The sequence below is a fragment of the Puma concolor genome, chromosome B3 (assembly GCF_028749965.1).
Source record: "Puma concolor isolate L17-30 chromosome B3, mPumCon1.1.hap2, whole genome shotgun sequence".
In the NCBI taxonomy this organism is placed as follows: Eukaryota; Metazoa; Chordata; class Mammalia; order Carnivora; family Felidae; genus Puma; species Puma concolor.
The window spans coordinates 115,924,440-116,068,618 of record NC_141672.1 but is presented as its reverse complement, the minus strand read 5'-3'; the positions used below and the strand labels follow the sequence as shown (position 1 = coordinate 116,068,618).

General features: G+C 42.5%; 2 protein-coding genes, 1 long non-coding RNA gene and 1 pseudogene across 12 annotated transcripts; 2 read left to right on the top strand and 2 right to left on the bottom strand.

Annotated features, from left to right (window-relative positions):
* Positions 1-43,527: 43,527 nt before the first annotated feature.
* LOC147580320 (uncharacterized) lies at positions 43,528-52,691 on the bottom strand. The gene is made up of 2 exons (XR_015252798.1): positions 52,509-52,691; positions 43,528-44,132 (listed from the first exon to the last, which is right to left on the bottom strand). It is a non-coding gene; the product is annotated as an uncharacterized LOC147580320 (long non-coding RNA).
* On the top strand, positions 51,372-51,449 carry LOC112856518 (U4 spliceosomal RNA; annotated as a pseudogene).
* A 128-nt stretch (positions 52,692-52,819) lies between the features above and the next one.
* Positions 52,820-81,333, top strand: ADPGK (ADP dependent glucokinase). Of its 5 annotated transcripts, none has more exons than XM_086711169.1 (8): positions 52,820-53,107; positions 59,678-59,903; positions 61,198-61,260; positions 71,439-71,559; positions 76,162-76,358; positions 76,965-77,063; positions 79,760-79,874; positions 80,596-81,333. In XM_086711169.1, the coding sequence occupies exons 1-8, from the start codon at positions 52,881-52,883 to the stop codon at positions 80,793-80,795; spliced, it is 1,248 nt and encodes a 415-aa protein (XP_086567295.1). In that variant the 5' UTR covers positions 52,820-52,880; the 3' UTR covers positions 80,796-81,333. The 5 variants fall into 5 exon arrangements, with proteins under 5 accessions (XP_086567295.1, XP_086567294.1, XP_025775727.2 ...); XM_086711168.1 differs by having other exon boundaries at positions 79,757-79,874; XM_025919942.2 differs by having other exon boundaries at positions 79,760-80,739.
* Positions 81,334-88,421: 7,088 nt separating this feature from the next.
* On the bottom strand, positions 88,422-143,351 carry BBS4 (Bardet-Biedl syndrome 4). Of its 6 annotated transcripts, none has more exons than XM_086711163.1 (16): positions 143,273-143,351; positions 135,925-135,976; positions 109,711-109,790; positions 107,199-107,262; positions 105,704-105,815; positions 104,648-104,720; positions 99,713-99,766; positions 98,279-98,406; positions 95,430-95,484; positions 94,410-94,478; positions 93,287-93,439; positions 93,013-93,184; positions 91,356-91,425; positions 90,601-90,742; positions 89,877-90,078; positions 88,422-89,369 (listed from the first exon to the last, which is right to left on the bottom strand). In XM_086711163.1, exons 1-16 carry the CDS (start codon positions 143,294-143,296, stop codon positions 89,260-89,262), a joined length of 1,560 nt encoding a protein of 519 aa, XP_086567289.1. In that variant the 5' UTR covers positions 143,297-143,351; the 3' UTR covers positions 88,422-89,259. The 6 variants fall into 6 exon arrangements, with proteins under 6 accessions (XP_086567289.1, XP_086567287.1, XP_086567288.1 ...); XM_086711161.1 differs by lacking the exon at positions 143,273-143,351 and adding an exon at positions 142,834-143,113 and having other exon boundaries at positions 135,904-135,976; XM_086711162.1 differs by lacking the exon at positions 143,273-143,351 and adding an exon at positions 142,834-143,113.
* Between the last annotated feature and the right edge of the window lie 828 nt (positions 143,352-144,179).

The window sequence follows — 144,179 nt, the reverse complement described above, 5'->3', positions numbered from 1 at the left end:
CACAGGAGCCTCACCCTTGGGGCCAGAGACACAGACTCCTGACAAACAGAAAGGGAATGGTGGGCAAGTGTATGCATGGAGTGTCCCTACCACAATATGTCCTCTGGCTTCTGGGAAGGCCTTACCAGCCACAGGACCATGGATAGGCAGACCATGAAGGGCCCCAGCCACTGCACAGGTGGAAATGGAGGCCCATGAAGGAGCCTCTGGTCAGTGGTCAGTGGTAGAACCATGCCTCAGGCCCAGGCATCTGACCTCTAGCAGTTCATTAACTCTCTCAGGCATTCACTCCATAGATAATTTCCCAGATGGGAAGACTTGCCAGGACTTGCCCCAGGCACTAAAAAAAGGGTGTAGGGGAAATAAGAGCAAGGAAAAAAGAGAGAAGCCTATCTCTTCCACCATGGAGGCTCTAACAGAAGCTTCCTCCCACCTGAGGCTTCTAGTCAGCAGGGCCTCCATGAAGTAAGGCCAGTGTCTCTAGATCCTGAGCTTGCCATGCTCTTCTGGGTCCATCAAAAGGGAATGCTGCACCCACCTTGGCCCTCAACACTCACATAGTGTCCCCAACCTCTTGCACCAGCTACCAGTTGATGCAATGCCGATGCAACGTTGACCAGGCCCCGTTTCCTCAGCCCCTGCCTCTCTGGACCCTCCCACCTCCTCAGGCTACAGCCCACCCCCTACTAGGCTGACCACTAGTGTCAGCCCCCAGGGTGCACAGCCTACACTGGCCGTGGGCTCATCAGTCTGTCACATCCCCTGCCTCTACTCTGTGCTGGGCCCAGGAGACAATGGTGACTCAGAGCCAGCCCTTCCCCCCTCCCCCCACCCCCTGGGGTCCTTCCAGACATGGACAAATAGTCATTTTCCTTCTGACAAGCAGATTAATGCTTTTCTCTCAGGAGAGGCTCTCAGGGACCGGGAAACATTGCCCCCTCTGGCTCCAGAGCAGCTCCGAGGGCAAAGAGACCCGTATCTGAGGTCTCCTCCACACCCACCACCTCATCCCTGGGATTTTCCATAAATCCTCCAATGACAGGGAGACATGGACTAGAGCAAGGAAGGGCTGAGAGAGGTACACACTCAGACCCCCTCATGCACACATAGACACAAGGACCACACATCCCACTCAGACACCCACTCACACACTATGAGCATGCACTTCCACAGAGACACAGACGCCAACACACACACACACACACACACACACACACACACACACAGGGTCACATGCAGACAAGTTCGCATGAGGTCACCCTCTCGCAGTCACAGTGGGCATGCACACCACGTTCGTTCTAGCCACTGTGCTCTAGCCTGAGGCTGGGCAGTGGTCCTTCCTGTAAGTTTGGATTTAGCAACAGCCCCTACCTGGGTGAGCTGCAGCCCAAGCGAGGAGGAGGGAAAAGGGACATCCGGGGCATCTTTGAAGGGAAGAAGATGAGCCTTGAGCGAGTCCTCAGTCAAGCTCAGGGGTACATCTGGTTGCTCTGGGACAGGATAGGCTCCATGAGAAGCGTCAGGTGGCAGTGCAGGCCTGGGGGTGTACAGGAAGCCACACGCCCCCAGCTGCAGGCCAGGAAACTCCGACATAGTGTCCAAACCAATAGGCTGCTCCCTGGGGGCCTGCAGGGGCTTCAGCGTCCTGCCACCAGCCTCTGCCAGGAGGGAGGGAACCAAAGCCACCCTGACCCTTGCCCTCCCCCCGCCCCCACTAGGAATCCCAGACACAGACTTGCTGCTCCAGCAGATTTCCATGGATGGGAGCAGAGGAATCGATGGTGCTCATAGCATTTACAGCCAGTGGGAAAAGCCGCCCTGGGCCTCCCTGACACCAGAAATAAATGATCCTGTGAACAGAAAGCCACTCAGACACAGCCGGAATGACCCGCTAGAGAGTGCTTTCACCTTGAGGAATTGCCAGTGCTGGCGGCAGCCAACCCCTGTGAGCCCCAGCCAGGCCGTCTGTGCGGTGCAGGGTCAGATCACACAGCATCCAGGCCCCAGAACCCCAGCAGCTCACGCCACAGTCACCAACAATTCCTCCAGGCAGCCTCCCAGCCCCGGGCACACGTGCAGCAGGAACCTGGAGGCCCAGGCTTTCAGAAAGCAGCTGCTTGGAAGAATCTGTCTGTGGACAAAAACAGGGTTTTGTTTTCTTAAACAGAAAACCTGGTTTCTTTTCCTTCTCACATAACTCCAAGGCTGCTGACAAGCTCTTAAAAGGAAGAAACCAGTAGGCACACTAATTCCTTGGCTCATGCAGGACCACACTGCCTGCTAAATCCCCCCAAGCATTTCTAGGAGTCCCAGGGTGTGACCCATATGTGCTCAGGGATGAAGCTGGTCAGTTGCTATACAACAGCTGCAGATTTCTTCCTCTTCTACCAGGGACTGCCTGCCTGACACGCTTCTGCTGGGTAACGCTGGGTCCCCCAGCCATCCCGGTGAAACCTGAGCCTGCCCACAGCCATACAAAGTGGGGCAAAACCTCTCTCCTTCCATGCTATGCTCTGTCACAGGTGTCCAGAGCAAGGCTGCTTGGGCCCCACTGCCTTACAGAATTTTGGAGAAGTGACTTTTGCAGCTCCAACCATCCCAGTGACCCCATTTCCTATGCCTTAGCACCTAGACGTGAGCCCATGGGGGCTGGCTGGTGATGGAAAGAGGCAAGGCTGGACCCAGAACTGCTTTGCCCCTTAATGCCTCCACCGGGGAAACTCTTTGGCTTGGGACACCTCTTCCCTTTGGTGAGGACCCTTCCTGAAAGACCACAGTCCACAAGAAAGAGGATACTGTCCCACTGGTTGTCAGAAATATCCGGCTTCACCTGAGTTCTGGAAATAGACATTGTTTTGGCTCAAGCAAGGAGCCCCATTACACACAAATACCTGTTCAGAGGTAATGAGGACACCTTAATCCTGTCAGATGCAAAGACTTGGTTGGTACTGCTCACCACCAACTCCACCTGAAATAGCCCAAGGGGCAAGAACATTGTCCCTGTGTGTGGGCAGACCCTCAGGACTGAGACCTGAACACCTTCCCTCTCCTAGGATAATGAGCAAAAGCAGAGGGTGTAGACTCAGTACTCCCCACTCCCACATCACTTGCCCTGCTTGCTTCTTTTCCAGATAAATGAAGACTGTTGGCATAGAAGGAAGGGATGACTGACCCCTGCTAGAAACCAGTGGTCCCCCCAAGAGCCCCTACCCCATGCCTCCAGCTCCACCCTTCAGGACCCTTGCTCAGTACTACCAATCCCCACCCTGCTGCTCTGAGACAGGCTCTGAGGACTGATGACCCTGCAGCCTTGGTAACCAGGCTCCCCAAGGATGCTGCTCACACCCTAACCTCATTTCCCCTTCAGTCTGGCCCTGAGTGATCGTGTCCTAAAAGGCTTTAGCCATTACCATTACCATTTGGCCATTACCATTGGCCTCTGGCTGGACGTCACCCAGATATTCACACTCTTCTCAAAGATCATGCTAACAGCATCCCTAACTATGTCCTTCTCAGGCTCAAGCAGCTTAAAGAGGCCTCTTGGAAGAGAAGACTCCCCTACAAGAGCAGATTTGTGTTGTAGCCAAGCACAAAGTGAGAGGAAGGTCTCACTGTCAGGAGGTCCCCAAACCTGAGGATGGTGGGGACCAGCTCAGGACCATGATTCTCCCCTTATGGAGGCAAATGGAGTGAAAGGAACATGCCACCCCAAAATATGCCACTTTGGCAGATTGATTATTTTGAGCTGAAGGCACTTGAGAAACAGCAGATACAGGAAGCACTCTCTACCCTCCCCTTTCTACCTAAAAGCAGGACATAGGGGCGCCTGGGTGGCGCAGTCGGTTAAGCGTCCGACTTCAGCCAGGTCACAATCTCGCGGTCCGTGAGTTCGAGCCCCGCGTCAGGCTCTGGGCTGATGGCTCGGAGCCTAGAGCCTGTTTCCGATTCTGTGTCTCCCTCTCTCTCTGCCCCTCCCCCGTTCATGCTCTGTCTCTCTCTGTCCCAAAAATAAATAAACGTTGAAAAAAAAAATTTTAAAGCAGGACATAAAATTTCCCCTGAGAAAGGTGCCCTCCTGTATCAGGAAGAAAACATTCTTATCAGCAGAGCCTGGGAGTCCACATCGAAATGGAACTGTACAAGCAAACCTACAAATATAACCGTTATCTTCCATTAGTTTCCCCCATATAATTTCCTAGTCACTGCCCCACAATTTACTGCCCCTTGCTCAAGCCCCTTTGTCTTGTCACATCCCACAATTTATTGTTCTTTGTGTAAAAAGGCATATAGGCTTTGGGACTTAATAGCTTCTTCGGTCTTCATTTGCCTTCTGAAGATTCCCATGTGCACATAAAAATATCATATCAATCTATATGCTTTTCTCCTGTTATTCTGTCTTCTGTCAGTTTAATTCTTAGGCCAGCCACAGAACCTAAGAGGGTAAAAGAAAATTTTTCCTCCCCTGGAGGAGCATCTTAGAACGTGCCAGTCTGAGGAAATGTGCAAGGGCTGGTGGTCACTTTGTAATGCCCCGATTTCGAATCCGAGAGACTACCAAGGAGCCGATACCGATGCAAACGCACGAGGGTTTACTTGCAAGCTCGAGCTTGGGCCCAAGTATACCCGACACAGCGGAGCAGAGACTTGGACCCCTAGGTTAAGAGGCGTAGCAGTTTTATAGGGGCCAGTGGCCAATGAGATTGTAACACACACAGAAAGTTGCATAGTCATCCTAGTCCACACGCAGGTGGCCAATTGAATTACAATTTACCCTATAGTAACTGTTTGAACTAGCCTACCACTCTGGTCAGAATTGGCGCGCAAGTTTGGCGGGCAAAAGGTGGGATTTAAGAATTGGCGCGCAAGTTTGGCGGGCAAAAGGCGCGGTTTACATTCTTTGGCGGTTAGGGGTTCCGCATTCCTATATGAGCCGGTTTCCAGTAAGGGTGTGCTCAGCGGCTTGACTAGGGTGGGGGAGTGTCTTAAGCAATAAGTAGGTCATGTGGGGGTTATACGTGAGATGGTGGGTGTAGCACAAAATGGAGTTAGTCTTGCTCTGCTTGTCGAGGGGTAGGGGATTTTTGTTAAATTCCTTGGGTCCCACAACTTCATTGCCCCCAAATTTTAACAAATGCCTCAGATTTCTAAAACTCCAAAATTTCTCTGATTCCTTTAAGTTTGAGAACCATATATGATGTCTCTTGCTGTAACAAAGGGTGTCAAGTTATCAGCACTTGGGTGCTACCATGAGGCACCGACAACTTAGTTAAACTCCGAGACCAGGTGTGCAAGGAGTGTGGAAAGCCCCCCAAACATGAGGAGGACACATTCAGGGCAGGGCACTAACCTGCCTTATTGTCAGTCCCAAAGGGAGACCAGAAAAGGGTTCCAAAAGGGAGCACAGAACCCAAGAGGTGATGGCAGGGCCACGCAGCTGTGTGGGGAGAGAGACATCGTGCCCATGGCCTTGAGGATATTTGTGCAATGATGATGAACACAGGGCTTGGGAGCAGCAGACTAGGAGCACTTCCAGTCCTGAAGGTGACACACTTCTAAGAGTGAGGTGGACTCACCTACTCCCCGCCTCCTCTGCCTGCAGAGAGAACATGCTGGCCACGTGTTCCTTCTTAGTTCTGGTAAATTCACTCCAGCAGCTCCCGGTTAGGGTTTGTTTCACCTGTCCACTGAGCTTAGGGTGAAGATGCCCTAATACCTCTCTCTCTCATATTCACGAGTGTGTGCGTGTGCGTGTGTGTGCGCGTGCGCGTGCGCGCGCGATTATTTTAAAATCCGACTGCAGTCCCCACTACTAGTCCTAAAAGGATGACAGAATTCCTCTGAGGGAGAGAGCTGCTCTTTTGTTTAGGAAAACACCTTAATGGATCTTTTAATTATGCAGCGAGAGGCCCCAGGGCTGCTTTGGAGAGGAAGAATGAGACAAAGAGGAAGCTAAATTGCACTGCATAATAAACTCACAGGAATTTTGGACCTATCCCAGGAGGTAGCCTTAGGAAAGAGGGGGAGAGTCCTGAGCCCTAGGAAAAAGTCAGGGAGCAAAGAGGCAGCAACACAGCCTTTCCCGCCACCCCATCCCTGCACCAACAACCAGGGGCACAGCACGGTTTTTCCCAAAGTTGATTAGGATGCAAACCTTGTTGTTAATGAAAGAACAGGCTAGAAGCCTGGAATGCTGAGGCCTCTAGATTACAGATTTCAACCATTTCCCTCCATAGGTCTGCAAATTTTTATTATTGTTAAACAACAAAAATTCAACTGAGTAAATTTAAAGAACAAATTGGTTTATTCAGCGATTCATGAATCAGGCAGCATCCCATCTGGCAAAGAGAAAGAAGTTGTGTCCTGCTTTAGAAAAGGAAAGGTTTTCGAAGGCAGAAAGAGGGCACCAAAAAAGGATATTTTAGCAAAGCCTGCATTGTTCAGGCAAGGTCTCCCTCCTGAGGGAACAGGGAGTCTATTGGGCAGATTACCTCACTAATGTTGACCCATATTGACTGATGAAAGGTCACATTTCTGAGTGGTTGAAACTGCAATTAGTTTAGGTATTGAGTCTTGGTTGCTGACATGGGGTTTAGCACAGGTGACTCCACTTTGGGTCTGCTGTCTCTCTTTTAACAATTCCTCCCTTTTGATCAGACTCTTAGCCTGAGACATGTGATCAAAATTTAAGGCATTGGCGTCACTCTCAGCCACTGCTCTGTTGTTCTAGCAGCTTATGTCGATCTTCTGTGTGGTAGTCATAGGTCATGATGTTTTTGCTTAATCCCTATGATAATCACAGGTCATGGCTTCAGGTTCATAATCTTTATTTATTTTTAAAGTTTATTTATTTTGAGAGAGAGAGACAGAGACAGAGAGACAGAGAGAACAAGTGGGGGAGGGGCAGAGAGAGAGAGAGAGAGGAGAGAGAGAGAATCCCAAGCAGGCTCCGCTCTGTCAGTACAGAGCCCAATGAGGGGCTTGAACTCATGAACCTTGAGCGCACAAAACATGAGATCATGACCTGAACCGAGATCAGGAGTCAAACGCTTAACCGACTGAGCCACCCAGGTGCCCCATTCAGGTTCATAATCTTTAAATTGATCATTCTCTTCGTTCCTTTTCTGCTGTTCCAGTCTTAGGGAGATCATTTGCTGTGTAGTTAGCAGGTGCAAATATACATCTAAAGTTTTTGAGAGAATAAAACACACAGAGAGATTACTATGATTACTATAAGCAGGATAACTCACAGTATTTGGAGTGAACTTCAGAGCCATGGTCCCCAAGACCCAAATCAATCAAAATCAAGTAAGCCAAAGAAAGGTTCCATTGAAAACAAAAGCAAAAATGAACTATTGAGACCTCATCAAAATAAAAAGCTTCTGCACAGCAAAGGAAACAATCAACAAAACTAAAAGGCAACCAATGGAATGGGAAGAGATATCTGCAAACGACATATATATCAGATAAAGGGTTAGTACCCAAAATCTATAAAGAACTTATCAAACTCAACACCCAAAAAACAAATAATCCAGTGAAGAAATGGACAAAAGACATGAATAGACACTTCGTTCCAAAGAAGACATCCAGATGGCCGACACATGAAAAAATGCTCAACATCACTCATCAGGGAAATACAAATCAAATACCACCTCACATCTGTCAGAATGGCTAACATTAACAACTCAGGCAATAACAGATGTTGGTGAGGATGTGGAGAAAGAGGATCTCTTTTGCACTGCTGGTGGGAATGCAAACTGGTGCAGCCACTCTGGAAAACAGTATGGAGGTTCCTCAAAAAATTAAAAATAGAACTACCCATGGGGAGCCTGGGTGGATCAGTCAGTTAAGCATCCGACTTTGGCTCAGGTCATGATCTCACAGTGCGTGGGTTCGAGCTCAGTGTCGAGCTCTGTGCTGACAGCTCAGAGCCTGGAGCCTGCTTCTGATTCTGTGTTTCCCTCTCTCTCTACCCCTCCCCCGCTCATGCTCTGTCTCTCTCTCAAAAATAAATAAACATTAACAAAAAAAATTTTTTTTAAATAGAACTACCCTATGACTCAGCAATTGCACCACTACGTATTTATCCAAGGGATACAGGAGTGCTGTTTTGAAGGGGCACATGTACCCCAATGTTTATAGAAGTGCTATTGACAATAGCCAAAGTTTGGGAAGAGCCCAAATGTCCATCAACAGATGAATGGATAAAGAAGATGTGGTATATATACATATATACAATGGAGTATTATTCGGCAGTCTGGAAGAAATCTTGCATTTGCAACTATGTGGATGGAACTAGAGGGCATTATGCTAAGCAAAATTAGTCAGAGAAAGATAAATATCATATGACTTCACTCATGAGAAATTTAAGATACAGAACAGATGAACACAAGGAAAGGGAAGCAAAAATAATATAAAAACAGGGAGGGGACAAAACATGAGACTTTTAAATATGGAGAACAAACAGAGGGTTGCTGGAGGGGTTGTGGGAAGGGGGGATGGGCTAAATGGGTAAGGGTCATTAAGGAATCTACTCCTGAAATCATTGTTGCACTATACGCTAATTAACTTGGATGTAAATTTTTAAATTAATTAATCAATTAATTAAAAATAAAAATAAAAAAAGAAAGACCTCATTGAAGAAATCACCTTTTTAAGCCAAGTGGCATGCACAGTGATCTTATGTAACTGAGTTTCAAATATCCCACAGTGTTAATCCAGGTGCAGCAGGTGGTCTTAGCCACAGCACACACATCTCCTTGCTCAGTTAAAGATAATCTAGCTCCACCTTATTATCAAGAACAATTAACAACTTTGGCCAGAGAGTCTAAGGATTTCGGGGGGTGGGATAGGCAGCTATCACTTTAACAGAGGATTCTGCGATATTCTCAGGAGTTAGGGAGAGATTTCTGATCATATTCTTGTTTACATTCATTCCTAACCAGGAAAGTATGGCCCTGCCAAAGGAAGAAACTCCTAAATTGTGAACGTCTCCTGGTGATTCCTTTCTAAGTCTAAGGGAGTCAACCAGTAAGTAAGGTAAGGTAGTCTGTTGGTGGAAAATTAAGGGCACAGCTAGATAACCCAAGAGGCATTGCCTGGTTACATGCTAGCCATCTAGGCATTCATAGACCCAAGGAGAGTGATAATCACCACAGACAAAGACAACCCTGTTGGTACACAAACCATTCATGCTAAGGTGGCACTGTTAATAGACAGAGAAAAGTTTTAATCACAAGTCCAGCAGCCTGAGAAGCAAAGGCTATCCTCTCCCCTTGGTAATGGCCTGGTTGATACGGATAGTGGCATTATCTTTCCAGGCCAGAGTTACAGAAAGAAAGGGAAGAAGTAAGGCTTTCTTGTTTAGTTAACGTGTGAAGTCTTGACCCAGCATCTTGGATGAAAGCAGTCTACCTTGATGTCAGCTCCTTCTCTTTTTCTCTTCCTTGTCAATTTGATTTGGAGGTCTTCAGCGTTTGTACCAAAACCAAATGTCAAGGAGAGCCTTCTTTAGCAGTGAGATGTGTATCCAAAGATCAAGTTCCTAAAGTTTGGCTGTCATCTGGGTAGTGAGAAGGACCTGGCAGAGAACCTTTCAGGGAGATTGAAGGGGAGTCCTTGTTCTTTGTGATTCCAAATCAGGAAGGTGGAAGAAAATTGGAAACATTAGTTTGGTGATTTGTAGCCAGATTTTTTTTTTAACGTTTATTCATTTTTTGAGAGGCAGAATGTGAGTGAGGGAGGGGCAGAGAGAGAGAGGGAGACAGCAAGCTCCAGGCTCTGAACTGACAGCACGAAGCCCGTCGTGCGGCTGGAACTCACAGACCATGAGATCATGACCTGAGCTGAAGTTGGATGCCTAAGTGGCTGAGCCACTCAGGCACCTCTGTAGCCAGATTTTTTTAAGGAAACTAGATGAATTCAGGATCTAGTCCAGTTCACAGGTATATAACAGACAAAGATACAAGCACAATTTCTTCTCTCTGCAATTAATTTTTTATCAAAGATAATTATAGTAAAACTAGTTTGTATTAAACTTGACCTGATTATTTTTAATTAAAAAAAGTTTTTAATGTTTATGTATACTTTTGAGAGAGAGAGAGAGAGAAAACACAAGTGGGGGAGGGGCAGAGAGAGAGAGGAAGACACAGAATCCAAAGCAGGCTCCAGGCTCTGAGCTGTCAGCACAGAGCTGAAATTCACGAACTGTGAGATCAGGACCTGAGCCAAAGCCAGATGCTTAACTGACGGAGTCACCCAGGTGCCCCTTGACCTGATTATTTACATTAGTATAGCAACGATAGTGACTGACCATATAACCTCTTCTTAAGATTGCTTTGGTGGAAACTTGTAATCAAGGTACCCAGGCTGATTTTTCCAAGGGGTAAAATTTACATTGGTTCTATAAAGTTAACCCTAGCTCCTTAAAACTGTCTGGTCATATCTGAGTCTATGTACATCTCTCTCAAATATATCATTCTAGTCAAAGCCTTGGTGGTATAACCAATAATTCACCAATATAGCACAATAATTGTGTCCTGTTACAAGAACAAAGTCGCACTGAACTTTTATATAAATAACTATATTACCATGAAAAGAAGACTCAAGAGTTTCCAAATTCTGGGAAGGATAGGGTAGGGAGAAAAAGTAAATGTTTCATCTTTGTTCACAAAGGTATATCTTATCAAATTATTGATGGCTTAAGAGAAAAAAAAGAGGGGCGCCTGGGTGGCTCAGTCGGTTAAGCGTCCGACTTCAGCTCAGGTCACGATCTCGCGGTCCGTGAGTTCAAGCCCCGCGTCGGGCTCTGGGCTGATGGCCCAGAGCCTGGAGCCTGCTTCCGCTTCTGTGTCTCCCTCTCTCTCTGCCCCTCCCCCGTTCATGCTCTGTTTCTCTCTCTCTGTCTCAAAAATAAATAAACGTTAAAAAAAAAAAAAAGAGAAAAAAAAGAAAGGTTTTCTAAAATCTGGAAAAACAAGCAATGTTTCAAACAAGAATTCATAAAAATTGCAATTATTCTCCGTAGTTTATTCAGTCCCATGTAATTAATATTTGTTCTACTTGAATCCAGTTTTTCCATTCACTGTAAAAATTCTTACCCAGCTCAGTTTTATGATCTTAAAGTTATCAGAAAACTGTACTTGTTATCAGAAACTTGTACTGAGAGATTAAAGTTATCAGAAACCTCCAGGAATCTCCTTGAAGATGAAGCAGTTATGCAGGAACACTTCTGCAAAAATATCAGAGTAACAAATAACCGTAAATTACAAAAGAGTTTTTTTTAATGTCTGTTTTTTGTTGTTTTGGTGTTTTTTGAGAGAGGGGCAGGGAGGGGCAGAGAGAGAGGGCAAGAGAGAATCCCAAGCAGGCTTCATGCCCATCACGGAGCCCCACACAAGGTTCAATCTCACAACTGTGAGATCACGAACAGAACCAAAATCAAGAGTTGGATGCTTGGGGCGTCTGGGTGGCTCAGTCGGTTAAGTGTCTGACTTGGACTCAGGTCATGATTTCACAGTTCGTGGGTTCAAGCCCTGCATCAGGCTCTGTGCTGACAGCTCAGAGCCTGGAGCCTGCTTCAAATTCTGTGTCTCCCTCTTTCTCTGCCCCTCTCTGGCTCACACTCTGTCTCTCTCTTTCTCAAAAAAAATAAACATTAAAAAAAAAAAAAAGAGTTGGATGCTCAACTGACTGAGCCATGCAGCCATCCCTAAAATGTCCATAATTAAAGATCCTCGGATGGAATTGAAAGATCTAATGGAATTGAAAGGGAAGTTTGGTTATTTTTGTGACACATAACATTTTAAGATAATAACTGGAATTACATATGATAACATTATAATAGAAATCCAAATATCCAGAATTTTACACAATTTCTGGGACAGCTATAACATATACCTTTATAAATACAACATAAAGAAGGCTTATTAGTATAACAATTTATTTGACAATGCTTCTCATGTTACTTAACATACCAAATACATCTAACTAGTTTAACATCTCTTCTTTTTGTAAGGAGAAAGAACAAATCTCTTGAGATGTTCTAGGGAACTCCAAAACATCCTAAAGATATTTTGGGGTCAAAAAGACTTCGTTTAGAATTTGATTTTTTGGAAGTTGTTAAAAATGTCAAAGGGGTTTTAAAACAGTCAAATAGGATCATATTGTGAAGCAATACTTAGTTATCTATTTAACCACACTGACAATTCAAGATTTCACAGTCAAATACGGGAAGTTAACTAGTTGTTTTAAAAAATCCTCAGTAAGGAGAACCCTGTTGCACTGTTGGTGGGAATGCAAACTGGTGCAGCCACTCTGGAAAACAGTATGGAAGTTCCTCAAAAAGTTGAAAATAGACCTACCCTATGATCCAGCAATTGCACCACTAGGTATTTTCCCAAAGAATACAAAAATGCTGATTCAAAGGGATATATTTTTGATATCTCAAAATATATGTTTGATATTTATTGCAGCATTATTTACAATAGCCAAATTATGGAAACATCCCCAATTGTACATCAACAGATAAATGAATAAAGATGTGGTGTATACACATACACACACACACACACACACACACACACACACACACACACACACAATAGACTATTACTCAGCCATAAAAAAGAATGATATCTTTTTGCAATGCCATGAATGAAGCTAAAGAGTATTATGCTAAGCAAAATAAGTCAGAGGAAGACAAATACCATATGATTTCACGCATATGTGGAATTTAAGAAACAAAACAAATGAGCAAAGGGAAAAACAAGAAAGAGAGAGGCAAATCAAGAAACAGACTCTGGGGTACTCAGTCAGTTAAGCATCTGACTAGATACTCAGGTCATGATCTCAAGGTTCATGAGTTCAAGCCCTGTGTCAGGTCTGAGTGTGGAGCCTGCTTGAGATTCTCTCTCTCTCCCTCTCTCTCTGCCCCTCCCTTGCTCACATTTTCTGTCTCTAGAATAAATAAAACAGGAAGGAAGGAAGGAAAGAAAGAAAGAAGGAAAGAAAGAAAGAAAGACTCAGCGACAAAGAACAAACTGATAGTCATCAGAGGGGAGGTGGGCAGGGGGATGGGTTAAATAGATGATGGGGATTAAGGAGGGCACTTGTGATACACACCCGGGTGATGTATGGAAGTGTTGAATCACTGTATTGTACTCCTGAAACTAATATTACACCATATCTAACTTAAAACTTTAAGAAGAAAATTAAAAATTAAAAAAATCCTTAGCACTTTTAATAGAGAAAATTCAGCTTTTTTAAGTAATCAAAGACTTGATAAACCAACAGAAGAAATTATTTTGACAAAACACAGAATTCTTGTTTTGTAGACAGACTTCTTTAAAGGGTAAAGAAAACATTTTTACAATCTCTTATCAAGAACAGACCAATAGTCCAAGAAAACTTGGTCCTTTTAACAGAGAAAAAACCAAATTCTTATTTTGCACCAACTTACCTTTCATATTAAAACTCATTTATTTAATTACATTTATTCCAATTTTAGGGCCTGCCTGACTGGCTCAGTCAGTAGGGCATGTGCCTATTGATCTCGAGGTCGTGAGTTCAAGCTCCACATTGGGTATAAAGCTTATTTAATTAAAAAAAAAAAAGTTAAATTTACTCCAATCTTAGCCAGTCCTGACTACATATAAAATTCCTTTCTAAAGATTCCTTTTCTATAAACCTTCTACAACTTTTAACATTTTGCCCTATGTTGTTTTTCCCTCTTTCTCATTTTGAAATAACCAATCTCATTTTAGGACAAAAATTTTTTTTTCTCAACAAAAATGTAGCTCTATTCTTCATATTTTATTTTATCAAAACACACATTCTATTTTGTTTATATGCAGAGTTGATTACCTTATTATTTCTAGTAGCTTTCACCACTTATACTAGGTAGAATATATAACCCTTAATTGGAAACCTTAGAAACCTTAATTTCTAGTGAAAACTAAGTGAAAACTGTTACATGAGTATTCTTTATATTGGCAAATTTATATATACATTTCATAATTTTTAGAAACACATACTTATTCACAGTACAATCTTTCTTTTTTTTTTATTTTTTTTTAACGTTTATTTATTTTTGAGACAGAGAGAGACAGAGCATGAACAGGGGAGGAGCAGAGAGAGAGGGAGACACAGAATCTGAAACAGGCTCCAGGCTCTGAGCTGTCAGCACAGAGCCCGACGCGGGGCTCGAACCCACAGACTGTGAGATCATGACCTGAGCCGAAGTCGGATGCTTAACCGACCAAGCCACCCAGGCGCCCCACAGTACAATCTTTCAACATGCATATGTTTGCTAACAGGCCCAAATATCCCCAATTCTCCTAATAAGAAGTCAAAAGTAGATAAACCTATGTTCAGTAATTAATGTTTCATATATTATCTTATTCAGAAATGATCTGAATAGTCAATGAATTTAACTTAACTCAGCATTTAACTTAGGAAAACTTTAAGGTTTCAGGTTACCAAAACTATTTGAGGAAACTATTTTTTTTAATTTACCTAAATTTTTTAAATCCTATTTACATCTATTTAATGTACTTGTTCTTAATATGTTTAGATTACCCAAAAAAACTTCATGAGACATTAGACAAAGTCAATCGCTGTCTCAAGCTTTTTTTTTCCCGACAAATTTTTACGTAACATTGACTCATTTTAATTTTTGTAAACCAAGGTAGAATAAAAGTTGCATGTCTGCACTATTTTTAATGTTGATAACTCTGAAGATATGTCTATTTTTATTAAACCAACAAGCTTTATTTTTTTTAAGTTCATTTATTTATTTGAGAGAGACAGAGACAGTCCGAGTGGGGAAGGGGCAGAGAGAGAGAATCCTAAACAGGCTCACATTGCCAGCACAGAGCCTGACGTGCAGCTTGAAACCCACAAAGCCACGAGTTCATGACCTGAGCTGAAACCAAGATTCAGACGCTTAACCGACTAGGCCACCCAGGCGCCCCTAAACAAACTTTATATTAGCTTTAACACCAAATATTTTCCCTGAAATTCATTTGGGTTAGTCTCTACTACATTTTTGAGAATTTACTTTATATAAGCACCTAATATTCTTTAAGCCAATTAAATAGGGCTCTTTCATAAATTAGTTTTTGCAATTCCTTCTGGAGGCAGAAAATACTATCATGCATCTAAAACCCTATATATAGACACATGAACATGCAGACACAGAGACCTTATAGTTTTTGTGACTGAAGCTTTTTATCACCAATATTTGTGGAGAAAACCCTTAAGATTTGGATTTGTCCTTCAAAAGTAATCTCATGGAGGCTGTGAAGCAGTTTGTATTTTTCTTACTTCTTTTTTTTAATGTTTATTTAATTTTGAATGAGAGACAGACAATCTCGAGCAGGGCAGGGGCAGAGAGAGAGGGGGAGACAAAGAATCTGAAGCAGGCTCCAGGCTCTGAGCTGTCAGCACAGAGCCCTATGCGGGGCTCGAACCCACAAACCATGAGATCATGACCTGAGCTGAAGTCGATGCTTAATCGACTGAGTCACCCAGGCATCCCATGTATTTTTTTTTAATAAATAAAAATAGTCCCTACATCTCACCTTTTTTCTTTTTTAGTCTTAGGAATTGGGGATGGTCTAGATAAGGGTTCTCACAGGGATCAGAAAGAATGCAAGTTTCTCTAAGAAGAACTTTGGTTTCCCAAGGCCAATAAGCCTGTTGCGATAAAAAGGGGAGGTTTGGGGAATGGTAAAAAGGAATAGGCCAACTTTGAATCACCTCTAAAGCCACATTTCAGGGCGCCTCGTAGCTCAGTCGGTTAAGCGTCCAACTTCGGCTCAGGTCATGATCTCACAGTCTGTGGGTTCGAGCCCCGCATTGGGCTCTGTGCTGACAGCTCAGAGCCTGGAGCCGGCTTCCGATTCTGTGTCTCCCTCCCTCTCTGCCCCTCCCCTGCTCGTGCTCTGTCTCTCTCTGTCACAAAAATAAATAAAAACATTAAAATAAATAAATAAAGCCACATTTCTAGTTTGGCAGAGATTTTTGTGAGATAAGAACAGTTGTTCTCAATCCTTCAAAGAATTCAGCTGCACCTTAAATGATGTCACAGGTTGAGCAGCCCACCTAATTACGTTATCTGTTTTAGTAAATACTGGTACAAAGACTTCAGATTTTCCTTTCTCTCTGGGCACATAGTTTCATTTTAGGTTAGGGGAGGAGGCCTAACAAAATTCCTATTAGTCTCTGAATGCCAGCTTCCTAGTTGGCTGACTGTTGACTACAGAGCTACTTAAAAATTTCCCATAAATACTGGGCACCTGGGTGGCTCAGTCGGTTAAGCATCCAACTTCAGCTCAGGTCATGATCTCGCAGTTTGTGAGTTCGTGATCTCACAGTTTTTGAGTTCAAGCCCCGCATCCGGCTCTGTGCTGACAGCTCAGAGCCTGGAGCCTGCCTCAGATTCTGTATCTCCCCCTCTCTCTGCCCCTTCCCTGCTCATGTTCAGTGTCTCTCAATAATAAATAAATGTTAAAAAAAAATTTTTTTTCTTGTAAATACCTTGTCAGTTCTCAGCCCGGACAAACAGCAAACATTTCTGGCAGTATCGAATACTTCCCGCCTCGGATGTAAGAGGGCTCCCCAAAAGGGTGCAAAACATAATTTATTTTTATCTCTCCCCTGGGTATTATCGGCAGAGATCTGGGAGAGCTGACTCTGGAAGAATCCTCACCTTTAGCTGACTTCTGACAGTTTTTCCAGAATCCCATCTTGTAGGTTCTGAGTGGATTTGAAGCAGAGTGTAGCTTCAATATTTACGTGAATTTGCTAAGTTTTGTGTTTTTTTTTTTTTATTTTAATTTTTGTTTCCCCTTGGCTGTTTAACGGAATAATACAGTAGTTTACCAGAAAATTCCTCAGGGTCTTTTCAACTCTGGGTGGGCTCCCTTTGGGGGCACTCCCTTGAAAGTAGAAATGGGGGTATCTGTGAGGCCTCAGTGGACTTTTCTTTATGGTATAAAGTTGATTCAAATAGGGGATTGCTAGAATGAGAGCTCAGATAAAGGAGGATAGAGAGGAGAAGCAGGGGTTGGGTCCATCTTATAGTTTTATGTTTTAGGTAACTTTTGTGTCTTTACTAGTCCTTTGCAGTGAATCTTTAATAAAGCTATTTTTGAATTTTGAAGCCTTTTGGGGGCTTCTGCATGTCAATTAAAGTAGGCATGTCCATCCTATTTGCTTAATTTGGGAACTGTTACTTCTTTCAAGTGCACTTCTCAAATGACCTTATCTTATTGAAATGGTTTCCATTGTGGTCACTAGAGCTCCCTGAGGGCTGGCAACAGTTTGGGAAGACACTTAGGTGGGAATGGGATTTAGCCCACATTTCTGTACAGCCATCTCTGGCCTCAAATGGGGTGGCACCCCACATTTCTGTTCAGCTATATTTTGGGGCCCCCAACCTGATGATTACCAAGCTAAGTTCTCAGGACACAAAACAACAATCTCATCTAATTTCAGGCTATTTTTAGTAAGATTTTGCCATTTGTATAGATGTCTACAGCTTCTAGGACTACAGTTTTGGGACATAAAATGAGCAGTTGTGCTCAAAGGTGGCATGCTTAACTTGTTGGATTTTAAGGATCCCATTTTTTTATGTTTATTTATTTTTGAGAAATAGAGCGCAAGCAGGGGAGGAGCAGAGAGAGAGGGAGACACAGAATCCGAAGCAGGCTCCAGGCTGAGCTGTCAGCACAGAACCCAATGTGGGGCTCGAACTCACAGACCACGAGATCGTGACCTGAGCTGAAGTCGGACGCTTAACCAACTGAGCCACCCAGGTGCCCCTTAAGAATCCCATTTTTATTATTATTTTTTGGGGGGTTTTTTCAAGTTAAGAGTTTCAGTCTCTTGGAGCCAAACAAATACCTAAAAGGGATGTGCCCTTAACATACCAGCAGTAAACAAGAGATATTACTGAGACTGGCCAAAAGAAGGATGTATGCACCACCACCAATTCCCAGCATGAACTAAACCCAGTAAGTGAAGACTTAAGACTGGAACCGAGGAGAGACTCCAAATAACCAAGGAATTGTAGACTGAACCAAGGGCTAGGGACTCAGGTTTCAGAGGGAACCATCTATCAGTTCAAGCTGGCTCACTAAGCCCTAGACTAGAAAGCCAATTAGATTGGGACCTCAGTGAAAAGACAGTGGCGCTCAGAACAAAGAGGAACAGTGGGAAACAATGAGAAAGACGATGAACTGAAAAAGGGGTTCACCAGTACTACACCTGGGTCTCTCATTGTCCCCAAATGTCATCAAAATTTCACTTCAGATCCCATACAATTATGAGAGAAAATTATGAAAAACAATATGTCAACAAATTAGACAACCTAGAAGAAATGGATACATTCCTAGAAACATATAAGCTACCAAACTGAAACAGGAAGAAATAGAAAATTTGAACAGACCACTAACCAGCAAAGAAATTGAATCGGTTATCAAAAACTCCCAAAAAACAGAAGTCCAGGGCCAGATGGCCTCACAAGCAAATTCTACCAAAAAGTACCTATTCTTCTCCAACTGTTTGAAAAAATATAAGAGGAAGGAAAACTTCCAAACTCATCCTATGAGGCCAGCATTACTCTGATACCAAAACTAGATAGATACTCCACAAAAAAAGGGAACTATAAGCCAATATCCCTAATGAACAGGGATGCAAAAATTCTCAATAAAATACTAGCAAATGAAATCCAACAATACATTTAAAAAATCATTCACTACAATCAAGTAAAATTTATTCCAAGGTTGCAAGTGTGGTTCAATATTCACAAATCATGGGGCGCCTGGGTGGCTCAGTTGGTTAAGCGTCTGACTTGGGCTCAGGTCGTGGTCACTCCACCCGTGAGTTCGAGCCCTGCATCGGGCTCTGTGCTGACTGCTGGGAGCCTGAAGCCTGCTTTGGATTCTGTGTCTCCCTCTCTCTCTGTCCCTCCCCTGCTCACATTCTGTCTCTCTCTCTCTCTCTCTCTCTCTCTCTCTCTCTCAAAATAATAAATATTAAAAAAAAATTTTTAACAAATCAATCTACATGATACATCACATTAATAAAAGAAAGGATAAGAAACATATGATCATTTCAGTAGATGTAGGAGAAGTGTTTGATGAAGTACAACATCCATTCATGATAAAAAAAAAAAAAACTCTCAACAAAGTAGGTTTAGAGGGAACATATCTCAACCTAATACAAGCCATCTATGAAAAACCCATAGCTAATATCATCCTAAATTGGGGGAAAACTGAGAGTTTCTCCCCTAAGTTCAGAAACAAGATAGGCATATCCACTCCCACCACTTCTAGTACTAGAAGTCCTAGCCACAGCCATCAGACAACTAAAAGAAATAAAGGGCATCCAAACTGGCAAGGAAGAAGTCAAACTTTCATTATTTGCAGATGACATGATATTAAATACAGGAAACCCAAAGACTCCACCAAAGAATCAATCCCGTTTACAATTGCACCAAAAACAGTAAGACATCTAGGAATAAACCTAACCAAAGAGGTGAAAGACCTGTAGTCTGAAAACTATAAAATGTGGATGAAAGAAAGTGAAGAGGGCACAAAGAAATGGAAAGATATTCCATGCTCTTGGATTGAAGGACAAATAATGTTAAAATGTCTACCCCAAACAGTCTACATATTTAATGCAATCCCTATCAAAATACCAACAGCATTTTTCACAGAGCCAGAACAAACAATCCTCAAATTTATATGGAACCACAAGAGACCCTGAATAGCCAAAGCAACCCTGAAAAAGAAAAGCAAAATTGGAAGCATCACAATTCCAGACATCAAGTTCCATTACAGGGACACCTGCCTGGGCATGCAACTCTTGATCTCAGGATTGTGGGTTCGAGTCCCACATTGGGTGTAGAAATTACTTAGAAATAAAATATTTTTAAGTTATATTACAAAGCCATCGTGATCAAAACAGTATGGTACTGGCAAAAAATAGATGCATGGATCAATAGAACAGAATAGAAAACCCAGAAATGAACCCATAATTAATTAATCTTTGACAAAGCAGGAAAGAATATCCAATGGGAAGAAGACAGTCTCTTCAACAACCGGTGTTGGGAAAACTGGACAGCAACTTGCAAAAGGATAAAATTGGACCACTTTCTTACACCATACACAAAAATAGATTCAAAATGGGTGTAAGACTTAAATGTGAGACCTGAAACCATAAAAATCCTAGAGGAGAAGAAAATAGGCAGTAACTTCTTTGACATCGGCCGTAGCAACTTCTTTCTAGATATGTCTCCTGAGGCAAGGGAAACAAAAGCAAAAATAAACTATTGGGACCTCATCAAAATAAAAAGCTTCTGCACAGTGAAGGAAACAATCAACAAAGCTATAATGCAACCTACAGAAGGGGAGAAGATATTTGCAAATGACATATCTGATAAAGGTATGATAAAGGGTTAGTATCCAAAATGTTTTAAAACTCGACACCCCCAAAAATGAATAATCCAATTTAAAAATGGGCAGAAAACATGAATACACATTTTTCCAAAGAAAACATACAGATAGCCAGCAGACACACGAAAAGATGCTTACCATCACTGATCACCAGGGACATACAAATCAAAACTACAATAAGATGTCACCTCACACCTGTCAGAATGGCTAAAATCAAAAACACAAGGAACAATGGGTGCTGGTGAGCACATGGGGAAAGAGGAACCCTCTTACAGTGTTGGTGGGAATGCAAACAGGTGCAGCCACTCTGGAAAACAGGATGGAGTTTCTTCAAAAAGTTAAAAATAGAACTACCCTAAGATCCAGCAATTGTACTACTAGGTATTTACCCAAAGGATACAAAAATACTGATTCAAAGGGATACATGCACCCCGATGTTTATAGCAGTATTATCAACAATAGCCAGATTATGGAAACAGCCCAAGTGTCCATCAGCTGATAAACGGATAAAGAAGGCGTGGTATATACACACAGTGGAATATTATTCAGCCACAAAAAAAGAAGGAAATCTTGCCATTGGCAATGACATGGATAGAGCTAGAGTGTATTGTGCTAAGCAAAATAAGTCAGTCAGAGAAAGAAAAAGACCATATGATTTCACTCATATGTGGAATTTAAGAAATAAAGCAAATGGGCAAAGGGAAAAGAAGAAAGGCAAACCTAGAAATGGACTCTTAACTACAGAGAACAAACAGATGTTTACCAGAGGGGGGAGGGGAGTGAGGGAAATGGTTTAAATAGGTGATGGAGATTAAGGAGTGCACTTGTTGTGATCAGCACCGGGTGATGTTTGGAAGTGTTGAATCACTATATTGTACACCTGAAACCAATATTACACTGTATGTTAACTAACTGGAATTTAAACACAAACTTTTTTTTTTTTTAAGTTCACTTCAGATCCCAGCAGGGCCATCAAGTCTGTTAAACAACAAAATTCAGCTGAGTACATTTAAAGATCAGATTGGCTTTATCCCAGGATTGATGAATTGGACAGCAACCCACCTAGCAAACAGAAACGAGTTCTGCCAAGCTGTAGAAAGGGAAAAGTTTTTAAAGGCAGAAAGGGGGCAGAAAAAGGAAATTATTAGCAAGAATGCATTGCTTCAGGCAAGATCACCCTCCTGAGGGGAACAGAAGTATCTGTCAGATGGATTACCTCACTAGTGCTGACCAGGTAATTCCATGTTGACTGGTTAAAGGTTACATTTCTAGGGGGTTGAAACTGTAATTGGAGTTGGTATTAAGTCTTGGTTTGCTGACATGGTGTTTAGCACAAGCGATTCCATTTGGGGCCTGCTGTCTCCTTTTTAACATTATAAAGCAATAAATTGGCATTTGAGTGTCTATCTCAAACTTTCTGGGAGTCAGGGAAGGATTGAGGCAACGTGAGGACTGATGAGATAGAAGTGAGGCAATCAGCCACCAAAGAGAGATTTGGGGGTAGGAGAGAGGTGATCAAGGGGTGTTTGGCTGTAGTCTGTTTTGCAGTTTACAGAATTAGCCCCCACCCCATGGTTTCACCAACTCATCAGTAAAAGCCGTATCACTTGCTAACGATCTGGGGAGTCCTACTGACTTTTGGGGGAGGTGACCAAATGCGGTGTCCTGCTCCAGGGTGTACCTAGACAAGACTCAGTCGGGGTTCTCACCTAAAGTTTAATGTGCTCCATTCAAAGGGCTGCCTTTATTCTTAGATTGTGTCCTTCCTATCTTTCATGACGATGGGATATTGTTTTCATGTCCTTACTTGAAAAAATATACATTTTAACCTAGTGTTAAATATACACATTTAACCTAGTGTTAATAGAAAAGAAGACTTTTCTGTTGGTCTTTGAAATGCTAATATCTGACCTAAAGTCACACTCTGAAGGTCCTGTGTCTCACACAAATCTTACTGAGGTCAGCAGAAGTGCCTCTTCCAATGGGAGTGATCTCTCTTTCATAAAGCTTCTGGCTGCTTCTGCATCAGCAGGTGCGGCTTTACTACTCACTGTAACATCAGGAAGGCCGTTGCAGTCTTTCAATCAATGAAGACAGCCCTTGCAAACAACAAATGAAGGTTTTAAGGACACTTTATGTCCTTGGGCAAACTTCTTGGTTTTTTCCTGAATAGGCATTAGACTTTGAGGCACACATATTTTAGTTTAATGTTCAGTTCACAATATCAAAATTTTTCCTCAGTCGTGCTTAAATACTGGTTCATCTTTATTATGCATCATGAGGGAAAAAAACTTTTCAGGGTCTCTTGTAGTCTTTCTATATCCCTGTCATGAAGTTTGGTGGCCGTGATCACTCCTCATCCTACAAACGTGTCCGTGTCCCCAGGCTCCACCTGCTCCTGGGATCTCCTCCTTCCTCTCTTACTACACCCTGATGAAGTGCTTCTTGCATGGTTTGCCCTTGACTCTGTTCTCTTTATTCACCAGAGGTCCTCAAAGTGTCATCCGGACCCACATTCAATCCACCTCCTGTGGGGCTGAGGGGACTGAGAACAGGCTCAAGCAGACCTTAAATGACACAAAGCCACCCGGTGACCAATTTCCCCCTGCTAGGTCAGACCAAGGTTTAGTGGGTGACCATCTAGGACAGGGCTTCTAGTGGCACATCTCTCCTAGGTTTCCTATCACGATCTTTTAGGAAGGCTCCCACCAGCCAATATGTGCCGTGCCCTCTGTTCCCTTCTCCCTCCTCTACGATCGGTGACATCATCTCTCTGCATGGTTGGCCTTGACCTTCACAGCTCTTAGGTATTTAGGCACCTGTGCCCCAAGGTCACCGGGAAGGAACACACGGCCCCACCTCTCTGTGTCTGCGGGCAGAGAGTGAACATGGGGTCAGGTGGGCCAACACTCACCAGTGATGACCATCCTACCACTCTCTCATTCTTGCCAACACTTGGTATTACTCACCTTCTCTTTTGGCCAATGGACCATGTATGCAGTAATTTTTCATTGTTGTTCTAATTTGCATATCTTTGATTACTAATGTGGTTCGAGCATCCTCTCAAACACTCCTTAGTGCAAAACAAAAAGTTTTCTACTCAGTAAATTGTCTGGTCATTGTCCTTTGCCCATTCTTCAGTGGGCTGCATCTTAGCTGCTTGACTTGGCCCAGGGGCCCTCGGGAGGGGAAAATCAGCCCAGCCCAGAGTTACCTCCACCCACAAAAACAGCTTCCATCGGAGGGAGCTGCAGCCCTGTTTGGACACTCGGCTTCCTGAACTTTCTCACCCACATGTGCTTAGAAAAGTAAGTAGCTCTAAGCCAGGATAAAGGATATTTAAGACCCAGAAGCTCAATGACCAAGGTACTACATTAGGGAACAGTTTCTCTGGTGGGTGGCCTTCCTGGGAGGAAAGAGGCCAAGTTCCAGAGTTTATTTAGCCCCTGTCAGGAAAGGCTTAAGGATTATTCTGGGAGACACCAAGGTGGGAGTGGAAAGGGTCGTAGAAAGGCCTTGAGTACCAAAGGCTCCTTGTGTCTGCACAGGCCCCTCACCTATGGAATGAGGTGGATTATGGGAGGATATTTACCACCCTGCAGAATACAGGCTACACTTCCCTTACCTGTGCTGGCAGGATTGAACCTTCAAAGATGGAGCTTCCACACCAAGGAGGATCAGGGACTGTGAAGCCTTTCACACTAAACCCGTAGCTGTTCCTCTGCACTTTGGGAGCACAAACAATGCACATGTGCACAGGCATGCCTCATTCTAGTATGCTTTGCTTAATTACACTTTGCAGATGTGGCAATTTCTACAAATGGAAGGTTTGCAGCAACCCTACTGCTGTTTTTCCAACAGCATTTGCTAACTTTGTGTCTCTGTGTCACATCTTGGTAAGTCACAAAATTCCACTTTCTGATTGTTATTCCATTTGTTGTGGTGATCTGTGGTCAGTGATTACAACTTGCTGAAAGTTCAGATGATGCTTAGCGTTTTTAACAATGAAGTATTTTTTAATTAAGTCACGTGCATTCTCTTTTTAGACATAATGCTATTGCGTGCTTAATAGACGACAGCACAGTGTAAACATAACTTATATGCACTGAGAAACTGAAAACCTCATTCAACTCACTTAATTGCTATGTTTACTTTATTGCCATGGTCTGGAACCGAACCCACAATATTTCTGAGATATGCCTATAGACGTGTGTGTTTTGTGGGACATTTAATGTTAATTATCTTATGTGTGTGTATACCCCCATATACTTGTGTGTGGATGAGTGTGTGTGTGTGTGTGTGTGTGTGTGTGTGTGTGTGGATCTGCTAATATACACATAAGTGTCTGAGTGAACATGATTGAGCACAAGTGCTAGTGTGCACATGTATGCACAATTCTTATACAGGACATGGCCTCGAGGCACAACATACTGTGAAAAATGAAGAATAAAGAGAGTTCTCAAGAAAAAAAAGAAAAAGGGGCACCTGGGTGGCTCAGTAGGTTAAGCATCGGACTTCAATTCAGGTCATGATCTCATGGTTCATGAGTTTGAGCCCCACATCGGGCTTGCTGCTGTCAGCACAGAGCCCCCTTCAGATCCTCTGTCTCCCTCTCTCTCTGCCCCTCCCCTGCTGGTTCTCTCTCTCTCTGCCTCTCAAAATACATAAATAAACTTTAAAAGAAAAAAAAGGAATTGCTACGGGCCAAAAGTTTTGTCCCCCATAATTCATATGTTGAAATCTGACCCTCCAAAGGGATGATATTAGGATATGAGACCTTTGGGGTGATTCGATCATGAGGGTGGAACCCTCATGAATGGGATTAGTGCCTTATCCAAGAGACCGTAGAGAGATCCCTTGCACCTTCCACCATGTGAGGACACAGAGAAAAGATGGTTGTCTTTGAACCAGGAAGCAGGCCCTCACCAGATCAGGTGGATCTCAGACTTCCCAGCCTCCAGAACCATGAGAAATAATTGTTGTTTAAGCCATTCAACCTATGGTATTTTTGTCATAGCAGCCAGAGCTAGGACAGGAACTGAAAGAATTAAAATTGGGTCTCTGCTTTCTCCTCTTCTTCAGTGGTTCCTTCTCTGACTTTCAGCACATGGGAACTCAAAAAGGTTTGAAAAATCTCAGAGTTGGAAAGAGCCATCTAATATTGGGAGCCCTTCTGCAGTATCCCCAGCAAGAAACTGTCATCTCTCTAAACACTCCTGATGCGGTCCTGTGCTCACTGCCACACCAGGGAATACAATCTCATCACCAGGTAGCTCTGGTCACTGGAAATACCTTCCTCATATCACCTGAAATCAGTATCCCTGTAAGTCCCACTCACTGATACAGCTTCTCTCTGACAGGTTTCTCAAAGTAAGTCTCTCTTCTCTACGCCAGCCCTAGCATGATCTCTTGAAATACGAGCCCCAGGGCTGAACATGATTCTCCAGACTCAGCCAGAGCAGAGTAGGCAGGACAGATGAGAAGTATTTACCATGCCCAAAACAAGATAGAGATAGGAACTGATATCTAGAAAATTCTGAGAACCCCTGCAAACCAATGCTATAGATAGATAGATAGATAGATAGATAGATAGATATAGATATATATAGTTATATAGATATATATAGTTATATAGATATATAGTTTTATATAGTTATATAGATATATAGTTATATAGTTATATTACTATATATATATTACTATATATCACAATAATAGAATAGGCAAAGGATAACAAGCAGACAACTCAGGAGGCTAGGGAATATTTGAAAAGATATTCAACCCACATGAGTAATCAAATAAATACAAATTCAAATGACAATGCAAGATTACTTTATATGTGTTAGACTGGCAAAAAGAGAAGCTGAGTAACACCAAGTGGCAGCAGAGCTGTGGGAATGGTAGAGCTCTCGCCACTGGTAAGCATGTCAAACACTGAACCCAGGTCAGATGCGGCCACGCTGCCCTCTGAGCCAGCAGACCCTTGCCTGGGTATACATCCCAAATGCATTCTCATATGGGTCTTTAGGTACACGTGCAGGGGCATTTATATAGTTGTTTTGTGATTGCAGGCAATGGGAGAATGTGTTTCAGGTAGAGGACGCCACATACACAAAGCTCCCAAGGCTCCAGAGGGGGCTTGGCCTCTGCTTCGACAGTCTGGCCATTATTTTGAAGATAATGAAGAAAATGGCAAGTCCTGGAAAATGCAGCATATCCACCTCTGTGTGTGTTGGCTGTGAGTCCCCAGGAGGGCCCCAGAAGAGACGGAACGTGGCCAGCATACAAGGGACTGGCCATGGGAACTAACAAAAGCCAGAGGTATTTTCTTGTCAATCTTGAGCGGCAAGACAGCAGACATAGCAGAGAATAGCTAAAGCCGTTGCAAGAACGAATTTCCTTTGAAACAGCACAAATGAAAAACAAAATCCTCTTAACCCAGTGACGGCTCCTGATGGAATAAAGCGCTTTCTCTGAAACGACCCCCAAATTAGCAAAACCATAATTAGGATTACTAAATGAATACATCAGAATTCCATAGAGAAAATATTTACTCAGGCAAAACCTCCTCAATTCAATAGCTCTTTCAATTAATTTTTTTCTAAAGTTTTGGATTTCCACAGACTAATCTGCGGGTATTTAGAAGGATTTGTCAACCACTTGCCAAGTAGTTAAAAAGTGTGAAAAGTCTTTGCCAGGAAGCTCTTTGGGGACCTTTGCAAGAACATACAGAGGGGAGTGAGGTGTCCGAAAAGACCTCCCTGCAGCCAGAAGGACACTTCTCTCTCCACCGCTGGTTCACCCCCCACTGGAATAGACCTGACTAATGGTCCTGAGTAGCCTAGGATTGTCCAACGCCTTGGAGGACGTGAGAGCCCAAGTGCTGGTTGCCCCTGCAGGAGCCTTCCTGGCTATAGAACCTGGGGCTCCATTGGAGGGAGCTAATGAATGATTGGAGCTTACAGGGATTACACGATGAAGACGGACAGAGCTACGTTGCATTGAACGTGATACTCAATCAAGCCTGGGCCACATGCAGCACTGAGAGCTACTGGATTACCCTAAGATTTTGATCAGAATATCTGGGAGAACCTCTGGTGTGGGAGGTAAGGAAGGCCCTACCCAGAGCCCTAACCCACTTACCAGCATCATCTCCCACCTCTCTGTTCCTCACCCCTCCCAACATCTCAGACATATTCCCCACCCACACAGATCTCTCCCTCCCCTTCCAAACACATCTTTTGCTCTGGTTGTGCCCTTACTTTAAATGTTCTTTTCCTTAAAGAAGGGAATGGCCAGAATGGAGACCACAGCATAGAGGTACCCAGGGCTCCCCGTAACCCTGAACCTGGGCCTGGCGCTCTCCCACTGGGAGCCTGTGGCCCACCCCTCACCAACCTTGCATCACTCTCTCTCCAAAGAAAATCCACTGCACAAAGCATTGGAGTCACAAAGGCATTTTGTTCTGAAGTTTTGACAAGGGAGACAGAGGATCACATGGCAGAGCACACAGCAAACTCGACGAAAATTTTAGTTACACATGTCCACTTTCCCTGCAAGTTTCTTCTCGGCCACACACATTCCTCCCACCCACCACGGCACTTGACCTTTCTCCAGGAAGCTTCTGTCTCTGCTCCCACCACCTCCTATATGTACATATTTCCTTTTCTTTCTGCAGAGCAATTTAACCCATCCCTGACTTGCTTCCAGTTTTGCAGGCCCCCTCCCGGGACCCCCTTGACAGTCTTTGTGCTCTATCTCCTTTAGAAGGCAGGGGGCAGTTGTAAATAACAAATGATACTTTCCCATATCACGCCTTTTCCCCTTGTGAACAAGTACCAGAACTCCATGAGGAGCACAGTTCGAGGCCTGGCTAAGGATGAGTGAACAGCTTTAGGGGGCTCTCAGGCCACGGGATCTTCCCAGAGCCAGCAGAGCTTTGCTCTCCAGGCAGACATGAAGCTGCCCTGCGTCCTTCTGAAAACCTTAGCAGGGGCAGTTCTACCCAGAAGTGGCTCAGGCCTCACCAGACCATCAGAATCAGAGGCCCAGACTAAAGTAAGAAAGTGAAATGATTGATCTTCACAGGAAAAGATGCCCGTACGGCAATCACCTGAGGGCAGTTTCTGTAAAATCTAAAGTCACAGGACATTCCAACTGGGGGTCACTGGGCTCCCACATGCCTTGGGAAAAGGAGACAACCACATCCTTCCTCTTCTCGTCAAGGTTTGCCTACCCATTTCCAGCTGGGAAAGCTGGGGTTGCCATGCCAATCCAAGTCAGGTTACACATTCCCCCCCAAAATAGCTGTTTTCCACAGGGGTGGGCCTGAAAGCTGTTGGTGGTAGAACTGAGCTGAGTCTTCAGTATCTGTTTGTACCCACACGTGTTCCTGGGCGGGGGGACGGAAATAATTATCCCTCTCTCTCGATGGAGCAAAGTAAAAAAAGCACATCCAATGCACTGGGGAAGCTCCAGCCAGATGTCTCATTTCAAAACCCCTAGGAGAGGCTCACCTTAATGGCACACGAATCTAAACCTGTGACTTGGGGTCCCCTGGGGCTGGGATGGGGGTGGGGAGCACTGGTTAGTGTCCTGGGTGGTGGGGAGTGGCTGTATTTCTGATGTGCCAGCAAGGGGCAGCAGTGAGCAGGAACCAGGAGTAGTTTGTAGGCTGCCTGCATCCCTGGAAACTGGAAACACCAACAGTGAAACCCTTGGAAGGATTGGACTTCCTGCTACTCAGATTGGTGGGGGTGTAGAGCCTTCATACAATGAGATATTTTTCTTTGGGAGCATTTTACCTGCAGACTCCACCAAGTGGGATGTTGTCAGATACGTATATAGATACTTACACTGATTAGGATATGCAGCTGACAGGTTGTACTTTCCAAAGATGGCCACCTCAATATCCCCCATCCCACACGCCCTTCTGTGGAGTAACCCTGCCACACCCCTATCAGGAGGTGGAGATTTGTTCCGTCCTGTATCTGAGCTGTCCAATGTCTGCCTCAACCAACAGAATACAGCAGAAGTGATGTTGTACCAGTTCTGGGCATAGCTTTTAACTGTCCTTGTAGTTTCTGCTTCCTGCCTCTCAGGACCATCACTCTTGAGATTATCCCTTTCAGAATGCAGCTTCTATATTGATTGTGTTTTCTCGTTTTCTATATTCTGAATGCTCTGGCATTTGATCCTGGAGGGACTGCCCCTCCTAGGATTAGTTCATTTCTAGAGCCTCCATCATGAGTGTGGCTTTGATATACAAACCAAACTATCCAGAGCCCACACTTCCCCAACCACCCCATTTATCAAATTCCCACACACCAAGCCAATATTCCCCCTGCCCTAAGTCACCACAGAGCCAAGTATCAGACAACAAAGCACCACCCTTATAGCCAGAGACCGAAATTATTCAAAGTATCCAATCCTAAACTTACTCAGCATATCTACCCTGCCTTCCCATGAAAGTCCCAGGAAAGGCTCTGGACCACACTCTCCTCTCCCTCCTTTCTGTCTCCCCACTGACCCTGGTGCTTTTTTGTATGACTTTGCATGGCATGCTGTGCCTCCTGTTTCTAGGGATCTAGAGTGAGTGTAAACTCTTTCTTCCATGACAGTCATTCCCATGTCTGCATGTCCTACTGTATCTGATTAACACAAATCCTGGGTACATTTTAGAATAGCCACCATTGCTGGGAGAAGCCCAAGCCACATGGAGAGGGCACGCAAAGGCCCCACCTGAGCTCCCTGACAAAAGCCTGTGTCAGCTGCCAACCACGTTAAGTGAGCCCTCTTGGACATTCAGCACAGAAAACCACAGCTCCAGCCAACTTCCGGCGGCAACTACAAAAGAGACCCCCAGTGAGAACCACTGAGCTGAGTCCAATCAACCTACAGAATGGTAAATGGTGTTTTGGATCACTCTGTTTTGAGGGTGATTTGACACATAGCAGTAGAGAACCAGGACATGCATGATACTCCTTCACCGAAGGATCAGTTCCTATAACAAGAAGTTCCCACGAATGGTACTGTAGCTCATTGCTACTCAGAGCTTGGGCACCGCCTAGAAGCCCATTACAAATGCAGAATTTCAACCCCATCTCAAATTTATGAAGCCAGAGTCTGCATTTAACAAGAGCCCCTGATGAATCAAATGCACATTAAAGCTTAAGAAACACTGCTGTGGCCAGTATTGACTATACTCTGCCTAGCTCTCCTTAAATCCTTTAAATAGTTCTCTGTGCCCTTCTCCCACCTTTCGTCTAGGTGTTTTTATTCCAAGACCTTGCTCTTGTGATCTTTAGACTATTGCCCTTGGGTTACTGCGGTTGCTTTGCCTATACATGCAGACAGCCAGAAGAGTCTGAGAATTTATGCCCCTGGATAACCCACACAATGACTGACTAGTATGGCAGTATGAAAGCTCAGCTCTTTTGCCTCAAGGTGGAAAAAACTTTAAGGTATCATTTTCTCCAGAGCTGTCCGGGATTAGTATGGGACTTGGACTCTGCCTGAAATGTCAACCTTGCTCCACTTGCCCCTCTTCCTGCGCTGCTTCCCCCACTCCTTTTCCAATTTCTCTTAAGGACTCTTCCTTGATAAATCTTCTGCACGTGAACCCTCCTCTAGGATCTGCAACGGGTATCTAAGACAGCATTGCCCTATCACATCCTCATCACACAGACAGTAGACATTGGCTAACATATCAGGATAGGATTAGGTGGAGGGGAAAGGAAGGAAAAGGAGATGATGAGTATAGACAACTCTCTTGAAAAGCTTTGTGATAGAGAGGAACTAAAAAATAATGCTGTAATTGGAGAGATATGGAAGTTGTGTTAATTATATTTCTATATATATAACCATTGTTCCAAAACTTAGCAGCTTAAAACAACAAACATTTGTTATCTCACACAGTTTCAGAGAGTCAGGAATTCCTCAGGGTGGTCCCACTCAGAGTCCATCATGAGACTGCAGTCATTATGTCGACCAGGGCTGCAGCCTCATCCGAAGGTTTGGTGAGGGCTGAAGGACCTGCTTCCAAACTCATTCACGTGGCTGCTGGCCAGTGGCTTCAATTCCTCTCCACTTGGGCCCCTCCATAGAGTTGCTTATGGCATTGCTTCCCCTAGGGGGAGTGATGAGAGAGACAGGTATTTGTAAATGCACAGCACGGCTTGGCAAGGACACACTGTTAACAGCTGGCAAAAATCCTTAACTCTTAGGAGGAGGATGGAGGAGCATAGGACTGTAGGGATGGTGAATACAGACTTCCACTTTATATATTTCTGAATTCCTTTTGTAATCTTCAAACATTAAAGGAGAAAGCTTAAGTGAATCACCAGTAGCTTGTAATGCATATAACTAAGCCTGTTGCAAAAATATCTACAAGAAGGAGAAATGAGAAGGAGAGAAAATTTGAACTGAGTCATAAAAAATATGTAAGTGGTAAAAAAAAATACAGATAATTTTAGACGCATGTATCTGTCCTATGTAGGATTGCTGGAAGTGTGTAATAAGCTCTGGAATTGCTGCTGACCCCAGGTGGGTGGGAATTCCTACCTCCACTAAGAAAGCCCAGAGCATTCTGGGAACCTTCTTTCCCTTTCCATTTGCTCTGCCCACCATAGTGGGACAACAACTCTGACCGGCTCTACATGGCCCTCTTTCACCAGCTGCCTATCTGGGGCCTGACAATAGGCTTTCTGGTCTGATCTTAATGAACATCTCAAAATCAGTTATCTCCTGCTTCCTACAACATGCATGACCGTTTGCTGTGGATGCAGCATCCTGACTCCTCCAGCAGAGACAAGTGAAACAATTCATCCCCAGGTTCTAGCATCAACCCCTAAGAGGAAAGACAGGTGAGCAGATTTCTTAACCCCAGAAATGCACCCGCCATGTGCAGGTGGCCCTGCCAGAGAAGTAGCCGTATCCTCCCAGTTCAAGGGGCAAATGAGCCTGACTCCCTCTCCCAACAGTCTCTGGAGCTGGAGAGGTCCTGGCTGTGTCAAATGCAACATCACACTCTCAGCACTGCCCTTGGCTCAGAAGCCTCTGCTCTAAGTATGTCTTTCAAGGTCCCTCATCATAAACCGATGGGGGTGACTCAGGGAGAAGCAGGGGTTGCAGAGGCTTGTGGAGATGGAGAAACCTTGGGGATCTGCACATGCGTCGGGACAACGAGAGAACAGAGGACTTGATGCCCTAACACGAGAGCCGCATGACAGAGGCGGAAGTACTCAAACCAAGGCGGAAAAAGACAGTGGGGTAGGATTCAGGCTGGTGGTTTCTGGTAACTTCTTGGAGGCCAGAGGGGTCCCTACCCCAGCTTCTGGGACTTTGAGCAGCACGGTAAGAAGTGTGGTCTGTGGACTAGTGCCAGTCCACAAATGGTCTGTTACTGGAGTCTTAATGAGTTACACACAGAAACTGAGAGTAATTTTATATCTGTCGAACCTTTAAAACTTTAGCCTTGTATTTTGTATGGATTTTTTTAAATTCATTTTTCTAGTGATTTGTTTTTATTGGATTCGTACAAAAGAATTGGTCTGGATTGGATCGGAAAATTGAAAACCGATCGTGCACCACAGCAAATTTGTGAAGTCCTCCCATAGAAGGTCCCACATATCATGAATACTCCAAAAATAAATTGATTAAGGAGCACACAGGATCTGTTGCTCAGCACTGGCTTAATGCAGCCTGCAGCCTAAACACCGGCTCCAGTGATGACACCATTCAGGCCCTTGTGAAACACCACTCCTGGTCTTTTGCCCCATGCCCTCAACACAAAAAGCAACTGTTGTCTGAATGTCACAAAGGTTTCTGAGCTGTGCTTCTGCCAACAGTGGAGACAGACACAGCTTCAGAGTAAGAGGAAGGTTTGAGTGGCAGAAGCACTTAAGTAAGAAAAAAGACAAATTAATTAACTTGTCAAATCCTTTTTCTCAGATAGCATGAATGCAATAGTTTCTTAGAGAGTGGAGTAGCATTTCCCAGTAGGGTACACGTCCATTTTCATGCTTCTCTGTGTGCTCCAATTCATGGTCCAGAGCGTACTCACAAATGAGTGTGGTATTGACAGGTGCGTATGGTGGCTGAGGAACGTCTTGCCATATTAACACTTTACCTCTGTATAAACATAAATATGGATATAGCGTGTGTAACTAATTCTTCACGTCACAGCATCAATCTGGATATTACTTTAAGACCTGGTGAAATTTACAGTATAGGAGGTAGAAATTTATATTGTGAAATTTAAATATTTTGTGAGATTTGGGGCAATTGTGATCAATTTACCTTATGGAACTCCATTAACACATTGGAACAGGCTATGTACAATTCATGATTCATTTCCAAATTTAAATGCTGGTTTTAAGATTTTTTTTTTTTGGTGACAATATCCCACTTCTTTCTGAAGCTTTCTCTAAATAGAAATTAATTTTTTTAATTACCTAAGAATTATGACTCAGAAAAGATAATCTAATTTGGCCTCATCATCAAAGAACATAAATGGTGCAAAAATCTTGATTGTAACAATGTTGCAATAAGGAAGGCAAGAAAAATTAAGTTAATAAACGGATACATAATAATTTGTGAATTACGTGGATCTTGATTTTATTGCTCATTTACACATCAGCAGCCAATCAACAGAATATCAAAATATGTTCAAAAATAATTAAATTCTATCTCCTTTACTGCTTTGCCTACTTTTATTTATATAAAAATCATAATGTTACATTAAAAAATGTTTTCTTTTTTTTTTTTTTATCTCACGAGGGCATGTTTTTTAAGGCAGGAGGATAAAATATTTTTACCTAAGAGTTTATTGGCTTGGCTTATAACTTTAAATATTGACACACCGACTATGTGGGCCTCCATTTAGGGTAGAGGTCTGTTTAGAGCTGCCTTCCTAAGGTAAGCCAGAGGCCCCCCCCCTCCCCCGCCAACCGACAGCTTACTGGAGTTTAGCAAGTTTCCCCCACATTAAAAAAAATTTTTTTTTAACATTTATTTATTATTGAGAGACAGAGCGTGAGCAGGGAAGGGCAGACAGAATCTGAAGCGGCTCCAGGCTCTGAGCTGTCAGCGGAGAGCCCGACGTGGGGCTCGAACTCATACATCGTCGTGATATAATGACCTGAGCCGAAGTCGGACACTTAACCGACTGAGCCACCCAGGCGCCCCTCCCCCACATTTTAATTCACTTAAGACAGAGAGCCTCAGGTGGATGGAGATGTGGCTTGACCACAAACATCAGAAGGGAGACATGGTTTTTAGAAATAATTATTTGCAATTGATCCCTTCAATTAGTAGGAAATTTTTGCCTGACTTTGGCTTTAAAAAGCCACCATAGGTTTGACTGGCAGTGAATGTAAGAGCCACCCTCGTGGTCCTCCTTTGTTGGTGTCCCTTCTTTGATCCTGAAGGCCCTGCCAAGAGGGGCTGTAGGAATGCCTCTGTCCCAGGCGATCACTTCTCCTAATTCTGCTATGTAATCAGTGCTGCTGGCTACGGGCAGGAGGAACAGGGCTTCTAATCGTCCACAACTGCCTCCCAGTCCAGTGCCCCAGGTGGAGACATCCTGTGGACTGAAAAGATTGCTGCTTACCCCAGGCCTCTGGACTATGAGCCCTAAGGGAGAGCACAGTCATTTACACCATTTCCTGCTGAGAAGCATTTGCTTTGTTTCCGGGCTGAGTGTCTGTGTGCGCACGTGTGTGTGTATCTGCACGCACACGCATCATGCATGCACCTCTACGATCAATGATGCAATAAACACCCTTGTACACGAGCCTTTAGGTAGATGCTTTTATTTCTCTGGAATAGATTCCCAGGAGTGGGATTGCAAGGTCAAAGGGCATATGTATTTTTAATTTTAATGGATTTTTCCAGATTGATTTCCAAAATGGCTGTAATAATTTACATCTCCGCCAGCAATGATTAAGAGCACACTTTTCCCCCCACATAAAACAGATGTAGAAGCTCTTTTTAATTTTTCCAGCCTGGAGGGTGCAAACTGGTGTCTTATTATTACTTTAATTTACATTCTCCTGAATTCTAATGAATTTGAGCATCTTTCTATACAGTTGGATATTTTCCTTCTCTGAATTGCCTATTCATATCATTTTGTCTACTTCTCTATTGGGTTGTTTATCTTATCAATTGATAGCTCTTTGCATATTACAGCTTTTAACCTTTGTCTATCATCTGCATTGCAAATATTTTTTTGCCAAATCTATTGCTTGTCTTTTGACTTTGCTTGAAGTATCTTTTGCCATAAAAATGCTTCCATATATATATGGAAACATCTATCACTTAGATCTCCAAAATTTCCAACTTTGGTTGAGAAGGTCTACAACCTTAGTTTATAAGAGACCTATCTGCCAAAATTTTTTATTGAAGTATAACATACTTATGAAATAGTGCCTATATTTTTATGGATCCATGATTTTTCACAAAGGTGAACACACTCATGTAGCCAGGACCCAGATCAAGAAACATAACATCTCCAGCATCCTAAGAGCTCCTTTGTGTCTCCTTCCAGTCACTCCCCTTCCAAAAAATTAACCTCTACCCTGACCTCTAACATCATAGGTTAATGTTTAAACTTTATTCAAATGAATCATCCGTATGTACCCATTTGTGTCTAGCTTCAACTCATATTATGTTTGTGAGATTCATTCATGTAATTCATTCATGTAATTCATTCATTCTCATTGCTCTGCTGTATTCCTTTATGTAAGTATACCACACTTTATTTGTTTTACTGGGGGTTTTTTGTTTCACTATTTTTTTAATTTGTTTTGGGCATGTGGTTTGCTTCCAATTTGGGGCTATTACAAATACTGGTGCTATGAACATCCTCGCACATATTTTTGGTGGAATTTATGTCTGTATTTCTGTTATATGGAATTTATGTCCGTATTTCTGTTGTATATTTACCCAAGAGCATAATTTTGGGGACACAGGGTATGTGTATGCTCAGGTTTGTAGACACTGCCAGTTTTCCAAAGTGCATGTACCAATTACACTCACATCATAACGTAAGAAACATCTAGTTGCTCCATATCCACCCAGTACTTGGTAGCATCTGACTTTTTCACCAGCCATTCTAGTGGGTATATGATAGTATTGCATCATGATTTGTCTTGCCAAATTTTTTAATATTTTATTTTTTACATTTTAAGCCCTTAGCCCATCTGGAATTTTATTTTTTTTATATGATACAGTAGGAGTCCACTTTGACTCTCTCTATTCCAGACAATAGGCAGATATGTCAGATTAGATAATACATCCTTTGCCCTGATAACGCCTTGAGGCATAAGTAGTCAGGTGGAGAGTGGAGTGGGGCGAGCACTCCAGGCTGATGGAGCCATGTGAACAAAGGCACAAGGCATGAAGGAGCATAGATGTGGTTAAAGTTAAAAGTGAAAGTGCCTGGCTGGCTCAGTCAGTAGAGCATGCGACTCTTGATCCCAAAGTTGTAAGTTCAAGCCCCATGTTGGGTGTAGAGATTACTTAAAAACACAATCTTCAAAAAAAGCGTATAGCAGCGAGTGACACAGGAGGGTAGGCAGAGCCAGATCTTACCATTCTCGCACGAGTACATGGGTACAAGGTTGCTGTTGAATGGGCACACCAAAGGAAGAATGACCCTCTCGATTCTGATGTTTGGGGATGTTCTTTGAGATGTTCATTCTGAAAAGTGTGATTCTCAAACTCTTACTTTCAGGGGGATGTTGACTGAGGTACTTATTAAGATCCATTACATATATTATTTAATTTAATCCTCACAATAACGTCACAAGGTGGCCACCATTAACCTCGATTTATAGATGAGGGCATGAGGCTCAGAGAAATCAAGTGACTGGCCCTCAACCACACAGCTACTAAGTGGCAGAGCTCAGTTTGGAACCCAGGTCCGTCTCCTTCCTGAGTTCCTTCTCTTTCTCCCAGATCCACTGCTGGTGCTGCCAGTGGACAGTGAATCAAGCTTCCAGCCACTTCCTAAACAATGGAGCAGGTTACAAAGCAGAGACTTATCGTTACTTCAGCCTCGGCCAACAGAACCTGCTGGTGGCTGTTTTCTCTTCCCCAGTCATGCTGAGTGGTGGTTTCTTGAGAAACAGAGTCACTGTTCCAGGCAGCAATGGCCTCTTCTGCTGAAAGGTTTGCAGAGTCAGACCAGGGTGGCTACTTTGGGGCCCATGGACAAGTTCATGGGTCTGTGGAGAGGAAGGGAGTAGCACCCCAGCAAAAGCAGATAGGGCAGGAGAGACAGAGTACGAGGTTGCTACTGTCCGCAGTCCTTTTCTCATTAGCAGTGCTAGAAGGTCCAGCTACTCTTCTTCTCCAACTGGGAGAGACCTCTGTGTCCCACATGAATCCCCTGGAAACCTGTGCCATTGTGAGCTCTCTGCTCCCCCTGCAGCCAAGGAGACGTGAACACTCACCGGCATGGACACACAGGCACTCAAACATCTTGCACACAGACACACAGAGGGAACACACAAGCTCCACACTGACATAGAGCACAAACACCCACTTCCATAGAATCTGCCTCCTGGAATGTGAGATCCTGGGGAACCAAGCTAGCTCAAGAGTTTTCAAATTATGCCATGTGACTTATTCTGCAGAGGAAGGTCACATAAACAGTGAAGCAATTTCTCATCAAGGGGAAGATTTTTAACTGCTAGAGATAATTGTAGAAAAGTACACTGAAATGATGAGGGGCCATTTCCCTCTATCAGGTCGACAAAGATTTAAAAGTCTGATAATACCCACTCTTGGTGGAGATGTAAAGATACGCCATTTGGCTAGGAAAAAATAAATGATTACAACTTTGGGGGAAGGTAACTTGGCAATATATATCAAAATGTTTAAATGCACCTGTCCCTCAACGCAGTGATTCCACTCCTAAAATTTTATAGATCAATAGACAGATATAGATATATCAGGGCGCCTGGGTGGCTCGGTTGGTTAAGTGTCCGACTTCAGCCCAGGTCGTGATCTCATGGTTCGTGAGTTCGAGCCCCGCGTCAGGCTCTGTGCTGACAGCTCAGAGCCTGGAGCCTGCTTCGGATTCTGTGTGCCCCTCTCTCTCTGCCCCTCCCCTGCTCATGCCCTGTCTATAAAAATAAAAAGATATAGATGTATCACCACACAAAAGTACTGATTAAGGAAGCTCATGGAAGCATTTGTTTATAATACCAAAAAACTGGAAAACAACTAAAAAATATCCATTAATAGAAAGCAGGCCAAATAAGTTGAAGGTAACTATACCATGGAATACAACTAAGCCACTTAAAATGATTAGGTGGGCCTCTATGTCCACAGTATATTTTTAATTGGAAAAAAAAAAAAAGAAAGTACAGAAGAGCAAATTGTTTTTATCTCATCTGTGTTTTATTTTATTTATTTTTTTTAATTTTTTTTTCAACGTTTATTTATTTTTGGGATAGAGAGAGACAGAGCATGAACGGGGGAGGGGCAGAGAGAGAGGGAGACACAGAATTGGAAACAGGCTCCAGGCTCTGAGCCATCAGCCCAGAGCCTGACGCGGGGCTCGAACTCACGGACCGCGAGATCGTGACCTGGCTGAAGTCGGACGCTTAACCGACTGCGCCACCCAGGCGCTCCTCTCATCTGTGTTTTAAAAACCACATGTTTGTATATGTGAAGAGGGTGTCTTCTGAGGTATGCAAAAATCTTTCATAGTAGGTAGCTCTGGAATTGAAAGGAGAGAAGGAAAAGGGAGAAGAGAAGGAAGACTAATTTTTATTTAGTAACCTTATGTACTTCCCCACAATTTTACAATGAGCATGTATTAACTGTATAGTAAATGATTTTAACTGAGATTTAAAATGTATACATATACATGGCACAAAAACAGACACTAAGATCAATGGAACAGAATAGAGAACACAGAAATGGACCCAGAAACATATGGCCAGCTAATCTTTGACAAAGCAGGAAAGAATATCCAATGGAATAAATACAGTCTCTTCAGCAACTGGTGCTGGGAAAACTGGACAGCAACATGCAGAAGAATGAACCTGGACCACTTTCTTACATCATACACAAAATAAAATGTATAAAAGACCTGAACATAAGACAGGAAGTCATCAAAATCCTTAAGGAGAAAGCAGGCAAAAACCTCTTTGACCTTGGCCTCAGCAACTTCTTACTCAACACATCTCAAGAGTCAAGGGAAACCAAAGCAAAAATGAACTATTGGGACCTCATCAAAATAAAAAGCTTCTGCACAGCAAAGGAAACAATCAGCAAAACTAAAAGGCAACCAACAGAATGAGAGAAGATATTTACAAATGACATATCAGATAAAGGGTTAATATCCAAAATCTATCAAGAATTTATCAAACTCAACACCCAAAAAACAAATAACCCAGTGAAGAAATGGGCAAAAGACATGAATAGACACTTCTCCAAAGAAGACATCCAGATGGCCAACCGACACATGAAAAAATGCTCAACATCACTCATCATCCAGGAAATACAAATCAAAACCACAATGAGATACCCCCTCACACCTGTCAGAATGGCTAACATTAACAAGTCAGGCAACAACAGATGTTGGCGAGGATGCGGAGAAAGAGGATCTCTTTTGTGTTGCTGGTGGGAATGCAAACTGATGCAGCCACTCTGGAAAACAGTATGGAGGTTCCTCAAAAAGCTAAAAATAGAACTACCCTACGACCCAGCAATTGCATTACTAGGTATTTATCCAAGGGATACGGGTATGTTGTTTCGAAGGGGCACATGCACCCCAATGTTTATAGCAGCACTGTCAGCAATAGCCAAAGTATGGAAAGAGCCCAAATGTCCATCGATGGATGAATGGATAAAGAAGATGTGGTATACATATACACAATGGAGTATCACTCGGCAATCATAAAGAATGAAGTCTTGCCATTTTGCAACTACGTGGTTGGAACTAGAGGGTATTATGCTAAGCAAAATTAGAGAAAGACAAATATCATACGACTTCACTCATATGAGGACTTTAAGAGACAAAACAGATGAATATAAGAAAAGGGAAGCAAAAATAATATAAAAACAGGGAGGTGACAAAACATGAGACTTAAATATAGAGAACAAACAGGGTTGCTGGAGGGGTTGTGGGTGGGGGATGGGCTAAATGGGTAAGGGGCACTAAGCAATCTACTCCTGAAATCATTGTTGCACCATTTGCAAATTAACTTTAATGTAAATTATAAAAAATAAATTCTAGAAAGTAAAATATATGTATGTATATGTACACATATATACATAAACACACACACACACACACACACACACACGGATTTCCTGCAAGATTTCACTTAGAAAAAGAGTTGCACTACTAAAAACTTTGGAAAATCTTTATGCAACCCAACCCTATTGTACAAATTGCCAGGAAAAAGTGTGAGAGATTTTTGAAATGGGGGTGGGGGAGGGGGAAATGCCCTATTGAATACTGGGCTAGTGTGCCCTTCCAGGCTACCATCTCATTGTCTTTGAGTCTATAAATTGCAGAAAACTGAAAATAATACAAATGATTCATGTTCATCGCAATGCAAATAAATTTTGTCCGGTGGAGGTGTAATTGATCCCCCGCCCCAGGGAAGGAGCCAATTTTGTATCAATTAACAAATTCGTTTCATTATTCCTGATTGATGGTATGTGTGTCCGGCCTTTGTATTGTCCTTTGAACTGATTTTTCAACATATTATTCTCTCACTAACTAAGGAGTTAAAATCTGACACATGGTCATTTCATACTTTTATGAGAGATTTTCCATTTAAACAATTATCTTTTACCAAAGTGGCAATGAAGACCAGTTAAGGAAGAGATTTGCCCAAGGTTAGATGCCTATGGTTGCGAATACAGTATTAATCCCCAGCCCTCAGATTTCTTGGCTGTTCTACCTATATCCTCAAGTAACAAGGATTAGAATCTATTCCAGTTCCACTTTAATACTTACTCCATACATTGAGTTAATTTAGAAGATGCTTTCTCACAGTACGTGTACAGTCACACAGGCACAAACACGCAGCCGACATGCTGCACAAACTCCCACAAAGACGCACAACGATTCCTCCCACCCCACCCCACAACACACACGCACAATTGGCACGCCCCAATTGGGACCTTTAGCAAATTGGCTAAAGGGTGGGAGGTGCAGCATAGCCCCTTCCGAGGACCTTTGCGCTCTGCGGGGAGAAGAGGTGGCTCCTTCGCTTCTAACGATGGGCCCGAGGCGAGTGGCGCTTGCGTGCGGCAATAAGGGGATCGAGTCCCGGTAGGGAAGCAAAGCGCCCATCCCCAGAGACAGCCAAACGCAGGAAGTGGGCCGCACACTCGCGGAAGCAGGCACCGCCTGGGGCGCCACGCCTTTTGAGCCCTGTGGGAGTCCAGCAAGGCTCCCTGGAGGCGAAGCCTCCCCGCGGAGGTTTGAAAACCCTGGAGCCAAGACTTGGAGCTCAGGACCGCTGGACTGAGCGGGGAGGGGAAAAGCCAAGCGAGGACCTGTTAGGCTGCTGGCGTTTTTGTTGCACGGGAAAAGAAATCCCCCGAGATGAAGACCCAGCGTGGGTCCCGGCCGAACGCCGGGCGGCGCGTTCCTCCCTGGTGGCTCGGCGGCCCCGCCCCCCGCCGCTGCAGCTCGGGCAGTGGGCTCGCGGCTCCCCCTGCAGGCCCGGAGCCGTTCTCCCGGCGTGGCGTGGCTCCCTGGCCCTCGGCCTCCTGCAGGCGCCGGGGCGCCCCCGCAGGCGGGGCTCGGTTTTGTGCACCCCGGAGGCGCCGCATCCACGCGTCTCCATCACCAGGGGAATCCATCCCCGTTCCGCAGATGAGGAAATCAAGGTTCAAAGACAGAGCCTGTGCCACGCAGGGACAAGAGGTGACTCCTTCCATAGGCCCACCCTCATTCGTGCTCTCTTCTCTTGGGGACACCTCCCTTTGCCCTAGAGGGCTTAGATGGGACCACAGACTCAACGGCTTGCTGTGCACGCTACGCGCGCTCTACCCCAGGTTCCTCGGAGCCAGAACAGTCGTCTGGCGCGTACTTCCCGAAGCTGGCTGGGTGGGCTGCGGTGTGGACAGGAGTGCGTGTGGCATGGGGTTACTCAAGGGAAGCCTGAGAACTGCATCGGGCGTGCCCTGGGTTGTAGCCTTTCCACTTGTGTGACTGTCCTTAAGGAGACAAGTAAAGAAACAGAGATTTTGCGATGAGCATGTTCATCTCTCATTGTAATAGCCAAAACTTGTGAACAGCCTCTCCACCCATAGGTTAAATAGTCTATGCAGCCATGAAAAATCATGTTAGATAAAAAATGTTGGTGATATATCCAAATGTTCAACTGTATTGTTTTTAGAAAGTTACCAGACAACATATATAATAATAAAATAACATTTCTGTGAAGATGTGTGTCTATGTGCACACATTTAAAAAAATCTGAAAGATGTACACCAAAAAACTAACATTGACCAGTAGGATCAAGGGTGATTTTTTTTTCTGAAGTTTACTTATTTTGAGAGAGAGAGACAGAGAGAGAGAGAGAGAGAGAGAGAGAGAGAGAGAGAGAGAGAAAGCGTGCATTCACAAGCTGGGGAGGGGCAGAGAGAGAGGGAGAGAGAATCCCACACAGGCTCTGCTGAGCGTGCAGAGATCCCATGACCCTGAGACCATGACCTGAACCAAAATCAGGGGTCGGAGGCTTAACCAACTTAGCCACCCAGGCGCCCAAAGGGTGATTTTTAAAACACTTCTATCTTGGGGCGCCTGGGTGGCGCAGTCGGTTAAGCGTCCGACTTCAGCCAGGTCACGATCTTGCGGTCTGTGAGTTCCAGCCCCGCATCAGGCTCTGGGCTGATGGCTCAGAGCCTGGAGCCTGTTTCTGATTCTGTGTCTCCCTCTCTCTCTGCCCCTCCCCCATTCATGCTCTGTCTCTCTCTGTCCCAAAAAATAAATAAACGTTGAAAAAAAAATTAAAAAAATAATAAATAAATAAAAAATAAAACACTTCTATCTTTCTGTATTTTCTAAATGATACATGCACACTGATCATGTCTTGTTTTTATGGTGTTGTTTCTTTTTTTTAAAGCAGAAAAGGCCCAGTGTTCACTTATCCACCCCAGAAAGGACAGAGCAGCTTAAAAAGTTGGCTCAAGGCAGTAGGAAAGGGGATTTATTGGGGCTTTTCTTTTCCCTAACCCCACAGGAATCATGCTTCTGAAGAATAGGACAGTGATGATACATTTTCCAAAGTGTTGATTATAACACAAAGTTTGCAACATGACCCAACTGACGGATCATACATTTGGCTACGGATCAGAAGCTCTGGAAGAAAGATTGCTACTGGGTACTCACATTGTAATGGATAAAGTAACCGACTGATGTGCCAGATTTTTGTTCCAGAAAGTTCACAGACGTAAGTGATGTGGTTCCTTTCTTGTACTAGCTTCATGCAAATTGACTGGAGCACATAAAGCAACACCTGAAATCCACAGCTCCATCGAAGAGGCAGGGGATTTATCTACTCCAACCGGGATTTGCAGCTCTAGGCTGTGCATGGCGAGTAGGTGAAGCCATCATGTTGACAGATTCAGCTGTGACTGGGAGCAGCGATGACAAAGTAGGCTGTCAGAAAGGAGCACGTCCTCCAGACTCTCCCAGGCAAGGAGACAACATGGAAAACTCTGTTAGGCTTTTTCCTTTCGAAACTTGGCAAAGCAGAATTTGCTGAAAAGTAAGCAGTGCCGTCTGTTTTTAATTTCATTTCTCAAGAAAATCCAGCTAACTTTCATCATGATTTCTTAAGCTTGTGTCTTTTTGGAAATTAACTTTTTAATATAGCTTAACTAAAAATATGTAGATTTGGGGCATAAAAGTAAAATCTGTTTCTTGGAATAGTTTTTCAGTGAAGTGCTATCCACTTTTTATTTTAAAAGTTGTTCTCTATTGTTCTAAATGATAAATAGTGCCAAAAAAAAACTAAAAAAAAAAAAAAAAAACAAAAAACAAAAAAATCATGCATTACAGTTTCAACATCAGAACTGACTTGTTTAAAGAAATCCATTTGCAATAAATGGTGATGAACTCTAATGCCTCTTTAAAAAAAGATTTAGAAATAAATGCTAGAAGTATTAACTCGTTTAAAAAAAAAACATAAGCATGAATGGGGATGGGGGAAATTAGTTGCCTGCTCTTTCTAGGAAGTAGGGAAGTCCATGCTGGGACTTGTAAGCCTTGCCACTGCTGCTGGGGCCAGTGACCCCAAGGGCTGACCACTTGGGATGTTAGCTGTCACTGGCCTGGGCACTGTGGTCGGAGTCTATGGTGTGAACAAGGACTACTGCTATAGAAGAACATAGAGATAACCAGCTTCTTTCTGCCCTGCTTCCTGTCTCAGAATTTTTTAAAAACAGGGTGTCTTTATAAATCAGAGATTCACATCTCAGCACCCAATATCCCCCACCACCACTACTACAAACTGTGCAGTTTAGGGCATGCCACTTTATCTTTCCCAACCCAGTTTTTCATCTGTAAAATAGAGAGAACAATATCCATGTTACGCAGTTGCTGGGAGATTTAGTATTTTATTATTCAACAATGATTTGTTGATGCCAGGCTGTATTCTAGTCACTGACTAGGAACAGACAAGGTCTCTGTTTTCACGGAATTCATATTCTAATAGGGTGAGATCACAATACAGAAATTAATAAACAAATGAGAAAAATCAGCTGTTAGTAAGTTCTAGGCAGAAAATAACAGAGGGAGAGGTGGTAGAGACCCACCAGCTGACGATATTATATTGTTTGGTCAGAGCAAGCTGTATTTGAGCAGACATATTAGTGACAGAAAGTACCCAGGCATGCAAAGATCGAGGAGGAGAAACTGGGTAAAGGGTACAGGGAAACTCTGAACTATTTTTGCAACTTCCTGTGAATATATAACTATTTCAAAATAAAAAGACTTTTCTAAAAAGCAACTATTGATACACACTGTAGCCTAAATGAATCAAAACAGTTATGCTGAGTGAAAAGAAAGCAGATCAAAAAGAGTACATACTACATGATTTAATTTATATCATATTCTGAGAAGTGTAAACTGGTCTAGAGTGACAGAAAGCCAGTTATTGATTGCTTGGGTACAGAGGAGACAGGGGGGATGTTTGGGAAGGAAGGATTACAAAGGGACATGAGGAGTCTTTTGGGGGTGATGCATATATTTATTATCTTGATTGTAGTGATGGTCTCGGGTGTGCATGGTAAACTTACCAAGTCATACCCTATAAATATTATACAGTTATTGTATGTCAACCTTACCTCTATAGAGGTATTAAGAAATATTATGTGGCTAGAAATAAGTCATGCTAAAGATGTGCAAAGCCTCTATACTAAAGTTGAATATGTTACTGTGAAACATTTAGGTGGATCTAAATATGACGAGATCTACCATAGTCTTATATTGGACAACTCAGTTCTGTAAAGATGGCAATCCTCCCCAAACCGAAACAGATCAAAATCCTAACTGGTTTGTTTGTATTTGATAAGTCAGTTTGAAAATGTATATGGGAATGGAAAAAGGCCAAGGATAGCCAAGATGCTCTTGAAAAATAAGGTAGATAGGGCACCTGGGTGGCTTAATCGGTTGAGCATCTGACTTCAGCTCAGATCATGAGCTCGCAGTTAGTGAGTTCAAGTCCCACGTCAGGCTTGCTGCTGTCAGCCTGTCAGTGCAGAGCCTGCTTCAGATCCTCTGTTCCCCTCTCTCGCTGCCCCTCCCCTACTTGCGCGTGCATGCGTGTGTGTGTGTGTGTCTGTGCTCTCTCTCTCTCTCTCAAAAAATAAAACATTTTTTAAAAAGAAAGAAAAATAAGATACAAAGAACCTACATTATCAGATATCAAGATAATGAGGTGCTGGTACAAGGGTGAATAAATAGATCCATGAAAGAGAATAAAGAGCCCCTAAAACTAGTCCAAACATATCTGGACACTTGATATTGGACAGAGATAGGAATGCAGGTCATTGAGAAATGGCTAGTAAAATACACCGGGTCAACTGAGTATCTATAAGGATTCCTCCCGTGATACACAAAAATCAACTCCAAAGTGGATTAACTCCCTAAACATGAAATGCAAAATCATACAGCTCTGAGAAGTATAAAGCTTCTCTAGTATAGTGTAGGAGGATAGTATAGGAGAAGATCTTCATGACCCTGGGTAGGGAAAGATTTTTTTTTTTAAGCAAGTAACACAAAGCACTAATGATAATGGAAAAGGCCGCAAGAAAAAGGAACAAGTTACTAACAGCATTAAAATTAAGAACTTTAGGGGCGCCTGGGTGGCGCAGTCGGTTGAGCGTCCGACTTCAGCCAGGCCACGATCTCTCGGTCCGTGAGTTCGAGCCCCGCGTCAGGCTCTGGGCTGATGGCTCGGAGCCTGGAGCCTGTTTCCGATTCTGTGTCTCCCTCTCTCTCTGCCCCTCCCCCGTTCATGCTCTGTCTCTCTCTGTCCCAAAAATAAATAAACGTTGAAAAAAAATTAAAAAAAAAAATTAAGAACTTTATTCACTAAAGGTATTATAAGGAGAATGAAAACACAAGGGACAGGGGTAGAAGACAAAATATTTGCAACTAACAAAAATGTTGTCAAGACCACAATGAGACACCACTACACATCTTACAGAATGGCAAAGCTTTAAGAACCTGTTGGTGTGTATTGTGGAGCAACAGCCAGTCTCATATGCTGTGAGTTGGTGAGTGAGCTGGCATACCATTTTGGAAGGATGTCTGACATTATCTAGTAAAGTTGAGGACAGGTGTTTCATATGACCCAGAAATTTCACTCTTGGTGAACCTCTTTGACACCCTGATGAAACTTAACATGCATGTGTATCAGCAGTATGTACATAGCAATGTTGTACCGAACAGTAAAAACTTGGGGAAATTCCAAGTGTTCTACTTACCATAAACTGGGCAAATAAATTATAGTATTTTTATTCAATGGAATATTACATAGATCCTGAACAACCAAAAAATAGAAAAGGCCACTGCACAGTGATCTATGTGGAGATGACTGTCCTCTTTATAGTGAGAAAATGGCAGACCAGCAGGGCTGAGAAGAAAATTAAATAGACTTCTTAGGAACCAATTGTAGCAATGGGAGGGAATGTTCTGTCATGTAGCAACATGTAGCAGACACTGTGCTAGGCTCTTTTAAGATATGTCTACCTCTCACAACCATTTGGTATGGTAGGAATTATTTTGCAGGCAAGGAAACTGAGGGTCAGGAAGGTTAAATGACTTACCTGAGATGCAAAGAGACTGGGTGGCAGAAATAGAGATTTAAAAACAGGCATCAAATCCCACATTCCTTCCACTGGAGTAGAGGTGTTGATTGCCTTGCAACGGCCATGTGCCAACTCTCCTTTCTTTCCGAACCCCGATTTTATCATGGCACACCCTCCCCTCTATGCCATCACCCTACAGATGGCAGGGCAAAAGACGGAGCAAGCCTGGGCCCCCGGCCGCTCCAGAGCAGCCCAGACATGCCATACCACTTGGATGTTTTTGCTTCCTTTTATTTTCTCCTTTATTTATTTTTGGAAAACAACTACTGGACTAAGTGGTCCTAGAATTGTTAGGGTTAGGGTTGCTGGGTGGCTCAGTAGGTTCAGCTCAGGTCATGATCTCATGAGTCGTGGGTTCAAGCCCCACGTCAGGCTCTGTGCTGACAGCTCAGAGCCTGGAGCCTGCTTCGGATTCTGTGTCTCCCTCTCTCTCTGCCCCTTCCCTGCTCACGCTCTGTCTCTCTGTCTCAAAAATAAATAAGCATTAATATGTATAGAATTGTTAGGGTTCTTGAAACAAGAAGGAAATATAGTTACGGGTGCTTGGGTGGCTCAGTTGGTTAAGCATCCAACTCTTGATTTCAGCTCAGGTCATGATCTCATGGTTTATGAGTTCAAGCACTGGGTATCAGCACAGAGCCTGCTTGGGATTCTCCCTGCCCCTCTCCCACTCTCTCTCTGAAAACAAATAAATAAACATTTTTTAAAAAGAGAGGAAATTCTTAAAAACTGAGAACAAACTGAGGGTTGATGGGGGGTGGGAGGGAGGGGAGGGTGGGTGATGGGTATTGAGGAGGGCACCTTTTGGGATGAGCACTGGGTGTTGTACGGAAACCAATTTGACAATAAATTTCATATATTGAAAAAAAATTAAAAAAATAAATGTTAAAAGAATTAAAAATCAATCAATCAATCAATCAATCAATAGATAGATAGATAAATAGATAAAAAAATAAATAAAAAGAGAGGAAATGCAGTTAAAAGGCAAACTTTCCATTTCCTTCTAAACATACACGGCAAATATTACAGAACCCAGATCTGATGGCTGTATCATCCTCCAGGACCTACAGCAGGGCTGGTTTATACAGCCTGCAGAGGAGCACCAAGCTGGAGGGTCCCTAGTGTGAACAGGCTACAGCAGCCAGTGTGACAGCTATGTTCCAGAAGCATGCCTCACACGGCCCCCTTACACATTTGCCCTGTGAAGCTCATAGGCCCCTGCCAGATAGAAGCCCAGGCAGCTCTGCCTCTCCCACTTTCCCATGCTCAGCACTTCCTCCTGGCCCAAAGCACTTAATCCCAAAGCCCAAAGAAATCCAGCGCCACCACACTGTTGCATCCCACAAACTAAGAAGTTCTCTGCCCTAATCTATGCAGGAGGTCCTATTAATGTCCATGAACTATCATGATTTGCAGCTGCCATTCTTATCACCTGGCTCCTATGCCTTTAACACTCTGCCTTTCCTTGTTCAGCAACCTATCCTCCTAGCTCTTCTAGTGCCCTCTTGATGGCAGATTAGGGAGGAGGGTGTCTGATTGCCCAGGGCTATGGCTGCAGACATAAAACTTTCTCTTTTCAGATCCTAGAATCCTTTATCCCTTCTCTTTTGTCTCCTTAGAGTTTTCTACAATCTTCAAAGCTGAGCTCTCACTCTGGCCTTTGGGTGTGGCCTGTGGTGGTCTGTGTCTCTGGCTTGAGCAAAGGCCTTGACACAGTGTGGACTTCGGAGAGCAGCTTGGATGAAACGCCACAGGCCTGCAACTGTGGAAAAGTGGGTTAGCCCAGCTTACATAAGGACTGTTTGGTACCACTTTAGTTTCTGTTCCATTGTGGGAACAAACTTGCTCCTTAAAACCCCTCTGATCACATGGGTGGTGTTGACTTGTGTTGTTGTCAAAGCCAAAGCTTCAGGCTAATTTGGGAACTGATAGCACTCTGCTAATTCCTTGTAGAAATATGGGATCTGCACCTTGGCCTTCCAGGTCAGGGTCTTGGGGGGGGGGACACCTGGGGCCTCCATTTGCCTCTGAATTTTCTGGAACCAAACTGCTTTTTTTTCTCATTTCAAGATCCTAAGAGAGAGAACCAACTGCAAAAGGCCATGTCTGGAAGCAATTTGAGTGGGGAGAAGGGGTGTCTTAAGGCCTGCCCAGCCCCTTTTTCTTTGTTCAGCCTAGAGAATGGAGCCACGGCTGCCCATTCTGGGCTCTTTTGTATAATTGCCCCCAGAAATCTAACCTCTAGAAAAATTGCTTGCAATGCATTGCAGACTCTCTAAACAGATAAGATTATCAGAATCCAAAATGACTATTTTTCATTAAGGAAATATTTTAAGCGGGGTTGTAGCACCAAAAATAGCTGAATGCTCACCCCTGAGCTCCTGATAAGTGAGAGGGAATTTAAGGCCACTGTGATCGTACAGGTGACCAGAAGTCACATCAGACTCTGCCATGACTGGCAAATGTAACTGGTATTCTTCCTATAGCTCCTGCTGTTCTCAGTTGGAACTGAGGTCCACACTCTGGGCTCTTTGTCCAGCCCTGCCATCACCCACAACACAAACCTACACTGAGCGACCAACCAGCAAGAGCCCCAGAGCAGCCTCAACAATGGGCAGATGGCTGCAGCCCACAGAGTACCGGCACCCCATGTGGACTTTCACATGAGAAATAAATCTCCATTTTATTCAAGCTGCTGTAGTTTTGTTTCTGTGGCTAAATCCAAAGTTCTAGTATAATGTATTTTTAAAAAACATTTTTTAACACTTATTTACTTTTGAGAGAGAGACAGAGAATGAGCAGGGAGGGACAGAGAGAGAGAGAGAGAGAGAGAGAGGGAGAGAGAGAGAGAATCAATCTGAAGAAGATCCAGGCTCTGGGGTGTCAGCACAGAGCTCGACACGGGCTCAAACTCATGAACTGTGAGTTCGTGACCTGAGCAGAAGTCAGATGCTGAGTGGACTGGGCCACCCAGGTGCCCCTAGTATCATGTATTTTAAAGCTGCTAAGAGAGTACAACTTAAATACAAAGAAACAAATGTTGTAACTATGCAAGGTAGTGATGTTAACTAAACTTATTGTAATCATGGTGCAGTATATACATGTATCAAATCATTATGTTGGACACCTTACTTATACAGTGTTATAACTGACATGTCAATTATATCTTAATATAACCCCCCTTAAGGGGTTAAGGGGGCGGGGGTAGTTCTGGCAAGCCTGGAAAGAAGCAGAAGCATTAGTTTCAAAGTGCTGGCAGTTCAGCAGCTACCTTGGGGGCCAGAAGGTAACGCCCCAGGCAGCTTTGTTTCCACATGACTCTGGTGTGGAGCATTTCCCTGTATCTCTAGGACTGTCTGCTCCATGGTCCTCCCACAGTTTCCTGAGCGCCCCCAAAACTTCATCTTGGAAATATATTTAACTAACTCTATCTGACCATCAAGCCTATGTGACCTTGCGGGTCCAGAAAAGGAAAAGAAAAACAAACAAACACACCTAGCCACGGACTCTTGACTCTTGGTCCAAATTCTCAGTAGAGAGAAGTGTTCTGTGAGCTTTGTGCAGGGGCAGTATCATAGCCAATGAGGTTTATCTGAGGCAAAATTATTGCTAATTGAGAAGTGTTCTCTGCCATTGGTGGATTCCCTGCTTTTGAGTTAGGTGCTGGTTCAGTCATCTCTGGGCTGGTAGGGAAACATGCCCACTGTGGGCCATGAGAGGGAATAGTTTCTCTAGGAGCTGATTGGACACATCTCAGGAGAGAGAAGGGACAGGCAACTCTAGAGAAGACAGTTTTGTGGCTCCACGCAAATCTTACTGGCTCCTTGGCTTCTTTCTTTTCCTATAGCAGCCCAAATCTCTTCCTGTGTGAACATCTCCTTTGAAAAGGCTGCTACGATCAGGGATCAGGTGGGCTGGATGGGGTGAGCTAGGAGAAGGTAGATGGCCAGGAGGGGGAAGAGCAGGTGATGTGGGGGTTGGGGAGTGTGGGAGGTGGGGGAATAAACCCTATAGCCCAAGATCAAAGCTAGGGAAATTAAGTTTCATTGCCAAGTCCAAAGGTCAGAGGCAGAGTGGAAAGTCGACACAAAGCCAGTCAGGAGAAAAAATGGCAACAAGCCAGGGAAGAAGACCAGGAGGTGCATGGTGGCCACTGAGAAGGAACTGGCAACAAGCCTAGCTTCACTGGTTTCAATGTGGGCTCGTAGAAAGAGGGCCCCAACGAGGAAGACAGGGCCTACCTGGGTTGAAGCCCTACCACCAAGGGAAAAGAAGAGAAACCAGTCTTCCTTAACCCAAGTCCATAACCTCCCTAACACAAGATTGTGTGCCTGTGTGCGTTTTTCTGATATTGTTAAAGGGAACAGCGCCCCCCCCCCCAGGGTTATCTTAAGGTTTTAATGTGATCATCTCTAGAGGAGGAACACTGCTGGCTCTCCCGTCCTGGAATGGGCCTCGAGTGGCCGAAGGCCTCGGCTACCCTGTAAAGGAGCAGAATCCCCTGCCACGCGCGCCCCAGGGGCTCGCTGCGGCGCTGCTGCCCTTTGAGCTAATTCCCCCCGGGAGGAAGAGGTATTGTTAAATCAGCGGTGGAGGATGGACACACGCGGAGGGATGGCTTAAAAGACAGGGAGTGTAACTGGTGTCCTTCCCGGCAAACGCAGGCGCTGCTCAAGCGGGGACACTGACCGGCTCAAAGATTAACGTGAGGTTGGCCCGCTTCTTCATAATCCGTCGGTTCCCTCGTATTGGAAAAACAAACGTGCCCTCGCCCCTCTGGTTTGGGGTCCGGGATGGACCTGGGAGGTGGGGAGACGCGCGGGGCTTGCCTCCTGGCTCCGCGTTCGGACCTTTGTCCAACCTTCTGCAGGGCCTCGCAACCGCGCCCCCCAGCGCCAGAGTTGGCGCCTGCGGAGAGGCGCGGAGCCCCGCCCCCAGCCCGCCCCCGGGGGCCGCGGCGCACTGGCGTGACGTGGCGCGTGTGGACGTCGGCGCACGCAGAGACGGAAGAGGCGCGGGCCGGGAAAGGAGCTGTCTGGACGCTGCGGCGCCTCGGTCCCCATGGCGCTGTGGCGCGGCTCTGCGTACGCCGGCTTCCTGGCGCTGGCGGTGGGCTGTGTCCTCCTGCTGGAGCCACAGCTGCCCGGCTCGGCGCTGCGCTCGCTGTGGAGCTCGCTACAGCTGGCGCCCGCGCCCCCGGGACCCGGCTCCCCTGAGGGCCGCTTGGCGGCCGCCTGGGACGCGCTCATTGTACGGCCGGCCCGGCGTTGGCGCCGCGTGGCCGTGGGGTGAGTGCCTGCGGGGCCTGACTCTCAGGGTCTCTCCAAGGAGGTGCGGGCGCTCCGGGCCTCTTAGGGCCACATTGGCGGAGTTCGGGCGGCTGGGGAGCTGGGAGGTAGAGCCGCGCGGAAACAGGGGTTCCCAGATGTCCCCGGGAGGCCCCTCGGCGCTGGTGTCCACGCTGCCTCCTTGACGAGAAGCGTCAGACGTCTAGGACGAGCCCCGTTCGTCGCTGCTGCAAGCACTCACCAGACTGCTTTTTGCTCTCGGCTAGCCTCTGCATCCTTCTCTCGTCTTGGTAGGACCAGCCTAATAGCTTCTTGCAAATCCCGCGCAGCCTGACACCCTCATGTTCCAGGCTCCTTCATTCCTGTTTCGGCTCGTCTGCCTTTTTGCGGTCCAAGACACCTGGTCTTACGGCGCTCATCCTCTTGCTTCTGAACTTCTTGAGTGGCGTGGTCGCTGCCTTTAACTGCTGACTTTATTTCCCTTGTTTTCGCTTCCTGAACGTCCGGGAGACCCCCACTCTACTGAAACTACTCTCTCAAAACTCACTGGTGACTTGTTGATTTTCCAGTTCAACTGCCTTTTTTTTTTTTTTTTTTTTTTGTCTTCACTGCCAACTGTCTGCAGTCTTGCACGCGCTAAAGAGTTTCCCTTTTTGAAACTCTTTTCTTCCCCTGACTTCAGTGACATGACATATATAAGGTTCTCCCAGCTCACAGCGCCTCCTTTCTTTGTGTTCCTCTCCAAAAAATGTATTTGTTCTCCTCACACAAACTTTAAACCCTGTCTCAGTTCGACTTAAATATCTTGTCTTCACCTTTAAAGCACCATACAAAAGCAGGCCATCTATGAAATTTCTGCTGGTTTTTGTGAGTGCTGGGGGAAGGCTAAGGTAGAGAGCCAAGTTATCCTGAAGGTTAGACAAAATAATCGTGTAATCTAGCATGCCTTCTGCTGTAAAGAGCACTCAAACGTTAGCTAGTTTTTTCCTTTTGTTTTGTTTTTTCATACCAGTGTATTGTTTCTTCAGATATATCCCCTTTTATCTCTTCTTTCAAGTTCAGGCCCTTTCACCAACTTCCTTATCAGCTTCTTAATTGTCCTCCCTGGTTTTATGCACATTCAACAAAAATCATCAACTGCATGGTATGTGTCAGGTCTGTGCTAGGTTCTGATACAGAAATGGGTGAAGCAAGATCCCCGCCTCATTTGTTGAAAAGATATATTTATTATTAGTGCTCATGCTGCCATAACAGTATACCACAGACTGAGTGGCTTAAACAACAGAAATTTATTTTCTCAACAGTTCTAGATGCTGATAGTCTCAGATCAAGGTGAGGTGCTGGCAAGATTGGTTTCTAGTGAGTCCTCTCTTTCTGACTTGCAGATGCCCCCTTCTCACCGTGTACCCATGTGGCCTTTTCTCTGTGCATGCACACTCCTGGTGTCTCTTCCTCTTATATGGACTTTAGCCCTGTTAGATTAAATAGTCCCTATCTCCAAAAACAGTCACATTTGTGGTAAATGCTTCAGCATACGAATTGGTGGGGGACAGGGGCACACAGTGCTCTCTCTAACAGTTATCAGAAGTGCTTTGCAGAACTAGGGCTAAAAACAAGGTAGCCTTGTGTCCCAAAGGATTACTAATTCTTCCCAGGATGAGGCTTTGGAAAATGCTCTGAGAAGGTGATGTTACGTTTACTAAATCACAGATCACCCCAAAACTTGGTAGCTTAACACATGGTCATTTTATTATCTTTTCTGATTCTCAGGTTCAGTTAGGCTCTGCTAGGCAGTTCTCACTGGAGGGGCAGCTTCAGTCAGATGGTGTCTGGGACTGGAATCCTCTTTAAAGGTTGATTGTGGTTGTCAGCTACAGCCTCAGCTACATCCTGAGCACCTACAGGCGTTCTGCGCAGCTAGCTATGTAGGTTTCTCATAGCAGAGTAAATAGAATGTTCCAAGACGACCAGGCAGAAGCCTTAATGCCTTTCACGACCTAATCTTAAAAGCACAGTGTTACTTCTACCACAGTCCTAGGTCCAGCTGGTTTCAAATGGATGGGACTTAGAGCACGTCTTGATGGAAGGAGTGTCAACATCACATTGTAAAAAGGATGGAACATCTTGTGACCATCTTGGACAATATAATCTGCTATAGTGACTGCTTGGGATAGGCCCTGAAGAAAAAATGGGATTTCTTCACAGAAGTGGGGTGGGGTGGGGGGATAAGACCACCTAAGCAGAGAGAACCAAATGTGAAGTACACAGTTTAGGAACAGCCAGTTGGCCCTGTTTTGAGGGCAAGGACCTTATGGTAGAGAGAGGTGAGTAAATGATGCTGAGAAGGGCCTTTCATATCAGGGTAGGTGGTAGGAGAGCAGTAACGGTTTATAAGCAGGTAAATAAGACTAAGTTCTTTGCTGAGAATAACTGGTAGGAACGTAAAGGGTGGGTTTTGAGCCATGGCTGTAACCCGATTGGCAGTTTCACATCACTTTTGTGGGTAACAGACATCTGTTGGTAACGTTTTTCATTACCCACAGGGATTTAGCCCTAAAGATGGTGATGTGCAAGGAGTAGGTGAGAGAAGTTGCAGTACTTGTACTAGAATTTCATTTGGGGGAGGGGATGTTGTAGTTTGACTTCTCAGGAGAACACACACTTTCACTTGCACTCTGGATGCACAATGTAGTGTGGTTGATAAGGAGGAAAGGCTTGACATCCTGACCTTAACTTAAGAGGCCGTCGTAGGGTCTGGGTGAAGGGAGAGAAGAGCCTTTTTTATTCGCAGTGTACTAAATGTGAAATTTGTTAACAGGTTGAGTGTGGTAAAGAAAGGCAGTCCAGAATGACAAGTTTTTAGCATCGGGCATTTTATAACCTTATGTACATAGATACAAATATTGTCATCCAGTTTTCATAGATAAGTAAACCAAAGCTTTAGAAGTATTGATTGGCCCAAGATTACACAGCTGTTAACTACCAAAGTCACGAGGTAAGCCGGTTTCTGGCTCCGATCTTGTTCATGCCACATTACTGCTATGAGACTAAGAAAAGAGATCGAGTTTGTGTTGAAAAGTAACAGGTTGGATTTCAGAGGAGGGGGCACTGTGCCTGCTTGTGGGATTTCAAATGAAACTGAGCCTTCAGCTGACAGTGAGGCTGAAGTTTAGGAGCATATTGAGGAGCAGGCTTGCAGGCTTTGGAGATGCCAGTGGTTAAGTTGAGGTCAGAGACTGGATAGGATTGCCCCGGAAGAGAGCAAGAAAGGAAAGTAAATGGCAAGGGTGGAATTCTGGGAGGCACCAGCATGTAGGGGGCTGGTGGAAAGGACCCAGAGAAAAAACGGATAGGACATGTTTCAAGAAAGATGGTCAGCGGTGGGCATGCTACCACACCTTTCTGAAATGTGCCACCTCCTCTGCTCCAAAATCGGACTCTGGTGCCTGAGACCCATTGAGTGAATCATGAACCTAGTGTTCATTCCCCAATACCTGGCTTTTCCCTGACCTTTGAAGCCTGTCATACTCCACTCCTCTCTTCAGCTCTCCATTCTAACCTGTATCTAACCACATTCTTACCTGTATCCACACGTAAAGTTAATCTCTTCATCTGCACCTGTGCTTGTGCACACTGCATGCAAGGGCTTCAGTATCGGATAAATCTGGGTTTGAATTTAGCCTCCTCCATTTGTGGCCTTTGGAATGTCAGTCAGCCTCCAGCCTCAGCTTTTCTCAGCTGAAAGCAGTGAGAACTACTTGCCTATCTTACCGTGTTTTGCAAACTGGTGTGATCTCTCTGAAAACACCTGCCTCACATGCATTGCTTCAGAAATACCAGCCTTCTCTCTCTGACCAGAGCACCATCCAGAGTTCAGCGCAGGGACCACTGCCCCTGCACCTTTGGATCTCTCTTCTCTGCAGTTCTGCATCTTCTGGTGATTATGATTACCCATTGTAAATATCTCAGGTATAGGGTTAAAGCTAGGAAGAACTTAAGGAAACATTTTACAGATAATGAAACAGAAGGGAGGTGATTAGAACCACCATCCTTGCCTTTAAAGAATTTACAGTCTAGAAGGGGAACTGTGCCCCCTTCCCCAGCCCCCCAACAAACCTCTGGCAGTAGGGCACGGAAGCCCAGGCTTCCCTGTCCTTCTAGTCCTTCCTCTTGTTTGGACATTCAGTATCTGTTGCCTTGCTTTAGTTTCCAGTGATTGCATCTGTGTCTTCCTTTTCTCCAAACTCACAATCTTTTATACCTTTTGTACTCAACTGTGAAATTCTGCCTGAAGTCAAATGAGCATAATTTTGTCTTCTGGTTCTTTTGCTCCCTCCCTCTCTCTAATTCCGCTGGTAATAAAGCGACGTAGGTAATGTGCTTGTTTACATTTTCAGATGCTGTTGAATTGAGGTAAGTGCAGAGGAAGATTCTTGCTCTGGTTAAAGGGTGACTAGAAAGTACATGGAGAAGTACTTAGTTTGGTGTCTGGCACAGAGATGTTCAATGATCCCTTTTTACTAAAAACCACTGAATAAAATGTTTTCCTTTTATAAGATTTTTTCCCCTTTGTATTCATGGCATGATTAAGTTGGGGGGTGGAAAATGTTCCTACGGTAGTTACATTTTTTTAAATCAAAATTCTGTTGAGTTTTGTCTTGTATTGCAAAGTATGCTGAACACTGTTCCTTTTGTTTTTTTTGTAACTTTTGCAAACTTCCCCCATTCCCATCTTTAAAGAATCAAACTCTATTCAAGGTCTCAGCACACCACTGGATATGAAGGCGATGTGTTAAGAGTCTACCCTTTAGATATATAATGTTGCATCCAGTAGAAATAAAGAACACCCTGTATGAGGTGGAATTGAGACTGGTTTATAAGGTTTGCTTGGTTTATGATCATGCAGGGCTGTGAAAGGGATGTTTTTTAAACACAGTTAAGCTCCTGCCACATGAATGTCAGTGTGTTTTATGCACTGAAGGGCATAGTAACTCTTAGATTATGCCTTTCCAGTTGACCAGAGTATGTATGTATCTTTAATTTTAAAAGAATAAGTAAATTTGAATATTTAAATGCTGATTGGTAGGCAGAAATCTTTTTGAAAGCATGGGATCCATAGGAGAAAAATAAAGCATCCTTATGAAGAGGGTGTAGTCAGTTTGTATCACTAGGAGAGGTGTGTCTCTTCCTTGCCATTGTAAACCTTATATCTAGTCTACATATGAACCTTTTAAAAATTATAGTGCTTTTCAATTATAAACATAATACATGCTTATAAAAATTAGAAATCTAATGAAAAATGAAATTCCTCTCCCTTACCCAATCTCATTCCTCTTAGGGTTTACCACCATTAATGACTTTGTTAATTTCCAGATCCAGAGATTTTTTTTTTTTTTTTAAGAGACTAGAAGGGAAACATTGTAGCTATATTCCACACTAGAATCCAGTCCTTCGGTCTTTCTTTATTGATGATTATACTTTCTGGTTTGAAGCTGCTTGGATTTCACCTGGAAGCCCAGCCCCCTTCTCCCCAGGAGCTATTTATTGGCCTTCTGTGGGCCTAGGTTCTCTCAGAGGCTTACGAGCTGTCTGTGTGGTCATCTAGCCCCATTGGCAAGAATGACATCCCCAATAGAAGCAAAAATAAAGGTGACTATGGGTTGGGGGGCAGAAGGTCCTCATCTAGCTACCCAAATTATTTGACCCTTCTCTTTTAAGGGGTGGCTTTTTAACATTAAAAATATAAGCCAGAACTTTTCTGTGCACACATAGGAGAGGCCATGCCAGACAACCATAACTCTTTATAATTTGATTCCACAGAGCCAACCAGGTGATGCAGCATTGATTTCTTAGGAGCCCTTTAAGGTCATGGATTGGTCCAGTGAACACCTGCCAAGTGATGAGTCGTTACAAGACTGCAGGTGTGCCTGAGTCTTTAAGATACCACTTAACTCTTAAGAGTTTCAGCTGGGAGTATTTACACATTTAGGTATTTAGTGTTTTGCCACCTTCCACATGTGTCTTTGGAGGTAGGCTATCAGATACTTGACTTTTGACCAAAACTTACATTTTGCTTACTTTGCACCAGTGTTCCTAAGCATATATTAACTTAATCTTTGAAACAGTTCTATAAGTTAAATACCCATATTATGCCATTTTATAAATAAGGAAACTGAGACACAGAAATTTGACTTGCCCAAGTCACAAAGCCAGTGTGAATCCAGACAGTTTGGCTCTGCCAGCATTTTCTCAGAAATGCTGTATTTGTGTTATCATGATATCTTTATTCTAAAATGCTGAGCACTTGTCTTCTCTTTGTAGCTCGCAAAGGTTTGCCAACCTATTGAAAAGAATCCTGTGTTCCCATCCTCAGAAATATTCTGGCATACGTCCAGATAAAAGACTTCCTTCTGCCATATGCTGTGTACTTCCCAGTTAAGGTTTCAGATCCACTTCGTCTGTTTATCTGTTTGAATATGTTCCTGGAAACACTTCTCTGTTGTTAAATGCAGAATAGGTACTTCTGGTTTTCTCTTTCACACTGCCTCTTCCTTCCTTCCTTCCTTCCAGAGTCAATGCCTGTGTGGATGTAGTGCTCTCAGGAGTGAAGCTCTTGGAGGCGCTTGGTCTGAGTCCTGGGAATGGGAAAGATCACACCATTCTGCATTCAAAGAATGATCTGGAAGAAGCTTTCATTCATTTCATGGGGAAGGGAGTGGCAGCTGAGCGCTTCTTCAGTGATAAGGAAGCTTTCCATGACATTGCTCAAATTGCATCAGAGCTCCCAGGAGCCCAGGTCTGTTTGGTTCACCAGCAGTAAATTAAGAGAAGGTGGGGAAAGATACCTTTTTGTATGCTTCCTAGAAGCAACTGATAAGCTTTGTCTTCATTCTCTCCCAAATGTGATTGTTGGGAATCCAGTTCTGTACTGTTTTCCCTTTTTGTAGGACTGTATATCTGAACTTCCATTAACTCCACTGTTTCCAGTCAGTTAAATTCAGCCAGTATTTATGAAGCATAGTTACTAAGAGTTTGGTTCTGGTTCATCCCTTAAATTGCTCTTTTTTCATATTACCCAACTTTAACGTGGGAAAGATACCTACCTCTTAACTTGTTTGGGTATTGCTTGTGGCTGATAACATGGAATAATTGTAATATGACTGAGTCCTTCCTGAGCAGAATAAGGCCAGATACACAGAGAACTAGTTGTAGCTTTTGCATGGCAAGGGAGAGCTGGATCTTCACCTCTGCTCTAGTGTTCCAGAGCCAGGCTCCTTACCTCAGCATTACAGACACTTAGGGTTGGTTAATACTTTGTTGTAGGGGCTGTCCTACCCATTGTGAGATGTTCAACAGCATCTCTGGCATCTAATCATTGGATGACAGTAGCACTCCCTTCCCTCCCTGGGTGTGACAGTTAAAAATGTCTCCAGACATGGTCAGTTTCCAGGGTTAGGGAGAGGAGAGAAGCAGACTGGTTGAGAATTGCTGGTTTAGATTAGTGGTTCTCAGACATGAAACACAGAATCACTCGGAGGGGGTATTGAAGCAGTTTCCTGGCCTCCACTCCTAGAGTTTCTGATTCAGTAGATGTGTGGGACTCAAGAATTTACTTCCCTTCTGGGAAGTTTCCTTGTTACATGATGCTGTTGTTTTGAAGACATTGTTTTGAGAATCCCCAGTCTACGGGGTAGAACCTGTCAGAGATGGAGAGAGCTTAGAGGGCCCACATGGTCCAGATACTTTCTTGAGGTTCGCATGGAGTAAGAGGCAGTGGTGGGCCCAGAGACCTCAGACTATCACCCCAGCATACCAAAGGCCAGATTTGATCTGCAGTTACGACAGTTATATTGATTTTCATGGTTGGCATATTTGGTTGTTTTTTTTTTTTTTTACCTTTGCTTGTAACTCATTGTTAACCTATGAGGTTAATGATCTTATGAACCTCATCTGTGTGGCATTGTTATAAGGTAGCCTCAAAATGTTTTGGGAAAAAAATGGACTATAAATTCAATAAATTAAAAAATTATTAAGCTTGGGTAACATAGTTGTGCTAAAATATTGTCTGATAACTTTGAACTATCTTACAGCACTATGTAGGAGGAAATGCAGCTTTAATTGGACAGAAATTTGCAGCCAACTCAGATTTAAAGGTAGGTCAAATTCCCAGTTTAAAACTTCTATCTTTCACTAGTGTTTTCAATAAATTTAGGGGTAGGAATGAATATTCAATTTATGGGCCACCTAGTATGTGCCAGACCCTAGGTGTCTTGTTAGGAGGCAATATAGTAATGCTAGTGTAATAGCTAATGTTTTTTCAGTGCTTACTGAGTGCCTGACAGAGCTTTACATAGGTTAGTTCAGTCCTGGCAACAGCTGAGACCAGTTGGTACTCTTGTTGGTACTTTAATTGTCTTGCTTTCCACATAAAGCTTGAGGCATAGAGAAGACACAGCTAGTCAGAAATGGAACTATTCTAACCTAGGACCCTACAGTCCACATTCTTAAATACTATATCATGTGATGGTTAAGAGCCTGTGGGCTCTGGAATCAGGACCTACGACTGGGGAATACTCAGTGATGAGAGAAAATGTAGATGACTATATTGATAAGCCTGGATCCAGAGTGTTGGGAAACGAAGTCCTCAGGTGAAGGTCAGTAAGGAGGTGTCTTCAAGTCTTAAAACATTTGGTTTAAATAGAATTCAAAATTACTGCTCTGTTCGAAATAACGTGAGTCAGTGAGTTCTCTGTTATGAGTGGAATAGGTCTGGTGGGAGGGGGAGGCCAGCAAGGTTATCGCTGTTGTCCTACTGTAAAATGATTAAGGTTTGGATTAGAGCAGCCAGAAGGGGAGAAACGACATATCTAAAGCTTACTGAAATGGAATCACTTCTATGTGAGGACACAGAAGATAGACTTAACAATGATGATTCTGGAGTAAACAAACTTGAGAAGTGCAAAATAGATATGGCTACTGATGATGGGGGGTGGGGGTGGGGGGGGACTGTAAACAGTCCTCAAGTTTGGGAGAACCAGCCTGAAAATAGAAATATGGGTCAGGGGCACAGAATCAAGACCCCAGGGATATATTCAGAAATACAGATAATCAGCTATTTGAGGGGAAAAAATTCATCTGGAGCCACACTGTACACCAATAGATGGATGTGCAAAGATGTGGAGAGCATGTTAAAGTGTGAACATTGGCATTTAAAATTTTTTTTTAACGTTTACTCATTTTTTGATAGAGATAAAGCCTGAGTGGGGGAGGGGCAGAGAGAGAAGGGGACACAGAACCCTAAACAGGCTCCAGGCTCCGAACTGACAGCACAGAGCCCGACACAGGGCTCGAACTCACGGACCGTGAGATCATGACCCAAGCTGAAGTCGGACGCTTAACCGACTGAGCTACTCAGGTGCCCCGAACATTGGCATTTTAATAAGAATTAAACTTCTCATGAAATATGAGGGTGAAAATACAGATTTTTTGCAGCTACTTGTCTTTGTGGGTAGTAATTAACTCTCAAATAGAGATGACAAATTCCAAAGCTGACTTACAGAAACATCACCAGTTAATAGATAGAAGAAAAGATCAGTTATAAGCTCATTAGGGCCCAGGCTCTTCCCATCAGAATCTTGGTTCCTAAAAGGCCACCCTCCTGACCCTGAGATGTCATTCTGGCCTCTGGGAGGACAACACCCTAGAAGTCCTGGGTGAATACAAGATTGACCTTTCAACATTGACCTCTTCAGAGAAGAGCATTTACTGTTGGTTTCTGGAAAACCTGGGCCTAAGCCCAGTCCAGCTGGAAGGCATCCTGGTAAAATAAGCCTGGCCTTAGTAGGAGATTGAGGCCAGAAAAGAGACATCTACATAATCATCACAACAGTCTGAAGAAATAAAGTACTATTACCCTTTTACACATGACAAAAGAGGTCCAGAGGGGTTAAGCAATGTGCCCCAGGACACCTAGCCAGTAAGTGATTGAGCCAGGATTCACATTCGAGCTCTGCCATGACCTCACCGCTCACACTGCACTCTCAGATTTACTTTAAACTGTTGAAATGCTTCTCAGCATGGACAGAGTGATCATCTGAGAACAACCAGAGATTAAGTGCTAGGTATTTTCCAAAGGTAACTAATAGCTAACACTTACATAGTTCTTACTAAATGCCATTCACTGTTGTGCTTTGGATATATATTAACTCATTTAATCTCATAACTCCCTATAAGGGAAGTCTTACTATTATCTTCATTTTGTGTATAGGAAAAATGAGGCATGGATAAATTACAGCTGTTCAGGGTCACACACCTGGTAAGGGACAGAGCTGGGATTTGAACCCAAGTAGTATAGCTCCAGAGTCCACACTCTTTAATCACCATGCTATATTGTGTTTCAGAAGTAGACCCTGGTGAATTTAGCAAAGGCATATTTAGTGGAATGGTGGAATAGAAACCAGACTGCAAGGAGAAAGAGTGCGTTTAGTAAGTGTATTTATGTTACTTAGCCAAGAATTAGGAATAGATGTTGGATTTTTTCAAATGCTGCTTCTGCATTTATTGAGATGATTGTATGGTTTTCTTTTTCTAGTTTGGTATGTGGTAATTACACTGGTTTTCAAATGTTAAACTGACCTTGTGTCCTTAGGATAAACTGCACCTGGTTCTGATGTATTTTCTTTTTTATATATTGCTAGATTCAGTTTACTAAAATTTTGCTTAAAAATTTTACATCAATTTTCATGAGGGATATTGGTCTGTATTTTTCTTGTGTATCTGCCTGGTTTTGGTATTTGGGTAGTACTGAATGAGATGGGAGATACTTCAATATTTTTTAAAAAGACTTTAAATAGATTTGGTATGATAACCTTCCTTAAGTGTTTGTAGAATTCACCAGTGAAACTCTCTGAGCCTGGAGTTTTTGATGTGGAAAGGTTTTTCACAACACATTTGATTTCTTTAATAGATACAGAGAAATTCAGAATTTGTATTTCTGGTATTGTCTTTGATAGTTTTATCTTTGAAGGAATTTATGTCATCTAAATTGTTGAATTTATTGGCATAAGATTATCTCTTATCCTTTTAAGGTCTGTAGAATCTGTAGTGATCTTATCTCTCTCATTCTCCATATTGGTAATTTATGTTGTCTTTTTTGGGGAGAAGTTCATCTTTTTTTTTTTTAATTTATATATTTTGAAAGAGAGAGGAAGATAGAGCACGTGCATGAGTGGGGGAGAGGCAGAGAGAGGGAGAGAGAATCCAAAGCAGGCTCCATGCCCAACACAGCCTGACACGGGGCTCAATTCCACGACTGTGAGATCATGACATGAGCTGAAATCAAGTCACTTGCTTAACAGACTGAGCCACCCAGGCATCCCATCTTGGTTTGGTTTTTTTGTGTTTTTTTTTGTTTTTTTTTTTTAATTAAAGTATAGTTGACAAAATAATACTTCAGCAAACATTGAATTAGTGTTTTCATTTTCTTTGGGTCAGTACCCAGAAGTAGAATTACTGGATCATGTGGTATTTCTATTTTTAATTTTTTAAGGAATCTCTGTACTGTTTTCCACAGTAGCTGCACCTGTTTATATTCCTATCAGTGGTGCCCAAGTTCCTTTATCTCCATATCCTCGTCAGTACTTTTTATTTCTTATCTTTTTGATCCTGGCCATTCTGAGATGCATGAGATGATCTCATGTGATTTTGATTTATGTTGCATTTCCCTGATGTTTAGTGATGTAGAGCACCTTTTCATGTGTCTGTTCCAGTCCTCTGCCCTTTTTTTTTTTTTTTAATTTTTTTTTCAACGTTTTTTATTACCCATTTTTTATTTATGTATGTATGTATGTATTTATTTATAACGTTTATTTATTTTTGAGACAGAACATGAACGGGGGAGGGTCAGAGAGAGGGAGACACAGAATCCGAAACAGGCTCCAGGCTCTGAGCTGTCAGCACACAGCCTGACGCGGGGCTCGAACTCACGAACCACGAGATCATGACCTGAGCCGAAGTTGGCTGCTTAACTCACTGAGCCACCCAGGCGCCCCCCTCTGCCCATTTTTTAAATCAGATTTTTTTTTTTTGGTGTGAGTTGTAGGAGGCTTTTTTTTTTTTTTCATTTTTCTTTTTCTTTTTTTTTTTTTTTTTTTTTTTTTAACATTTATTCATTTTTGAGAGAAAGAGCATGAGCAGGGAAGGGGCAGAGAGAGGGAGACACAGATTCCAAAGCAGGCTCCATGCTCTGAGCTGTCAGCACAGAGCCTGATGCGCGGCTTGAACTCACAAACTGAGATCATGACCTAAGCCGAAGTCAGAACGCTCAACCGAATGAGCCACCCAGGTGCCCCTGAGTTCTTTATATATTTTGGATATTAACCTTTTATCAGATAATCACTTGCAGATATCTTCTCCCATTCAGTAGGTTGCCTTTTCATTCTTTTGATTTCCTTTACTATGCAAAATTTTTTTTATTAGTTTTTTTTAAAAAATGGTTTTTGTTTTTTTTTTTTTTTTACATTTATTCATTTTTAAGAGACAGAGCTTGCACAAGTGGGGGAGGGGCAGAGAGAGAGGGAGACACAGAATCTGAAGCAGGCTCCAGGCTCTGAGCTGTCAGCACAGAGCCTCACATGGGGCTCGAACCCACAAACCAGGGGTTTGATAGTTGATCTTACTATTTTACTATTATTGTCTTTTGCATTTACACTAGCTTTATAAGTGGCTGATCGACTACCTTTACTGCATGTTTGTTTTTACCAGTGAGGTTTTTTTCTTTCATAATTTTCTTCTAGTTACGGCCCTTTCTTTTCCACTTAAAGAAGTCCTTTAACGTTTCTTGGAAGGTCAGTTTAGTGGTAGTGAACTCCTTCTGTTTGGGAAACTATCTTCTTCAGTTCTGAATGATAATTCTCCTGAGTAGAATATCCTTGGTTGTAGGTTTTTTCCTTTTAGCTCTTCAAATATATCATGTCACTCCCTTTTGGCCTGCAGTTTCTGCTGAAAAAATCAGCTGATATTCTTATAGATGTTCCTTTGTGCTTAACTTGTTGCTTTTCTCCTGCTGCTTCTAAGATTCTCTCTTTATCTTTAATTTTTGGCATTTTAATTATTATGCTTCTTGGTGTGGACCTCCTTGGCTTCTTCATCTTGTCTGAGGATGTCTGTGCTTTCTGGACCTGGATGTCTGTTTCCTCTCCCAGGTTGGGGAAGTTTTCAGCTGTTATTTCTTCAAATAGGTTTTCTGCCCCTTTGTCTCTTCTGAGATTGATCAGTTCTGTGACCTCCAAGCTGCTGTTGATTCCCTCTAGTGTATGTTTCATCACAGTTGTTGTTGAGTTCTGATTAGTTCTTTTTTCTATTTTCTGTCTCTTTGTTGAAATTTGCACTGAGTTCATCTACTCTTCTCTCAAGTTCAGTGAACATCTGTATGACCATTACATTGAACTCTTTTATCAGGTAGATTGCTTGTTTCTGTTTCACTTAGCTTTTTTTCTGAGGTCTTGACTTCTTTCTTCGGAACATATTTCTCTGTCTCATTTTCTGTCTCTCTGTATTTGTTCCTATATATTAGGTAGTTCAGCCACATCTTATGCTCTTGAAGGTGGTGGCCTTATGTAGAAGGTATCCTTCGGGGCCCACAAGTACAGTCACCCCTGGTCAAGCAGAGGCACTCCGGAGAGTTGCCTTGTGGGCTGCACGCATCCACCCATTGTGTCTGGGATGCAACTGCTGTAGGCACCCTGGTGGGTGGGCTTTGCCTAGCTATTTCAGAGGCCTAGCCTATGAGGGGTACTGGTGGTTGGGGTGACCTGCCCCTACCTGGGGCAGGAGTCGCTTTGGAGGGTTGCAGATCCCAGCTGAGGCTGCCTACCAGGTGTGGTGGGCAAGAGCCACTTCAGACAGGTGCCTGCCAGGGTGGGCAGGCTGGGCAGAAGAGGTCTGCAGGAGAATGTGGGAACAGGGTGAGCAGTTGTAGTAAAGTAGATAGATAGTCTTAGAACTTTTGCTCCTTAGCGTCAGGCCAGCTAGGCTGAAGGAGGGCAAAAAAATGGTACCTGCTAAGCTTCTGTTCCCAGAGAAAGTTCCTGCAGATCCCTGTCCTTCCAGCACATGTCCTAAAATTAGTAAGTGTCTTCCATGGCTCAGGTGCTTCTCAAACCGCTGCCTCTGCACTGGGTCTTGGAGTGATTGAGATTCTGTGCAGGCCCTTTAATAGTGAAGTCTCCATTTACTATAACCTTCCTGCTCCCCCAGAGTTAAGCCCCTCTGATTTTCAAAGCCAGATACTACGGAGGCTTCTCTTTCCCATGCAGATCATAGGGCAAGGAGTGCCCAGTGTAGGGTTTGAACCCCTCACTCCTCAGGGAAGACCTCCACATCCATGATATCCCTCCCACTTGCGGGTCAGCACATCGATGATTTGGTTCACGGCCAGGCTGTGTCTCTTTCCCTTCTGCTCTTCTCAGTATGTCTTTTTCTTTATGTCTTTAATGTGGAAGAGTTGTTCCTGCTGCTCTTCAGGTCATTCGCAGGAAGAGTTGTTCTATATGCAGTTGCAGCCTCGGTGTATCTGTGGGAGGAGGTGAGCTCAGGATCTTTATACTTTGCAAGTTCCCCTCATGATCCTTTTTTTTTTTTTTCCCCCATTGATCAGTTTGCTTAGAGGTTTATCAGTTTTATTGATCTTTTTAATCAATAATGAGCTTTAGGTTTTATCAGTTTTTCTCTATTATTTTTTTCTTTTGTATTTCATTAGTTCTTACGTTGTTAACTTGCTCTTCTCTTTCTACTTTAAGGTAGAAGCCCAGGTCATTGATCTGAGACTTTTCCTGTTGTCTGATACAGGGATTTAGTGCTATAAATTTCCCCTTAAATACTTCTTTAACTGCATCCTCAGCTGTCCATACAGTGTGTTTTTCTTGTCATTCGGTTCATAGTGCTTTCTAATACCTCTGTGATTTCTTGAGATGGGCTGTTTGATAGCCCATCCATGAACTATTAAAAGTGTGTGATTTCATTTCTAAACATTTTGAGGTGTTTCCAGATATCTTTCTTTTATTGATTTCTATTTTAATTACATTCTGGTCAGAGAATGTGCTTCTCTGACTCCTGTTAAATTTATTGAGACTTTTTCATGGCCTAGAAAATGGTCTGTCTTGGTGAAGTCTCGTGTGCACTTAAAAGCATGTATATTTTGCTATCGTTGAATGGAATGTTCTATAAATGTCAGACCAAGTTGGTTGGGAATGTTGTTCAGGTCTTCTGTATTTTTATTGATTTTGTGTCTATTTGATTTATTAATTATTGTGGGGCAGGTATTGACATCTACATGTGTACTTGTAGACTTTTTTCCTTCACAGTTCTATACCTTTTTGCTCTGTATTTTTAAGTTCTGTCGTTAAGTGTATAACTATTTATGATTGTTATATCCTCTTCATGAATTGACTCCCTTTATCATTGCCAAGCATAAAGAAAGTCATTTTATGTTCTTTGAAATATTCTTTGAAAGCCATTTTGATTAAAATTTGCTATCATAGCTTTTTTTGATTAGTGTTAGTGTGATATATCTTTTCCCATTTTTCTCTTTTTTCCCTATTGATGTCTTTATTTCAAATGTATTGCTTGGGCAGTGAGAGGATGGGCAAAATGGGTGAAGTGGAGTGGTAGGTACAGGCCTCCAGTTATGGAATGAAAAAGTCATGGGGATGAAAGGTATAGCATAGGGAATCTAGCTGATGGTATTGTTATAGCGTCGTCTGGATGAGGTATGGTAGCTAGCTACACTTGTGGTGAGCATAGCAAAACACATAGACTTGTTGAATCACTATGTTGTACACTTGAAGCTAATGTAACATTGTATGTCAACCAAACTTCAATAAAAAATAATAGTAATAATGTAACCAGATGAAAACAACATACTAGTAGTTGCATGGTAAATAAAATGGTGACTTAGATTTCATAGTTTAGTTAATAAATAATATATTTCTTGTAGGCAACATATATTTGGGGCTTGCTTTTTAATTTTTTTTTTAATGTTTATTTATTTTTGAGAGACTGAGTGTGAGCAGGGGAGGGAGCAGAGAGAGAGGGAGACACAGAATCTGAAGTAGGCTCCAGGCTATTAGCACGGAGCCCGACGACATAGGGCTTGAAACTACAGACCATGAGATCAAGACCTGAGCCAAAGTCGGCTACTTATTAACCAACTGAGCCACCCAGTTGGGGCTTGGTTTTTAATCCACTTTGACAGTCTCTCTGAATTGGACTGTTTTAGGCCATTTGCATTTAATGTATTTCTTAATAGATTAGATAACTTTAAATCTGACATCTTGCTATTTATTTTCTGTCCAAGCTCTTTATCTTCCCTTTTTCCTCTTTTTCTGCACTCTTTTGAATTATTTTCTAGCTTTCATATTATCTTCTTTGGCTTATTAGTTATAATTCCTTATTATAGTGGTTGCCTTAAGATTTATAGTGTATGTTTTTAGCTGTCACAGTCTGTTGTCAGTGATATCATACTTCATGTATAATGTAAATACTTTATAGTAAATAGGTGCTTCCATTTCTCCCCTCCGGTCTTTATAGTGCTATTGTCATATGGTTTACTCCTGTGTATATTGTAAACCTCATTCTATGTTGTTAGTATTGCTCTTTAAGCAGTTGATTATCTTTTGAAGAGGTTTAAATAATAAGAAAAAGGTCTTAAGTGCTTATCCAGAGTCACCATTTCTGGTGCTCTTCATTCCTTTGTTTAGGTCTTTATTTCCATCTGGTATCATTTTCCTTCTGCGTGAAGGATTTCCTTTAACGTTTCTTGTAGTGCAGGTCTGCTGGTAATGAATTCTTTCAGAATGTGTATATCTGGAAATTCTTTTAAGGTTATTGATGGGGCATTTGTACGTTTTACTCTGTTTTGGGTTTATTTTTCTTTCCTGTTATGGCTCATTGTCCTTTGTTGCTAAATGTTTAAGTGTTTTTGAAAACCATTGTTTCCAAGTATTTTGTCTGTTTTTTATGGTTGTTTTTGGGCAGGAGGGTAAATTTGGCCCTGTTGCCTCATCTTGGAGACTGAAGTTCTGGCCAGGAATTAGAGAAAAGAAGTAAAGCGGTAGTTGTACCAACAAGCAGTTAATTAGCAAGTAAATGCCTTTTGAAGCTTCTGGGTGGAGCATATTAAATCTGAAGTGGTGTTGATCATCTCTGAGGACATTCCTTTACATCCCTGTGCAAGCCCTCATTGTTTGGTGGTTTTGAGCCTGTTGGTCTGGCTGGGAGTGGGGTCCAGACCTGTCAGGGCAGGAGCAGCAGCTTATGGGAACTGAGGAAGAGCAGCAGATGTGAAATGACTTCTTGAAGGAATAGCCAGGGAGAGGCCCAGGTTAGAGTTGAAGAAAAGGTTTGGGGAATGTTGCAGAGCACCTTCCCCCCAGCTTGCTGAATTGAGGTGTGCTCTTTAATTCCCATCTCTGGAAGGCTAGCCTGCTCACATAGCAGCTGAGTGCAATAAAGAGCCCGATTCCACAAATTGGGTCCTGTGATTAGGGAGGCTCTTTTCTATATTGTGTAAAAGTCAAACAATTGCTTTTATCTGGCAGCTTTGAGCAGACAACATCCCGTATCAGTTTGCTGATACAGGACGTGAGTGAGTAAAGAAAGTGGAGGTGGGGTGGGTCTTAGGTTGCTTGGACAGCCATAGCAACAAAATGGCATTGACTGGGCAGCTTAAACAACAGAAATTTATTTTGTCACAGTTCTGAGGCTGGAAAGTCCAAGATCAAGGTTCCAACAGGATCCAGTTTCTGAGGGCTGCTTTCTTGGCTTGTGGCCACCTTCTTGCTGTGTCCTCACATGGCCTTTCTTCAGTGGGTATGCTGGAAAGAGAGCTCTGTCTCCCCCTTCCCATTCTTAGGAGGCCACCAATCTACTGGATTAGGACCCCACCCATATGACTTCGTCTGACCTTACTTACCTCTTAAAAGCTCTGTCTCCAAATACTATCACATTGGCAGTTATGCTTCAACATAGGAATTTGGGGGAGGACACAGATATTCAGTCCCTAGCAGGGTGTAGGAGATTCAGCAGCTACATAGGTACCTAACCTGTATTACTTGGGTCTTTTGTCAGCCCCTCATTTCTGATGGCCATTCCTTCCAGAGGCCTAAGTCCTGGTAATAGCCCCTCCAGACCAAAAACTTTGGAATTTAGATTTGGATTCTAGTTTTTTGTTGAAATGAATAGAAGTGGTCTGGATGTACCTTTTCTGTTACTGTATAGATTCCATGGGAACAGGGACAGGTCTTCTGAAAGGTTTCCTATTTCTTGTCTCCAGGTTCTTCTTTGCGGTCCAGTTGGCCCAAAGCTACATGAACTTCTTGATGATAATGTATTTGTTCCACCAGAGTCATTGCAGGAAGTGGATGAGTTCCACCTTATTTTAGAGTATCAAGCAGGTAAGAGAAATGACTAAGTAATGGTGTGAGACTGGACAGGGAACCGTGTGTGTTGTCAGATTGGGGTGTGACTATGCTGGAAATTTATCTTTGTAAATTGGTGGGACACTTTCTTGCTTTACCGAAAGTTTCCTGACCTCTTGCTTCTGCTGAGCTGATACTGGCCATTGTCTCAAGAATGATGGAGTATTCCAATATTGAAGAAAATTCTCAGATCTACAAACAACTGATCTAAACCCAAGAGAAATCAGGCTATAGGAAAGTAGGCATCTTGAGTGAAAATGTGTTAAACATAAATATACAAAGTTTTTCTTTATTACTAAGGAAAGAGAAGGGCAGGTAACATCTGTTCAACACTGTGCTGGATTGTGCCCTAGGCTTTTCTGGCCAACTGTTCCAAGCTGCTTAGGATTGATTGATTCCAAGCCTCTGGCAAACATCTTTTGAAGCATTTTATTTTCCCTTGGGTGTGTAAGTGGAAGTGTTTGTATTTCCCAACACTTATATTATTTCCCATTATATAATATTCCAGTGTTTGATCAGTCCAAATCCAGCTTATCTGGTGTCATTCCCAGTAGATTTTGCGTATTACATAAACTACAGATCAGATTCTCAGAGAATCCTAAATACCTAAACATATTTTTTTTTTTAATTTTTTTTTCAACGTTTATTTATTTTTGGGACAGAGAGAGACAGAGCATGAACGGGGGAAGGGACAGAGAGAGAGGGAGACACAGAATCAGAAACAGGCTCCAGGCTCTGAGCCATCAGCCCAGAGCCCGACGCGGGGCTCAAACTCCCGGACCGTGAGATCGTGACCTGGCTGAAGTCGGACGCTTAACCGACTGCGCCACCCAGGCGCCCCAATACCTAAACATATTTTAACTGTATTTAATTCTGTGTATTTGCTGTTGGATCTTTTCTCTGCTCGGTATTCAGACTCTTGAATTTCTGATTCAACACATTATTAAGTTAAAGACTCAAGCATATAAACAGACTAATTGGTCCCTTAAAGCAGTACTTAATAAGCTTCAGTGAACTGCTTCCAAGTCAATTAAGAGAACCTCACCTTCTAGAGTAATTAACTTTAAGATATGAAATAGAGTGTTTCTTAAAAATTGGTTTTTTCTCCATGTATGAAAAAAGGAATTGTTTCTGGCTCTCTCTTGGGTGCTTATTGGGAGCAGGAAGCTTCCTAACTTTAGGAAGGGTAAGATCTGAACATTATGGACAAGGTGTTGCAGTGGGCAGTTCACATTTAATCATATACAAGTTTTGAGTTTCTCAGAAACTCAGAATGATCATTCTTACTGCCTGAAGATTGTGGTAAAGATTAAGAGGTTACTGTGTACTGTGAGCTCCTTCAGTGGAAGGCACGAATAGGACTGTTGACTTGGAAGGGTCTAGAAGAGCTAACAATGCCTTTGAGGTGCTGCTGCTGCTGCCAGTTCCGGGGTCCTGTCACTTGCACCCTGCTGGCGCTCACATGGTGAACTGGGGACCTTTCTAGTTCCTGGTTTCTGTCATGTTCCCTGTTGACCACAGGGTGGGGAGACTGCTCTCTTCAGTATGATTTTGCTGTTGGATTTGACAGCTATGCCTCGTGTGGAGGTAAGAAGATGGCACAGCTTGTCTTGAAAGGAGACTATCTCCATCCTTGGGTTTATGAACCCCACACTTCAGTTTTTCTTTTCTGGGTCTTATTTTCTTAGAACAAAGCAGGGCTTCCTATTGAACTTCATATGAAGTTACAGTCTACTGGCCCTGGAGGGAACCTGGTCTGGTGGCAGAAGCCCTCAGGTCACTTCTCTTACAGAAGTCCGTCCCCAGCTTCTCTCAAATTTCGATGAATAAATTCCCAGAGAGGATTTGTCACCTTTCATTTCCTCCTCCTCCTCTGCCAGACTTGCCCAGAGAAGCTTGTTTCCAGGCTTTGGTCCGGGACCCACTGAGTCACTGCACAGGTTTTGCTGACTTCGTGGCCGAAGGGCAGGATGGTAAATTGAGTGAAGGGCTCCCTTAGAGAAACACGCTCGGAGCTCTGTGAGAACAGGGGGACATGGAGGTTCCCGGCTCACCCTGTCTGCGTTCCAGTCGTTCTGTCGCTCTTGGGCCACTCCATCAGTCCTGTGTCCTGTGGGAACAGCCAGGGAGCAGCTCTCCACTTCCCTCCTTGTCTTTGCCTTGCAGAGGCCTGTGTGTTTTGCCTCTCTCCCTTTTTCCCTGGGGAAATTACTTTGAATGCTAAGTTGCTTTTTCTCTGGGGGTAAGTTAGGCAGTGCCTCTCAGAAGCCTCGCTCCTTAAGGGTCAGTTCCAGGTCTTGCCCTCTGCAGGATGCTGGCGTGGATTTCTCCCCTTGTGTAGAGTCTTGTCAGTTGGGGGATGGTGGTTGGGATTTGGGGTCATATCCATATTTTTTGTTGTCATGGGCATTGAAGTCCTCAGTCTTTCCTCTCATTCGCTTGTTCCTTTGCTCATTCATTTGTTCACAAGCTGCATGTGGGGCAGTGTGAGGCCGGAGGGGCTGGTGACAGACATGGGCCCTGTGCTCAGCTCACAGCTCATGACAGCGCATGGGCTCCTGAGCAGATGATTACAAAATCATGTGCCACATCCTGAAGCAGTTACAGCAGTGGCCCAGGGGCCGAAGCGGCCGAGTCTACTGGGATCGGCAGAGTTAGGACAGACTTTGCAGGGGAGGCCGCGCTTGCTCTGGGTCTTTGAAGTAGAGGCAGGATGAGAGTGTTGCACTCAGCTGTGTGGACCATTATTGGGTATGTTCTTTGGACAACTAGTAAGCTGGGGGCCAGGAATTGAAAGCATGTGGCATTTTAACGGACATAACCGTTGTGTTGGGGTTTAGTAAATAGGAAATGTCTTTTTCTGCTTTCGTAGATTTTTATACACCTAGAATATGTTTTTCAGAGGAATGGATTCAGTAAAGCTGAACTCAAAGCAAAGGAAGGATGGGCTCTCCCCACCTTGGCACCCGCCCCAGAGTCAGCCCTGCACACTCATGCACACTCCCCATGGAGAGGCAAGGCTTCTGTTTGGGGAGGCCTGTTGTAGAAAGGAGGAAGCAGTTTGCTGACTGGAGTCCGTTAATCAGCCTGCAGTAGGAGGAAACCCTCTGCTGGGTCTGCCTGCCTTGGGGAAGAACTTTCTAAAGGAACATCCAGGAAATATGTTAGAACCAGTATGAAACCAGGCTTCAGCGTATGGACTCTAATTTTGTAAATGGGATGAATCCTTCATTTGGAGGAAAAGCTGTATAAGCCTAGATAATAAATCCTTGCCCCTGGAGTCTCTAGAAGTACCTCCATGCTGGCAGGGGCTCATTTAGGAATTGCCCTAAGCAGTAGCAAGCCTAGTAGCAGTGGCCCTTGGCTTGACTGAGTTTCCAGATTTTCTACCAAGTCTTGAGAGAAGAAAGAGCACTGTGCTCCAGTTGTGAGGCTTCACAGGTGAGCCTGAGGAGGGCCCCTGTCGCCTGTCCTGCTTCAGGACTCCCAGCCATAGCGCACTCCTCAAATGCTTGGCAACTGTGGAGTCCTAATAGGTAGCTCTCCACTCACCTACACGTCAGGATCTCCAGCGGTGGGCCTCACCACCTGACATTTAAAACTCAGCTCCCCAGGAGATTCTGATGTGTGGCAGGTGCTGAGAGCCACTCCCGTGGGTAGGCCCAGATCCTAAGCTCCTTCCCCCCACCAGAAGACCCAGCCAGCTGTGGATCTGGCCTCCCTCTGCTGGCGTCAGTTCAGCAGATGCTGAGTGGCACTCTCCGCAGGGGCCTGTGACAAGTACTGCGAGAATCAGAGGCGTACAGTCTGGCATTCCATTTGGGGAGATGTGGCACAAATGTGTAAGAAGTTAAGGGATGGTATAAGTTTGAGTACTAGTTCAGAACAGTAGAAGTAGAAGAGATAGCTCAAAGCAAAATGCTATTCAAACCATGTGGAGGGAAATCTCTGTGGATACACCTCAGGCTGGAGCAGTCAGCAGCCACTTAGGAAGTAGCATTTAACCTTGGTCTGGAGCAGGCATTATTCCAAAGCAGCTCACTCACAGGAAGCTAGAGCAGCCAGATACTCTTGCCTTCTGGATCAAGTGCGGGGAAACCACCCGTGACAGCAGGGAGGAAAGGCTGCAGTCAGCCTGACTCTTGGAATTTCAGCCTCTGTAGGTCCTGGCTAACTGAAAGGTGGTCGGGGCACAGCTGCAAGTCGGCAAGTGCTTCAAGAAAGACAGCATGTCCCGTAGGCAGAGACACAGGTATCCTGTGAGAGTTCAGCGGGCAGTGGAGCTTTCCCGGGACTAACTGCCAGCCCCTTGCCAAAGGCATAGAGCACCCAGGACGCGTGTGTTGTTTTCTGGGGTTGGGGTTGGGGTTTGGTTTGTTTGTTTTGTTACTGGCCACGGTCCTCCTGGATGCAGCGCCGTGCTTGGCTGGGCCCTTGTAGCTGGGCTGCACTCAGCCAGCAGCCAGCGGCCAGCATGCCCAGAGCCAGGGCTCCAGTGAGGCCCCTGCTAGCCCCCCACAGCTAGGAGACTTAAAGCCTCTTCCTTTTCTTCCCATTGTGTTGACTGGGCTTTTCTAGGGGAGGAGTGGGGCCGGTTAAAAGCTCCCCATGCCAACCGCTTCATCTTCTCCCACGACCTTTCCAACGGGGCCATGAATATGCTGGAGGTGTTTGTGTCTAGCCTGGAGGAGTTTCAGCCAGACCTGGTGGTCCTCTCTGGATTGCACATGATGGAGGGACAAAGCAAGGAGCTCCAGAGGAAGAGGCTCTTGGAGGTAATAGCACTGTCACAGAATCTGACGGATCTCAGCTGGCGTTTTTCCTCAGGTTCCTGCCTCTCTCCGCCTCTGCAGCTTGCGCTGCCTAGTCCTCGGTCCTGGCCTCCGCAGGACCCTTCGTGGCAGCCGGCTCTGAGGCCTGCCTCCTGGTGCTCTTTTCAGGCACACGGACGGCAGCTTGAGTAGGACAGGGCAGGACCTCTTGCCTGAGCCTCTGCACCCTGCGCTACGCTGGACGTGGCTGCCGCGGTGTTTGTGGTCTGCGTCCTCTGTGTCGTGTGTGTCATCTGTTCACATCAGCTGTGCCGCGGCTCCTGCAGGCTCTGCAGCGGTTGGAGCCAGCCGCTCCATGTAGGCCCCCAGGAATAGGCTGGCTCTGTGAGCACAGGGGCGGTTCTCAGTGCCCTGAGTCTGTGACCCCAGCGCCTCCCTGTTGGGAACAGTGTCCCCTGTCTGGAGGCTGTGGTGACTCCCGAGGCTTAGAGTTTTCATGATGAGGCAAAGAAGGCAGTGACCTGAGGCACTGCCTCTCGGCCTTGACCCTTTCTTCCCTCTTGCGTGACTTCTGTCTTTAATGGCACCGCTGCCCTCTTCTGTTCGCAGGTTGTGACCTCCATTTCTGACATCCCCACTGGTATTCCAGTTCACCTAGAGCTGGCCAGTATGACCAACAGGGAGCTCATGAGGAGCATTGTGCATCAGGTAACCACATGGGCAGCACGTGAGGCCCTCTGGCGCCCTCATCCTCGTGGGCCTTGCTGAGAAGCGCCGTTGTCCAGTGGGGCCAGCTCTTTGGGCTCAGGGGCCGGCTTACTGAGGTGTGGATATTCTGTCATGCAGTCCTGGGGCCATGGAGATCCAGATAAGGAGTCATGGCCATTCTGGAACAGGATCTCTTACTAGGTTAGAAGTATGGCAGCGTAACTGATGGATTTTGTGGGTCCTGTTTCTCCCGGAGTGGAGAAGTTGAAAGTGAATGGTTTTTGCGGTAGAACTCCAAGGAGAAAACCACAGGTCCAGCTCAGCTGCTTTCAGTTGAAACTCCAGAAGCTCAGAGGGAGAAGAATTTTAGGGGAGCTTCACTCCCTTACCACCAGGCACCAAGGTATTCAACTCCTGCCTCTGGGCAACAGCAGTGCTTAGGTAGATCTGGGAGTGTGGTGCTTGAACACAGACTTCGGAAGCCGGGGTTGGGATGCCAGTTTGCCGCTCTCTAGCTTTATCAACTTAGGCAAGTTACTTAACCTTTCATTGTTTTAGTATTTAACCTATTTAATGGGTAATATATTCATGTGGTTCAAAACCCAAAAAATACTAAGATACAGTGAAGTCTCCCTGCCACTGTTAGTAACGTTCTTGGTTTTATCTGTATACTACCAGAGTCACTGTGTACAAGTATAAGCAAATGTGGGAATATATCCTTTTTTTTTTTGTCCTTTTTTTTACCCCAAAAGATAGCACAGCACACCGAACACAGACCATTATGCATTTTGCTTTTTCTCACTGATGGGACTTTGGAGACCTTTTCTCCACCATCCCCTGGGAAGCATCCTGTCTTTTCACAGCCAGGCAGTGAAAGGGAGCCCAGGTTGCTTAGCCCATCTTGGGCATCTTGGTTTCTGTCCTTTGCTGGCCCATCAGGAGGTGCAGGGGAGAAACTTGTACAGGATTTTCATTTCCCCGAGAGTAAGTAGGTACATATGTTGAATTCTCAGAAGAGCTGTTAGGTGAAGCAGAGAAGGTCTTTGTAAATTTAATGCTGCCAAGACACCCTTCGTGAGAGCTGTGCCCATTTCCTGCTGCTAGAAATCTTTACAAGTGTTTATTCCCTCTTTTCCTTGCCACGAGAATGTGATTAGAAACTTGTATTCTTTACCAATCTGATAGGTGAAAAATACTTGAATATTTCTGTCTTCTTTTAATAGACTTTACTTTTTAGGGCAGTTTTAGTTCATAGCAACAGTGAGTAGCACGTGGTGCATTCCCATATACCTGCCACACACAAGCCCACCACCTCCCCCGTCGGCACCTCGCTGCCCTGCAGTGTCACAGCTGTGAGTGCCTGACCCTACACTCAGGTCGCCACAGCCCACAGTTTACGTTGGGTTTCACACTTGCTATTTCTCAGTAGAGTTTTTAATTTGCATTTCTCTTTTGACGTTATCTTTTCACTTAAAGCCATTTTTATTTCATTTTCTGTGTGTCTGTTTAACCTTTCTGAGCCTCAGTTCCCTTATCTGTAAAACAGAGGCGATCTCTCCTTTGAGAGGGTTACAGTAAGAATGGAATGAAATAAAGCCATCCACTCAGGGCCCGGCACACAACATGCCATAAATGGAGGTGCTATTACATTGGCAAAGGTACAGACCATTGGTTTTTTGTTTCTTTTTGTTGTTTTGTGTTTTTTTTAATTTTTTTTTTTTTTTTTTTTTTTTTAATGACTGACAGAGTGTGAGCAGGGGAGGGGCAGAGAGAGAGGGAGACACAGAATCCGAAGCAGGTTCCAGGCTCTGAGCTGTCAGCACAGAGCCCTACACGGGGCCCGAACTCACAGACTGTGAGATCATGACCTGAGCCGAAGTCGGCCGCTCAACCGACTGAGCCACCCAGGCACCCCTAGACCATTGGTTTTTAAATAATAAATATATTCACATGCACCCACACATACCCCTCCCCCTCCCGCCCTCCCTCCAGGGGCTCCTTTCTCTTGCACAACCTTATGTGCAGTTCTCTGGCTCTAAGGAGAGAAGTGCTGAGTAAGAGATAGTGAGTTAGACACAGTGGTTCCCCTTGAGACAGAAACAGGCTTAGCGGCTTCCATTCAGTACCCTTTTGCACACAGTTATTACTGAATACAGTCTTCCCTACCCCACACCTGCTTAAAAAGCTTAGCTCTAACCTGAAATGTTTCTCCTTGCTTCTTGGTGTTGTGTACACGGAACCATGTGACCCTGACTGTGTTGGTAGGGCCCTCATTTACTGGTACAGCACCTGCTGGTGTTCAGGAACCGGGAACCCAGTCCCACCAGTAGGAAGAGGGTCTGCTGTGTATGCAAAGGCAAAAGCGAGGCCCATGGAAAGCAATACGAAATATGTGTTCCCTCTGCCCTTTGTCTTAGATGAATATAACAAAAGACTGAGTCTAAAACGGTGTGACTGCAACTTTCTGGTCAAATCCCAAGTGATAATGAGGGTGTAGTTAGAGGTGCAATAGCCAGAGCAGCGACCTGTGGTCCGACACTTCCCCAGCGTGTGCATCAGGGTTGGGGAGTCCTGTGGTAGGAAGAAAGATGCCATACTGCCTGCCTTCCCTGACTTCAGTCATTGGCTGTGTCCTGAGGCATCTTGGGAGTTGGATGTTCATCAGGAAGAAACCTCCGCTTTGTTTCTGTTAGCAGGTCTTCCCCGCGGTGACTTCCCTTGGGCTGAACGAACAGGAGCTGTTATTTCTCAGCCAGGCGGCATCTGGACCCCACTCGTCCCTCTCTTCCTGGAATGGTGTCCCTGATGTGGGTATGGTCAGCGACATCCTCTTTTGGATCTTGAAGGAACATGGGAGGAGTAAAAGCAGAGCCTCAGACCTCACCAGGATCCATTTCCACACGCTGGTCTACCACATCCTGGCAACCGTAGATGGACACTGGGCCAACCAGCTGGCAGCTGTGGCTGCGGGAGCTCGCGTAGCCGGGACACAGGCCTGCGCGACAGAGACCATAGATGCCAGCCGAGTGTCCCTGAGGGCGCCCCGCGAGTTCATGACTTCCCACTCAGAGGCCGGCTCCAGGATCATGATAGACCCCAGCAGGCCGGTCGCAGAGTGGCACAGGGAGGGGGTATCCTTCCACTTCACACCAGTACTGGTGTGTAAAGATCCCGTTCGAACCGTGGGCCTTGGAGATGCCATTTCTGCCGAAGGCCTCTTCTATTCAGAGGTCCACCCTCACTATTAGGGAGGTGGCTACGGGTCACTTCCCTGAGGAGAGCTAGCCGATGTAAGAACTACAGGCAAAATAGGATGGAGGGTGTCAGAACAGTTTCTAGATCTAATTGAAAGATAGCCAAAGAGACAACAGATTAAACTGTATCAGATACATTCCAGCCTGTTGAAGATTTCACAAAAACATTTCAGGTTTTAATCAGAATTTAGCTGTCTACTAACGAGACTGGATTTTTGGTTTTTTATGTTGTGTGTTACGGGGGTAAAACTTGATTCCCATATTCCCATTTTACGCAGCCTTGCCAAGTATCTTAGGCCAGACTTTGCCCTGGAGAGCATGTCAGCTGGAGAAAGCACTTCCCCTGTTGCCCCCTGAGGAAGCGCATGCTCGCTCACCCGAACTCCCGGTCTCCAGTAAAGCCCAGCGTGAGGGTCCCGTGTTTTCTGGGCTCCGCGCTCACGGGCAGGATCTTGATTTCCATTCAGTGTTACAATGAAAATATTTAATGAGCACACCTTCTGAGTCTTCTGCTCTCAACCTTAAGACAGAGCCACAAATGAGGACAAAACAGTCACTCCCGTGCATCACAGTCACAGCAGAGGCCGGGAGTCCTGTGCAGCCTTTGCGGGGGCCCACGTTCGTCATTTGTTCAGAAGCCTGGCTGACCTGCAGAGCGGCCATGGGAGCTGCTGGGCCCTGTCTTTGTGCCCTGGCTCTGGAGGTTGTAGGCTGGCTGGTCAGAGGACCCCAGCCTGGGCCCAGTCCCCTCCCCCAGCTCTGGACACACTTTCCACAGTGGAGGACTGATCTTTGTTCGTTCGGATCCTTGAAGGAATTTGCTTTTACAACTGGAATATGCTTCTGTGTGTAACAGATCATGTTTGTTTTACATCGACGCACCACATCCATTAAAAAGTTTTACCTCATAAGAGCCCCAAGATCATGAATAAATCTGTCATGTATTTATTTTTTTATAAATCAAGGAGACTTCTGTGTGCTTTTAAATATATTAAAAATAATTTACATTTCAGGAATCTTAAGTCTGTGATTTTCTTTCCCCACCACTCTGGAGCCAGGTAAAGTATGAATCATTCTGACCTTGACTAAGGTGTGAGCTGTACGTTACTCTGCTCTTCAGGTGTTTGGTTATCTTGTCTTCCTTTCACTGGGCAGGCAGCCCCACACACACAGCCTGAGCTATATTGGTCTGTCCTCTGTTGGTTTAAGGCAACAGAAGACAGTAGTTTCAAGCAGCAAAGCCGCTGTGAAACAGTTTGAAAGTGTTTGGTGAGTCTTCTCAGTTGTTCAAAGAACAGTATAAATATGGCAGCGGGTGGCAGGCCCACTTAGGTCAAGGGTGACCATTTCATACCTGGCTCATAGCAGCTTCTAGAACTGCAAAGCTACCTCAGATTCTTCATTTATGACCTCTCCTTTCCCGCTTTGGATAAGAAGGAAAGGCTTGATTACTCCTTCAAAGAAAATGTAAGCCTAGAGCTTGAAACTCAAAGCAAATAGCTTATTAAGGAAATCTCTGGCTGCTATTTCATCAGTCTCTGCTTCCAACTTAGGTTAAAAATAAACACCTACTTTCTAGCCTATTTGTATTAGGCTTAAGTGAGAAGAGATTTCTGTTTTCCCAAGAATTGGAATAACTCCTTGTTTACGTTATAAACCTAAAACTTGGAGAGCACTGAGATGTTTTCCATGTGACTTTTTCTTACCATCTGTCTCTATAGAAGTTGTGTCTACTGGCCCCTGCCCTTGGTCTATGCGAGTTCTCCAGTTTGCTCTGGTGTTGTCAATAAAGTGTAATCAGCGCGTACCTTAGAGCAATATTTTTCAAAAGATGGGTCTTGAAGTATTGATAGTCACGAAATCAATTTGGTGGTTAACACAAAAGGTATCAAGATGCATCCTACTCAGGGGCAAGTACTCTTTTTGTGAATCTTTACATGTGCCTGAATGCGTGTAGTCGGGAACGTACATGCGCCCCTCTGAACGTCCATCCTTTAGAGGAGTCAGCTAATCTTTGGAAGGAAGACTGGACTCATGACCTAGGACAGGCTTTGTGGAAGTGAGCTGGGAGGGCAGGATACAAGCAGGCCTCAGGCCTCTCAACCCTTCGCTCCAAACTGTATTTTACAGAAGTTTCCACATATGACTTGATATGAAGAAGGGTGAAGATCCACCGGACTAGGAAAGGGTGCCTGGTGAGAAATGAGCCTTCCTAAAAATGTTCTGACACTCTTACGTTTGCTTGAAATTGATTTAAAGCTGCCAGCACACAAAACACTACTGAGATCAGAATCTGGCCAAAAATCGGTAATCTCTATCTTGCAGATTGAGTTTGCATTTTATTGTCGAGTTTAGTGGGGAAAGGTGAGTCATCAGAAGAAACCCAAATTCTATGCGGGGTGTTGAGATGACGTGTGTGACAGGGCATGTTACCTGCGCTGAGCCTTACTTTCCTCATCTGTAAAACGGGGTGTAGTCTGTATCCTTAGGGTTGATTAAAGGAGAATGCTGTGCAAAATAGCATGGTACATGGTGCATATTTAAAAGTTTAAGAATTGTCACTGTTACTAAACTGAACAGGTGATTTCCTGGGTCTCTTTAGAACTGTTTTTAAAACATTGAGAAGTTACCACAATGATTTAACATTTCACTTTGGAGTCTTGTCATAGGTAAAGATTTGCATACAGTGAAGCTACACAAATTTCAAGGGTACCATTGAGTAGGTTTGACAAATGTATGTGCCCATCTAACCCACATGCCTATCCAGGTACATAATGTTCCCATCACCCCAAAGTGGCTACACCATTTTACTCCCACTAATGATGTAGGACAGCTCTGGTGGCTTCTCAACGTCCCCAAGATTTGGAATTGTCAGTTTAATTGTAGCCATTTTGGAGGGTACAGAGTGGCATTTCATTGCAGTTTTATTTTGCATCTATAACATTCTTTGTGTTTATTGGGGGGCTGTTGATTGGGTGGTTCGTTTTGAGTTGTAGGAGTTCTTTATATATCCTGGATATAAACTCTTTGTCAGATATATTTTGTGACTGTTTTCCCAGAATATACTCCCAGTCTGTAGTCTGATACTCGTTTTCTTCATGGCTTATTAGTCTGAAGCACTGGACTATTCCTGTCCTACCTGTAGTCTCATTATTTTCTTCTAGGAACTGTAAAATTTTAGGTTTACATTGAGGTCCATCATCTATTTTGAGTTACTTTTGTGGATGGTAACAGATTAGGATCAGATCCACTTTTTTCTACACCGCTGTCCAGTCGTTCTGGCACTGTTGAAAAGACCTACTGACCTATTTGCACCCTCACCTCCCCATGCCAGCACCACGTAATTGCTATTTTGGTCAAGTCTGGAAGTGAGGTAAGTCCTCCAACTTTGTTCAAGATTGCCTTGGATGTGCTGAGTCCTTTGTATTTCCCTCACATTGGAGAACCAGCTCTCAATTTCTACCCCAAAACCTGTTGGGCTTCTAGGAATCCACGAACCTATTTGGAAAGAATTTTGATCTCAACAAGAGTTAGTTTCCCAGTGTGTGAACATGGCCTATTTTGGTCTTTTTCACTACAGTGCTTTGTAGTTTTCAGGGTACAGGTCTTACATGTATTTTGTTAAATTCATCCCTAAGTATTTCATGTCAGTAGTATCTGACAGTATTGTAAATGGATTTTTTTTGAATTTCATTTTCAAACAGTTCCTTGGTGGAAAACAATTGATTTTTGAACACTGACCTTGCCAAATCCAGTTATCACTGGTGGCACCTTCATTTACTTGCTTTTAGGATTCCTTAGGTTTTTCTATATAAATAACCATGCCCTTTTCTACCTATGCCTTTTTATTTCTTGCCTTTAGAACACTGACCAGAACCTCTAGTATAATGTTGAACAAAAGTCGTAAAAGCGGACATCCTTACCTTGGTCCTCTTCTTAGGGGCAAAGTATTCAATATTTTACTGTTAAATGTGATACTGCACCTTTTTCCACAGATGCCATTTGTCAAGTTGTTGATGCCACCTTCTAGTCCTGATTTGCTGGGGTTTTATGATGGCTTTTTAAAAGTTGCTTTTTCTGTATCTACTGAAATTGTGTGACTTTTCTATTTTGTTAACACATGAAACTACTTTTTCAAATATTAAACCAAGAGTTTAACTTCCTGGGATAACCCCAACTCAGTCGTGATGTACGTAGTTACCTTTTTATATATTGCTGGATTTGATGCACTAGTACTGATTTGCTAATATATTAAGGACTTTTGTACCTATGTTCATGCAGAGTGGCCTGCAGTTTCCTTATTCTGTAATGTCTTTGTCCAGTTTTGATATCAGGGTTATACTGGCCTCATAAACAAGTTGGAAAGTTTTTGCTCCTATTTTCTAAAAATTTTTGTCAAGTTGGATTTAATACAATTTACCAGCTAAATCATCTGGGCCAAGAGTTTGCTTCAGGTAAGTTTTGATTTATAAATTCAGTTTCTTGAATAGGACTTTAAAAACAATTTTTTTTTAATGTTTATTTTTGAGACAGAGACAGAGCATGAACGGGGGAGGGGCAGAGAGAGGGAGACACAGAATCAGAAGCAGGCTCCAGGCTCTGAGTGTCAGCACAGAGCCCGATGCGAGGCTCGAACCCACGAACCGTGAGATCGTGACCTGAGCCGAAGTTGGATGCTTAACCGACAGAGCCACCCAGGTGCCCCTTGAATGGGACTTCTAAGGTTTTACATTTCCTCATTTCAATTTCGGTAAGTTATTTTTCAGATTTTGTTGCATACAAGTTGTCCGTTTTGTTCTAAAATTGTTCATATTCCTTGATCTTTCTCTCATCCATACTATCTGTAATGCTGTTCCCTCTTATTGGTGATTTGTCTCTTTTCTTCCTTCATTAGTTTAGCTGCGGTTTTGTTGTTGTTGCTTTCTTATTTTTTGAGAGGGAGAGAGGGAGAGACAAAATCCCAAGCAGGCTCCACAGTGTCATCGCAGAGCCTGACATGGGCTTGATCTCACAAACCATGCGATCATGAACTGAGCAGAGATCAAGTGTCTGTCACTTAACCGACTGAGCCACCCCAAGTGCCCCTTGTCATTTTTTTTCCCCACAAACTTTTGGCTTTTTAGATTTTTAATATTTGTCTACTCTTATTTCGGGTATATTTTGCTCTTTTCCTAGCTTAAGGTAGGAACCTCTACCACTGATTTTCTACCTTTCTCTTCCGATAGAAGCATTTACAACTATAAGATTCCCTGTAAGCACTGCTTTTAGCTGAATCCCACAAATTGTGTTTTCATTGTAAAAGTATTTTCTCTTTTGATTTCTTTCTTGGCTTGTGAGTTATTAGTGTGTTTAGCTTCAAAATATTTAGGGGTTTTCTAAACATCTTGTTAATTTCTAATAGAATTTCACTGTGGTCAACATATTGTGTAAATTTCAGTCTTTCGACTCTGAGACCTGTCATGTGGCCCAGCACATGCTCTGTCCTGCTGAATGTACTATGTGCAGGGTCTAGTGTTCTCTAAATGTCAGTTAGGTCAAGGTGGTTCATGTGTACTTTTACACTTCCTAATTGTAACAACTGCAGAAAGAGGGAGTGCCAGCATATCCAATTATGACTGGGGATTTAATTCTGTCGGTTTTTACTTCATGTATTTTGAAGCAATGCTGTTAAGTGCATATACTGTATATGTTTCTTCTACTGAATTGAGCGGTTTTATGAAATGTCCCTCTTTATTTTTGGTAATGCTCCTGGTTTTGAAATCTACTTTATCTGGCATCAATATAGCACTCTGGACTTAGGCCTGTAGCTTGAGATACGACATTCTCCATCCTTTCGCTTTCAGTGGCAGATAGCTGGGTTTATCCTTTCTTTACTCTTCAATTGGAATGTTTAGTCCAAGTACTTTTTTTAGTCTAATTACATTTTAATGTAATTGTGGACATGATTGGATTTACATTTAACATTTTGCTATTTATTTTTTTCTTTGTTCCCTTTTTTGTTCCTCTATTCTTCCTTTCCTGCCCGTTAGTGGTGAGGAGGGTGTTAATTGAATATTTTTTTAAATATTTTTTCTCTCACCTTTTTAGCTATAATTCTTTGCATCTTTTTAACGGTTGCTCTAGGCATCCTTAACGTTTCACAAACTATTAGGAATAACTTTGTACCACATCATGTAAGATATAAAAACCTTTTTCACTCATTGAGTTCCATGTACCTGCCCTTCCTTTAGTTACATTTATTTATGTTAAACCTCACAATATAATTTTTTGCTTAGAACACAGTATTTTTTTTTTAATGTTTACCTATTTAAGCAAGAGAGAGGGAGAGAGAGAATCCCAAGCAGGCTCCTGGCTGTCAGTGTGGAACCCGATGTGGGACTTGATCTCATGATCCGTGAGATCATGACCTGAGCCGAAATCAAGAGTTGGATGCTTAACTGAGCCACTCAGCTGCCCCAGTCACAGTATTTTTAAAAAAATTAAACCAAGATAGTGCTTTATATTTACCCACTTGTTTACACTTGTTATCTGTGGAGGACTGATCAACATGAGCTACTCTGCCATTATCGGATAATGATTCTTCCTTAAAAACAAAATGACTGTAATCTTATATTCCAAAGTTTTGTACTAATACTATTCAGTAAAAAGGGCACTTTTCCCATTGCTAGTTCATACCTATACTTTCAAGCCATCTAAAACCACGTCTGTATTTTGTGACCATGTACTTTGCCTCATTTTCCTAATTCTGTGAAAAATTATGACAAGAGCAACTCCCACAACTAGAGATCGGAAAAGCTCCTTTTTCACAGAGAGAGAAACTGCAAACCCACATGCACAAAAGGTTGGGCAGGTGTAACCTAGTACAGCTGACCCCTGAACAACTTGGGTTTAAACTGCACAGGTCCACTTACATGTGGATTTTTTTTTTCAGTAAATACATTGGAAAGGTTTTTTTTGAGGTTTGTGGCAATTTGAGAAAACTCAGATGAACCATGTAGCCTAGAAATATCAAAAAAAATAAGAAAAAGGTATGCCACAAAGGCATGGATAACGCTTAAAAAAGCAGGAGCTTTGCATCGGAGTTCAAATCCTGATCCTGCCACTTACCTTGGAAAATTCATTTTGCATCTCCCAACCTCAGCTTCCTCCTTTATGGAGTGGGGATGACAGTATCTTGGAAGGGTTCCATGTGACCATTCCCTTCCTGAACCTTTTCTTACCTTCCCCAACACCACTCTCCTGGCTTTGTCTCTTCTATCACTGTCACAATACGGTTTCCCATCTTGGGTCCCCCATCCTCGCTTTCCCTGGGGGCTCCTTTCAAATCTGTGCTTTCAGCTAGAGCCCAAATTAAATTACTCCTGCACCTTGATCTTCAAGCCAGATTTCACATCTGAAATCTATTCCAGTGTCTAGTGTCACCATCTGGAGGTCTCAAAGATCAACACGTCTAAAACTAGACCCCATAAGCCTCCACTGGTGTCCCCCGTATTCCTCTTCCCTGGTTTATGGAACTCTCCCAGCAGTGGATGCCCTTCTGACAGTCTTCTTAACCTGCTTCATCCAGTCCCCAACAATATTCTACTGATTTCACTTCCTAAACTCTAGGCCCCCTCACCTCTACTCCATCTCTCAGTTCATACCCTAATCATTTCTCACCAAGACCTTTTCATTCATGGGCACAAGAGACTACACACTGATATAAAAGTGAGCTTTCTCAGCTGCTCAGGATATAAATCCTGGTTCTTCCACATACCAGCTGCGTGGGCCAGGGCATTGCTTCTGACATCTTGGTGTTTACTTCTGAGATACGAGAACTGAAGAGTTTCCCGCTCACTTAGCCGCTGCTTCAATGTCAAAACAGACAGAGTCATAACATAAAAAACTCCATAGTTTGGTTTGGCAATAGGTGTCCTCACCTTTAAATTATGGTAATTATAGGACACTTCAAGTGCAAATGGGGACTGGCCCTCAAGCAAATTGCTGGCGTACCATCCGTCGGGGCTGCTGCAGCAGAAGCTATGTTCGTACTACACACGAACTTGGCCTTGAGGTTCCTTCTCTAGTTTCAAACTAGTTTTGGAAGTAAGACTGTGATCATAGGTTCTTTTAAGAAGTTTTTATTGTGATCTCTTATTTTTATACCTAACAACTTTTCCCAAAGGGATGATGATACATAATCTTTATTCTAAAAAGGACATATAATGAATTGATAGCATCTGGCCAGTAGTATCATTGATGGTCTTAAATAAAAATTAGTTAAGAAGCTCTTCCTTTCCTTTTAATCGCTGGTGCTGATACCAGACCAGCCCTTCACTCCTACTTCTTATCACACTGACATGATCTGACTCCACACTCTGACCTCTCTCAAGAACAAGCCACAGGGCCTTGTTCTGGATTCCCCTGGACAAGCATAGCTAGAATATTCAACCTCAATATACAGAGGTTTTTTTCATCATTTTTCCCCTTAAATTTAGAGTGTTAGAGCTGGATTATTAATCCAAGATTTGTTTGCCTTGGAGGCTGCCATGCCCCCCAGTCTGAGGACCATCTCAGCTAAGCCAAGGCTCCATCATAACAGAGCTAATGAGTAGAGGTCTGTCTCAGACTTTCCTTCCGCAAAGGAAGGAGGAAGTCATCCAGGAGATGACGGTCATTTCAGAAGCAAACAGCATCACGTGCCCTGCTGGCTCTTGAAGCTACAAACACAGAGCTGTGAGCCCTGCTCTTAATTCTGAAAGGACCTGTCTGGTCCCGGCTGACGGGGCTGATGAGAGGCTGCTAGGCCTCAGGCTGCTAGACCCCTTGGGGTCATCACAACACATCCTGCGGTCCTTGGTGCCCAGGGAACACACTGGCGTCCGTGCTGCCTGTGTCGCGTGACCTTTCCTAATCTGCTACATCCTCACCAGAGAAACCTATAGTCCGGGGTCATCCTACTCCTATTTTTCTCTTATTTGTGCAGATGCTTCATTTGGATGTGCTTCCACAGTGGGCTGTGGCTCCAGAGGCAGAGATGGTGGCTTTGTGAGATGGGATGTTCCTCCAGCACCTAGCAACAAAACAAACAGCTTGAATTCTCAGTTCCACGGTTCTTGAAGAAATCACATTGTCAAATTTCAAAAAGAAACCCTGTATCTTTGAGGACCAGCGGGGACTGTGACGTATCTTTGCAGCTATGAAGTTAGACCATCGCTAAGAAAGCAACGGTCAAGTTTGCCTTCAATGACTCACTGAAAAAATCTTTAATTACCTGCGCAATGCTGACTTATGCGATCTTGCTTTAATTGTCACTGCTTTAGCAGAACAGAAGGTGCTGTCATGTACTTCTAAACTTGAATACTGTAAACCTCTGACTAAGCCTGTTCCCTCCGACACAACTTGCCTTAAGGAAGCAAGTGCCAATTTGGCCAGCATATGGCTTCTTCCCCTTCTAGGAATACTACTTGGACGTGTTCTGAGTCTGAGAAGTGTCAGCCTCACTTAAAGCTGTCATCTCTCGCTGGCACATGCAGCTTGTACCCACGAGGATTCCATGGAGCTGTGCGCAGCCTCCTACCTGAGGGGAGCTTCCCGTATGCAGCTGCTGAAGACATTGCCTGTCCTAGGGCTTGATTAGAGCCCAGAGGCTGCTGGAGACTGGCAGCTTTGCTAGTTGAAGTGGTCCGGTGCTTTGACTTGGTGTCTTTAACTGGTTTCGTCCAGACCAGTGCCTCCCCGACCTGGAGGGCAGCTCCCAGCTTCTGGGCCATGTCCACCATCTTGTCCCCACATGGGAAGAAAAAAAGAGTCACGGAGAAGACCGGCAGAGTGAAGCCTACCCACCTCTTCCACCAGGGAGTGCAGGTGAAATCATGTCTAACGGTACTAGTATTTGAGAGAGAAAGTATTTATTGCAAGGAAATCATTCTCAAACAGCAGAGAATACAGACTGCCCTTAGTGGACGGCAAGGGAGCACATATAGGATCTCAAAACCTAACAATTCAAGTTTGGTGCCTTACAGAGCTCAACTCCTGCCTTTCCCACATAAGGAGAAGTGAGGAGAAGCTGCAAAGAGACAGAGACCTCACATCAGTTGTATTATCAATAACATAACTCCGTAAGCCTGAACTTCCTCTTACTATTTTCTTCTAGGGAAGTTTTTTCTCAGGATGTTCCTAATTGGAGATTTCATGCTGCCAGGAACATCAGAGCCAAAATGACCATAAACCTATAGAATACCTGATATCTGGATTATTTGGGCTTCATTCAGAAGCCTCCCAGGAGCTAATAAAAGACATACCTCGGCGTCAAATTCCAGAGAGCTGCTGTCCTGCAGCAGGTGGACCTTCTTCTCCATCTCCTGATACTGAGCCAGGGCACCCTGCTTCTCGCCCTGGTTGTACAGCAGCACAGCATAGTTGAGGTTTACTAACGGGTTACACCTGTGGCAAACGGATTCCGTGGGGCTCAGGCTCTGCAACCAGTGGTCATTCAGAGATCCCTCTCGTTACACAAAAAACAAAAACTGGTTACGTAGACATTTCTCTATTCCACAGCAAGGTAAGAACACGCGTGCCGTGTGGACCTTTGGAGAAGCATCAAGGAAGTAACTGCCCAACCAGCAGAGCAAGAGGTATTGGGACCAAGTGTGATGTCTCAGCCCTCAACGGAGGCCACCAGGTCAGGTTTGAAAAGGGGATCCCTACCCTGCTGCCTGGCAGATGCCAGCAGAATAAATCCCAGGAGAGTTAAGTTGATCTTAAACTAAGTCCAGAGTCCTATCTGATATTCCAGCTAGCCCATGGCTATCAGCACCCGAAGCCCACTGCCAGCTCCTGGAAACATTTTCTCAGAAAGAGCCAGTGTCTGTTCCCGCTGAGCCACCGTGTGCTTAAGGACCACATCCTTCTGCAGTCAGGCCCCCCCACTGACCCCCAGAGCAGGCATCTGGGCCGCTGCTCAACTGCCCCGCACGCCCCAACTGGGCTGTGGCGCCACCTGGTGGCTTCTGAGAGTCCGACCCGCCCCAGTACCACTCCTGACAGAGCAGCTTACTTATCCAGGCGGACGGCTTCCGCGTAGGCTCTCTTGGCGTTCTCTGGGTCTTCCAGATTGGTCAGAGCCACTGCAACAAAGTGGGCACTGTGACTGGGGAGCCCCGTGTGGAAAACAAAAGGAATGTTTCAAGACCACAGTTCATTCAACCCCCAAACTGAACTCCTCCTTTGCCGTCTTGGCTCCTGGCACGACCGCCTTCGGTCACTCAGCTTAGATGCCCGGTGTCACCTGCTTCGATGGTGTCTCTCCACAGTCGGTAGCCAAGTCCTGCGAATCCTGTTTTTTGTACTTTTCTTTACTGACACTGCCCTTGTTCAGATGCAAATTGTTTCAGGCTTTCCATTTCTTCCCCACAGCAATGTCCCCACCTGCCTCCATCCACTTTGCCACCAAGCTGCCAGGAGTCTTCCTGCCTTACAAACAAATCTGACTGTGTCACACCACCCTACTTAAGAATCCATTACCCACAACCATGATCTTTATAAACGTTTGTATAGCAACAGAACACACTCTCCTTTGTAATCAGCATTTTCTGGAAACCTGATGTATAAAACAAAGAAAAACAGAGCTGTTTTGAAAGCCAGGCCCACCCGACCTCCCCACCAAGCTACACACTCAACTCTCCTGGACACTTAAGAGAAGATCTAGGAATACGGTTGGAAAACCTTGGCCTCTAGGATAAAAGGCCAGAGTCCCAGCATTCTTCTCCTGCCCGCCTCCCACTTCATGTGGCCCTAGACCAGCTTTCCTGACTCCTCCCCCACTACACCACACAACACGACCGCCCACTCGCCGCAGGACACATGGTGCGGCCACGGCTGCACACCTTTGTTCCCACGATGGCCGAGCCAGTGAGTTCCAGCTTAGCCTTCAAACTGCAGTGTGAAGGCCAGCTCTAGTTTGGGAGTTAGAAGTGTGGCTCGTGCCTTACAGTAGGGCTATCTGTTCACAGAACTGAGCTCGCTTTGTATTCAGGCAACCCCCAATTAACCACCATTCAATTTGCTTTTGCAACCGTTCTCTAATAAATAAGTTCCCCACAATAATAATAACCACCACCACCACCTGTCAACGGGAATAAGGAAAGTGCTTTTGGGCTTACACTTAGTAAGTCCAGTGGAGAAATACCCCCAGAAAGAATATTATCAGTACTTCAACGTTATAGTAACACTCACATTAATAATAGGCCAATGATATAGTGACAACAAAACCAATAGCTACTAGTCACTGGTCATTTATTACATAATCTTCCCTCTCTACTAGAAATCCAGTAAGTAGTGGAAATGGGACCCTTCCTACAGCCCAAGCTCTTAACACTAGATGGTATCTGGAATTTATAGCTAGACTCTCACTCTTTTTCTCCACCCCTCCTCTTTATATAAATGAATTGTCAGCCAAGGGAAAACCACTGGTAACAGATGAACTAGGGATGATCTTGATTTAACCTGTTGGTCTCTGAGTGAAATGCCTGCAGGCTAGAAGCAACTACCTAGTCTGTCATCTTTTTCAGGCTTTAGGACACTAATCTAGATTCCTGTGGGATCTGCGAGGCAGTGGCTTCTCTGGGACACTTAACCACTGGCCTCTTATGATTCTAAGTCATTTTCCCTCCTCACAAACCACGGAGGGGGTTTTCCACCTAAGTGTCTCTTACCAGCCAAGAGCATGTAGAGCTCCCCCATCTTTGGCTGGAAGTTGATGGCCGCGCTGAGGAAATGGAAAGCTGACGCATACTGCTGCATTGTCAAGTGGACAAGGCCCAAGTTATACAGAATCTTCCAATCAAAGGGTGCCAAGTAGTTGGCTCGTTTCAGGCAGCTGATAGCCTGCAGGAGAGATGGGACACGAGATGAGAGGCCAGGGTAGGCCCGGCAGACCCAGTAACTTGCGTGTATGAACACGAACAAGGAAGGTGGGGAGACACTCACTGCCACATATTTCTTCTTGCCAAAGAAACACATTCCGATGTTGTTCCAGAGTGGAGGACTTTCTGGAACGGCACAAGCTACAACTCTGTACTTGGTGAGGGCAACATCAAAGTCCCCGTGGGTCTGCATCATGCTGCCTGCTGCCAAAATGGCCTGCAAACACAGGACATGGACAACTTGTAATTCAGCCGTTCCCAAAAGGCTATAGTGGTGAAGCAGACATTCTGGGTGTAGGTACTCAACAGGGTACTTCTTCCGGGGACACAAAAGGTATATTTAAGCTACTGGGATAAATGCTGATGAGGAATGTCCCTGCACCTCACCGTGGCTTTCTCCAGCACAGTCCAGAAAAAGAAAAGAGAAAATGTCAGTGACCCTACTTGGCTCATTTGTTTCCTACTTCCGGTCAAGGAAGTCAACATTTCAGAGTCAAGGCCCTTTGAGGAAAAACAGCCTTTAATCTGCCCCCTGAACTCCCTACGTGGTACCCCAAGTGCTCTAGACAATTCAGAAACTCCCGTCTTTGACCACTGAAGGTATAGCTCCTTTGGCCACCGGACAGGGTGAGCAAGCTTCAGGCGTCATCAGGCTGGCCCTTGCATTTGTCCAAGGAAAGGTGTCAAGGTGGGGAGCTGATGGAGTTAACACGCCTTCTATGACTTCTCAGACAGGACGAGTCTGTGTCTGACATCAAACCCGTTCGGCTGCATCTCCCTCCATCATGTTCATCTTCTACACGATCTTCTCAGCTCCAGAGTCGTACCTGGACGAGAGTTGTCATCGCCAGTCCATTAAGAATCCAGAAGTTATGTCACCAGAATGACCTCTGACGGCAGTCGTGGAGGCTTTGCTCACTCCCTAAGCAGCACACAAACCTCACCAGCACTACGACCTCATTCTCTGCAGAAGTTACAGGCCTGTTATAACACGTGCTCTTTTAGAAAACAAAGCAGAGCGCTAACGTTTTACAACATCTTCAGATAAGAAGGGCCATGTCTATTTAAAACTTTTCTAAGAAAAAGGTAATTTCTCAGGTATCCAAAATGCTCTCGAGGGCCAGATCGCCCCTGGCAGCAGTGGGAGCATCTGAGTAAAGGCTCTGGGGTTTGACGGCCTGCAATACCTTGTAGTTGGTAGGGTCATAGGTCAGTGCATTTCCAAGATGTTCGAATGCCTTCTGGTAAATGCCGAGCTTGGAGAAAAAGCAAACCAGAGAATTACATCAGGGGGAGATGGCAGTTAAGGAGTCTGGCCAACCACACCCTGAACAGAAACACACTGACGTTCTGAGGTCTCATGATTAAAAAAAAAAAAAAAGCAGCTACAGATACCAGATAAAAAAAGAAAACTAAAAATCCCCTTATTTGTTGATTTGTCTCCTGATAAGGTCAAAGTATCTATCTGCCAGGAACCACCTCTGCCACGCTTTGCACACTAATGCCTCTTGGCAGGAAAGGGGCTGGTTAGCCTCATTCCCCTGGGGCCAACCTCCCAAGCCAAAGCCAGGAAGGCCTAGGGTTAAGCTCCTGATTCCTTTTAAAGAAAAACAAAACAGCCAGAAAGGCCACCACAGAGGCATAGCTGGAGGAGCAGCTGAGCAGGGAACTTGGGGAGTTCATGGGGGCAGGACAGGGACAGACCCTCAGGGATCCCTGGGCCTCGGATCTGCAGGCTGATACAGAGAAGTGGAGGCGCTAAAAAGATGCCATTTGTGCTTAGGAAAACACGGAGGGGACAGGAGACTTCTTATTCGAGACAGTGTTTTGCCTTCTCGTTCCTGTAAGATCTGGCTGGGAAGGAGGGGTGGAAACGGACTCTGCCCCAAAGCCCGTTGGCCAGCGCCAGCCTGCATCAGGCTTTCTCTCCCCAGCAACACCATGCCAGCCCCACTGACCGGTCATTTCTCATAAATGCTCTTTCCTTAAATGGGTAAGTAGCCTCAAGCAGGCTTATTTGCTTCTGATTTGAATGCAGAAAAGTACTTCCTTTAGCAGATAAAAAATATCAGATGCAGAGAGTAAGGTTCACATGGCCGTTAGGAAGATGCGTTAAAGTAAAATCAAAATTCAGGGAAACCACAATCCACACACATCCAAAAGCATTTCTAACACCAGTGCACGAATGAGTAAAGGGTTCTTATTACCTGTAAGTAGAGTAATCCCAAAGTCGTAAGAAGTTCTGTATTCTCTGGTGAGAACCTGCAACACAGATCGGTGCTCAGAGGGAAACTGGATGCGTACAAGACACACCAGGACACCTGCACAGTGACGTGCCCTCAGGAGCAGTGGCGGACACTTTTTGCCTCCTCCTCCCCATGACCATTCCCGAAGTCCTTTGGGAATTTCCTTCTAAAGTAGGTTATCTCAACCCTGGCTACAGGGTGGACTGCTCAGCAAGAAAGAAATGGGACTTAGCATCCAGACTCCTTTCAGGATCTTTCTCCTTAGGGCCAAAGTCCTAAGAAGAACTTATAGAATATTCTCTGTGACGGTCCTGATTATACTGATATAATTAAAGACCGATTCTCCATAAATCAAGTCAGTCTAGAAAACAACACAGCGACAGCCAGTTCCCTCTTGTAAGATTTTTTTTTTTTTTTTTTCTGGTCTCACTGTACTGACAATGCCAGCCAGCAGGGTTCTCTGTGTAATTTAGGATCCCAACGGCCCTAATGCTCTGCTCTCCATATTAAACAAAAACACATACTAAAGAGCCAAACTAAACAGAAGAAGGAAGATACTCACCAGCCCTAGGAAAGAATTAGCCATTGGCTTTGGGGACTAAACATTGACTAAGTAAAAGATTATTTGCTTTCCCAATCCCTCACTGACACTTGCCTTTATCGCAAAAGTTAAGCAACACTGAGCTGAGATGTTCTGTCTATAGGACCATCAGCAGCTTCAACAGTGAAAGTGGCAAAAGGCAAGGAACTGTCTCCAGCACTGGTCCCATGGAGAGACCAGAACAAGAGGGGCCAAATCCCCAACTAGAGGAAGGTTGAGCTGAACAGAGCTTACTCAGTTCAAATGGATATTTGCCCTTCACTTTCTGCCATAACAAATATCCATTTTGATCACCTCCCTCCCACAAACCAACTATGTAACTTTCATGATTCTGGTGGCATCTCCCCCCGAACTCCCCACCAAAACATGACTACCATCTCCAAAGCTATGAGTCACAGACAATGGTCTCCATTCTCAGGTTCCAAATTCTCAAGCTGTCCCCTTATTCCCTTGGGAAATTTGGTGACTTCAGTCCTTGACGAGCCACTGGAAGAATATCACCCTTAAGATTTATGTGAGCTAATCTCAAAGAGCCAACTTTAAAAGGCAGAAGTCAGCGGGGCACCTTGGTGGTTCAGTTAAGCATCAACTTTTGTTCAGACCATGATCTCGTAGTTTGTGAGTTCGAGTCCCGAGTCGGGCTCTCTGCTGAAAGCTCAGAGCCTGGAGCCTGCTTTAGATTCTGTGTCTCCCTCCCTCTCTGCCCCTCCTCAACTCTCTCTCTTGAAAATAAATAAATATTTAAACAAAAAAAAATATTTTTAAGGCAGAAGTCAGGGATCAAGGCTTCCACCCTGCCCCACAGAAGCTTAAAATATGCTACATGGATTGGGGGGAGGGGTGCCTGGCTGGCTTAGTTGAATGATGACTCTTGATTTTGGCCTAGGTCATGATCCTAAGGGTCATGGGACTGAGACCTGCAACGTGCTCTGCGCGGAGCATGGAGCCTGCTTGAGATTTTCTCTCTCCCACTCTGCCCCTCTCCCCTGCTGGCGCTCTCTCTTAAAAATAAAAAATAAAAAAAGCTACGTGGGCTCCTTCCTCTAATCCCTGTAAACTTAGCCTCTTGGTGACAAAAGTCTTTTGTAGCTTAAAAAACCAAGGGACTTTTATGTCTTTGTAGATATAAAATGTGGTTGAAGACAATTCAGAGAGTGTTTAACTGATACAACCAGAAAAGTGACTATCATGGTAGAAGGCAAAGGTAATTAACAGAAATCTAAGTTCAGAGACTAATTATCAGTAATAATAGACTTTGTGGCCATGCTTCCTGTTAAGTGACAAAACAAACATGACATTTTGCTACATTTATCCTACTTAAAACAAACAAGACCCTATACAAAAAAGACAAGATAGTACATGTCCCTAGAGAAGAAATATGGAACAGCATCCTGAGAAAGCCAGTCAGTTCCATTATCAACAGGGGTTTGGCCTACCCTAATCATGTTTTAAGAACACAAGATATTGGGGAAGGGGTAGGGAGAACGCCTGGGTGGCTCAGTTGGTTAAGCGTCTGACTCCTGGTTTTGGCTCAGGTCATGATCTCAGTTTATGGGGCCGAACCCCGTGTTGGGAGAACAGAGCCTGCTTGGGATTCTCTCCTTTTCCCTCTCCCCTACTCACTCTCTCTAACAAACTTAAAAAAAAAACACAAAAAACACCACAAAACATATTGGTTTCATGCTAATAAAGGCCAGATGCTTATTAGTGAGTCAGATTTCTGACCCCAATGTCCCCGGAAAAAGATCTGCTATAGAAGTGAAAACCACAATGGCAGAGTAGGAGCTGACTCCAAAATCTATGTGCGCCTTCCTCCTGAGCACATGTGTACCCACTTCCCTTGCAGCTAGTGGCCACCTCACCCTCACAAACCACCACCCCTCACCATAGCCTGAAACATGGATGCTACATTAAGTCAGCTTCACCACGCAGGTGAAGACAACAATGTAAATGGTGGGTTAATAAAGAACCTGGATCCCTGACTGACCTTGGGGAGCAGAGCTGTCTAGCTAGGCTAGGCTGGCCATACTGACGGGGGAGAAGCACAAGTCTTTTTATGTAAGCAAGCCACAGGGAGCTTTTAACCTTGGCCTGAACTGTACTCTAACTCACACAACTAATAGTCACAGGAATCCATCTTAGGCTTGGGGGTTCATATGTCTGCTCCCATTTGTCTTCTCATTGCCTTAAAGAAAACAAACATACTTACTCCACTGCTTTCTTGTAGATTTCAATGGCCTTGTCCAAGTCTCCCTCCAGCAGGTGGATCTTCCCCAGCATTATGTAAGTCAAATCATGCCTGTTAAGATGTAGGGCATTGTGCAGCTGCTCTTGCGCCTAACACGATTGATGGAGTAAAGAGAACCAAATCACTACAGGAAAGGACAATGTCTTCGTATGGCTAACATAAAGACAGAGCTCCCCCTTTCTAACGCAGACACATCACATCTCAGCAAACAGCCCCCACTACCCAAAAAACTAAAACATACCAAAACTGCTTGCTGACAGGACAGCTGGCAACATGAGATGTCTGCCTCTGGAGCCACTTGGGAGAGTTTATACAAGATGATTAACCTTTTTGAGTGTTTTCTCCATCTTGGTATTCATACCCATGACTCATGCCTTCATAAGTCAAAGGGATGTCTTAGTACAGAAGACAGCACTGCCCTGAACTCAGTCCCAGCTGCACCACTGACCAATTGCATTACCTTCCCCAGGGTGGACTGCATTTTCCTCACCAATATTTTGATAAATGAATGAATGGACTGTTCTCATTTATTCACTCAACATGTATCCACTAAGTATCTATTGTTCTAAGTACTAGGGATACCGGAGCTAACAAAACAAACCCCTTGCTCTGGAAGAGTTTATATCCTAACAGATATAAAGGGCTTCATTTAAGACATTCATTGATTCAACAAGTATTTACAGAAATGTCAAGTATTATATTTGCTCTGTTAGCTTTATAGTAAAATCTAAATATAATTCTCCTTCTCCTAAGTACAGGTCTGACCCAAGAACAATCCTATCTCTCCCTTGGCTCAGAATAATCTGATGAATAGAAATGTACTTGCTTGGAATATTCTCTGAGGAGAAAACTCTCCTAAACAAGCATATAAAACTGTAGCTCTGCCCAGGAAACCTGAAGAAACCCACTAAATATAAAAGTTCTCACACGGAAAATAACATTAAAAACAGAAACTCAAAAATCAGATCCACTTAAAACTAAAATTCATTTCCAATGACCTCAAAAACTAAAATCAGTTGCTGTCAGAGCATAAGACTTTTAACACTTTTAACACTTCCAGACTTAAAGGTTCACTTTTTGATATCTAAATTTTATTGAACATTTGTTTCTATACTAGTAAATTAAACTGGGGTGGAGAAGAAGAGAGAAAAGCAATTAGATTGCCATTCCCTCGTAACAGTTCTAGAGTTTGTCATTTTGTTGCTAAAATATGGGGGGGAAAACAGATGGATGAAAAATAAGAATAAATATGGGGATAAGTGTACATGGCACTTTGGATTTTTACTTCTCCAAACCTCTACAAGCACTTCCTAGAAATAATACAAAACCCTCAGCGAACCCTCAGTGAAGCCCCCAGCCGAGAACTCAACCACCACCACCATTTCCATCAATTACCTTTTTGAACTGTTTCAGATAAATGTAGCAAACTCCTAGGTTATGACAGATCTCCTACACATGAAAGAAAGTAAAATAGCATAGGTGTAAATTCCACAGTTACCAGCAGAATGAAACATCAGGCATCTGGGGATTGTACTGTTCAGCAAAACTTACATTTTAAATGACACAACAGGTATTTCATACCTAAATACATTTAAAAACCATTTTTTATGTTTATGAGAAAGAGAGTGTGTGCATGAGCAGGGGAGGGGCAGAGACAGGGAGAGAGAGAATCTCAAGCAGGCTCCATGCTGTCAGCACAGAGCCTGACATGGGGCTCAATCTCAAAAACCTTGAGATCATGACCTGAGCTGAAATCTAGAGTCAGACACTTAACCGACTGAGCCACCCAGGCATCCCCATACTTAAATACACTTAAATACACAAAATGGACTCTTTAAAAACTCAGATTATAGGAGATAAAAGCAGAATAAACAGGTGATCTTCCTGGGTGTTTGACATACATACATACCCAGGCCACTCACCCCAAGCTTTCCTTCTCAGAGGAGACTTGCCACAGCCCCTGCTCCACCCGAAGGAAATTTGTGTGTATGTATACATAAATAAATATATGTGTGTGTCAGAGTCCCTTTCCTCGTAATCCAGAATTGGCTACATGATGTGGACTTGAGGACCAACAGCACCATCTGGAGGCCACTAAGACGGAATATATGTAATTGGAGCCTGACAGCTGTAGTCTACAAACCCTGGCCCACAGACCAAATGCATCCTCTGCCTTTTCTTGTAAATAAAGTTTGATTAGAACACAGCCACAATCACTTGTTACACATTGTCTACAGAACTTTCACACTAGAACTTCAGAGTTAAGTAGTTCAAAAGAGACTATATGAAGCCACAAAGCTTAAAATATTCACTAGGCCTTTTACAGAAACAGTCTGCCAACTGCTGATCTACAGAAAGAGAAAATGAAGCAGAAATGCAGAGGAGCCACCTTGGTCACTAAAAGTTTTCCAGTTCTAGTTCACTGTAAGACAAGCCTGTGGTTCCCTGACCTTGAGTTTCATAAAATCGCTGAAGTTCCCTTATGCTGAATCCCCCTTTATTTACAGTAGCTTGAGAGAAAGGAGAAAGCAAAGGTGAGGACCTTCCTGTTAGTAGTGGAGAGATGCGGAAGCACATCCAGGCCCAGAAGCATCCCTGTCTGAAGAACCATGGACCCCAGAGCTCAGAGACAAATGGTTTAATAGGTTCCAAGTCTCTTAAAATAACAACAAGATAGGGAAAACTGATTGAGTACCTACTTCACATCAGGCTCTATGCCAGATGGTTTTCATATATGCATTACTATAATTTTCCCAGCAAATCTGAAATACAGGTGTAACGATTCTGATTTGAGAGATAAGAAAACTGAAGCTCAGAGAGGTTAAATAGTTTGCCTAACTTAAGCCAGGAGGTGTCAGCACTAGGATTTTTCTTTCTTTTTTTAGGTCTCTCTCTCAAAAATAAAATAAAACATTAAAAAAAATTAAAAAAAAAAACCAAAACATAGAATCACCATGGACTCCTCATTCTGTCCCAACAACCATCCAACCCATTCTCCCATCTACCCCACTAGTTTATAAAATATCAGATAGCATAACATTTCATCTACAACCTTTCAGTATGTATTTTTTTTCTTTTTATTTATTTTGAGAGAGAGAAAGCGAGCGAGCAAGCAGGGAAGGGGCAGAGAGGAAGAGAGAGGGAGAAACAGAATTCCAAGCAGGCTCTGCACTATCAGCACAGAGCCTGACACAGGGCTCGAACTCATGAACTGTGAGATCATGACCTGTGCTGAAACCAAGAGTCAGATGCTTAACTGACGGAGCCACCTAGGAGCCCCTCAATATGTATCTCTAAAGGATAAGGTTGGTTGTTTTTTTTTTTTTTTTTACTACCCACAATACCACTATCATACTTGGAAAATAATAACTGCTCATATCAGATACTGATTTATGTTTAATAAACATAAAACCCATAAAGGTCTCACAAGCACACAATTTTTTCCCTTAAATCACAATCCAAATAACGTCCACACACGGCAAAGCACTGGGACCCGAACTCAGGCTTGCCTACAAAACTTGCGTACTTTCCCCTTTATCATGTAACAATGTACACACAGAGCTAGAAAAAGAAGAAATGCATCTGTGCTTGTCTTTTAAATGTCCTGAAAGCTAACTAACCCCCAACTCTTTAAAATAATTTTCAGGGTGCCTGGGTGCTCAGTTGGTTAAGCATCTGACTCTTGATTTTGGCTCAGATCATTATCTTGTGGTTCAAGAGTTCGAGCCCCCCACGGGGGCTGTACAGAGCCTGCTGGGATTCTTTCTCTCCCTCTCTCTCTCTGCCCCTCCCATGTTCTCTCTCAAAATAAGTAAAATGAACTTAAACGAAAGTAGAAAATCATTTGCCATAGATATTACTTGAGAAGGCAGCAGCAAAAGGCCTTAAACTGACAACAAAGGAAATTTGAGAAGGAAAACAGAACAAATAAGAGTTAAATCATGTGTTTCACAGAATGAGGGAATCCAGCAGACATCCTGCAAAAGGCAGCTGGTACAGTGGAAAAATGATAGGCCTAAAGCGAGGAATCTCAGAGTCCAGGCCTGAATTCTAGCTCTGGTTCTGCCACCACCTCACTGTGCCCCCTTGAACAAGTCACTCCATCTAGCCAAAGCCTCAGCTTCTCACCTCCCTCAGCCCAATTGGGTAAATTCTCCCTACTTAACAAAGCTGTTCCAGAAGTCAAAGGAGGTAACAGCAGGGGGAACTATTATCCCCCAGTTGCAGCTGGACTGTGGTATAAAGTAAGGCCACAGGAACTCACATAGCAAGTAGGACACAGAGGAGCAGCTCGGGGCATGACTACCTCTCCTGGTGCCAATGGAATGGTCATCCCAAGTGGGCAGTAATACCAAATGAGCTCTTTCAACCAACTGGAAGGATTAGCAGATACTCTCCATTCCTCCTGTGTGACTCTGAGCTCTCGTTTCACTTCGTCCCGATCTTCCTCTATCGGTTCTATTCCTCTTCAGCTCAGCCCTTCAACACTTTTCCCTGGGTTCCGCCCTCAGCTCTCCGAAGAGTGATCTCATCCAATTTCATGCTTGTAGTTATTACCTTTATACTCTTGACTCCAAAATGTACATCTCTAGCCCAGAACACTGGAGCTTCAGACTTCTATATCCAGCCATGCACTGGACATGTCTCCATTTAGATGCCCTACCGGAAGCAAAAACTCATCAAGTCTACAATGTTAAAGACAGGATTTAGCTCTGTTTGCTTATCATCCTCCTCTCTTCCTTCCTGTATTTCCTATTCTAGCTGATTGTTCCATAACCCACCAATCCACCTTTGCGTCTCTGAGACCCAGCCCAGTGCCTGGCACGTAGCAAACATTCGTGTGTTGAAAGAATGACTAAATGAAGGAGTAAATGAATTATCCTTCATCTGCAGCTTCACTTTGGCCTTTAGCTATAAAATACTTGGTGGCATTTGTCTTCAGACCTATGGAAGTGACCAAGAAACTGGAATTTTTTGAAAATAATGGTGCCATAAGAACTGCAGAGGAAATCTATGCTAAGCCTCCGTACGAATCAATCTAATCCTTCACACATCCATATTTCTTTCCAAGAATCATCACTATTGGGGAAAAAACCAACAGCACAAGAAAGAAGAACCAAAATAAAGAGAGGAAGCAAAAGGTAATTCTGGAAAGCAGAACAAAACTTCAAGAGTCAGAGACATGGAGAGGCTATTGCAAGAAGACAAAAGACAAAGTTCTTAGAAATTAAAAATATAATTACTGACATAAAAAATAACTGAATGGATAAGATAATAACAGAATGTGAATAGCTAACAACAAAAATGATCTGGAGAATAGGATTCAGGAAATGTCCCTGAATGTACAGCAAAATGACAAAAAGCGGGACTATGTGAGAGGCAAGTGAAGAGACACAGAGAACAAGTACAGAACACCTTTAATACAGTGGAAAACAGTGTGGCAGATGCCACTCGTTAATACCCACTCTCCTCATTTTCGTTACTAACAGACCCTAATTTTGTTCAGAGTGTCAATGTGTCCAACGAAAAAACTACATTTCCCAGTCTTCCTTAAAAGGGGGATAGTTGATATGACACAAGTGGCAGTCTTTTGGGGATTTTTGGGAAAGCTGTGCTTTCCTAATACAGGCTATATCTTTTTCTCTTCGTTGCTTGTTTTTTCTCTCTGCCTGGAATGATGATGTGATGTTGGAGCTGCAGTAGACGTCTTATGACCATGAAGAAAAAACCTCAGCTTTGACGTCCTTGGACCACCCAGTCAATGTTGGCAACTACTTACCTGGTATGTATTTCATGACAAAAAATAAACCCCTAATTCGCAAAGCCAATGTTCAATCAAAATTTCTGTTGCAGTTACAATCCCTAACAAAGAGACAATGGAGGAGAAGAAAATCAAAGAACTACTCAAAGAAAATGTCCCTGACCCAAAACAGGGCAAGGATCTTCAGAGTGAAAGCCAACTTAGTGTCCACAGATGGGGATGGGGGTGGGGGGGGGGAGTAACACTTTTACACAGTATTATTGATATTTCAGAACTCCAATGATAAAGAGAAAATCCTCGAAGCTTCTAGAGAGGAAAGTGGAGTTAATCAACAAGTAGCAGACTGGTAACAGACTGCCAGAAAACCATGCAGCAATGTCTGCTAAGTTATGAGGAAACATGGTTTGGTTTTTGATCTTATACTTAGCTAAATCATCAATCAAGTGTGAGGATAAAATAAAGACATTTGGGGCATGTAGGAATTCAGTAACAGTAACAAGACAGCCATATGACAAATGGAACCATCAGCAGGTCACTAATAACAAAGAACTTTAAAGTACTCTACTTACCCAATCTGTCTGGTTAAGTTTAGCTGCTTCATTATATACTTCAATGGCAGCTTTATGTTTTCCCAAAAGAAATCTATGGGAGAAATACATTTTCTGTAATTGTTAACTAAAAGTTTTACAGGACTAACTCCACTAGTCCCCCATTTGACTCACATTCTATCCAGCAGAGAAATCTGGAAGCCCCTGCCTTATTAGCTGGCTGTGCTGTTTTGGCCGGTGAGGCTGGTCTCTATCAGTCACAGAAGCTCTTTTGGTAGGGACTGCACTGATAGCTATTCCAGGGTCTTGGCCTCATTCTACACCACTTTTAGTGAAAGTCTTCTGTAATTTATTTTCCACAATGTACCACACATGTAGAACAAAGAAGAAACAAACTGGTATATATACCAGTTAAACAGGAGCTGCCATCATTTATTATCACCGTCTATTATAGGGACATGCCCTTCCCTTCCAAGACTAAATCTCTTTCCTCAACCTTGATTCTGGAGGGAGGCAAAGGCAAACCGGGCTCTATACAAAGGAAGTGCAAGTATGAATGACAAGGTAGGTAAGAAAGTGGGGGTAGAAACCCCATGGGACACTTTACAGCTCCAGAGTAGAAAAATAGTGTACCCATCAGCTTAGAAAGACTTTGGAGGTTGCTTGCATGGAGGCACCATTAGGGCATTCACTCAACAAACACTTACTGAAACTTACTATGTCAAGTATTATACCAAGTGTTGGAACAGTACATGAAAAACATTCCATGGGTTGCCAGTAAGATTAGGGGACTGAGGGCACAAGATGTCCCTATTTATATGATAAACAGTATCAGTGTTCCCCCCATCAAACTAGACTATACAATGTTTAAAATACTCAACTCCTTTATACTTGTTGACTTATTTTCTCAAGTTTCAAAATTAATCCACTCTTCAAAGGGGATCCCCATATATCTACTAAGCCACTCTCCCTCTACGTATCAGGTTGATCAGGCTGTCAGAAGCAGGCTCGGCCTGAGAATGCATTTTACATCATTCTCTGTGAGTGCCCAGGACTTCTGAGGCAACAAATACTCACAAAGATCTGGCCACCTGCTTGAGGTTATCAGCACACTGAGGGCTGAGAACAGCGCACGTCTGAAAGAGTTCTAGGGATTCTTGGATATTTCCTTCCAGGCGAAATATTAATGCTGCCAAGGATAGAAAACACAGAAAAAACTCATCACATTCTAGGAAGAACAGAGTCTGGTATCAGAAAAACTGAAGAAGGAGGAGTAAGAAATCATACCAAAGAAATCTTTTGGATAATTGTATCTTTAATACAATCAGCTCAGACCTCAGGTAGGCTGAAACAAGCAGCAGAGTTGCTGACAATCTAAAACTTTTTAAAATAAGGTATCTCAGGGGTGCCTGGGTGGCTCAGTCAGTTGAGCGGCCAACTTCGGCTCAGGTCATGATCTCGCAGTCTGTGAGTTCGAGCCCCGCATTGGACTCTGTGCTGACAGCTCAGAGCCTGGAGCCTGTTTCAGATTCTGTGTCTCCCTCTCTCTGACCCTCCCCCATTCATGCTCTGTCTCTCTCTGTCTCAAAAAATAAATAAACATTAAAAAAAAATTTTTTTTTTTAAAGTAAAAAAAAAAAAAATAAGGTATCTCAAACCTACCTGCCCCTCTACCCAGTACCCACCATGCAGATAGGTGCCTTGAAAGTTATCCCACAAATTCTTCATAATAAGAACATTCCTGGTCTTCCCTGTCAAACACTCTATTTATCATAATTCAGACTTCCATCCAGTAGTTTCCAGAGTACACCCAAACAGGACAAGTGAAATCAAAAAGATTCTGGCCAAGAATGCACTAATATTTCAGACTTGATTTTCAGTAACGCAACCTATTGGAATCAGTAATTTTTCCCAGGCCTGAGTTTTCAGAAGAATTTTCATGTTTAAGTATTATGAGGCACTGCGAGTCTGGCACCTGTAATACTGGGAATAAAAGAGCACTTTTCTTGCCATGATGTCCTAGATGTGTCAAGTATCCTGCAAATGTCATAAAATTACATATTAATCTGAAGACTACCAATCCACTGAGTGGTAAACAAAACTGTTCATTTATACCAAAGAGTCAGTGGTTCCTGTATTTGGTTTCTGATGAATTTCATCTACTTTCCACCTCATCCTGTATACCTCTAGGCTTCTTCTCTTCATCCTAACGCCCTCATAAAAAATCCTCAAGGCTTCCGTCATCTTCTCTAGCCTGACTACAAAGGACAGTTCCAAAAGCCCTTCTGGGCTTGAAGCTGCTGCCTGAGGCAGGGACCCTAACATCCATTCTGAAAACATCAGCCAGACACTGGAAAAGGGGGAAAGAACGGCAGCAAATTTTTTCTAACAGAACTAGTCATTTCTGAGGTCAAATCCAGCATAAGAATTATGTTCTGATTTCAAAAAACATAATACTGAATAAGATCTTTGTAGAACATTTGAATTTAAAGTGTTTCATAAGTTGTTTGCTCTTCTTTTGAAACCCAGGCCAAGAATGCATTTCTGTAGCAAGAAGAGAACTATGTCTTACCTTGGACATAGATAGCATATTCACATAACCCCTGAGTCTCCTGAAGCTGCTCTTTGATAACAGCCTGAAAGAGGAAGAAAAATACTTGTAAGTCATAGTTAGGTGTCCTGAAGTGGATTTTTTGTTTTAATTTTTTTTTAATGTTTATTTATTTTTGAGAGAGAAAGAGTGCAAGTTGGGGACGGGCAGAGAGAGAGGGAGACACAGAATGAATCCAAAGCAGGCTCCAGGCTCTGAGCTAATAGCACAGAGCCTGACGCGGGGCTCAAACCCACAAACTGTGAGATCATGACCTGAGCTGAAGTCAGACGCTTAACCAACTGAGCCACCCAGGCGCCCCAGTGTCCTAAAGTGTTTTAAAGAAAAGTAGAGGTGGACAAGGAGCATATATAAGAAATCTAGTATATAAATAATTACTAATAATGTTCACTTGGAATTTTTTTAAATCTCAACTCTTTTATGGTTACTTACTATAGAACAGGGGTCAGCAAACTATGGCCCATAGGCCAAATCTGAGCCAAACGGGCTATTTTTGTACAGCTCTCAAGCTAAGAGTATTTTCCTATTTTAAAGGGTTATAAAAAAAAAGAGAGAGACAGAGAGAGAGAGAAGATGAAGAATATGAAAGAGACTGTGGCCGACAAAGTCCAAAATATTTACTATCTGGCCCCTACAGAAAAAGTCTGTCAACCCCTGTCTAGAATCTTACTAGGCAAGCTAAGGGGAATAGGAAGATTTTCAGGCACCATTATAGATGCTAGGGGCTCTCTGATGAGCAAAACACAGGTTCTTCCTTGTCCCGTGACAGGCTAAGCTTGGGATGCTATAGGAGCACCTGAGTCTAACTTAGAGAATCAAAGAAGGCTTTCTGGAGTAAACAGTTTCAAATCCTGTGTTGGCAGCGGGTGGAGGAGAAGCCGAGATGACTGAGAGAGTCCGAGAGAGAAGGGCCTCAAACGCCAGGCTAAAAATGTTGAGAGCAATGGGAGAATCTTGGTAAGTTTTAAACAGGAGGTAACCTGATTCAATTTGCTCTATAGAGAAGTCATTTTGGAAGCACTGATGAAAACAGATGGAAAGGAGGCAAGATCGGTATAAGAATTCCTGTGATAATTTAAACAAAAATTATGGGAATTAACTAAGGCATGGAGAGGGAATGAAGTGGACAATTTCAAGAGATAGTAAACAAGGATCACCAAAACTTAATGATTATCTATATTATATTAGGAAAAATGGGTCAGGGGAGCCTGACAGACAGATGAGTGAATGATGGTACCTAGCCCCGAGACAGGGTACAAGAGAAGGAATAGGTTTGGAGGAAAGCAGATAAACTCAGCTACAGAAGAGCTGAATTTGAAATACTTGTGAAGCATTAGTAGGTATCAGATTAGTTTGAAGATCAGGAAGAGGTGTGTGAAATGAGCTGAGAAAGGGGCCAAGGATAGGACCTAGGAACATCTCCAATGCTTAAGAAATAAACAAGGAAGAGATGCCAAAAACAGGAAACAGAGAAAGTTGTCAAAAAAGGAAAAGGGGGAGTGCCTAGGTAGCTCAGTGGATTAAGCATCTGACTCTTGATTTCAGCTCAGGTCAGGATCTCACAGTTCATGAGATTGAGCCCCAGGTCAGGCTCTGCACTGTAATCTACAAGGGATTGTCTCTCCCTCTCTCTCTCTCCCCCTCCTCTCCTGTCTCTCTCAAAATGGTCTCTCCTCTCTCTCTCAAAATAAATAAATAAACTTAAAAAAAAAAACAACAGGAAAAGGGAAAAAAGAAAAGGATAGTAGTATCACAAAAGGAAAGAAAGAACCCTTTTAAGATTCATACTGGTACTAACCATTTCTAGTTCTGTACATTGCCATAGGTACAAATGCCATGGGTAAAACTTTAAAACTATAACCTTAGAAACATGACAAAGTTCCAAATGCCATAAGACAGTTTCAAGGATATATTTTGCATGTTACTACTATTGTCTGCCAGCAAGTATATAACATGTATAGTATGTTTCCAAAGATATAGTTTAGAGAAAAAGGAAATACAAATCGTTTTTAAATATACAAATGATGATCAAGTTCATCAAAATAAGAGAATTATAAAACTCAATGAAATACCATTTTTCACCTATCCAGAGATGAGAAAGTTAAATACTACGCTGTGTTGAACACTGGCCATTCACCATGAGACCAACAAGTCCCAGAGAGCGGCTGCTCCTTTACCCTGGTCTTGAAATGAGAAGACACATGGAGCACACGTGAATCTGACCCCCAGCCTGTAGTCAGGCCCAACCAACCCACAGCCAATCTGGAGGCCCATGAGCAATAATTAAATGTCTGCTGTTAGAAGCCACTGAAATTTTGAGGTTGTTAACAGCATTATCCTAGCAAAAGCTAACCAATATACACAGTGTGGGGAAACAGGAATTCATACATTATTAGTGGGATTTAAGAGCCACAATTGTTAGCTATCTAACCAAAGCCTGCCTCTCATGGTCTCTGTCATTACAATCTCTCACCTTGCATGCTTCATAATCCTTCCGTATATAGTGAAGATGTATCAACCAGTTCTGCTTCTCCAAAATAGGAAACTCTTGAGCTGGTGAGCATATTTTGACAAAACAAACATAATAGCCATTGTTAGATTTTCTCCTTTAGCATCGTGCTCACATTTAACCATAAGCCTATGGCGGTATTGCATTAAATTCTTCATGCTGTTGACCACAAGAATGTACAGGTTTTTAAACTAATAGATATTTGTCCTACTATTACACATTGAATATAGGCTTCTCAGTTTTTTGTGGCTCATACTGTCAGTTTCTCAAATGGTAACTTGGCCTGAAAAAAATAAAATAATTCTTTTGTTACTTCTCTCTCTCTCCCTGGTTACTGAAGGTGAATACGAAGAATTTCTAAGAAATATTTCAGGAACGTTACCAACAAAAAAATACGTAACACAGTTAACATCCCATCTGATAGATCAGAGGACCAAAAAGAGTTAAATATGGTCCTAGCAATAACAAGGTAAAACATTATACTGTTGTCCAGGAATGAGAAGGCAACAATGACCAAAAAAATCTATTTGAGCCACTGAAAATGATTCATGATAAACCATAAAATGAGTTACTATCCTTCGAATTCAAAGGATTAAAAATATGGGTAAAAATTCGTTAAGAAATTATTTTTCTATTGGGGCGCCTGGGTGGCGCAGTCGGTTAAGCATCCGACTTCAGCCAGGTCACGATCTCGCGGTCCGGGAGTTCGAGCCCCGCATCAGGCTCTGGGCTGATGGCTCAGAGCCTGGAGCCTGTTTCCGATTCTGTGTCTCCCTCTCTCTGCCCCTCCCCCGTTCATGCTCTGTCTCTCTCTGTCCCAAAAATAAATAAACGTTGAAAAAAGAAATTTTTTTTTAAATAAATAAAAATAAAAAAAAAAAGAAATTATTTTTCTATGAAAGAAAGAGAAGGGTTCACACCAACCTCAGAATAGTTGTGAGGAACGGGGTGGGAGGAAAGTTAAAAAGGAGGGACTTCAGCTCATTAATGCTTTCATTTCTCAAAAAAGAATAAAAATCTCTAAAGTATACATAACTACATTTTTTTAATTTGTTAAATCTGGCCAGTGAGTACACAGATGCTTGTATTTTTTAATGCACTTTAATATATATTTGAGATATTCCCTTTTAAAAACATAAAAGAAAGGGAATAGCAGGAAACAAGATGGAAATGATTTCTAATTATTTGTAATCATTCTGTTCCAGAATCTTAGGAGATACATCAAGGCAAAAGCTAACACTTATAGGTCCATAATATAACAGGAAGGAAAAGAAGTTTCCTGTGACCCCGAGTTAATGGTGTCAGAACACAATAACAAAGTATTGCTGCTTAGTCCTTCCCAAGAACAGGGATTGTCAATGGAATTTACAAGGTAAAATTGTGACAGAAAGAATGGGTATAGTTTCATATGCCAAAAGGAAAAGAAGGTAAAGTGTTCAACAGCACTATACTCTTCACCTTCCAAAAACCCACACTCTGAGTGGGACTGCCCTTCTTCCTAGTTGAGATTCTCTGATGACTTCTGTTTCCTTCCTTCTTTCCTTAAGCTCCCTCAACTGTCAGATCTTAGCCTTTCATGTTCTGCCTAACCACTTCCAGAATTAAATTTCCTACAAAAGGCCATACTGATCACCAAGTTTAGAGATGGGTGTGGGTGCTCGTGCACACATGTCAAGTGGGTAAAGAAATACACCATGATGAATAGTTCTGGGGCAAGCGGATTACTGAGTAATCTTGGGCCAAGTCTCATTTGTATGGCCTATTCCTCTGTCACATGCCCCCTGAAGGGAAAGAGTGAAAGGAGACACTGAACCCTTTGAGTTTAAAATATGACTAAGTATCATTGCTTCTACAGCTTCAGGCTATAGACAAAATTCATAAAATGTAAATCAGAGTTTTGCTATTTTTAAAATTTCACAATAAAAGATGAGTAATTTTTTGTTTTTCCTGGATAAAGAACGGAGGAAAAAAATATTCAATCTGTAAGATAATTTAAGAGCCCAGAGGCCCATGAAATGCAAACCTAGGGATTAAAAGAAGGGAAGCCATCGCCAAATCTGGCTTAAAGGTCATTTCACACTCCTGGAGATATAATTTGTCTAAAAGCTAAGAGAATTCTAGCTTCATCAAAGACTGGAATTTCACTGTCCTATTTCTAACTGTGTGATCTTGGGAAATATAGTTTCCTCATCTATAAAATAGAGACTCATTCATTCATTCATTCAACAAATATTCCCTGAGCACCTACCATGTGCCAGGTCCTATTCTAGGCATTGACAATACAAAAGTGAACCAAACTGACCTCCTGCCTTAAATCAGTGGGGACAGGATTGGGGGTAAGTCAGAGAGTGCTAACAGAAGGGGCAGATGATAATAAAGTGAGTTTTATAGGAGTGATATTTTTCTACAAAAGCAGAGAAGGACAAGGAGTACAGGTAAGGGGTTACACATTTAAATAGGAAGGTCAAGGAATAAAATATCCTCACAGAGTTGTGAGGACTGAATAACAATATATATAAAGAGGTTCAAATTCTGGCATACAGTTAAGCTCTACACAAGTGTTAGCTGTCGCTGCTATTATTTTTATTATCTGCACTATTATTTATTTTCTAAGATGAGGGAATTCTGGATGCCTTAGAAATCCCTAGAGTCTGTAAGTCTTGAGTCTATGTTAGAATTTTACCTGTAAATGTGTAAGTTGAATTTCTTGTATCCCAAATCATTGCTCACTCCAATTCCCGCTACAAACAGGGGTACTGGTTCTTACATGCTTTCACCAAGTATTATGACAACTACCTATGTGAAAGATCCTCTAAAAAAAAGATAGACATGTAAAGGCAAAGCACAGCCTCCTCTATTTTACAGCAGAGCAGGGCAGTCATCTCTGATGCTACACTTCAGGAGCCTCTATTATCACAGAGGTCAGGTGGCCGGCTGATGAGATGAAGACAAGGTAATGCCTTTCAGCCGCTGCACCTCATTCCTATCTCCAGTTCCCACCCTGCCCCTCCACCATCACTGAGGCAGTAGGGGTGGAAAGCTGGCAACCTGGCAACCATACTCCCTTGGCCCTTCTATTCTCCTGCCCCCATTCTACTCTTTTGTGACATCTCTCCTCTTTCTTTCCCCTCTAAGGATACACCAGACTTCTATCTTAAACAATTACACAACCAAATAAACATAACAGTACAAGAATTCTTCTCCCTTGTAATTTGTCCTAGGGGCCAAAGTCTCTTAGTAATGGCCCTGACTCAAATTTTTATCTTAAACTTTGATCAGTGCTAGGGAATAACATACCAGAAAAATGAAAGCTGAGCAGAAAATTATTGTGCCTTGAATTCTTAGCTGAAAAATCTTCTAAAATAACTAAGACTTTTAGAAGTACATTATAAATGAACCCTTCTTTGGTAAAGGATCTCTTCCCGGATAAGCAGACACATCACGCATGGTTTTTATATGTAGAATTCCCATCCTGATTCAATACCAGCCTTCTCTGGGACCTACAGCAAGTTATTTATCTTCTCTGGGCCTCCATTTTTCCCTCTGTAGTTTTCACTGGAGAACTACGAAAAATCTGAAAGTGGCCATTCAATAAATGTTAATTTCTTCATGTTATAACAGGACTTCTAACACTTTACTATCTCAATTTGGGACATCAAAAGATACAACAAGTCTTCTCCTGAGGTAAAGAAAACAAAAGTAAAAAGAAACTACTGGGACTACATCCAAATAAAAAAGCTTCTGGACAGCAAAGGAAATTAACAAAACTAAAAGACAATCTACTGAAATGGAGACGATATTTGCAAATGATATATCCAATAAGGGGTTAGTATACAAAATACATAAAGAACTTATACAACTCAACACCAAAGAAATAATCCAATTTAAAAAATGGGCAAAAGACATGAACAGTCATTTCTCCAAGAAAGACATACATGTGGCCAACCAACACATGAAAAAATGTTAAACTTCACTCATCATCAGGGAGATGCAAATCAAAACCACAATGAGATATCACCTCACACCTGTCAGAATCAACAACACAAGAAACAACAAAACAAGTGCTGATGAGGATGTAGAGAAAATGGAACCCTCATGCACTGTTCATGGGAATAAAAACTGGTGCAGCCACTGTAGGAGACACTACGGAGGTTCCTCCAAAAATTAAAAATAGAACTACCATATGATTCAGTAACTGTACTACTGGGTATTTACCCAAAGAATACAAAAAAAGACTAATTTGAAGAGATATGCATCCCTATGTTTATGGCAGCATTATTTACAATAGCTAAGATATGGAAGCAGCCCAAGTGTCCATCAATGGATAAAGAAGATGTGGTACATATATGCAATGAAATATTACTCAGCCATAAAAAAGATGAAATTTTACCATTTGTAACAACATGGATGGATATAGAAAGTATAATGCTAAGTGAAATAAGTCAGTCAGAAAAAGACAAATACTATGATTTCACTCATATGTAGAATTTAAGAAACAAAACAAACAAAGGGAAAAAAAGAGAAACCAAAAAACAAACTCTTAACAGAGAGCAAATGGATAGACCAAAGGGGAGGGGGTGGGGGAATAGGGAAATAGGTAAAGAGTATTAAGAGTACATTTATCTTGGGATGCCTGAGTGACCTAGCTGGTTAAGCATCTGACTCCTGATTTTGGCTCAGGTTATGATCTTTTGTGAAACAGAGCCCCACATCAGGCTCTGAGCCCACTTGGGATTCTCTCTCTCCCTCTCTCTGACCCTCCCTGCTGACACTAACGCTCTCTCTCTAAATAAATACTTTTAATTTTTGAAATGTCTATTTTTGAGAGCCAGGCAGTGAGAGTGGGGGAGGGGCAGAGAGAAAATGGAACAGAGGATCCAAAGCAGGCTCCACGCTGACAGCAGAGAGCCCAATGCCAGGCTCAAACCCACAAACTGCAAGATCATGACCTGAGCCAAAGTCAGACACAAGCGACTGAGCCACCCTGGTACACCAAGAGTACACTTGTTTTGTTGAGCACTGAGTAATATATGGAATTGTCCAATCGCTATATTGTACACCTGAAATTAACATTAACACTGTACACGTACACTGGAATTAAAAGAAAAGAAAGATGACACATCTTGAAACAAATGTAAATGTAAGATATTTTTTTTACTTGAGCTCTGTGATTATCTGTCAGGGTCTAACAAGGGACCATAAAAACCACTTGAGAATTTACAACAGAGGGACTTCAATGCAGTGAACAGGTTAAGGGGCACCTGGGTGGATCAGTCAGTTAAGCATCCGACTTCAGCTCAGGTCATGATTTTGCGGTCCATGAGTTCAAGCCCCATGTAAGGCTCTACGCGATCATCATAGCTCAGAGCCTGGAGCCTGCTTCAGATTCTGTGTCTCCCTCTCTCTCTGCCCCTACCCCATGCTCACTCAGGCTCTCTCTCTCTCTCTCTCTCTCAAAAAATACAGAAACATTAAAATACAAATAAAAAAAATTAAAAATAAAACAAGCAAAAACCTTAATATTTCTTTCACAAAAGAAATGACAAGTATATGAAAAAGCGTTCAGCTCACTTAGTCATAAGGACAATGCAAATTAAAGTCATAATAAGATACTACAACATATCTACCAGCATGTCTAATATGAAAAAGACTGAGAGTAACAAATGTTAGTAAAAATTCAGGGCAATCAGAAATCTCAATTGCTGGTGGGACAGTACAATTACACAACCACTTTGGCAGTCTCTCATAAAATTAAAATATATACTTTATATATGGCCCAGCAATTCCATTCCCTAGGTACTTACTGTAGAGAAATGAAAACACCTACCACACACACACACACACACACACACACACACACACACACACACACACACACAGAGATGTGTAAATGAATGTTCACAGAAGCTTTTACATGATAGTCAAAATCTGGAAACAACACAAATGTTCACCAATAGGAGAATGGATAAAATGGTATATTCATTTATACAATGACACATTATACAGTACTTTAAAAAAATAAACTACTGATACATTATTGCAACATGGATGAATCTCAAAAACACTATGTTGAGGAAAAGATACCAAAAGGTACACAGTACATATCATATGATTCCCTCTGTATGAAGTTCAAGCACACACAAAATTAATTTACAGGGACAGAAATCAGAATAGCCCCCTCTAGAGAACTGAAGGGAGGACTGACTGTAAAGGGGCACGAGGAAACTTTCTGGGTGATGAAAATGATCTGAGTGATGATTACATGAGTATATGTATGTGTCAAAATTCAATGGGGTGCCTGGCTGGCTCAGTTGGTTAAGCATCCAATTCTTGATTTCGGCTCAGGTCATTATCTCACAGGTTTGTTGAGTTTGAGCCCCATATCAGGCTCCGTGCACTGATAGTGCAGAGCCTGCTTGGGATTCTCTCTCTCCCTCTCTCTCTCTCAAAATAAATAAACTTTCAAAAAAATTCAAAATCTGGGCACTTAAGATTTGTAGATCTTATTAGCACTTCCATTTAAAACTTAGCATTGTTCCTCAAAAAAATCAAACAATAGTATATGGTCCAGCACCTCCACTCTGAGTAGATACCCAAAAGAAATGAAAGAAGGGAGCCTGTTTCTGCATTTGCTGCTAAGGTGCTTGGTCCTTCCAAGGAAGCTAAGGCCATGTTGGGGTAAAGCCCTCACTTCATGCTGTGAATAGCCTGGCCGCCAGCTGCCAGCCCAACACTTTCACCTGCATCTACTGGCCCCTCATCCTGCACAATGATGAGGTAACAGTTACAGAGATAAGATGAATGTTCTCAATGCAGCCAAAGTAAGTGCTGGACCTTTCTGACCAGGCTTGTGTGCAGAGGCTCTCGCCATCGTCAACATGGAAGCCTCATCTGCAGTGAAAGGGTGGTGGACCTGCCCCAGCAGGAAACCCTGCCCCCTCCACTACAGCTGCCTCAGCTGAGGAGAAGTGAAGCAAGGAGGGAAGAACCTGAGGAGTCTGATAACATGGGCTTTGGTCTATTTGACTAAACCTTTTTGTAACATATTCAATAAAAAGCTGGACTACTAAGGAAGGAAGGAAGGAAGAGAAAGAAGGAAGGAAGGAAGGAAGGAAGGAAGGAAGGAAGGAAGGAAGGAAGGGAAAGAAGCAAGAAAGGAAAAGAAAGAAAGAAAGAAAGAAAGAAAGAAAGAAAGAAAGAAAGAAAGAAAGAAAGAAAGAAAGAAAGGGAAAGAAAAAAATAATTAAGAAAAATGAAATTAAAACAGGGATTCAAACAGACACTTGTACACCATGTTCATAGCAGTGTTACTGACAATAGCCAGAAAGTGGAAGCAACTCAAATATCAACAGCTGAATGGATAAACCAAATGTGGTATATACATACAATGGAATATTATTCAGCCTTAAAAAGGAATACAATTCCAACACCTGCTACAACATGGATGAACCTTGAAGGTATACATCGCTAAATATAATAAGCCAGACACAAAGGAAAAATATTATATGATTCCACTTATACGAGGTATACCTAAGCAAATTCATAGAGACAGAAAATAGAATGATGTTGAATAAAGAAAATGTGATACACACACACAAACATACACACCAGGAATGTTATTCAGCCGTAAAAAAGAAGGAAAGTTCTTCCATTTGTGAAATAGATTGACCTTGTACACGTTAAGTCAAATAAAGTCATTGAGAAAGATAAATACTGCATGATCGCATTGATATGTGGAATCTAAAAAAAAAAAAAATTGAACTCATAGAGTACAGATTGGTGGTTACCAGAGGTAGGAGTGGAGGGTGGGCAAAATGCATAAAGGGAGTCAAAAGGTGTAAACGTTCAGTTATATGACAAATAAGTTCTGGGATGTAATGTACAGCATAGTGACTCAAGTAACTCAACTGAAAGTTGCTAAGAGATGAGATCTTAAAAGCTCTCATCACACACAAATATACACAAAAATTCCGTAATTATACGAGGTGATAGATTTTAACTAAACTTATTGCGGTATCATTTTGCAATATACGTATCTATCAAATCATCATATCGTACACCTAAAATCAATACAATGTTATATGTCAATTATAACTCAATAAAACTAGAAGGGGTACCTTGGTGGCTCAGTCAGTTAAGCATCTGACTTGCTTTTTTTTTTTTTTTTAATGTTTATTTTTGAGAGAGAGAGAGAGAGAGAGAGACAGAGCTGGGGAGGGGCAGAGAGAGAGGGAGACACAGACTCTGAAGCAGGCTCCAGGCTCTGAGCTGTCAGCACAGAGTCTGATGTGGGGCTTGAACTCACGAACTGTGAGATCATGACCTGAGCTGAAGTCAGCCGCTTAATCAAATAAGCCACCCAGGCGCCCCAAGCATCTGCCTCTTAATTTTGGCTCAGGTTGTGATCCCAGGGTCGTGGGATAGAGCACTGTGCCAGGCTCTGTGCTGAGCATGGAGCCTGCTTGAGATATCCTTTCTCTCTCTCCCTCTGCCCCTCTCCCCTACTAGTGCTCTTGCTCTCTCTAAAATAAAAGAAAAAATTAAAAATTAAATAAAATTAAATAAAATAAATAAAATAAAATAAAATAAAATAAAATAAAATAAAATAAAACAAAACTGGAAAAAAAGAAAAAGAAAGTAGAATGGTGGTTACCAGGTGTTGAGGGAAGGGAGTAATGGAGAGTTATTGTTTAATGGGTACAAAGTTCCAGTTGGAGAAGATGGAAAAGTTTGGAGATGGATGGTGGTGACAGTTGCAGAACAATGTGAACGTACTTAATGCCACAGAACTGTATATTTAAAAATGGTTAAAATGATAAATTTTATGTTCTATATATTTTACCACAATAATAAAAGATGCCAATGCTCAGCTCAATTTAATCAGTGCAGTGGCAGCGCAAAAGCCAGATTACAATAGACTAGGAAAACAGGGTTGAATACATGGAGACAAGAGAACTATCCCTTCAAAAAGCAAAAAGCAAATCAATAAAAGTCATTCACTGTTACAGTAGAAACAGTAAAGTGAGAGAACTGTCAATGAAAGATTCTGTGAGAGCAATTTCATGCGGATTGTAAACTAAATTAGACAACATCGAAATAACCTTCTAACTCTACAACTCTCTATACACAAGAACTAAAACACAGAAAAAGGGAAATGTATTAATGAAGTCAAAAGCATGTATCTATATGGAACACTTGGGTGGCTCAGTCGGTGTCCAACTTTGGCTCAGGTCATGATCTCATGGTTTGTGGGTTCAAGCCTTGCATTGGCCTCTGTGCTGACAATTCAGAGCCTGGAGCCTGCTTCAGATTCTGTGTCTCCCTCTCTCTCTACCTCTCCCCCACTTGCACTCCAACTCTCTCTCAAAAAAATAAATATTAACAAAAAAATTTTTTAAAGCATGTGTCTATAAAATCATTACTGAGAACCAAATATACAGATAGTAATTAGTCCGTAAAAGAAATTGTTACACATAGTATAGGAAATGACCTATTTCCAGAATATCTGTAACATTCCCAACCTCCACAACCTTTAAATTCCTTAAGGTTTTAAGAATTACTGACAACTTAAAAATACTCTATGGAAGCAACCCAAATATCCATCAACAAATAAATTGATAAACAAAATGTGGTATATACACACAATGGAATATTATTCAGCCTTAAAAGGGAATGAAATTCTGTACAACATGGATGAACCCTGAGAACATAAAAAAGACACAAATAGACAAATACTGTATGATTCTGCTTATATGAAACATCTAGAAGGGGCAAATTCAGAGACAGAAAGTAGAACAGAGGTTAGCAGGGGTTAGAGGTAAGGGGGAAATGGAAAGTTATTATTTAACGGGTATATAGTTTCTGTCTGGGGTGATGAAAAAGGTTTTGAAATAGAAGGTGATGGTTGTACAACATAGTGAATATAATTAATGCCACCGAACTGTACACTTAAAAATGGTTACATAGATCTTGCCACAATAAAAATTTTTTTTTCTTCTATTAAAAAAATACTCTGAAAGCAAACCTCAAGCTGAGTTAAGTTTCTCACAAGTAAATATATTGCCTCAGGTTGTAGACAAAACTCATCCTGGGCTATAGCCACCCCAAAATGGAAAAGGTCTCCAATGGAGATTCCTCTAAGAAAGGAAATATACCCATGAAGGAAATCAATTCACTCACCTCAATGATGGATAAGGTCAGAGGAAAGGATAAAGCCAGAGGAAAGTCACCTGAGGTCATTCATAAGGAGAAATGAAGAGGACTTAAGTAGCCCCATGTAGGATATTATTTTCTCAGAACCATCAAGTAATTCTGATAAACAATTCCAAATAAGAAGTTGCTTGTTCTTGAAAAAGTCCAGATATATTTGGACAAAAATCCCAAATAGGAAGTTGTTTACCCTTTCCACAGTTGGCACTCACTACCCTCAAGACTAGAGTCAAACCAGGATATGAGCCTCTCAGGCTGAGGGGTGTGGTTGGGGGACAACATCCAAATCCAGACACAGAGCTTCTCAGTCAAAATGCCTTCAATTACTGCTTGGTCAGATGAAGTCTTTCTGCCTGTTAATCCAACTTCTGTGTGAATTCCTTATGTTAAAGTTATTAACTTCCTACCTTCTATTTTCAAGTGTCATACTATTTATTTAACCAGAGCAATGGTTTTCAACTAGGAACAATTTTGCACCCTAGAGACATACGGCAATACCTGGAGATGTTCAGTTGTCACAACTGGGCACTACTAACCTGCATTAGGTAGAGGATACGGATGCTGTTAACATCCTACAATATATAGGACCTCTCCCACAGGAAAGAACTCATCATGTCCAAAATGTCAATACTGCCAAGGTTGAGAATATCTGAACTACAGGTTAATAAGACATCTAAAGACTTCACAGTGAAATGTGAAAGCTTTTTGTTCAAAATACTACTTTAATTTTTAATTTGCCAATTAAAGTTCATTAAATCTTAAGGTTGACATTTTTCCTGTTTTCTTTATACCTCCTTATATTTTCCAAATTTCTATGATGAAGTTATACTGATTTTCTCATCAGAAAACCATAAACTTATATTTTAAAATAAAAACCAGGGTCCTTTCCTTTTTCTTTCATAGTCTATTTGCCTAAAAATAATTATCCTTCAGGTGGGCTTTGTATATTCTTGCTACTTACATTTTATTCTTTATTGCTCTGTATCTGGAGTAGGAGTGAACAAAACTTGAGTTTACTGTACCATCTTTACTGGCAGCCCAATTTGACATCAGAATTCAAGAGAAATTACTGAGTAATATTAAACCAAGTTTTATACAAAACAAACTATTTTCTCATATCCTATTCTTCACAATCATTTCTCAAACCTGTACAATGTAAAATGTGTGATTCAGATATTTACACTACATAAAATGTTTTTATCATAAAAGGCAAAGGAAAGTAAAAGAGAAGTAATCAATAGCAGCACTACAAGCAGAGAGTCAGAATAGACCCAAAGAGAAAAACAGAGACAGAGCAGATGATGACAGAAACAGAAGCAAGAAATCGTAGCAGCTGATTTCTAAAAACACTGTGTTGGAGGGAGGAGTCTGACGGCTTCCTGTGCATTCGTATTTGCTCCTGTATCCATACACCACTTAACTTATCTGAGCGTCTGTGCTCTGCAACCAGCATTGATTACCCCTGGACTCCTCAAAATTCACTCCCTATCAGCTGATTAAACTAATCAATGGTAATCCTATCTCCCTTGTCTGAGACTGGCAGGCCTATCAATCTGATCCAATGAAAAGAGTATTCCTAAGAGGTTCTGGGGAAAGAAGGCCTTTCTTATTTTTAAAAGAGAACAATGGGAAGCCAGACCATATCTCTGGCATTGGGAAAATGGATCCGGAATGCCACTGGCAGCTTGAACTTCAGGAAAATACAGGCACGAGAGGCAGAAAGAACTCAGGGCTTCATATGTCACTGAACTGCTTGACCAGCCCTAGAGCCCATTCTAATTCTGGACTTCCTCTTATGTTAACCGAAAAAATTCCTTATCGTTTAAGCCACTGAGTTGGATTTTCTGTTATTTACTGCTAAAAGCAACTCAGGTAAAACAAGGTCTGAAAAAGATGAGCACATCCCTCTTACAATCCTGTATTACATATTTCTTACTGCTATTATTTTGTGGACATCATAAAAATAATATGGAGAGATATGCTGTAGATACTCATGTTAATAGTAAAAATATAAATGGTAATTTTGTAGAGCAACTTGGCAGAATTATTAAAATTTTAAGTGTGCATACTTTTCCCAGATGGCCATTATACCAAATAGTGAAAAATTAAAAACAATTTAACTTTTTAATTTTTTTTAATGTTTATTTGTTCTTGAGAGAGAGACAGAGCACGAGTGGGAGAGGGGCACAGAGAGAGACTGAGAGATACAGAATCTGAAGCAGGCTCCAGGCTCTGAGCAGTCAGCACAAAGCCCGACGTGGGGCTCGAACTCACAAACTGCGAGATCATGACCTGAGCTGAAGTCGGATGCTCAACCGACTGAGCCACCCAGGCGCCCCAGAAACAATTTAAATGCTATGAAAAGGAAAAGAAACTGTAATATATCTGTACTATGAACCAGTATAGTTAAGAATAATGAAGTGATCTTGACCTACTGACATGGAAAGCCCTCCAAGATATATCAACCTAGAAAAATACATGATAGTTACCATTTATATAAAACACTTACACAACAGTAAACTGTATACTTATAATCCTATACACATATACACATACACTGTATAAAAGTCTAAATAAAGCACATTTACTGAAAATAATGATTACCACTGGACTGGATGGTGATTTAAGGAGTATTTAGCTTTCTTGAAGTTGTTCAAACTTTTTACATTAAGAATAGATTCGGGGCACCTGGGTGGTTCAGTCAGACAACCAACTCTTGATTTTAGCTCAAGTCATGATCTCACGGTTCATGAGTTTGAGTACCATATCAGAATCTGGCTTGAGATTCTCTCTCTCGTTCTCTCTCTGCCCCTCCCCCAATCACACATGCTATCTCTCTCTCAAAATTTTATTATTATTTATTATTATTAATATTATTTATTTATTATTAAAAAATAAAAAAAAACCTTAAATAAAATCTTGGGGGTACATGGCTGGCTCAGTTGGCAGAGATGCAACTCCTGATTTGGGGGCCATGAGTTGAAGCCCCATGTTGACTGTAGAGCTTCTTAAAAAAAAAATCAAAATATTGAAACTTAGAAAAATTACATGCTCACTACAGAAGTTTTGAAAATATAGAAAGGAACAACAACAAAAAACCTCACATGTTCACATACTTACAGATAATCATGGTTATTAATTTACCATATTTCTTCCTAATCTTTTTATATGTGCATTTTAAGAGAGATACTTATCTACAGATAATTTTATATCTTTTTTTTTTAATGTTTATTTATGTTTGATAGATAGGGGGAGGGGGAGAGATCTGAAGCAGGCTCTGGACTGACAGCAGAGATCCCAATGCAGGGCTCAAATCCATGAACTCTGAGATCATGACCTGAGCCGAAGTCAGACACTTAAGTAACTGAGCCACTTAGGAGCCCCTCAATGCTGCTTTTTAAAAATAAACATTAATTTAAATAGCTGGTTCGTATTTATTTGCATGAATAAATAATTACTTAGCTTTGTTTTATTGCTGAATGTGTAAGTTGTTTACAATAAATCACTGCTATAGTGTAATGAATACTTCTGTAATGAATATCTTTGCTTTATAAAAATCAAAAAATGTTGAGAATACTTTATTTGAACAGATTCTTAGAATACGAAGTACTAAGTTAAATAATATAAACTTTTATTTTTAAGTGTATGCATTTTGAGAGACAGAGAATGAGAGAGAGCTTGCACAAGCAGGGGAGGAGCAGAGAGAGAGGGAGAGACAGAATCCCAGGCAAGTTCTGCTCAGCACGAAGCCTAACAAGGAGCTCAGTCTCACAAAGGCAAGATCATGACCTGAGCTGAATATCAACAGTCAGACATTCAACTGACTGAGCCACCCAGGCGCCCCTGAGCTTTTAAAGCTCCTGATATTTACTGACAAACTTTTACTCAAAAGCATTTGTGTCAATTCATACTTGCATATTTCTCTGCATACAAGAGTGCCCAGATGATTTTTAAGTATAAATAACTTACTCATCACTCTAGTTCTCTAAACCCTACAGAGGAAAAAGAGGATGATACCTAGCTAAAACTTTACCTCCAAAATTAAATCAATACCAGATTCTTGATTCCTTTAAATCTGTCTTCCTTTTCAGACTAAAGACAGAGAAAAGAATGTTGAAAAAGTCTTGACTTTTTTTAAACTAAGTGCTGCTGAATAAGGTTCTCTGAATCAAATTTTTGAATAAAATCCTGAAATAACTGAAGCAAACATCTCTTAAAGGAAAAAAAAAAAAGATAAGAATCAATCACTATTAAAACAGGCTTAACCTCAGGGCACCTGGGGGGCTCAGATGGTTGAGAGTCCAACCTGATTATGCTCAGGTCATAATCTCACAGTTCATGAGTTCAAGCCCCACAGGAGCCCTGCTGCTGTCAGCCTGTCAGCACAGACCCGACATAGGATCGTCTGTCCCCCTCTCTCTCTCTGCCCCTCCCCTGCTTATGCGCTCGTGTTCTCTCTCTCTCTCAAAAAATAAACAAAACATTTAAAAAATATTTATAGGGGCACTTGAGTGGCTCAGTTGGTTAAGCAGTGTACTCTTGATTTCAGCTCAGGTCATGATCTTGCAGTTCATGAGATCAAGCCCTGCGTTGGGCTCTGTGCTGACAGTGCAAGAAGCCTACCTCTGATTCTCGCTCTCTGCCCCTCCCCGCTCACACTTGCTCTCTCTCAAACTTAAAAAAAAGTTCTTAAAAAAAAAATACCACAAAATTTATAAAATAGGCCTAACCTCAACAAAGAAAGACAATCCAATGTAGAAATGGGCAGAGCATTTGAATAGACAGTTCTACAAAGAACATGTACAAATGACTAGTAAGAACATGAAAAGAGATGGCCAACAGCCCTCATCATTACAGAAATAGAAATCACAACTACAATGAGATACTACTTCATACCCACTAGGATAGCTATTTTTAAAAGAATAAAAAAGCAACAGCAGAAAATAACGGTGTTAGCAAGGATGTAGAGAAACCGGAGCCCCTGCATATGCAGCTGCTATAGAAGACAGTGTGGCATTTCCTCAAAAAACTAAACATAGAATTACCATATGATGCAGTAATTCCATTCCTAGATATATATGCAAAAGGAACGAAAGCAGGGACTCAAACAGAAATTTGTGCCCAATGTTCATTACGGCATTATTCACAAAGGCCAAAAGTTGGAAATGACCTGTGTCCATTAACAGAAAGAATGGATAAACAAAACGTGAGATACACAGACAATGGCATGTTATTCAGTCTTAAAAAAATAATGAAATTCTGGGGGTGCCTGGGTAGCTCAGTCGGCTGAGCATCTAACTTCGGCTCAGGTCATGATCTCACATCTCGTGAGTTCGAGCCCCACATCAGACTCTGTGCTGACAGCTCAGAGCCTGGAGCCCGCTTCAGATTCTGTGTCTCCCTCTCTCTCTACCCCTCCCCCACTCAGTCTCTCTCTCAAACATTAAAAAAATAATAATAATGAAATTCTGTATAACATGTTATAGCATAGATGAACCTTTAAAACATTAGGCTAAATGTAGTAAGCTAGACACAAAAGGACAAATATTGTATGATTCTGAGCATATAAAATATCTAGAATACACAAATTACATTGGGATAGAAAGTAGAAGAGAAGGTACTAGGGACTGGTAGAGGAAAGGAGCAATTATCGCTTAATGGGTACAGAGTTTCTGTTTGGGGTGACGAAAGTTTTGGAGATAGTCGTGATGGTTGCACATTGTAAATGTAATTAACGCCACTGGATTGTACATTTAAAAATAGACCTGGCCAGCCAGATGCCCCTGAATTGTATACTTTAACTGGGTGAACTGTATAGTTAAAAAAATAAAAGAGGCCAATTATATGTGAATGAAAATAAACAATCTGTTATATGCTTGTGGAGTTTTTTTGGAAATGTCATCTCCCATGAGAACTCCTTCCCCCCACCCCACCACATCCCGAATTCATTTATTCTTTCAGTAAAGATATGTCAGATATTATAATGGATGCCAGAGATTAAATAAACAAGATTTAATCCCTGCCCTCAAGATGTTCTCAGTCTTGGTGGCTCAGTCAGTTAAGCGTCCGACTTCAGCTCAGGTCACAATCTCATGGTTTGTGGGTTCCAGCCCCCCATTGGACTCTGTGCTGACAAGTCAGAGCCTGGAGCCTGTGTCAGCTTCTGTGTCTCCCTCTCTCTCTGCCCCTCTCCTGCTCATACTTTCTCTCTCAAAAATAAATCAAAAAAAAAAAAGTTCTGTCTTGTAAGGAAAACAAAGAAGCAACCAGAAGAGGGAGCATCTGGATGGCTCAGTTGGTTAAGAGTCTGAATTCGGCTCAGGTCATAGTCTCATAGTTCATGAGTTCAAGCCCTGTGCTGGGCTCTGCGCGAGCCTGGAGCTTGCTTCAGAGTCTGTGTCTCCCTCTCTCTCTTCCCCCTCCCCCACTTGTGCTCTTTCAAAAATAAATAAGCAAACAAACAAAGAAGAAGCAACCAAAAGAGCCATAAGGAAGGGTCTGCACAGCCAGAAACCCAGGACACACCTTTGACTCCCCATGTAATCAAAACACCCTATCAATAAGTTATCTCCCAGCCACTCTTCCTCTGTGCCTGGCGGACACTGAACATCCACTATCCAGGACTCATTCAAAGCCCCCCCATCCTCTGAGTGCCATCCTTGACTCTCCTGACCCAATGAAAGTCTGTGATAGTATCCTGGGTTTCCTTTTTTAATTCCAGTTGGTTAACATACAGTGTTATGTTAGTTTCAGGTGAACAATATAGTGATTCAACAATGCCATACATCACCTGGGTACTCATCACAACACAGGCATTCCTAATCCCCATCACCTATTTAACCCATCCCCCAACCACCTCCCCTCAGGTAACCATCTGTTTGTTCTGTGTACTTAAGAGTTTGTTTCTTGGTTTGTCTCTTTCTCTTTTTGCTTTCTTCATTTGTTTTGTTTCTTAAATTCCACGAGTGAAATCATATGGTATTTTTCTTTCTCTGACTTATTTCACTTAGCATTATACCCTCTGGCTCCATCCATGTTGTTGTAAATGGCAGGATTTCATTCTTTTCTGTAGCTGAATAATATTCCATTGCATATACATATCACATCTTTATCCATTCATAAATCGATGGATACTTGGGCTGCTTCCATATCATGGTTATTATAAATATTGCTGCTATAAACATAGGGGTACATGCATCCCTTTGAATTCGTATTTTTGTATTCCTTGGGTAAATACTGGGTTTCTCTTTTATAACAACTCTCAATGCTTGAGATTTACTTGTCCAACATCTACCTTCCTACTGGATGGTAACTACCTTGTCTCTTGTTTACTGCTATGTCCCTAGCACCCTCGTTCTGGGCCTGATATAAAGCACACAGAGGGACTCTCTCATGTTCTTTTTTCAGCTGATCTGGGGCAGGCTGGGGGTGAGGTGACAACTGACATTCTGCAGTGACAAGGTATGGATGGTTGACGGGCTGATGATATGAGGAATCTGCTCATCTGCTGGGGGACATCTGCCACATGTGATATTCGGCGATACTCTGTTCTTTCTCCCAGTGCTGGTCACAGCCTTCTGTGTTCAGTGACCTGACAGTGAGTTGCTACCGACAATTTGAAAAAATATAATTAGGAGGATTCATGATGAGAAGAAAAGAGGGTCCAAAATAGAGCCCTGTGAGATTAAGGTTCAAGTAGAGGAGGTGGTGCCTACAAAGATAGAAAGGATCCAGTGGAGAAAGGAAAGGTGGAGAGGACCTAGAGGCCAGGGAGAGCTCTTGTTAACATTTGTGAGATGAACATAGCAGCTCTAAGAATCACATCCTGACCAGGTAATGTTCAGATCCAGGAAGTGGCAGGTCTCCACCTTGGGCTGCTTCACCAGAGTGAGAAAGCTCTTTCTCCATGGGAACTCCTTTTAAAAAACTTAGTTTAAATATGTTCAAGGTTGGAGAAAAGCTGAAAAAAAAAACCTGGAAAGAATTCCTACAAAACCTTCACCAGAGTCCCCAAATATGAAGATTTTACCCCAGTTTATCATTCTTTCTATATATTTGTTCTGAAATATTTTTCAGAAAGTTTCAGACATGAGGGACACCTGGGTGGCTCAGTTGATTAAGCATTCAACTCTTGATTTTGGCTCAGGTCATGGTCCCAGGGTCATGGGATCGAGCCCCGTGTCACACTCCACGCTCAGTGCAGATATTTTCTTTCCCTTTTTCTCCCTTTGCCCTCTCCCCCACTCACACACACTCTCTCTCTCTTTCTCTAAAATTAAAAAAAAGCAAAAAGGAAAAAAAATCTAAAAAAAGAAAGTTGCAGGCATGATACCCCTTTACTCCTCAGTAAAATGATCAAAACTAACATCGATACAATACTATTATCTACCTTACCATCCTATTCAAATTTTAACAAATGTCTTAATAACTTCCTTCATAGCAAGGGTCTTTCATTTTAAAACATATAAAATTTTTTATTTATTTTTTTTTTAATTTTTTTTTCAACGTTTTTTATTTATTTTTGGGACAGAGAGAAACAGAGCATGAACGGGGGAGGGGCAGAGAGAGAGGGAGACACAGCATCGGAAACAGGCTCCAGGCTCCGAGCCATCAGCCCAGAGCCTGACGCGGGGCTCGAACTCATGGACCGCGAGATCGTGACCTGGCTGAAGTCGGACGCTTAACCGACTGTGCCACCCAGGCGCCCCTAAAATTTTTTATTTAAAAGAATTTTTTTAATGTTTATTCATTTTTTTTTTTTAACGTTTATTTATTTTTGAGACAGAGAGAGATAGAGCATGAACGGGGGAGGGTCAGAGAGAGAGGGAGACACAGAATCTGAAACAGGCTCCAGGCTCTGAGCAGTCAGCACAGAGCCCAATGCGGGGATCGAACCCACGGACCACGAGATCATGACCTGAGCCGAAGTCGGACGCTCAACCGACTGAGCCACCCAGGCGCCCCAATGTTTATTCATTTTTGAGAGACAGAGAGAGACAAAGCATGAGCGGGCAGAGAGAGAGGGAGACAAAGAATCCAAAGCAGGCTCCAGGCTCTGAGCTGTGAGCACAGAGCCTGACGTGGGGCTCCAACCCACGGACTGCAAGATCATGACCTGAGCTGAAGTCAGACACTCAACCGACTACGCCACCCACCTGCCCCAGGGTTTATCACATTTTTAATATGCCCAAAGGTCGGGGCGCCTGGGTGGCTCGGTTGGTTAAGCATCCGACTTCAGCTCAGGTCATGATCTCACATTCCGTGAGTTCGAACCCTGCGTCAGGCTCTGTGCTGACAGCTCAGAGCCTGGAGCCTGCTTCGGATTCTGTGTCTCCCCTACTCTCTGCCCTGCTCATGCTCTGTCTCTGTCTCAAACATAAATAAAAACATTTTAAAAAATATGCCCAGAGGTCATCCTTATATTGTGTGTGTGTGTGTGTATAAACTGTGATTATGTTTTATCAATTTTTCTATTAAGTGTTTGGTCTTTTATCCCCCACACCAAGTTTTAAGAGTTCTTGGGGCACCTGGGTGGCTCAGTTGGTTAAGCGTCTGACTTCGGCTCAGGTCATGATCTCACAGTTCGTGGGTTCAAGCCCCGCATCAGGCTCTATGCTGACCGCTTGCTCAGAGCCCTTCAAATTCTGTGTCTCCTTCTCTCTCTGCCCCTCCCCCGCTCACGCTTTGTCTGTTTCTCAAAAATAAATAAACATAAAAAAAAAATTTTTAAAAAGAGTTCTTTATATATTAGGGATATTAGCCATCTATGTGATATATGTTGCAAATATATTCACCCGGTATATTATTTCTGTTTGTCTTTCTTTATTGTGCCTTTTGCCGTGCAAAAAAAAAATTTTTTTAATATTTTTATGAGATAATATTTATCAATTTTTATTGCCTCTGGCAATATCTTCTTTTAGCACTTACATGGTTATGTATTTTACATTTAGATTAGATCTCTGACCCATTCGAAGTTTATTCTTGTGTATGATGTGAAGTATAAATCTAATTTTTTTCTTTATCAAAATGGTTATCCAGTTGTCCCAGAACCGTTTATTTAAAAAGCACATCTTTACTCCAGTAATTTGAGACACCATATATTTTATCATATACTAAATTGACAAATGTATTTGAGTCTCTTTCTGGACTTTCTCTGTTCTTTCCATTGGTTTCGCTTCTAATCGTGTACAAGTACTGTACCGTTTTAATTATAGAGGTTTCACAGTATTTTTAATATTTCTTTTTTCTTTTATTTTTTAAAATTTACATCCAAAGTAGTTACCATATAGTGCAACAATGATTTCAGGAGTAGATTCCTTAGTGTCCCTTACCCATTTAGCCCATCCCCCTCCTACAACCACTCTAGTAACCCTCTGTTTGTTCTCCATATTCATGAGTCTCTTCTGTTTTGTCCCCCTCCCTGTTTTTAGATTATTTTTGTTTCCCTTTCCTTATGTTCATCTGTTGTGTCTCTTACAGTCCTCATACGATTTTTGTGAGTCATATGATTTTTGTCTTTCTCTGACTCACTAATTTCACTTAGCATAATACCCTCCAGTTCCATCCACGTAGTTGCAAATGGCAAAATTTCATTCTTTTTGATAGCCAAGTAATACTCCATTGTATATATATACCACATCTTCTTTATCCATTCATCCATCGATGGACATTTGGGCTCTTTCCATACTTTGGATATTGTTGATAGTGCTGCTATAAACATGGGGGTGCATGTGTCCCTTCGAAACAGCACACCTGTATCCCGTGGATAAATGCCTAGTAGTGCAATTGCTGGGTCGTAGGGTAGTTCTATTTTAGTTTTTTGAGGAACCTCCATACTGTTTTCCAGCTGGCTGCACCAGCTCACATTCCCAGTATTTTTAATATTTCTTAGGATAAATAGTGAACTTCAAAATTTGACAATTTAGATGAAGTGAAAAAATTTCCTTGAAAGACATAACCAGCAAAGCTCAATTAAGAAGAACTAGGTAACCTGTTTAGCTTTATCTCTATTGAAGAAATTGAATTTGTTGTTGAAAAAATTTCTACAAAGAAAACTCCAGACCCAGGTGGCTTCACAGAAACATTCCAACAAACGTTTAAGGATGAAATTAGTCCATTCTCCAGAAACCCTTCCAGAAAATAAAAAAGGAGAGACTATTTCCCCAAATCATTTATGATGTATAAGAAACACTCATACTTTGTAGAAGGAAATACAAAATGGTTCAACTACTTTGGAAAACAGTTTGGCAATCTCTAATAAAACTAAACATATACTTATTAATACTACCCAGAAATGCCACTCCAAAGCACTTGATAAGTGAAATAAAAACATGTTTACACAAAACCCTCTAGGCAAATGTTTATAGCAGGTGTATTTGTTTTTTTGATTTTGGGGTTGTTTTTTTGTCCCCCCGCCCCACTCCTCACAGCTGTATCTGTATTAGCCAAAAACTCATAAGTCCTTCAATTGGTAAATGGATGAATAAACTACAGTATAAACATACAATTGAATACTACTCAATAAAAGAAATTCAGACACACGACAACATGGATAAATCTTAAAAACATTATACTAGGTGAAATAAGCCATTCAAAAGGTTACATAATGTATGATTAATTTAAATGACATTCTGGAAGAGACAGAACTATAAGAAGAAAACAATCAATGACTGCTAGCAATGGAAGTAGAAGTTGGAATATTCACCAACATAGACCACATTCTTTACTACAAAGTCAAGGTGAATTTTTGAGGGTGATTAAGCTGTTCTACACCTTTTTTCCCCTTTTCTTTCTTCAAATGTTTATTTATTTAGAGAGAGCACAAGCAGGGGAGGAGAAAGAGAGAATCCCAAGCAGGCTCTGCACCATCAGCGCAGAACCTTATGTGGGGCTTGATCCCACAAAATATGAGATCATGACCTGAGCTGAAATCAAGAGTAGGATGTTAAACTGACTGAGCCACTCAGACACCCCTAGCTGTTCTATATCTTGATTGTGATGGTGGTGGCGGCTAATTTGACTAATTTCATTTATCAAAAGTCCCAGAACTTTACACTTAAATACAAGCTCTATTATCCTCAAAAACATTAGTCAAAGTTGACTTCAAAGAAAGAATATTATCAGGAATAAAAGAGGGACATTACATAATGATAAAAGAGTCACTTCACTCTTCTGAATGAATTGAGTGAATTTTTAATAAATCCTAAATGTATACACATCCAACAACAGACCTTCAACAAAATATACAAAGTAAAGGTCTTGGACTAGAAAGAGACAAACCCATAATTACAGGTGCATAATTCAGTATTTTTCTTCCACTACGAATATCAGTATCTTCTTTGTAAGGTTATTAATATTTATATCAATAAGTACACAGAAGAACAATATTAGCAAACTTGACCTGACATTTCTAGACTATTCCATCCAATAAGAGAATACACATTCTTTTCAAGGCACATGGGATATTCATCAACATAGACCACATTCTGGGCCTTAAACCAAACCATATAAAGTATGGTCTCTAACCATAATTAGAATTAAACTAGAAAGCAGTAAGAAAAAAAAATCTGGAAAAATCCTCAAATATATGGAAATTAATCAATACCTTTCTTAATTGTGCATGGGAAAGGAGAACACAAAGAAAATCTGAAAATATTTAGAATTGTATAAAAGTTAAAATATAACATTTGAAATGTGTATGAACCAGTTAAACACTGCTTAGAGGGAAATGTAAAGTACTAAATGCTTCTAACAGAAAAGAAGAAAAATCTCAAATGGATGATCTAAATTTCTACCTTAAGAAACTGCAAAAAGAAACAAGAATCTTCAAATTAAACACAGTATTAGAGAAGAGCAGAAATCAACAAAATTGAAACAGAAAAGTAATAGAGAAGAGAAAATACAATCAAAATCTGGTTTTTTGAAAAGATAATAAAATGGATAAGTTTCTAGTCAACCTGATCAAGAAAAAAAGATATTGAAAAAAAATCAATAAAATAGATAAATTTCTAGCCAAACTGAACAAGAAAAAAATGATAGACATAAATCAGCAAAATCAGGAACAGAGGGAATAGCACTACATATTCTACAGACATTAAAAGGAAACTATAGAAGTATTATGACTTTTATGCCAATAAATTTGATAACAGATGAAATGGATAAATTTCTTTGAAAGAAAAACAATACCTAAAACTCCCTAAAGAAGTATGTATAGCCTGAATAGCCCAGATCTGTTAAAGAAATTGAGTTTGTAGTTAAAAATCTTCCAACAAAGAAAAATCCAGACCTAGATTACTTCACTGTCACAATCTAGCAAACATTTAAGAAAGACATAACACCAATTCTATACAAAATCTCCAGGAGAGGGAAGAGTCCCAACTTGTTTTGAGACCAGCACAACCCTGATACCAAAAAACAAAACAAAACAAAAACCTATAGATCAACATCGTCATGAACAAAAGTAAAAATTCTTTTTTTTTTTTTTGTAAAAATTTTTTAAATATTTATTTGCTTTTGAGAGAGACAGACAGAGTGCAAGTGGAGGAGGGGTACAGAGAGGGAGGCACAGAATCCAAAGCACACTCCAGGCTCCAAGCTGTCAACACAAAGCCTGACGCAGAGCTTGAACTCAAAAACTGAGATCATGACCTGAGCTGAAGTCGGACACTTAACTGACTGAGCCACCCAGGCATCCCCAAATGTAAAACCTCGTAACAAAAACTAGCAAGTTGAATCCAGCAACATAAAAAGGTTAATACATCATAACCATGTGGGGTCTATCCCAAGAATTCAAAGGTTGGTAACAACATTCCAAAATTCATCGATGGAATTCACCATATTGACAAAATAAAATCTGGGGTTGTGGAAGCTGGAAATTAAGGGCAGGTTAAGAGGTTATACCCTTAATATTATTTTAGGTCCCTGTGTCACCACTTTGCACAACTCCAAAGGTATCATTTATATTGTAGTCATTGTATTCTACATGAATGATACTCCTGAAATTGTAAAATATAGTAGTATTGCAAATGTGTAAAATAGTTGCCCAAAAGGCAATGTGACTTTGAGCTGGACTAAAAGAAATAAAAGATCTAGGCGAAGAGATTTTTATTTTCCAGATGTTTCACTTGGCCTGTTCACACCTGATATATTCTATTCAGTCCTGAACTTCATATTTCCAAGGGGCCAATGAACTTCACCAGAGAACAAAAGCAGTAATGGCAAAAGAGTTCTAGCTATTTCACATAAAAAGAGTTGAAGAAACTGGAATGCATATACTATATTTCAATAATTTGCTTATATTCAGGGCGCCTGGGTGGCTCAGTCGGTTAAGCGTCCGACGTTGGCTCAGGTCATGATCTTGCAGTTCATGGGTTCAAGCCCCACATCGGGCTCGGTGCTGACAGCAGGTGGAGCCTGCTTCGGATTCTGTGTCTCCCTGTCTCTTTCAGCCCCTCCCTGCTCGTGCTTTGAGTCTCTCAAAAAAAAAATAAACATTAAAAAAAATTTTTTTTAATAATTTGCTTATATTCTATATGCCCTGAAGACTGTCAATTCCTAAGGGCAGAATCTATGCCCTGTCTATCTTTGTATCCCAGATACCTATCACTGGTCTTGGAACTGAGTAAGTACTCACCTATGAGGCATTCAAGAACAGGAGAAACTAAACTTTAGTAATAGGAACCAGAACATGGGGAGAAAGGATTGCAAGGGACCCTATAGCAATGTCAAATGTGACACTCTGCCCCACAGTTATCAACTCATTAGCCTGAATTGGTTATGTGCCAATTTTTTATTGGTATATACTAATTACAGCTCTCCTGGACTGGAAGTCAGTCAAACCATGGAATTTGACTCTGGAGGAAGCATGGAAAGAACACTGGAGAGACCATCACAATACGTACTAGCCCCACCTAACCAGCCAAATCACCCCTGCGATTAATCAAAGTGACAGACATCACAGCAATATGATTCTTATGTCCAGAAATGATGTAAAAAAATTAGCAACTATGTTAGAAATTAGAATAAACACCTAAATTTCACAAATAATCTAAATTACAGATGTACTGCCCTTTCAATGAAAGATGTATCCCTGAAAAACTCTTTGAAAACCAATTCTGAAGGCAATCACATTTTCCAACAATTTATATTATAATTTCAAAGAGGAACAGAAATGCCCCAAGTAAACTAAACAATATTGTGGTAAAATGAACTTTAAAATTCTTAGCAGACAAAAGGAAAACGCTTTTTGCAAAAGGATGTATTGCCTGGTAACCATAACTCATAATGCAGATAAGAACTATACCCATGACCCTGGGAAAGTCATGTCCCTTCCACTCAGCCTTGGTTTCCTCATCTAGAAAATAATAAATAAATGAGTAAATAATAAAATAGATGGTCTCTTCCGCTAAATAAAAAGATTGGGTATTTTCTAATGCCTGACGAGTTTGTTAGGCATTAGATATGTTTACTAAACATGAGAGAATATCCAATATAGTTAACTACAATCTGATGCAAACCTTCCTAAGACTGTAAGTTAATATATAAAGGAATTCTGTTCCTCTAAATAAAATATAACATATCTCTATCAGATTTTTAAATGCAGCTCTTTACAGTATATATACCCTTACTTCATCTTCACAGACTCAATTTTTACTTATTTAACATACTTATTTAACATACACATGAGATTATGTGAGGCCTGATAGGTACTCTGGGAACTTGAGAGTGGTTTTTCCACAAGCAGAAAATTAATACACACTTACATAATAATAAGGCACCATTTAACACACTTTACAGGCAAAATCAATCCCATAATATCTAACAACTCCATAAAATAAAAGCTATATATGGCAGAATAGTTAAGACTATTACTGCTTTCCCCCAAAACTCATTTTTAAAAGCTCTAAGCATATAGAGGAATCAATAGAAAATCTGTGCAAATATACACACACAGTGAAATTGCACACCAACCTTTTTTCAGTCGAGGTTTCTGAGATTCAGCAGATGCAGGAAACTGAGTTCTCTGAAAAGAAAGAAATCTATGTTAAAGCACCACCATAAACCTTGCTAACTTAAAAAAGCATTCAAATAGTAGCTCTCCAATCATGCAATTAATCCATTAACTACATACAGGTACAAAGAATTTTTAACGCAGTTTAAAAAACAAATGTCAAGTCATAACTTTTGCTATCCAAACTATTAATAACACATATGCATATTTATAATGCATATTTAATGTGTAATGTATAATTATAATGCATAAAATGTGCACAAATAAATGTACTAAGCTCTGGACACTACACATTAGGATTATACTTAACGCCATATAGCTTAGCAACCAAAACAAAATAGTAGTAACTTTGACAAAAGGAAGTTTGTGCAGTTATCTATACAGAAATTGCCTAGCACCCGATTCTAGGAGGAAGGTTTTTTTTTTTCTTTTTAAGCGACATTATTGAACATAATAAATACTGTCTTATACCATAACTTTGCAGAAAATATTCAGATGGATTTTTCTTCTACCTACCTCCTATATTATATATGATATAGTAAGATATAAGCAAAAACAATGGCTGAGAAAATTTCCAGAAGTAATGTTAGATACTAATCTTTAGATTCAGAATGCTCAACCAATCTTGACCAGGTTGAATGAAAATAAATCCACGCTTGTATACATCACAAGGACCTGCACTAGAGATAATAAGAAGTTCTTAAAAGCAACCAAAGGAAAAAAGTATCATGAGCTAACCTACACAGAAAGGACAATTAGATTGACAGCTGATGTCTCAACAATTAAAAATGGGAAATAATATCACATAAAGACATTATAAGAAAAATCACTCCCATGTTTCAGGTGCTAAGTAAAATGAATGTTAATCTAAATACAAGGTCAGCAAACTATGGCCCACAGGGCAAACAAATCCAGCCCATTTTTATATGGCCCACAAACTAAGAATTTTTTTTACATTTTTAATAGTTTTTAAATTTTTTAATATTTTGTAACACCTGAAAATTACATAAAATTCAAATTCAAGTGTCTATAAGCAAAATTTTATCAGAATACAGCCACACACACATGTTTATATATGGTCTATGGTTGCTTCCACACTATAAATGCATAACTGAGTTAACTTGTGACAGAGCCTCGCCCACAAGCCCAAAATATTTATTACTGGCCCTTTACAAAAAGTTTGCCAACTCAGATCTAAACTCTTACACCTCAAAACTAATTTTGGGGGTTCCTGTTTGGCTCAGTTGGAAGAGCATGTGGCTCTGGATCTCGGGGTCATGAGTTTGAGCCCCATGTTGGGTGTAGAGATTACTAAATAAATAAACTTAAAAAAAAAAACACAACTCTCAAGAACAATGGCAAATAAAGCCTTACAGACAAATAAAATTTGAGAGTTTTAGACTCATTAAATAAACTTTAAGGGGTGCCTGGCTGGCTCAGTCGGTACAGCATGAGACTCTTGATCTTGGGGTTGTAAGTTTGAGCCCCATACTGGGTATAGAGATTACTTAAAAAAAAACCAAAATTTAAAAAAATTTTATAATTTTAGGAAAAAGGAAAATAACCCCATAATGAAAAGGTGGAAGGAGCAAAGGAATTGGTAAAATACATAAGTATTCTAAACATCTACTGACTGAATAAAGCAAACAAAAGTATAATCTGTGAACAACAATATCATGAACTGGCAGAAGGCAATGGGTAATAACGCATTTGATAATCCCTACATTATTCAGTTTTGAGTTTGAACTTTCAGTTAAATAGGTTTTAAAAAATGGGTACTCACTAAAGGAAGACTAAAGAATAGAGTATATAACCTACAAGTAATGAAATGAGAGAGACAAAAAGAAACTCAGCCAAAAAAAAACAAACAAAAGAAAATGAAGGGAAAAAATGAAATTCTCCAGTTAAATGATCAGGATGGATGTTTTTTAAAATCTTGATGAATGCTACTTCTATAAAGACATATCTAAAACATAAAGGCAAAGAAGGGGCACTTGTTGGTTAGGCATCCAACTCACAGTTCGTGACTTCAAGCCCTGTGTCGGGCTCTACACTGACAGTGCGGAGCCTCTCTCTCTGCCCCTCCCCTGATCTCTCTCAAAATAAATAAACGTTAAAAAAAATTAAAAAATAAAACATAAAGGCAAAGAAAAAGCAAAAAGATACATTAGGAAAATAGAAACGAAAATAAAGCTAAAGTAGCAATATTAACATTAAACAAAACAGACTTCAAGAGAAAAAGTTTTAGGGGTGCCTGGGTGGTTCAGTTAGTTAAGTGTCCAACTCTTGACTTTGGCTCAGGTCATGATCTCGTGGTTGTGAGACCACACTGGGTCCACACTGGGTGTGGAGCCTGCTTGGGATTCTCTGTCTTCCTCTGTTCATCTCCCCCCCCCCCCACCCCAGAAAAGAGGAAAAGAATTCGCAGGAAAATGAAAATGAATTAAAATAGATGGAAGACTAAAATGGACAAGGCAAGGGGTGCCTAGGTATTGCAGTGTTGGTTAAGCATTTGACTCTTGATCTCGGCTCAGTTCATGATCTCACGATTTGTGAGATCAATCCCCACATCGGGCTCTGCACTGATGGTGTGGAGCCTACTTGAGATTCTGTCTCTTCTTCTCTCTGCCCCTCTCCGGCTTGTACTCTCTCTCAAAATAAATTGAAACAAACAAACTTAAAATGGACAAGGCAAATTTAAAAACCTTTAGGAAAAAACCTCTAGAAAAAATTATAGGATAGGGAAGGATTACTTCATTAAGATATAAAAGCACAACCCAATTGAGAAAAGATCTAAATATTCACTACATTAAAATTAAGAAATCCTGTTTCAAAAAGGAAGTGATAATAGAAAACTAAGAGAAGATATATGCAATACAAAAAAAAAAAAATGACAAAGGATTAACAGCCAGAAACTACAAATAACTACCAAAAATAAATACATAAATAAAAGAGTAAAAAAAAAATGAGAAAAACAGTGAAGTAGAAAAACAAGTAAAACATTTGAAAGAGGCACTGCAGAGAAAAGAGACAACCAATGATGCTCCACCTCATTAACAATCAGGTAAATGTCAGTTAAAATCACATTACGAGGCACCTGTGTGGCTCAATCAGCTAAGCATCTGACTTTGGCTCAGGTCATGATCTTACAGTTTGTGAGTTTGAGCCCCACATTGGGCTCTCTGCTGTCATGCAGGGCCTACTTCGGATCTCTCTCTCTCTCTCTCTGCCCCTCTCCCACTCATGCTCTCCCTCTCTCTCAAAAATAAACAAACATTAAAATAAATAAATAGGGGCGCCTGGGTGGCTCAGTCGGTTAAGCGGCCGACTTCGGCTCAGGTCATGATCTCACGGTCCGTGAGTTCGAGCCCCGCATTGGGCTCTGTGCTGACAGCTCAGAGCCTGGAGCCTGTTTCAGATTCTGTGTCTCCCTCTCTCTGACCCTCCCCCGTTCATGCTCTGTCTCTCTCTGTCTCAAAAATAAATAAACGTTAAAAAAATTTTTTTTAAATAAATAAATAAATCCTTTAAATAAAATAAAAAATAAAATAAAATCACATTAAGATTTAATTTCATATCCACTATACTGACAGAATTTAAAGCTATAACAATATCAAGGATGTAAGCAACAGGAACTGATGGTAGAAGCATAAATTGTTATAACCACCTGCGAGTTTCCCACAAGTAATGAAGTTGAAGATGTCCAATATACAATGTACAATTGCAATGTACAATATAAATGAGCCTCAAAAGCACGCTAAGTGGGGGCGTCCTAAGTGGTTCAGTCAGTTAAGCATCCGACTTCAGCTCAGGTCATGATCTCACAACTCATGGGTTGAAGCCCCACATCAGGCTCTGGACAGACAGCTCACAGCCTGGAGCCTGCTTCAAATTCTGTGTCTCCCTCTCTCTCTCTGCCCCTCCCCTGCTTGTGTTCTCTTCCAAAAATAAATAAACTTAAAAAAAAAAAAAACATGCTAAGTGAAACTCAGATACATTAAGACTACATAGTGTGTGATTACATGAAATTGCAGAAAAGGCAAAACGTTGGAGACAGAAAGCAGATCAGCGGTCAGCTGGGGTGAAGAGTAGAAAGTGGTTGCAAATGGACACAAGGGAATTTTTTGGAGTGATGGAGGTCAGCGGATTGTGGTGACAGTTGTACAAGTATATAAATTTACCCAAATTGATCAAACTGTACACTTAAAATGGGTAGATTTTATGGTATGTGTATTATACCTCAACAAAACTGTTTTTATTTTTTTTCAACAAAGCTATTTTTACTTTTTGTTTTATTTTAAAGTTTATTTATTTCTTTTGAGAGAGAGCATGCACGTGCAAGTAGGGGAGGGACAGAGAGAAGGAGAGAATCCCAAGCAGGCTCTGTGCTGTCTGTGCTCAATCCCACTAACAGTGAGATCATGACCTGAGCAGAAATCAAGAGTTGGAGGCTCAACTGACTGAGCCACCGAGGCACCCCTAATCTTAAATAAAATACAAATGCCAGTCCCCAGTTTTCCTAAGGAACTAGTAATAATCTTTGGTAGTTTAGGTAGCATATTCGAAATTCTGTGTGTCCCACACTGGCCTAGTTTTACTCCATTGTAGTGGGATGTCTCCTGGCCTCAAGGCCTTTACAACAGCATTCTTCTTAGATTTACTTATGCATTTGTTCAAACTTCTGTTAAGTCTTTCAGTCTTCTCTCCCTCACATCTATACATCTGTGTCTACAGATCTATGTAGTTTTTCTTTGTGTCACAAAATTAAGATCACACACTATACACCTGTTAAAAAAAAAAAAAAAGGCCCAAATGGAGTTGTTTACATTAAGTCCCATGTCAACAAACCAAGACTTAATTATTCTTTCTGCCTCTCCCAGGAACAGAATCCTAAACCAGTCAATCAGAAATCGCCCAATCAGTACTGGTGAGGTAATATGCCTGATAGACAACCCCCCCGCCATCACCTAAAGGAAAGTGATCTTGCAATAACCAACCTTCTTGTCTAGTATAACCTCTTTATTCCCACTCCTTTCTACCTATGAAAACCTTTCATTTTGTACAGCTCTTCAGAGTTCCTGTTTGCTAGAATGAATGCCACCTGATTCATGAATCATTGAATAAAGCCAATAGGAGGACCTTTGAAGTCTACTCAGTTAAATTTTGTTAACATTGCACTCATCTAGCTTTTGAAAAAATGTATAGCATCCATGTCAACATATATAGTTATTTTTTTAAGTTTTATTTATTTAAGTAATCTCTACACCCAACATGGGACTCAAACTCGGGACCCCGAGATCAAGATCTCATGGTTTGTGAGATTGAGCCCTTAACCAGGCTCCAAGCTGACAGCACAGAGCCTGCTTGGGATTCTCTCTCTCCCTCTTTCTCTCCGTCCCTCCCCCACTCACACTCTCTCTCAAAAATAAATAAATAAACTTAAAAAAAAAAAAAAAGAGCTGCACTCTCCTTTGAGTCAGCCAGGCACCCTTATGGTTCTGACACTTTTTAATGCCTGCATAATATTCCTCAGGGGGCTGGGTGGCTCAGTCGGTTAAGCCTTGGATTCCTGGTTTCAACTTAGGTCATTATCTCGCTGTTCCTGAGATGGAGCCCCACGTTGGGCTCCTCACTGATGGTGCAGAGCCTGCTTGGGATTCTCTCTCTGTCCTCCCCCACTTGCACACTCATGCTCTCTCAAAATAAACTTTAAAAACGTATATTCCTCAGAATGGAAGTATCAGAAGTCATCTATTACCCTATTAATGGGCATTCACCTTGTTTTCAGTATTTTGCCACTGTAAACAATACTGCAATGAATACCCTTATAGTTTATGCTTATGTTTTGCTTTTATTTCAATGGGTTACAGGTCTGGTGACTGAGTGAATGAGACTGTTGGGCCCTTTTAATTTTATTACAACATATCAGATCACTTCCAAAAAGGCCAGAAATTCAAATTTCCATGCAGTGGTAACATGAAAAGATGAAATTAGTACAAATATAACACTGCTAGCAATAAACTTGACAATAATGAAAATAATCAGTTAACTTCAGGCTCAAGTGCTACAGTCATGTTGAAACAGCCATTCTCTTTAAAACACTAATAGACTCTAAAATTCTAAATTCTAAAATCACAGAAATCAAGTTCATATTCTGTTTATGAACACCAATCTCTCTGCCTGCAACGAACACTGGAGAATAAACTCTATTTGTAGCAGTGTCCTGTTACCATTACACCTTAAAGATTATGTAGGTGAAGTATTTCCTTTGATGTTTCTAATATCTAAAACCTAGTAACACTAATCATGCTATTGAATTTTTTTCTTTTTAACTTGAGGCTTAACAAAAGTCTTTGCCTTGGGCCTCCTTCTCTGTACTGAGTTGTACGATTACACTAAAAATAATTTGACTTCTCTAGAAATGAGAACAGAAAACAAGTCCCCCTGACAGACAACATTGGTCTTGCTCTTCAAAAGCCAAAACCAAATCGTAAAACATTCAGCCAAAACCTGCTGTATTTGTCTCCCACGTTTTGTCTCCCATGTCTCCCAGGGCGTTCTTCAAAGGGCAGTAAATTCCAAAATAAATAAATAAAGTCATTCTAACAAATGCGAGGACCATGCTTTGAAATCCAACGCTAAAACAAAGTAGACAAAGTTTCACGCTAACTTTACAGAAATCAGATCCAATTATAAATATATACACCTCACAAACAACTACCACTGGGTGATCCCGCATTCATCTGGGTTACTTTGCAAGAGCAGCTCTGCGGAGTTTAATCAATGCCTTAACTCAAGCCTCAGCTGAATCCCCAAACAGCACTATTCCTAAACTTAATCACAACAGAGAAAACATGGTCCCGACCCACCGGCAGAAGGCAGTGACGCCGAAAGCTTCGAAGCTTGGTCATATTCAATCCCTAATCCAAGGGATTAACAAAATTGTCTCTGCACAAATGGTAGTGCTTCCTTTCCAAACCTCGTGAGACAGAGAAGATGCGACTAGCAAAAGAGCCATTTCTGATGAATATCTCCCTTCTCCGTCCGGCGCACCCCAAGAAGGACTACAATCCTAGCCCAGGCCCAGCACTGCAAAGAATTCAGCCTTGCCCCAGGCGGACCAGCTCCCTTGAGGGAGTCGGTATCGCCCCGCGCACCCCGAGCAGCTCCAGAGCCAGCTCCGCACTTCCCCAGGGGCAGCTGCGTGGGACACTGGTCGCCCGCAAGCCTAACTCGCCACTCTGCTCCGCCCGTCCCGGCCCTGCCCCGCCTAGCGGCCGGGACCCTAAGGAGAATCTCTACGCTCACCGTCGCGAGTCTCTCCTCAGCCATCTTGGCTCCGCCCACCACTTCCCGGCCGGAAATTGGCCGTCTCCCAGACAACCAGGCAAACGGAAATGGTAGGAGGGGCCTGAGCGGGGAAGGAAATAGATCGGGAGGCTGAACGTCTCGTTTGAGAGGGTTTTCGGGGAACCTGGAAAGGGTTGGGTCCCTCTCCACTGAAGTGGCGGTGATGGACCCGGTGAAGGAATGCCTAGGCAGTTCTCTTCATCCGGGGCAACCCCATCACCACTCCCACGCCGTTGTCTTGGAAACTGCTGGAGAAACCCGGGGCCTCGCTGGCTGGAACTGCCGGACACAGCTGGGAAGGCCGCGCAGTCCTCCCGGCGCCTAGCCCTGCCCAGTATCGACGCCACTTTGCGTTTATTTCAAGCCTTCCGGGAATTCCGGTCCCCAAACACTAGGGCAGAGAGCCCCATTCTAGACATTCATAAAAATCTCCTTTCTTAGCTGTCACTGTCCAACTGAGGTATTCGCCTCATCAGGCTCCCTTCTTGTTTACGCCAGAATTTGCAAACCCGCTGCCGGTAGGCTGTGTTGGAGCAAGTCTTGTTTTGATGGGAAATAATTTTTTTAAAAAGATTTCGCAGGAAAGCCAGAAACCCGGCCTCGGGGGCATATAAACATCCGACAATGGGCTTCCATTCCTAAATGGCAATAAAACGGATCTGAAAAACGATGCAACTGAAGATAGGTTCGCCATGTTGCCACAGTCCATGTCCTGGCACACTTCAGCCGTTTGACATTACCCATCTGGCCCCTGGTATGGTGAACTAAATGATTAGTCTTTCTTGTGAGTGATCGTGGAAATAGGTGTGGGCTTTGGAGTCAAACATAGCTGTGAACTTGACTACTGCCTGACATGAGCCAATCA

What these genes read in the sequence shown, in the direction of transcription:
- ADPGK (XM_086711167.1), top strand. Translation starts at nt 52,881, where the DNA reads ATGGCGCTGTGGCGCGGCTCTGCGTACGCCGGCTTCCTGGCGCTGGCG. An exon ending in AGAGGAAGAGGCTCTTGGAG is followed by an intron (nt 76,359 to 76,964) that starts GTAATAGCACTG and finishes TTCTGTTCGCAG; the next exon opens with GTTGTGACCTCCATTTCTGA. An exon ending in TGAGGAGCATTGTGCATCAG is followed by an intron (nt 77,064 to 79,756) that starts GTAACCACATGG and finishes TGTTTCTGTTAG; the next exon opens with CAGGTCTTCCCCGCGGTGAC.
- BBS4 (XM_086711161.1), bottom strand. Translation starts at nt 142,875, where the DNA reads ATGACCAAGCTTCGAAGCTTTCGGCGTCACTGCCTTCTGCCG. An exon ending in GCTCTACATGCTCTTGGCTG is followed by an intron (nt 91,426 to 93,012) that starts GTAAGAGACACT and finishes ACTTTGTTGCAG; the next exon opens with TGGCTCTGACCAATCTGGAA. An exon ending in ATACGGGAAGCTCCCCTCAG is followed by an intron (nt 89,370 to 89,876) that starts GTAGGAGGCTGC and finishes TTTTGTTGCTAG; the next exon opens with GTGCTGGAGGAACATCCCAT.